The sequence below is a fragment of the Scatophagus argus genome, chromosome 15, assembly GCF_020382885.2.
Source record: "Scatophagus argus isolate fScaArg1 chromosome 15, fScaArg1.pri, whole genome shotgun sequence".
NCBI classification, from domain to species: Eukaryota; Metazoa; Chordata; class Actinopteri; family Scatophagidae; genus Scatophagus; species Scatophagus argus.
In genome coordinates this window covers 2,514,495-2,658,673 of record NC_058507.1, presented here as the reverse complement: position 1 = coordinate 2,658,673, position 144,179 = coordinate 2,514,495, and the positions used below count along the sequence as shown (strand labels likewise).

Sequence of the window (144,179 nt, the reverse complement as noted above, 5' to 3'; positions counted from 1 at the left end):
TAGACTCAAAAGAGTACAGAATTACTGTATTCAAATCCGCTGTGATGTGTTGTAATTCTCTGTAATTTGACTACTGAATGGAGGGAAATGTACTTTACTTGATGCCCGTGGGAGATGGAGAAAAGAGAAACCACTGGAGCATAACAGAGAGAAGTGGAGTCTTTGGTGACTGCTGAGTTAAATCAGAGGCTGAACTGAACACAAATACACACACACACACACACACACACACACACAAATGCCGTCAGTGCCAGCCACTGCTTGCTAGCTTATGTCTAATATACAGGAAGGTATCCTGACTGTTCGGGACAAAAATAAATGAACACAAATGATCCCTCGATCAAACTCACATGAATAATGCAAGGTGAAAATTAGCTTTGCGTTTGCTGTAAACCTGTTAAACTTCTTTTAAATGAACAGTTGCATAAAATGTTGTATTGCCATAGCGACACATTGGCCACAGCAAGTAAAATGACACTGAAGTGAGCACAAAAAACAAATTCAACATTTCAAATTATAAAATTCTAAATGCTCATAGTAACAGTGTTTTTTCAAGGTCCTCAAAAATGTTGTTTTTGAAGATTCTGGTTATGAGTTAATGTGTGTGTAAACATCTCCTTGTTGCAGAAACCTGGACGAGAAGAGAGATCAAGTTACATGTTTTTAAGTTGAAAAAGACTGTTTATGTGGCCACTGTAATTTGTCAGTGAAGCAGACCTTAATTTTGACTTTAATGCCTTGTAAAAGTGGCATTAAGCCTATTCTGCATGTTCAAGTCATGCTTTTCAACAACGTACTTGAGCCCCTCCCTGCTTTAAATTTATTTGGCAAAATGAATTCAGGGCTGAGGCTTTTTAAAGACTCTATGGCCCATATTGTTCCCAGTGCAAACAAGTACACAGCAGAACACACTAGATATTGCTTTCTGTCATGCCAATAACATCTGAAGCACACAGCACTGGAGACAAAGGAGGGAGTAGAGCTAATCCAATTTGCAGAAGAAAACAACTCTGTCGAAAAGGGCCCATAAAGTGTAATTCAGATGTAATCCAATCTACCAAATTACAGATTCTGACTTTTATATCAATAACAGCAAGAGTGTGTGCGGGAATGTGTGTGGCAGTGCACAAGGCTTCTATAAGACCCTGAAAGGCATAAAGAAAAGTGAGAGCTGCAGTCATAAGAGCAGCAGAGAGGTGAGAGGTTTTTTCCACACTGTGAGCGACACAAAATCTGCTTATAGCAACACCAACAAGCCTTAAAGGGACACCTCCACTTACATGTAAGGCCGTTAATTTATCATTTTTTTTATTTATTATCCATCTAGATTGTCTACCTTCCCTACCTCTGATCTCAGAAAGCAAACAAAAACACTACAACAGTTCGTCAACAAAAATAAACCCAAGTGACACCTCCTGCGTCTAATAGATAAGTTTAACGATTCGCCGGAAACTCTCGAGTTACGTCTTCTGGTTTGGCCAGGGTGCTGCTCTCAGGGAATGGTCAGTTTATTATTCATGTTTTCAGCAGTCAAATTCAAAATGAATAAACATTTTACATGAGTAAACCGTCACCACGTGACAGTGCAGCATCCTCACCATAAGAAGTGAATAAACACCAGCCAGACACAGAACAACACAGACGGCAGATGGCCGAAGGTGTGACAGGCCAAAGGAACTCTGAATGAGACAATAAATCTGGACTAAAGCATTTGAAAATGGAACAAGTGGTGTCTTTTTGTGCTGGGAGACAACAATGTGGAAATGTGGCTTTGATTTTGAGTCAAATTAGCACTAAGAACAGCTACACTGGCACAAAACAGAGGCTACCAATCAGCTCCACCAGGGTCTGTTTACACTTAATGTGTCAAAGTGACACAGATAATTCTACATGAATGTGATGAGGTTCAGCAATGCAACAGCAACATTAATCAATCTGATAAAACACAAATCTGACTTATATGAAAACCTGATTGTGTCTTTCTTATGTGCACAGTGAGAACTTCTTTTGAATATTAAACATTAAACATTTTCCTGAAAGGTTTAATAGCATCTTAAAACCCTCCTTGTGGGGTGCTGTTAATGTACAACAGAGAATCATTTAGATTTCTGAATGGTTGATTTTCCTGCAAACACCATAATGATCTGACTTGTATAAAATGGCATAAATGACATAAAACAGATAGGAAAAATGAACTGACAAAATAAAGAAAAAGGACCGACTTTCACAGCCTTCTTTGCTGGCACACTGTGGAGTCTATGCATTAAACAGAATATCCGTTGATGCACAAAACAACGAATATTCATGGTGGGTCATTTGTCATGCAGTTCACTTGCATGGTGAAACTGTGGATCCGTTCCATCATTCACCAGTCTGAAGCCCGGCGCCCTGCCAAGCTTGCTTTCATGACAAAGTTTATATCTTTCAGTTTTTGACTTTTTATGTCATGCGTTTTCATACATATTCAGTCTTCTTCTCATCTAAAATATTGCTGGAAAGGGAAAGGTTTATTCCAGGATAAAATGGACTTGTTGGAGTTGCTGTAGTACAGGCTGATTAGGATGCAACTAATTACTGGACACCTCCAGGGACTCCTGCTGTCATTTTGTGGTTGTTGTGGAACGGGATGAACAAGGATGCTGTTGTGGAGTGCAAACACACAACAAACACCATCATCGGTAATGGAAAATATTTCTGACATATGTTCCCATGTCTAACGTTTTACACATTGTCTGTACATGTGGGATTTTTTGTACAACACAAACTCTCCAACAAGCAGGCCACAACTCAAATAGGTCCCATAACACAGCTTTCCCACAACCATGGGAATCCTATCACAGTTATGGAGTATGACAAGTTATGAAAACAAGGTATGAAGTTTGGGAAGAAGTTTCAGAAAAAGTGGGAATTTAAATGTGGAATGTGCGAGAGGACCCTGGTGATGCGAAGCTTGGGAATATTTGAGGAAAGTTACTTTTCCCTCACTTCTTCTTGAACAGCCTATTGAGTCCAAGCTTATGAAGATCATGTGAGGCTTAAACTCTGCGTGATACATGCAGCCAATGCCAGTGGATGTTGGGTAATTTGTTGGCCCTAAAAGCCTGTGATTGATGAGACTTCAGCTTAAGGCAGTGGAGCAGAAAAGTCAAAGACCTTCCTCAGCCAACCTGTGACCAGTCCTGGGTGAAGAAGTACTCACAAATACCTCTCCGTGTTTGATCTATGTTTTGGACTACCAGGCTGGTTGCTCAGTCAGTACAATTTAAATAATGTCAGTCAAGTTGTCAATCCGAATGAAGTCTACGATATTGGCTCAAGCACGTTCCTGAGCTTGTCAAAATTGTTGGCGCTTTGTTGCAAAAGTGTCTCTCAGTATGAAACAGACTCAGCCTCATCTGGCGCCTGCACAGGCTAAAACAAACCACAGACATGACTTGCAAATAATATTTGAACCAGGTTCAGTGAACTCTGACAACTTAACTTTTTTACCCTAACAGGCCGGTGATTGATGACATTTCAGCTAATGGCACTGGAGGAACAGGCTAAAAGGAACCCTCTGCTGCAGAGCAGGAAAAAATTTGGATGTAAAATGTTTAATCTACAGCCACCGGTGGCACGTACCCCCGTGTCTTTGTGTGTCTGGGCGGAGTGAAAAGTTCACTCACTGTGTGTGGACTCTGAGTCAGTCCTGGGCCGTGAGTGAATGTGCAAATACTTCTTTTATAGTAGTCTGACTTTCTTTAAAGCCAGATGGGTGGGTTTTTGACCACATATGACAACACCGTCAGCGCCAAAAAGTTATTTAATAACCACAAGAGAGCGTTTGAAACCGAAGACGATACTGCTCGTCGTGATTGACAACTTAGCGAACAAAATCCGATGCACTAAGCTCCACCCGTTTGGTACTGCAAGTAGATTAAAACAAACACTCTGAGCAAAAATTATTTGCAAATAGCTTTTAAGATTGGTTTTAGGGAGAATGTGTGAGTCGGGGGATGGGACTCTGCGAGGAGAAGAGACGCAGCAGAGAAGGAGCAGTGTGGTTTTAATTAGGGGGGCTGCTGCAGCATTGCGGGTTGGGATGCGGTGCCAGGACGTCCCGAGAGAAACAGCACTGACGCCTCCGAGGCCTGCCAAGCGTGGCCACAGCCTATCCCAGAATGCCTCTGTCACCGTCACCATGGGGAACGGCGGGGCCACAGAACATCTGAGAAAACAATCATTTTCGCCCCGTCGTCGCTCTGCCCGGGAGACTGGGAAGGCAAACAGGCTGGGTCTATGTCTCTGTTTGGAAGACGTTTGTGTTCTCCTTTCTGACGTGCTGAAAAATGATCCGTCACGTTTGATGTCTGACACGCTGATGCATCACATCCCCAAAGAACATAATGAAGCAGAAGGAAAAATCAGAGCTTTCAGTAGCTTTTCACATACTGTTGCGGGGGGTCATGGCCCCCCCATTAATACTGTGGAAATGCCAATCTGTCCCAACAATATAGGGTAGAAATTATTTTTAATTATTTCAACCATTATAATCTTTTTTTCTCGTAAATTTACAAAATGTCAGGGTTTTTGTTCAGAATTTTAACTTGTATTTAATTTAAAAGGTCCTAATATGCCATCATACTCAACAGACTTGCAATATCAACTAAACAGCGATTAGTGAAAATAAAGAAAACACCACTGAGGCTTAATTAGTTGACCGGTATATCATTAATAAGTCATAAGGAAAGCGGCACTTCACTGTGTTTGCACAAGAAGATCAGCTCACTTGTACTCTTAAGCCTGTGAAAACAAGCAAATAAACCTGATGATCTCATCATCAGTTATCTTCGAGGTTCAGCGTTTGCAAGCTTGTTTTATGAGCTCGGGCTATTGAGTTTTAAAGATTTACCCTCATTTACTGGACTGCGTGAGGGTTCTGAGTTACATTATGAGAACTCCAGGGCCCAGGTCAAAATTAATTTAACCAATTAAATTTTATTTGGTAGAAAGTGAGTAATGTATCGAAACCCAGTGGGATGTCTTATCACTAATAAATGAGAAAGTTATACAAGATTAATGACAGGATATTCACCATGTATCTTAGTCACAGATGGACCTCAGCGATGTGGCCTTAGCAAATACTGCAGCTTGTTTTGAGGGCAAACACTGAGCGGATGGATTTCATGACACTTCATCATCTCCCGATTAAGATCTTCCCGACGCTGACCACACTCTCGACTTCCATTCCTCAGCGTCTGATGATGACATGATTGCTTTGCTCTTGGAGATTCTCGCCGTGCACATCAAAATACATTTTAGATGAGCTTCATCTGCCTTTTGCACCACATGCTGGCATATGCAGCACAGCAACACCCATAAACATGAGTGGGGATGAATCCCCCCCCCGCAACTCCTCCTCTGGTTATTCTTTCAATCGCTGCTTTATTGGTATCATTCGCGCCGTCCTTCGCATCTCAACACAAATCAATAATACTGACAGTTCTCATAAAACGCATTTCTCAATATGGACTCAAAGTGGAGCCATTTGTGGAGCCCTGCAATTATGTGACGAGCAGAGGGGGGGCGGAGGGAGCTGGGGGAGGGAGCGAGGGGGGCCTGTGGGTTGACTAATGAATACCCCGGGGGATTCTCTCTCATCGTGGGGGAAGAATGAAAGTATGATGGTGCGAACGAAATTTGGGCCTTCTTTTATGTGTGACACTCCCCTCCCTCTCTGAGCCAACATTAAAACAGTATGAGCCCGAGCGCAGAAACAAATAGGCAGCCCTTGACTGTGATTATAGGTTTGAGCAAATTGGAATCCGAGTACAAAGGGAAAACCACACTTTGTTGAAGACCCGTAATGGATTCTTCATGAGAGCGTGTGTGTGTTCATGTGAGTGTCTGTGTTATCTGTCGACATCTGTGTTCATGTGTGTGTGTGTGTGTGTGTGTCCCACGAGGGCGACTGAGTAAGTGCATCTATTAAGACTCCAATATAAACGTAGCCGTGACACACTGAACGTAATTGGCTCTGAAACAGAAGTGAGCAGATGTTTGACGTTTGTTAGCGTCTCCAAAACGTATCGTACCTCTGGATAATCAATCCCACTTCATCACACAATTGCATTCAGCTGAAGCCCTTTCAAAAGATAAATCGTAATGAGTCACAACTTTCTGCGGCATTGTGTGGTCTCTTCCCATTCCTCTGTCGTATGAAAATGAACACATAGCACATGAAAAGGAAAGTCAAGGCCAGTGTGAAAATATTCAGTTGATTGTTAATACCTTATCTTCTAGAAAGAGACTCAGACAGTGTTCAGACTTGAAGGGAAAAAATAATTGATTAGAATACAGTTTTGGCATTTCTTCTTTAAAAGATATACAATGCAAACTTTTCCTAAAAAACAACATAGGTTCATACGAAAATGATCCTTCTCCATCATCACTGTGTAGTAGCATCTGTATCTGCCCCCTGCTTGTATTTTTCTTTATTTTGCTGCGTTCGGGGTGTTCCTTGGCATCAGCAATTCTGGAGAAAGATAACTGATTGTTGAGTCTCATTCCCAGGTCGTTAAATCAAAACATTTCCAACTGGTGGCTATCTGACGACTTTGGAATGACGACTTTGGAATGACGACCTTGGGGTATGGGGTAACCGGTGTTACGTATCGTAACCCCATGTTCTGTGAGTGTAGGCATAGTCCTCTGTCGCTGTCGCTGTCGGGTTTATCTTTCTCCAGAATCACCTACTGGTGTGTTTACACACAAGCAAGAAATCCATGCCTTTAAACATTTCTTTACCTCCTTTCACATTTGAATTCATTTATTTAAAGAGGAAATTGCAATTTATGCAATTTAAGAAAAGAAGATCCCACATACTACTCATGCTTAGCATCACAAATTATTTATAATATTACAATTGGGAGAGACGACTGAATGAAGTACAGATTTTTTCATTTCTCAAACAGAATTGTTTATTACAGCACATGATATGTGATAATGAAGCTTGTCAAAAAGTCTTTGGCACTTTGAATCTACAGAGAGATTGTGACTATAGCAGCAGCAAGATAAATTCCCTAATGGAATCCAGACCCTGGTGGTGGTGGCAGCTGATGACTGCTTAGGCTGATGAAATGATGTAGATGGTGAATCTGAAGACTGGGCGATGATGGGGAGCTGGAGGGGCGTGCATAACAAACTAAAGGCTGCGAGAGAATCACATTTTTTTAAAAAGCAGCAAGACAATAGACTAACATTGGGGGTGTGTTGCTCTGCTATTGGACAGGTGTGACCAGCTGATGAGAAGATCTGATATCTCAACTGATGGCTGCAGACAATGAAATTATGAGTGAGCAACAGGATGGTATGAGGAATAAACAATAGGCCTAAGCATGCAGAAGAATAGTCTTCCTGACGGAACATTTCAGTCCTTCTTGATCCTGCAAATGAACTTTGTTTGTCTAGAAAAAACTACCTTTAAGTAAAGGCTGTACAATACATCTTCCATCACTGGTGGCTGAGTGATTAGAGACCATGTGCCCCAAATAAAAGAGTTTCAGGTTTTATTCCTGTTGTCGGCAAAGTCTCCATCTAGTTTCAAATCTACAAAACACTGTAAGGGCAGAACTAGGAGTTCTGGGTGAGACAGATAAATGATAAATATAAATGTGCCACTAAAATGCTTGAAATGAATTCTGAAAGTCAGCGTTCTTCACATAACTACAGTGCATTTATCACTTTTCGTGTACCAGGAGAAAACGTGTGTGTTTTGGTTTTGTCTTCAGTGGATATCTTATTCCCTTCACCAAAATGTGGAGCTACTGTGTGATCTCTGCAGCTGACACAGAGGTGAGACAGGAAGACCCCACCAACACTCTCATTTGATGGGTTATCAGCTCGCTTTCATCACACTGAATCATGCATTTGTCACGTTGCTCCAGCTATGGAACAGATACTGAGGACGCATGTTTACGTGTTACAGTAAATTCTCAAGTTGAACATTTAGGCGCTCATGCATCCCAACCAGTTAGCTGGAGCTTCAGAGCCACAGTGATTTGCAGTGAGTGCAACAGCTCACTAAGCCCCAGATCTCCAGCAACATCAGAAGCAACCATCATCAACTATCAAGCCTGGTCATCAAGAATGGAGATCGTCTGCAGCCTTGACGAAGATCAAAACCAAATGACGTCACTGTGTCAGCACTGCGAGCAGATAAAAGCACACGCAATATTATTTTACACGCCTAATGAGGCTGCTATATTAACTGTGAAAGTGTCTTCCTAATTATCATCCCTTGTGGATTGTTGTCAGTGCAGAGTTTGCCTTGAGAGCACAGCGCCCGTCCGGATGCATAAATCATCAGGACACGGTTACAGGCACTCAGATTAATAGAGGTTAATACGGGTGGGTGCTGGGACTTCCAGGAGATGGGTGGCAGGCTCTTTGCTTGGTGGATGGAGAGAGAGAGAGAGAGAGAATGCTGCGCCATATTGGCTCTGGGTGTGTGTGATGAGAAGAAAATGAAAACTTGACATAAGCTTCCAGAATCCGGCTTTTAATGGCATTTCTGCTTCATTGGATAACAGAGTTGAGAGTGACAGGAACTGCAGAGGAGAGACGCACAGAGAGAGCGCCTGATGTGGGCCAAACATCAAACTCAGTGCACCAAGTGAGCACTCAGTTTTACAGAAACAGAGAATTTTAATGGAGATGTTCTTTTAGAGCCTGAAAACAGATTTTCCTTTGTGAATGAAGTGTAATAGCTTGTTTCTAAACATCTGCAGATGGAGCTGTGGGGCTCAGTCTCAGGGTGTGGGCAGAACATGGCAGGCTGGGCGGAGCTGCCGGAGCCCAGTCATTTTCTAGGAAGTGGTGAAGCTCTCATGACGAGTGCGATGGGATGGCAGGCAGTGACGGGCAGGTAGCCCGAAGGGCAACGTTAAAATAAATGACCTGTGACCGCGAAGGATGTAAAACCGTGGCATGTTAACCAATCACACCTGACGTCTGTCATAGATTTACTGTAAATAAATGTAGATTTCAGCTTGTTATTCCCCTGAAACCCTCCTTTAAGATGTAGCTCCTGCACTCATGCATATCAACAGGAGCTGAAACAGCAGCAATGATGGATTAAAGCGGCAAAGGTCATTCTCAGTGGATCTCAGTGGATCTGATCACGATGGCAGGATGTGGGAGGCGCTGCCGGTTCACACTGCACTCTTTCTGTCCTAACTTCACAGCAGCATCAAGTGGGATGTCTTCCCAAACCTGCCATTTTAAACTCACTCTAGAAGTCGAACTCGGCAAGGACGTTGTTTGACTTAAAATTGAATGCAGGAAAACTGCTTTCTCAAAATGCCTTCATCCATGTTATTTTTAGAAATTTTGTTCCTGTTCAGGGTGAAGCACAAAGGGGCAGTCAGGGAGCATCCTTCATAGAGTTCATGGTGTATAAGACTTACATATTCAAACTTCTGACTTGAAGTCTTCATCCAATCCTGTATACGTCTTGGACAGGTTTGAATCAGCCTCTTTTTGGCAGTCATTGATCATTGCACTAATATTGTTGTACACATTAGTCACATTGTTGTGAAGACTACAGTGACAGCACAGAGCAGTCAGTCAGGACAAAAACATGATTTTTAGTTGATGCTGTTGGTCGAAAGTCGGAACTGAAGTCCATATGTCCATATTCAAGACTTTTTATCATCAGGTATAAACACCTTGCAGGTGTGCTGCTCTGTGTCCAATCTTAATGCACTGCAGTAGTGAAAAAAATGGAGGAATTTTGACTGAAGTCTGGAGTCTCGAAGGAGGAAGCAGACACAGCTGGCACTTTCTGCTAAGTTGCCCTCATCCTGGGAGGTGGAATACCAAATCGCTATCCATTAAGCTAAAAGAGTTTCACCTGATGTTGACGCTCTTACACTGAAGACTCAGATGGTTATACTGTACACCCTCAAATGTAGAGCATCACAGTGTCGCTAAAATCTCTGATAGTGAGTCTTGTCTTTATTCCAGCAACCATTTTGTCTGAGAATATGGTGGATCTGTCAATTTCACTTTTTTTTGTCCTTTCCTCCCTTGTGTTTTGCACTTAGGGAAGATAGGCTGGTGGTGGGGGGTGGGGTGAAGTCGGGCCCCAGCGGCGTCGAGGGACATGAGGTGAAATGGAACCCACGCAATGAAAAGGGACAAGAGCCCCGAGGCGCACAGTGGACTTTTTTCCCGTCCCATCACACCTGTTTACAAGAGGAAACGGTGATGTCACCCACTTCACACTTGGGGACAATGGTGGCTGGAAGAAAGCAACAGGTCGCAAGGGGCGGTGGAAGGAGAGGGGGGAGGAGGGAGGAGGGGAGGGAGGTGTTGTCGAGGGGCCTGAAGAAGCTCTCTGTTTTATTTACCATGGATACTATGTTTTGGCCCCTTCAGCTTGAGCACAATAACACTTGCGGGTTCAAGTTCTTGCCGTCCCCCTATTCTCCCTCTCCTTCCTTTAATTCTGTACCAGCCTCTCTCTTATACATCATATGGCTGGGGCTCAAAGACATGAATTTCCCATCTATTGAGACTTCTCTGTAATTACCTTGAGAGGAGGAGAAGGAGGAGGGGGAGGGGGCAGGCTAAAATGGGGAAGTGAAGGGGGGGGCATGTTAAAAGTGCCTGAAAAAGAAATACTCTGCATTCTTCTATCACTCTTCACAAACGCAATAAAAGAATGAAGAGGATGGTGGAGGAGGAGGTGTTGGGTATGAGGGTATATAAAAATGGGGTGCGTTTCAGGAGAGTCGCTCCCTGGAGGGAATCTGAATAAATTAATCACAGCGATTGGCTTTCTTTCTTCCCCACCTCCCCCTCCGCGCCTCCTTTCCTCTGGCAGGACGCTGTCATCTAATTGGGCCCTGCCTCTGTGCAGCGCTCTGATTGGCCGAGAGGGAATGTGAGAACCTGGAGACCCCGGCCAACGAGGCTGACAGGGGCTCAAAGGGCAGCTTCTCTCCCCCGACTTGAATGGAGAGGAGCTGGGGAGGTAGAAGGGTGGAGGCGAGGAGGGTGGGGGGGACACTATTATACAGCTACTAATGGAGCGGCGGATTTGGAGTGGGATAATTAAAACCAATGGAGGTGGAGGGGGGGTGTATGTTTTCACGTGTACATGTTCACATGTTTTTGGGAGTGGAAGAAAGAGCGAGAGGCCATGAGAGGCAAAGGAGTGAGAAGAGAGAGAGAGACAGAGAGAGAGAGAGGGCAAACCCCACCAACAAAAGCAGGGATGTGCCCCCCCACCACCACCCGCCTGCTGTGGGCTCCCAATAGCCAGACATCTGCCTCATTATAGCCTGCACTTCACTGCATGCTGCCCATTGTCCACAGCCATTCTGTTTGTGCACACCATTCTGAGGCCGGCAGAAATAGCTGCACAGCCACAATGTCTCTTAACACAGAGCGAGTGGTGGCCCGCAGGAAGTGTTTTGTTTTGAAAATCCTGCCTTGAAATTGGCCATTGCTGGGGAGAGACAGCGATACCTGGGAAGGAAGTGGGGGGGGGGGGGGGGGTCAAAATAAAAAAAATGTAAAAATCACACAGCTTGTTCTGGACTGTTTTCACTCTGATTCACAGTCCTCTTCGTAGTCTGATCAGATGAGAACTGAATCTACAGGTTTCCCTCAAAACACAAAACCTGTCAGGTGATGTTGATGTTACTGATTAGCAGCCTTGAAGCAAGACAGAAAGGATGCAATCAGTGAAATCACCTGCTGTAGTGAGGTGAGTTTCAGGAGAGAATGGGAGGCAGTGTTACCCTCCCAGACTTGTTCTTCTGGTTCACACGGTGAATCCGTTTTAAAAACATTTTCTTTTCAAAGAGCTGAGCACAGTGGTGAGATATTCTGCCCAGTTTTGTTCTGTTGTGAGTCTGTCAACTTGGGAATAAAATAAAATGAAATATTTACTCAAGCACAAACACACTTACCTCCTTCCTCTGATTAGGCATCCTGACGTGTCACAGGATGAAAGGTGCAATAAATAAATAAATAAATGTGGACAGAAAGTTACAGAACACTGTTCAAATTTAATGCAACTGGATGTTTAGGGTCACAATAATGGAAAAAGTCTTGCGCTCCTGGAGGGACTGACTAATTTTTAATTAAGATTTAATATTCATAAAAATCACCCTGCTGTGTCTATGGCTGATTCACAGCTGTTTGTTCACCCTGAAGTAACAAACTCAACTTGTTCTGTCAGCGTCTGCTGATTTACAAAACCTCCTGGAAAGGATTTGTCTTTCCAAAGCTCCAAAGACAGCTTTTATAGGACGACACTAATAGTTTGTGTGTGTGTTTGTACTTGGACCGGCAACAAGTGAGTTTTATAACCAGCAGAGTGAGGACATCGTTGGCAAGTGAGGACATTTTGGCTTGTCCTCACAGGCTGAAGGTTCAGACTCAGTTTTAAGGGTTAGACTAAGACTTAGGTTGGTGCAGGTTCCTAACACCAACACTCTGGCTCTAATGCAGTCCACTTGAGTGCGTCTCAGTTGCAATACTGATGAAGAAATCTGAAAAACACACATTTTATTTTCTATGACCAGCCAGTCTGTCGCTCACTGAAGAGAAAATAAATCACATTGTCACATTAACCATTCTGAGGGTCACAGATTTGACTGACTCAGGTTGAGCACTTGATGTAAGGAGTCAAAAGTTTGATGGCTCCATTCTAATCTTTAAATTAAAAGCTGCTGCCTGTCTGTTTGGCTTTTTTGTTGTTACTGATAAACTTTGCAAAACTTTTCTCTTGTTATTGGTTGATGTTTTTTGCATTGAAGCAAAAAAACATCATTACTGAAGAAATAAGAGCAGGCTTTGTTGTCATTTTGCTAGAAGCTAAAAGCATTAGCATTGCTGGATGACTTGGTCCAACTGCCTTTCATCAGCCTGGTTGTACTACGGTGGGTGGGGATTTAGTCCAAGGTTGAGTAATAGCTTACTCAACTCTAACTTCCATAACAAGCTATGACAAGATAATCTGACCGACTTTTGCTAATTCTCAGTACTAATTACATTTGCTGGGCTTGTGTGTTAAAGGTGTTAATGCATGTGAGTAATTAATCACCGCAGACGACTCCCAGGCTGCCAGCTCTGTTGCACACAGTGAAGACGCAGAGCGAGAAAAGAGGAGAAACCACCTTCATCACTGCAGATTTTCTAACCTCTTGTTCCACTTTTCATCTTAAGGGTCTACAATGACTCAGAGGCTGAGGGAAAATACGGGACTTGAGCTCACTCCTTTGATGTCGGCGGCTGATGAACAAAACAGTCAAACTTCAGAGAGCAGAGGTTTTCGTGTGAATATTTAAACAAGTGAAAATTAGTCTCTGATTTTTGATTACTTCTTCTTCTTTGTCCGTTTTTTTCTTTGCTCTGCTGTCTTACCTGACACCATTTTACACATTTTGACAGACACCAACATAGATGGTGAAGTTGCCATTCCTGACTCAAACCCATCAAACCTCTGAAACACATTTTGATTTGTAGGGAGTGCAAACGCCCTTCACGACTAAAAAAGCAAATAAATAAAAGAGCCCAGACAAGCCTTGCCTGCCTGCACATACCAAAAGGGCACTTAGTTTCAAAGTAGGGCTGCCCACCACGGCCTGCATACTTTCATATACCGCGTTGCCTTTCTCTTCGGTGCCTGAGGTGAATGTGGCCTTTGAGAGCGGAGGGAAAGCAAACATGTAGCCAGCGGCTCTCGCCTGGGAAAAGAACATCCAAACTGAGTGGGCTGTCTTCAGAGCGACAGCCTGAGCAAACAACCTGAGAGGGCTTCATGAGGGTGGGGGAGGTGGAGGGGGGCTGCTGGGTGACTGAGGGGGCTTCATGGAGCCAGCCGGCTGGCCTCGTCTTCATGCAACAGAGGCTCTTTAACATTTTTCAGGCTGCCATTGGAGTCAGAGATGGTAGGATATGATGCAAAACGACATTTGAAAAACACAAAACCTACAAAATGATTGATAGCGCAAAACCAAAACAAATTAGGGGTGCCCCTCTGAGGCCTCCAGAGGGAAGTGTTTGGGAAATGTAAATTGCAGTACCCAGAAATGCATGCAGAATCCTCCTTGTGTAAACCTGCCAGCGTGTGATGTTTTATACTTAGCATTTTATAAAATCTGAGCGGAAAATTATTTTTCAAATCCTTTAGAATTTCTGTATATTTAGGTTCAGTTTGAATCATTTAAGTTATAATCACTAAACTGCACATATGTAGTTCAGATCAGCTTTCTTTGGCAGAAAAGAAAAAAGAAACAACAGTTTTAAAATACAACCCAGAAATATCACTGGAGCATCAACAAAATCTGGTTATCAGAGCTTAGGCAAACGGAGCCAAACGGAGCCAAACAGGAACCACAGGAACTTAATTGTTGCTTTTGGGAAAGTTTGTATTTAATATCTCTCTTTTTGATTTCTTCACCTGCAAAAGCATCAAAACAATAAATCAGAACTTAATTTGGGCAGACTCTGTCTTGAGGAGAGATGATGTGGCTTTCATGAGTGCTACCTCCCTATTTATGAGAGATGCTAACAACAGATGTGAAAATCTTGCCTTCTCCAGCTTTAAAAAATGGTTGGAAAACAACAAAACTCCAGCTAATGACTTCTTTTTAACTGATGGGAAATTTTGAAATAACCTCAAGTACTGGCTCTCGCCTTGGGCAGAGAAATATAAAACATTTTTCATGCCACGTGGTGACACACTAGAAGTAGGTCAATGCCGCATTTTAGGCTCCAGCTCAATTTGTACAACCACACTAAAGATTTCTCTTAAAATGAGAGAGTAAACATTTTTCACACTATCTGACTGAACAATCAGTGCTCTGTTGGCTGTTGAAACGTCTGCATCCTGTTCAGGTACATAAAGCTGTCAAAGGTAGAAAGAGAAAGCAGACTTTAAGTAATATCCCTCCTCACTTTGCCTATCAATGACCAGTTGACGATGCTTAAATTTGGAGCCATGTGAGTGGTACGAGGGGCTCTACTGGCTTGTTTATCCAGCGTCCCCCCAAGTCGTGCCTACTGTTCACACAAGCAGGATCAGAGCCCGCGGATCCGGGCTTTGAGTGTTTAGCCTGTGGATTAGCTATTGTGCGGGGCTAGCATGATCACCCCCACCCACGGCTCACTGGACACCCCACCTGATACACCGACCCCAGTGGGGGCACCCAGCCCCAAGGGCGGGTGGTCAAAGCCCATTATTCATGTAGAATTTTGGAATAGGATGACTGATTCTTGACTGACTGAGTCATCGTAGGAATCAGTTTGTTGCGTCTTGTCCACACGCACCATCTTAGAAAGACATTCAGTGGGAACCTATAAATGCTGCTGAAAAGGCCTGGCTGGATGGATAAGCTGTTGTTTGTCCAGATACAGTTACAGCTACGCACCTCCCAGCCCCGTTTAACATTACAGTTTGTGTTTAGATTAAATGAAAAGATATAAACTCTCACATAGTGAGCTTTAGAGGTGGGGGTGGGTATATGTTTGAACTTTGTAAATAGTCAGGCTAGCAGTTTCCCCTTATTTCCCCCTTATTTTAAGCTAGGCTAATCACCTTCTGGCTCCTGCTCTGTACTTAACACAAAGACATGAGTGTGCAGCAATCTTCTCATCTAACTCTCAGGAAAGAAATATTTTCACAAATGTCCCTTTCATTACAAAGTGGGGACAAAGATCGTATTCACGTTGGATTAAGTTAAGTGTAGATTCCAGTGTTTTTGAAGCTTGTTTCAAATTAGAGACTAAAAGTCAGGATATCTTGGCCTCCTCTGCATCAGTTTTGACCATTCTTTTCATAATCTGCTTCCTGCAAACCCCCCTTTATGGAAGTGGAATACTGAACCTCTGGATTGCTGTTTTATATTTTGTGTTAACATAATAAGAAAATATTCTAAAAGAAAACAGCCTTTCTGAAAGTTCCTTCAGGCACAGCTCATATAATGCTGCTTTCTTCATTATTCTTAAGGACTACACTGTGAAGACAGCTCACTGACTCAGGTTGTTGGTTCTCCGTAAATGAATTACTTAAGTGTTAAGTGCCACTAATGAAGACAATTTTACATCTGACTCTTGTAGCCCTGAATGAAGCCCTCACCAAGATAAAAAAACATTTGGAGGTATGATGATGATTTGGTCAACAACAAATATCTCAATGCATCAAATATCTCTTGAACAAGTATTGTATTTTAGTTTTGAAGTGTTTTTTCATGAAGCAAGGAATACAGCTGCCCATAATGTGATTAGGAACTGTGTACAAAAACTAAACTGAGTGGCAGTCATAATCGTTTTGTGACACATGTTAAATATCAGCCTGTGGTTTCCCGCCAAAAAGATCTGTTCCCTCTCCACCAGAGGAGAATATAGTACATATTCAATTTTTCATGATTTCAGACCCCATGTGGTAACTCTGAACATCATCCTTTCACACAGCACTGATGCTCACACCACATAGCTGCAGTGCCGAGGTGATGGCCTTCCTGAGCACCGAGGCCAAACAGATGGTCGACAACGGCCCAGGAGAGATGTCTTTGACCGGGCGGCAGCGCCAAGAGCTGCCAACAAAAAGCTCTCAAATGTAAGGCCCGGGAAGGGAACAATGGGCCAAATGCAGGGTGAGTCAGTCCTCATTCAGTCAGCAGCTGGCTGAGAACCAACAGGTCGGCACAGACAGCACTCGAACAAGAGGGGAACCTCGCCACAATGAGGCGGAGATGGGGAACTCGTCGGCAAATGATCAAAATCATCAGAGAACCAATCAATGACGGTGTAATCCCAAACCTCTTTGTTGGCTCACGGTTTTGTTGTAGCACCTGTTTGACACCTTAGCACTTTGATCATCCAGTCTCTTACTTTTGGAGAGGAATTCTTTTTCTGACAGGTTCATCTCACTTTGTGGAGGAATGTGCACTCAATAATGACAGATGGATGCACTTGAATTTAGAAATAGCACAAGCAGAAACTCATCGTATTTTCTGATCAAAAGATGATGAAAAATGATATTTTTTCCCTTGTTTTGTCTCTGAATGTGACCAAGAACAAACCAACTGCTGTGACTCTTATATGGATATGTGAGACAGACTTGGCAAATATTGAATCAGTCCATTTAAATGCACGCTAAACAAGAGTGGAAACCTCACAGGGCATGTAGAGTGTTTATTCCTGATGTAATTCATTCAGATTTTGATAATTATTTCTCCCGGGCAAAGAAAACTGCTAACTGAGTGTGTTACAAGTGAGGGTTTAATTTCAGCTCTGCCTGCATTTGCAGCCCTCAACCGCAACCGTGAAATAAACATCTACATGTCACGGATACCAGTGGAAAGAGCCACCTTGTATCTTTTTACAGGGACCGTTAAGTGATTTATGCTGTACTGTAAGATGTGCTTTAACTGCATGTCTGCCTGTCTTGCTGTCTAATGACATTTCTGCCTGTCTGCCCACCAGTCTGTCTGTCTGTCTGATTCTCGGCTAGACGCAGCAGCCTGACTGAGCCCTGTTAAAGTTAATAGCTCTCCACAAGCACAGAAGCCCAGACAGGCCAACACCAATAAAACTCAAGCAAATTATATCAGAGAAAAGGAGTCACTGAGGAGTCATTTTGTTGTTGGGTTTAGCGTTCCACGGTTTAGGAGAAGGACTCTTGCGTCATGCAGGAATAGCTCTGGATCACTGCAGAAATGATGCAGACTGCGGGCTCGAATATACAGGCTGATTCTTGGCACGGCTGGGACATTGTCGGCTTCAGCATCCTGAGAGGGTGAAAAGTGTCCTGGCAAAACTCCCGTCCTCTTAGCCTCTGTCATACACCGTGTCTTGTGGCAGACTGCCATTGTTAGACATCTGGCTGGTTATTTTCCATCGAAATACAGTTTGCTAAAAGCCAGTACAATGTGGAGGGGAAACCAGCATCGCATTCGGTGTGATGAGACATGTTCTAGCCTGCTTTCTTTGAGGTTTTAGAAATGATATGTATGGAAAATGTAGTTTGAATTTAAAATATTGTCTGTTTATCTCAACTTTATTGAGTTGAGAGATTGTTATAGGGCATAAAACACCAAAAGACCCCTCGACTTCAGCACAATGACTTTGTGAGTCCAATGCTTGTGAGTCCAAGTGTTCTTCTGTCATATTTTTCTGAATTTGCCAAATTAGCTTGTTTTCTAAATGTTGCACATTTTTTGCCAAATTTACATAAGATATATTCTTAATTTGCCTGTGATTTATCCATATGCATGGTCACTTAATCCAGGCCCCATTTGATGAAAGTAACACTATACAGACAAAAGTATTGGGACACCTGACCATCACACCAACTGGGACTTTATTGACGTCTCATTGTAAACACACAGACAGCTCTGCAGCTCTAACAGCTTCCACTCTTCTGTGAAGGCTTTCCACAACATGTTGGAGTGTTTCTGTGGGAATTTGTGCCCATTCATGCAGTAGAGCATTTGTGAGGTCACACACTGATGTTGGACCAAAAGGCCTGGCTCACAATCTCCGTTCCAGTTCATCCCAAAGGTGTTGGATGGGGTTGAGGTCAGGGCTCTGTGTGGGCCAGTCAAGTTCTTCCACACCAAACTCATCCAACCATGTCTTTATGGAGCTTTGCTTTGTGCACTGGGGCACAGTCATGCTGGAATAGAAAAGGGCCTTCAACAAACTGTTGCCACAAAGTTGGAAGCATAGCATTGTCCAAAATGTCTTGGTATGCTGAAGCATTAAGATTTCCCTTCACTGGAAGTCAGGGGCCGAGCCCAAACCGTGAGAAACAGGCCCATAAAGAGGTGTGTCTGCATACTTTTGTCTATATGGTGTATATCTTAACACAAAGATGTTTAAGTCCCTGACGTCAAATGATCCAGCAGAGAAACAAGATTACTCACACAATGCTCCAGCAGCCTTTAAAAGATGAGTAATTTTCAATAAGAGATTAGTTTTAAGTCAAGTCTCATATGCTCCCAGCAGGGCTTTAATGCTGTTCAACAAGCAGAGGTTCATGCAGTGACGCTGACACATGGTTTGGCTCCGTCTCCCAGTCTGGCTGTCTGTACCTATCCAAGTCTGGACTGGAAAGACTGGGCCCAACATTAGTCACCGATACATCAGGCATCATCGTGTACCAAGAGTGTTTAGACGCTCAAAGATAAGAATTTGAAAAGTCAGAGCATAGTTTCATGAGACCAACAATGAAGGACACATTATGAACTGCGGTCAACTCCACTCGGCCGCTTACACAAATAAACACATGACATATTCACAGCTACTATTGGACCCGTGTCTCCGCGTAATGGGAGCTCGCTGCCTGCGGAGACCCAAATCCCCCGGGCACTGCCTCTGCCAAGCAGTGTAAATATTTAGGGTCACCCGTCGCACAATGGAAAATGAAAGCCATGACTTTCACTGCCTCTGTGTGTGTGTGTGTGAGTGAGACAGAGAAATATAGAGAGCACTGTCTAAGCATGTGTGTGTGTGTATAATTCATGTGAGTGTGTGCGCCTGCGTTTCACAAATGCATTTAGGTTTGGGTGGAGAGAAGCCAGCAGCACATGCCTGCGAGTGTTTGTGTGAAAACTCCGATTTTTTTTCCCTCCTCACACTTCAGTTCCTTCCCTGGCCGGGACTTTGACAGGAGGCAGAAAACCGTTATCTTTCTGATGTGGAAGCCGTGGCATTCAGGGCACCGCATTAATCACTGCTCCAGAAAAGGCTCTCCACTTAACATAAACACCTTCGTCCAGAAACAGATGAACACACACACACACACACACACACACACACTGCAGGGCCGAATGTACCAACACTCGCCTTTACTGTGTCAATCGGCAGCCTCACTCCTTTGATTCTCAGTTTAACTTTGGGCATTTTGCTTATTTTCCCCGAAGTGGCACCAAGTTTTCGATCAACAATCGCGTAACCGAAAGAGAAAAAGTAATAAATTAACCAGTCTCTTTATTCTCACTACAAATGATTTACCTCTCAGAAATTTTGTCCTTGTCGAGTTAAATGGTCATTTTGACCAACATGCAGCACTAACAGCCTTCAATTCATCAAGTGTTTTCACCTCCTTAATGCAAAGTGACCACGTCGGCCTTTTCAGCTGTTTGGATTATTCAATAAGATGAACTTGTTTTCTGCTTACGTTCACCAGCAGATTAAACAAACTTCCTGCGCCCGAAAGTACTGATTTGTGCTGCAGATAATACTTCCAGTTCTGACACATTTTTAACAGGACAATAAACAGTAATTTATTTAATTAGTTTTATCAGGTTATATCAGGTTTAATATCAGCTTTAATTTATTTTAGAGGGCAGCAAAGGTTGAAAGGTCACATATTAGAGCATGTAAGGAAAGCATGAATCTTACGTGTGTGTGTGTGTGTGTGTGTGTGTGAGAAACAGACAGAGAATCAGGAAGGCAGGAGGTGACTTTCAGAATAAAAAGAAATCCTGTGTTATTAGGGAACAGGGCTACACTAGCAGCATTTACAGGCACTTTGAAAGAGCCTCAGAGACCTTGCGACGACAGAAAAACTAGCTGGAGACGTGAGGGGATAAATATAACCTGGTGTGTGTGGCCTGTGGCGGACACTCCTGCTGCAGAACACTGAGCCTGTAGGCAGGGAACAGACAGCTTTGACCCCACAACGAGCCACCGCAGCCTCCCTGAGCTTATCATCGCTGCGAGCTTTTCACAAGAGGCAGGACACAAGTTTCAGTCCCACATTTGAAACATATTAAACTGAAGAAATAATCTACGAATAAATACCTGAGTGTATGTGTGTGTGTGTGTGTGTGTCGCCCGTGTGACCGACCTTGAATGGTCTGTATTCAGCTGGTACACTGACAGGGCTCTCTTGTGTTCTCTTTGCCCTCAACACCCCCACATGCACATCCACCCTGGTGTGACCTTCGGCTGGTCGTAAACAGAGCTGGAAAGTTACAATCACGCTACAGCGAAGGTTGGATTGATTTGTCTTCTGGTGTTTGTCCTGTGCGGATGGAAATTTAGTGGTGATTATTAGGAACCCAGAAGCTCTTCTTCTTCCTCTTTCCCTTCTTCTTCTTAATTCATGAGAACAAATCAAACTTTGCATAAAGGTTCCAGTCCCATAGCAAACATCCTCAACTGCCAGATCCATCATAGATCCATCCGGTGAAGATCCATCCAGTGAAGATCCATCCAGTGAAGATCCATCCAGTGAAGATCCATCCAGTGAAGATCCATCCAGGTTTACAAGGCCCCAAGATGTGAGTCAAGATTGAAATGTTCTCCCGAAACAAACACCCGAGTGACAATATCAAGAATGAGTCAAGTTGCAAGTTGACAATAAGTCAGAAAGTGTCTGTGATGTATCAACAAACTCTTTGCTTTGAGCTCCAGGTCATGACCTTTGCCATGTTGCACTCCTTCTGTATTGTTTTCTTACAAAAGTATTAAAGTATTAAATACACACACACACACACACACACACAAAAATCCAAAATCTAAAACTTTCATCTTTTCAAATATCAGAGCTGTCAGTCATTCTGGCTGCCTGACTGCACTCCAACACTGATTTTAGCAAGTGTGGCATGAAACAGTTTACCCAGCAAAGCTAAATTAGAGTCGGACGGAGATTCAGAGATACATTTTTCATGACTTTGGGCGGACTCAGCTCAAAGTAATTTAGGCCATCCAGTTTTGTGGAGTCTTTGTCAGCAGCTTTCTCAGAGTAGCTGAGGTTTAGACGAAGACGAAGCTTTGATGCCTGATTGGCTTAAGGGGTCTTGAAGTGCGCGTCCATGAAGAGAAAGTGTTTGACGTCAAGAGACTCACTTGTTGGCATTAAAATGACAGTTTAATGGATTCTTTCTCCCAAAGCGTGAGAGACAGTGACAGCATTAATGAAAATAGCTCTTATTCTCACTTGTCATGTTTTGCTTCACAGCACAACAGTCAATCTTCCTGTCATAGACTGCAGTAAATACAAACTGTAACAGCTAAAAACATGATCCACAACATACTAATATCTTAGACTTCTGATCTATGGCATACATGTTCATTTAAACATATTATTTAAATGCTACAGTGAAAGGAAATCTTAATGCTTCAGCACCCAGAAGAGTGGAAGATGTTATGGCTGGTTGGCCAGGTCGTTAAATGGACTTCGCCTGGTGCAAAGTCATCATCATCATCCAGAAGATTCATCACGCTGATGATGTTGCGCAAAGTGTGGCTGCTTCTCACTCTTTTCTCCTTGTCTGTATCTTTTGTTGAGATATGTTGAGATATTGCAGATGTGTCCAAATGGAGGTAGTGTTGATATCAGCGCAAAAACATTCTCCTCCTCTTCCTGTACAATCTACCCAGCCGTCACCTTAACCAAACAGATTATTTCCAGTAGGTCAGAACACATCTGACACACACACACCTCCTGCCGTGTGCTACACGTTGAGAGAAAATCCAGACAGTCCGGATCTGGTCGTCCAAATGAAAAATACTAGAAACAACAAGCTCAGCAAAGCAGAGAGTGAAGAGTGGTGATCTTCATTATGTTCCAGCACTGTTTGTTTCATTTACATGTTGGTACAAGCTGGTGATTGTGGTATCTTCCACACTGAATGTGGACCCTGAAACTGTCACGTTTGTGTCCTCTCTTTCCCTTCTCCCCCTCCGTTTCCCCTGGCTTTCAGCGCTTCTCTTACTGCACACCTGGCCTGCATCAGCTTCATTAGCCCTGCCCTCCCCGGCCAATCAGATCCTCTCGTTACCTGTGCTTTTCCACTCTGCTCTCCACCTGCACCTGTTGAGTCTGAACGTTCTGCTCATCCTGTGAGTGTGTTGCAGCTGCAACTTGGCTCTTAAGTGCCAGTTAACTACAGTAAAATCTGTTCATTAAGGCTGTGATACACCAAACACCAAAGTCACACCACAACTAGAACTTTTTCAGCAGAACTTTTCTTCATCAACCCACCACATGTTCTGAATTAGTCTGCCCAGAGCTCAGGGATGCAGCGCTTTTGGGGGCAAATCTAATCAGCTCTCTCGTGCCAGAGGAGATTGATGAATCCCAGGAAAAGGGAATGGATCAGTTTCAAATGGTAATAGTGGTTCGACCTACATTTACCCATAACGCAGTGTTAATCTGGAGCTCATCTCTCATGGACTCTACCTGCTGGGGCTGGTTATTAGTTTGGAGAAAAGAAATGAATCACATAGATGATGTGCACTAATTTAACAGAGAACAGGTAATCTATAGAGCACAACATGTTCATTTATATACCTGTGGGAGCTGAACAGGGTGTGAATCAGCACTAATGACTCAAACATTACTTCAGCTACGTGGAAATGGAGCAAACCGTTCACGCCCGTGCAAATTCTGGACACGTAACTCAATAGCAACGTTACTCATCCGTTTCAACAAGTGATTTTATGGCCCAAATTATTGGCTTTAAACAAAAATTAAAACATCAGCCAGTCAATGTTCTCCTCAATATGAGCTGGATGAAATCATAAGAGGAAACAGGTGCACACCTGTTCTCAATTTCAATTGGGTGCCCTGCTCAAAGAGGCTTAATGTGCTTGTTTCACACACAGATTTGGAAAAACAATCTTTCCAGCAGTATGAAAGGAAACAATCAGCATGCCTGAAATTTAGTATACAAACTAACAAAACTGTTGATGTATTTAAGCTTCAACTCTTATTGAAGCATGAACTCAACACATCATTTTACTTTTTTTTCAGAAACTGTTTGGAATAAATTGGATTGAAACTGGCAGAAAGCAAGTCAACAACTAAAGCAGCTTAAGCAAAGTCGATCCAAAACAATTCTTACTATTTTCAACTTCGAAATCTTATTCAAGTCCAGTTTGTCCTGTAGGTGTTTAAGGCAGTATGGTTAGCATCATATGGGTTACCGGGGGCCATTAAATAAAATGTTTTCTAAGGGAATTCACCGGGTTTCCCCTCTAATGTGTTCTTTCCACTTCCATGAAGCGGCCTTGAAGACGCTAAAGTGTGTTTTTCACTTCTCCAGCAGCAGAGGTCTGTTGCTTTCTCTCTAAGTTTTACTCTCTGGAAGCAAACTATATAATTTTCTCTAAGCCAGTCGAGTCGCTATTTTTTTTCCAACCACTAATTAATTATAATTCAGCACAGTTTGATACAGTCAGGCCAAAGGAATGCCGGAGCCTGCAAGTCGAGTTCAGAGGAGAGGAGGAGGAGGCTGACAGAGGGATGGATGGATGGATGAAGGGAGGGGAGGGAAGGAGGGAGTCTGTGGTTTCTATCTAGCTCGCAGGCCCGACCCATTGAAGGGATTTAATTACTTGTGTGACCAAAGTCTCAGAGGCAGAGACGCAACACACTGCTGACTGCAGAGGTGTGACCGATCACACCGCAGACAATTACTGACGCTTGTCTAACCTCGAGCAGTTAATAGCTCCAGTCCCGAGTCGGCGTTTGGATAAATGAGAAGCACCGAGGGACCAAATGTCAGGTGCAACAGGTCCACGCGCTGACAAAGCCATGTGTGTGTCTGCGGGGGGAGTTTCTGAAGCATTAGTGAGCATTTTTGTCAGCAGGAAGGCGACTGAATTTGTTTAAAGCGCCATCTGAAAATCCCAAGTGTGATTTGGACTTGATGCAGTACACAAAAATGTATTCATGTTTAGGCGGGACATTTTTCTGTTTCTGGCTCTGCTTCCTCATTGAGAGGAAACAAGAAAGAGAGACAAAACGGGTAGAAAAGAGAGGAACTTAACTCAGCCTCTGCTTCTCTGTCATTACCTGGAATATTTAAGGAGAAGTAACATTCAAGTTGCTGGCTGAGCACAAGCCTTTATGCCACACAAGAATGTCAATATTGGACTGTTCTGCGAAACCCCAGATCGTATTCACTGCCAAAGCTTTGCAGGATCTTTGCAGGGCAACTATGATATGTTTAAGGTTAGGACGTGATTGTGGGAAAAGGCAGGCATGGTGACGGTTGGATAACTAAAATACTTGGTTAAGTTTCGGGAAAGATTGTGGTTATAGTCAATAAAAGTGCAAATGTTAATTGCAGAGTCATGGAAAAAGTGCATGAAAGTCGCTCAGTGTCTGCCTCAGCACAAACAGGACACTCACTTCCTGGTTTTGATTCTTAATGTTGGTTTTATTCTTGTGCACATTCTTCCAATGCAAACGTGAGCCTCTCAGAGCAGACTGGAGCACAGGGCTTCCTGTTCAGACTCTGGGAACTTTAAGCTTTCTTAATTTCATGTGGAAAAAAACTGTATGAATTTTAACATGATATGCATTTCGTGGACTGGCAGAATTCACGGCTGCTCAGCTTGAGAAAGAAGACGTCTACTGATCTCTGTCAGGAATTAAAGAAATTGTGCAGAGCCTCATTATATTTTTACAGCCTTATGACATGAAAAGAAGCCTGAGAGCAGGAGGAATCATGCCAGAGCTGCAGTGGCTCTCTGTTGACACCTCTTCTGCTGGCCTCCTCAGCTGCACCGGGGGACTCTCACAGCCCGATAAAACCACTTACCATATGTTTCACTCAGCACACACGAGCAATCTGTACTTAAAAATGAGCCTTAGGTATTCTGATTGAAAAACTGCGACTGACTCCATTTGCATAAGTGGTCTTAATTAGGCGCTAAACGGCGGAAAGCTGTGGCTGTTGAGTTTTTGCGCATGGTGGTAATTAGCACAGCAGATTCTGCCTCAGACCCCTCTGAATGCTCTGGATGAAGGTGTCGGCTTCGTTTGCAGATTCTGAAGTTCCTCCTTGTTTTGGAAACCATGTTCAAAGAGCACAACCTGCAGCCGACGGAGCTGCAGAGTGTGTGTGAGGGGCGACGGGGCTTTAACACTCTCTCATCTCCAGCGTCTTTAGCTTCTTCTTCTTGTGTTCCAGTGTTTACCACAAAACAAATGTCAACGGAAAGTTTTGAAATTACAAAGCAATTTGATTTATAGATACATTAAACTTCATTCTGTCACTTTTGACAGAATCGCTTTTAATCCTTTAAAAAAAAAAAACCCAAAAACTCCCATTTCCCTTGTTTGACATTTTTGTGGCTGCGCTGCTTCTTTTACAGCCTCGGTTAAAGTTTGCTCACGGATTCGGCGCTCGGGTCTGAGCGCTTCAGCCTATCACAGTGCTCGGATCCAGAGGCCTGTGTGGGTGGTCCGCCTGCTCTGTCACACTTGTTGTGCAGGGGCGACGATGTCATCACGACCACCTCTGCTTCGAGTCCACACACACACTCAGGGGCTGAAGGTTGGGGGGGATTTATGAATGCTTTCATTATGTTCCAGAAAAATTTTCTTTCTGAGTCCTTCACAGTTAAAAGCATCAGTCCCACAACCATCACTGACTGTAGTGCATTCAAGCTTGCGATCCACATATTATTCGTCTTTAGTTTTCATGAGAAAGAGGAGCACCAAACCATAAGTTAACCACAGGGTCCTTTGGTCGATGCGCCGCAGACTTTAAACTGAGCAAAAGATTCTGTTATGCAAATATTTTGTGACGCTGAAGTGAAGCTTTAATGAGAAGCCTGCAGGGATTTGCTTTGCCCGGCTGTTCGTCGTCTCCCAGGCTAAAAACAGAGCCTGGGAGGAAATCGAGACGACGGCAGATGCGACTGAGCATCCCTGCAGGTTGCATAGAACATGACTGGATAGATCAGGCATATGAAGTCTGCATTTTCAAGCTGTCAGCGGCCGATTTGTTAGTGTCCAATAATTGATTAGGTTGTCATGAGTTGGAGAGGGGAAGCTTGGGAAAAAGGATTCTAGCAGCTGTTGAACTTTCTGAGTTTCCTGAAAGTGGAAAAGAGTCTGTTCTCATGACATTTTGGGGCATGAGTACTGTGTTCTAAAATGCAAACACGTTCCCTGAAAGAGAAAAGGTTTCTCTTCTTCAACACAAAGGAAAGGTGAGGAGGTGATGACGCTCTGAGAACAACAGCACCTTCGAATGACCCGGGAACGTTCAACAGTTTGTGTTCAGGTTTTCTGTGGGGAGGCCTGGCTTCCAGATCCAGACGGGCAAATGAAATGATGATCTGTTTTACAAAATGTAATTAAAGAGTTTGGTCTGGTCCTGCTCATTTGAGATGATTGTGATTCCAGTGAATGAGTCAAGTCATTTAAATGACTTGACTCATTCAATGATTAAATGATTCTTTAGTTTGTTTTAAATTGGTTGGACATTCACGTGTCATTGTTTTGTTTTGATTTTGAACCAGTGACTTGATCAAGTCATAGTCAAGTCGAATTAAAAGATTTAACGCACACAAAATTCTTATTTCTCTCAGATTAAAAACTGTGCTCACTGAGCACTTCTTCCACCTGGCAGGTGTGGCGAATCAAGACGCTGATTATTGCACAGGTGAGCCTTGGAGCGGTCACGATTAAAGGCTACCCTGAAATGTGCAGTTTTATCTTTAAAGAAATCCTCTCAGGTCCAGGAGAAAAAATGGGAGCAGAAACGAAACAAAACTTTAACTTCACTAGAAAAAGACAACATCTTGTCAGGTGACGTGTGTTTTGATCAGAGTTCAGGTTTCTGCTGCAGCGATTTGACTCATTCCTTCCTGTTTCAAGGTGCAGACAGTAATTCGTAGATATGACTCACTCGCAGTGACTTGGCAGCAGTCATGTTCTTCGCTCTGAGTCTGGTTGCCATCACTCAGTGACCAGTCTGCCCTGTCTAATTCTACGGCAGTAACAGTGGGGTGAATCCAGTGAAGTGGAGCCAGTGTTTTGGTCGGAGGTTACGGTAAAAAGCTCTCCGAATTGCTGTCCAGTTATAGCTCAGCAAACCAGAATAACACGCTGCCCAAACACCCCCCCCCCACACACACACATACACACACACACACACACACACACACACACACAGAAAACACATGGTTAGCATCCTGAATAACAGCTATATACTTTCACGCAAGAACCATTGCAGCTTTTTTACGCTCCCATTTTGGGGGACAGCAGCTGCGCTGTGGGCATCGTCGCCACAGGGCGGTTGTTTGAAGAGGCCATTTTAGGCCTGTTTGTCTCCCAGTCATCCCTCTGGGCCCCCAAATGGAATAACTGAAGCCCTGTCCTATTACTGTTCAAACCCACAAAACCTGGACAGAGGTGCTCGGTCCTGCCTCCCTTCAAAATAAGACTGAGAAGAGAAAAACAAACCACGCTGATATCCAACTTTGATATCTGGGTGGAGGCTCAGGCTGAGTGCTTCGTTTCAGTCTTTCAGTCAGAATCTGGTTTTGTTTTCGTCTGTTTGTCCTCAGCTCACAGAGTTACTGACTGTAACTGGGAGCTGAGTGTTAGAGAAGGAATCCATACAGGATTATTTTAAGCTTAAATGCACCAGCAAATTTCCGTTGCCCGACTGTAAAACTCATAATTACCCTCGGCGATTTGTCCAGCGTGGCGTTTAGGGGCACACGTTTGTCTCAGCAAACCTACATGGAGGACTTTATTTGAACATCTTATTTCACACGTGTGCAGATTTCACTGAATTACAAAACACGCTCAGGCCTCTAAGTCCTCCCTCTGTTTTTTTTACTTTTATAGATATAAATACACACCCAGTTAGTCTGCAGTAAACCAGCTTTTATTGGGACATAAAACTTTTTTTCCATCAACACTACGCAACTGCTGCTGCTGCTGCTGCACACAGGAGCATTTAGGAGGTTTACACTAAAATACCTCCACTTTGGCTCCAGAGGAATTTGTTCATCACAAATTCACTGGAATCACAATCATCTCATTGTTTTCCTGACTTGCTCCTCTGTGCTTAAACTCTCCTGGCGCTCTTGCCTCACTTTCCCTGCATAGATATTTAACCTCTGAGAAGGGAGTCTTGAAGGAAAAGACTTGAGGGGGGCTGTTGGCGAGGAATCAAGAGACATCAAACAAACGTGGGCATCGCTGAAGGAAAAACAAGGTGTGGCGATGGATTGTGATGCACTGAAAACAGATCATTTTAGCTCCGATTGCACAATGAACGTCCATCACCAAACAGATTGGGTGACTTGTCATCATTGACATCACCTACCACAGTCCCATGAATGAGCTACGTGTCAAGACTTCATGTTCGGTCTTTTCTGTTTGTAAAGAAAAAACAGGAAACAAACGCTGGGCAAATGAACCGAAATACGGATGTGAAAGCACCTTAAACCACTGAAGGAAAGCTGCGGGGGTTTCCAAAATACTGTTCAGTCTATGAAATCTCTCAATTCCACGTCCACTTTTTTGTGCCTGTAAAGCCTGGTGTGTCGTGAGCAGGTGCCGCTGGACGCTTCATAATGAAATGTGATAACCAGCAGCCATCACGAGCATTTAATAACCAAAAGATCAGGATGTCCCGGCAGAGATGGGTCTTTAGCCGTTGCTGTTATTTCGACTCGTTTTCGCTGACTGCTAAAGTAAAACAAACCCAACGACAGCACTGATCTCTGAGCAGCTAACACTCCAGATTTCCTCCATCGACAGCGAACTTTATTTTCTCGTGTTTTTCAGCAGTACTGCAGCGTCACCACCAAACTTGGAGCATACAAATGTTGCGTTTCTCATTTCTTTTCTCCCTCCCTCATGTGCTCCGTTCCTTCCATCACCCCCTCGTCGTGTCTCTTTCTTTTCCACAATCCATCTCTTCCTTTGCCCTGCTTCACCTCCCATTCCTCCTTCACCTCTGCTCTCTCTCTTTGTGTTTCTTCACCACCTTCTCACCTGTCCTCCATCCTCGCCCTCCTTTCCCTCTCCTTCACCTCCCCGGAGTCCTCCTCCATCATTCGTCACACTCTCGCCCCATCAGCTGCTGCTGTGGTGGCTTTTGGGGGGTGGTGTTGGAGTGGTGGATGGGCTGTGGAGATATTTTTGTGGTGCCAGACAGACATAATAAAAAATAAAACCCGAGTGATGGAAAGGAAAATCTATTAAAGGGACTCATTCACATCTAATGTTGCAAATATTGCTTTTGGGGTTGCAGAATAACATCATTATAATCCAGGAACAAAACATGAGCCAAAGACACAAAGTTTAGCAGGCAGGAAACAAGAGGAGGCGTTTTTACTGCCGAAGCTCATCCACAGTTTGAATGAGTCTGCTGTGCGACAAAAAGGACACAGCTGATTTATGCATCTGTGAGAACCAAACGGCAAAATGAAACACTTTAAATATACTCATTACGCGTCTGGTGTTTATTTATTTATTTTGTGTTGCCACTGGGGAAGAAAGCACTTCTATGTTGGTTGGTTCTGGAACAGGCGTCGTTGCTGAAGTCCAAGCGTATTTGTGCACATTAATGAAACATGGAAAAATGGAAAAGAATTAGTGAAATGCAATAAATTTATAAAAGAACAACTGGAAAGTAAACTAGAATCATCAGGTTACTCCACAGAACTTTACCACATGGTGCAACAACAATCAGCTGAAGCTCAGCTGATTCTGGAGTTATGGCTAAAAAGTTGCTTTGTGAGGTCACAGCGACCTTTGAGCACCAAGGTCCAATCAGCTTATCCTTGAGTCCAGGTGGATATTTCTGCTAAATCTGAGACAATCCCCTCCAGGTGTTCCTGAGATGTTGCATTCTGACAGACGGACGGACAACCTGAGGACATTACGTCTAGAGCAGCATAAAAACCACATTGGATATCCAAACTCATGAGGCTGTAAGCCTACAGGCCAGCTGCTCTGTCTGTACAGCCACAGCATTATGATGCACTCACGCAGACACTCAGGACCGTCTCAGATTAAAGAGAGTAAACAGTCTGATGATGTACATGGTGCTACTTTTTTATTTCATATCTTGTTTTCCTGCACGTTTTGTCGTCATTGCGATTTTCTGTTTGCTGTTTTTGAGCTTCCATACTTGACGAGCTTTCGTTGTCTCTGCTTTAGCGTTTCAGCGTTTCTGTGTCGTCTTTTTCAGTGATCTTCTTCAGCTTTGCACTTGCCGTAACACACACACAGCTCCCCAGCGTGTGTCTTCGTGTTGGACTCCACCTTGACCACGGCGAGCTCTTTGTGCCCTCCTGGTTGTGCGAAGGCGTCGACTGAACCTGCGATGGCCGCCGAGGTGACGGGATTTTAATTTGCCTCTGCTCAGCCTGCTGTCTGGCAGCGAGTGCTAATCGCCTGTCGCCGCTCTAATGGCTTAACAATAATAATGGACCTGTTTAATAGAAATGAATTACCATCATTATTACAGCGAGGTCCTGCCAATCCCACCGACTCAGGCAGACGGGGGAGGGGGGGTGGGCAGAAAGCTGGCGCTCGCTCCTCACTTCTCGCCTCTGCGGTTGGGTGATAAGTGAGGCTGTCAGATGACTGAAGACCTGCCTACAAAGACAGGCAGCTGTCAGCTTTAGAAACACGTACTGTAAGTTATCGCCAGCAGGCAATTTGTTGACCGGGGGAGGGGGGCAAACCACCAAACTCCCCCGATGTGGAATATCGATCCAAGATGAAGCTGACAGAAAGATTCAGAGAAAACGAATTAAAATTCAGAGGGGCCCAGTTCAGTGCCGTGATGCATGTTTTATTTCCTTTGCTTTCAGCTCAGAATTGAGTGGGTGTGTTTGCTCTGTGACTCTTCACACTGCTGCACAGTCTGAGTTATGATGCTGGTTTTGAGCTGCCCACAGGACGCCCGGACATGCGAGAGTCTTGTCTACTTTTCTCTCCGACTCTCGTCCCTCCCCGTGTTTGACTGGCAGCGTCACGTGAGATGATTTTCACGGACGCAGTTTGTCTCGGACTCGTTGCCATTGTCAGACTGATCCGCTCGTATCCCGACATCCTCTGTCTTTTAGCGGGAGGATTTCAGGTTTGAGATATTCGTCATCCCTCATCTGAATCTCAGTGATGTTCAGTGACAACCTGCCTGTCGTTCTCCTCTTCCAAATCGTATTTAATGCTTCTCAGCTCTGTCGTGTCATCATGTCATCCCTAGCATTTTGAAAAAGCAGCGCATGAATTCAAGTAGGGTGTGTACGAAAACACAAGACCAATAGTGTCCGTGTTGAGTCAGTGAGGGGCAGTGCATTTTACCTTTCAGTTTGGGAGGCTCCTGAAGGTTACAATCCCACACAGTAGGCCCATCTTGATGTGTCCTGTCACTTAAATCTTATTTATTAGTGCTGACGTGACAGTTTTTGGTTGTCTTGACAACCTGGCGGAGCGAGTGCAAGCAAGAAGATCAACCGGCAAAAAGGCAAACAATGCAATTCAGGCAAAATGACAAGATGTATTACACAAGTTCAAACCTTAGATCTACAAAAGCTGCAAGAATCGAGACGCCAAAGCTAAAGAAAACTAAAACCAGCGTCTGCAGGTAAACGTCTCAGTCGCGTTCGGCGTGCTGCTCTCTGACGGATGCTTAACAATCGCTGGAAACGGTGCAGCTCTTTCCTCCGACGGGCTCGCATGCCTGCCTGTTTATTGCATGTCACCCAGCCAATGAGGCATTGTTTTATTGTTGCTTTACACAATGTGAGTTGTTAAGCCTGAAAATGAACTCACATTGTATCAACAGCATCTGGTCTTGGTTCACTTTCTGGGATTGTTTCAAACGAGGACGAGTGTGTCCACCAGTCTGAACCGACTGCAGAGCTTAAAATGTGTCCAAGTGTCCAGTTTCAAGTTACGATGTGTGATTAATGCCATATTTTCTTGTCAGTTTTCCCAGAGTTATTCTGTCTGTGATGTCTCACTTTGTAACGAAACCCGTCCGCCTACTTACTTCCACTTGTTATTTGGAGTGAGCCAAAAGGGCCTGCTGATATGTGAAAAAGAAGAAGGATCAACTTCCGCCATGCATTTGTCATTTGAGTAAAACTGAGATGATCTCAGCTGTGATGCAGTCACCGCCGTGTTCACTCCCACAACATCTCTAAATAACTTCTGGACTCAAAGCCATCACTTTGTGTGCTCCGAGTCTGAGCCTCGTCTGATCTGATGAAGTTATATATGTGAACGGTTCTCTGTGCAGCCGAGCCTCTTTAGGTGGCAGGGTTTAGTGATTTTATTTTTGTCATCTCTTAGGTATGTATCTAGGTTGTTGGAACAGGTTTGTGCTCGAGTGCTTGGCAGCCCGACTCTCGGTGCTCAGCTGCTGGAGATTAATGAGCTGTCAGCGGCGAGGGAGGCATTAAAAGACAGCCGTCCTCTGGTCAGAAAAGATAATTACTGTTGATCACCGGTGCTGTAAGAGTAATAACTGTCTGCCTGTCTCTCTGCTCGTCTGTCTCTGCCTACCTGTCTGCGAGCTCGCCAGCGTTTCTCCCTACCTGTGTCTGTCTAGCTGTCTGCCTGTCTGGACGCATGCAGGGATGTTTCTGGATCCGCCTTATTAAAAGCCATCATTTAAGACTTCCCATCATTTAAGATTAGGCGTAATGACTTCAGTGATGATTTTTGTACTGAAGAACGCTGCTGTACAAGTGGAAAACCCCACCAGAGGAGACATGATCTCACGCGGTTTATTTCTACATATGCAGATGGGTAGAAATGTGCCGTACAAGTATCACGCTGTTAATGTGGTTTGAGTCAGGATTAGATGGAGAGATAAGTTCAGGTTCCAGCTCAGGCAGAAAGACGGGTTTAGGCCCAGACTTGCAGAGGTGGGTTTGGGTTCAGTTAAATGACAAACACGGGTTTCAGGCTCAGACAGAGAGCTGGCTTACAGTATACGAACAGATTTAGGCTCAGCTATGCAAACAGTTTAAACCTTGGGCTTACAGAGACAGATTCAGGATTAGGCTTAAGCAGGGACACGGGTCTGAGAAACAGTTTCAGGCCCAGTTTCAGTCAGACAGGCTGAGGCTCAGGCTTGGAGAAAGACTCTGGCATAAGACACAGGCACGCAGTTTTGTTTTGACAACTTGTACATTAACATTAACTCGTTAATTGCAGCTGAGGAGTCGGTGCAGATCGGGTCGGGGTCTCCTGGCCAGGTTTGGGTCAAACATTTCTCAGTTCTGCGTGGGGGCTGAGTCCCAGCTTTCATATAACAGACTGGTCCAACAGTCCTTTTGGGTTCAGGCACAAAGTTTTGGACCCGTGAAGACCTCTAAATCTGACATGAAGCTGGACGCTGAAGCAGTCCGACAGGTCAAAGGTGATCAGCTAAAGGTGAGGACTGGAACGCCACAGCAGCAAGATGACGCCCACTGGACTGCCGCCAAACGCACTGTAATGTGCTCCTCATGATCAGCAATGACAGGAAATATAACTTAAAAATCAGTGGCGCTCTCCTTTAAGTTTACAGTGCACAGAAATATCTCTTCGAAAGCTTTGCAACGGCATTATATAATAAGGATGTCTCCTTCCAGAGCACTGCAGCGCTGCCATTTATCAAAGCTGAGTTTGCACAAAAGCTACAGAGAGTCTCTGCTGAAAAGTTTAAACCTTCAGGAAGCCTTCAGTCGCTCAGACTTTGTTCACAATCTGAAGCCTCTCAGGAGAAAAACACACTCAGAGCTCCCACTGTATTCTGCAACTCTGCCGCTGTGTATTATCTGATGCAGCCCTAAGAGCTGTGAGCGATTCATTACCGATCCATACTGTAAAAAGCACCCGCTGCAGACAAATTGGTTGCTTACTGAAAGTGTCAAGACATCCATCTTAAAAACTGGGCCTGAAAAATCGTGCACCCCCCCCATCCCAAGTGTCGAGGCCTTTGTTTAGTGCAGGTCAGTGAAATAAGGGCTGTTTGGAGCTTCTGCCTCTTTTTTCTTTTCTCTCAGTCGATTCATGTCTGTCCTCTCAGGTAAGCGTGTTTCCCGTTCTGCTCAGAAAATATGAAAGTAACAAGTACAAGAGAAGAAGAGCTAAAGAGCTTATGTGGGAGCCGCCATGCGTTCAGCTCTGAACAATCGTGATGTCAGGCCTGCACGTCACAATGTGAAGTGATAAAACCTGCGTTTGAAAACACGAGTTCAAAGTTGTCTTGTGAGTTTCTGTGCACGTAATGCAAACATCTTTAATGTTGCTGTCTGCTGCTTCTTCTGTCAGTGTTTCCTTTCATCCTGGCCCGTTTCCACACACACACACACACACACACACACACACAGCGACTTCACGTTGAGCCCTGCCACATTAGAGCTGCTGCTTTCCTTATAGTAGCACATATGAATCTTAGCACTGACATCCAGGGGCATTTTGGGGATCTGTGGACAGCGTGAGTGCTGGTCAGACCACACTTTGTGTCCTTGTGTTTAACACCTTTAAAAATGCAGTTTGTGTGGGTGGAAAGCTGAAGGACGGACCCTTAGGACTTCGTGTCTTATTCTTTCTCCTCTCATTATTCATCATCTTATTCACTCCTCTCCTAAGCGTGCAGGACTGACGACAGCCTTGACTACATTCATCTTATTCGTATGAATGGGTACATGCAAATGGGCGTGTGGGTATAATGGGTGGGCTGTCTGTGAGAGATCAATGCTGACCTCTTTGGCCGTAAATCCAAAATGGTGACTTTAGTTAGTAACATCTCAGACATTTAAATGATCCAGAACACGAGCTGTGCTGTCTAAAAACACGCACAGTAAACCCAGCAGGTTCGGAACACGTGCTTTACGTTTAGGCACTAAAACTACGTGGGCAGGTTAAGGAAAAGATTGATGTGTGTTTCCTGTCACATGGGAATGCGAATTCTGGTTTTCTGGGCGAAGGTCACCGTTTAACCTCGACCTCCATCGCCTCCCGGGACTTTCTCTCTTTCTAAATGACGTCACGTTGTGCAGTTGCTCTGATCCGTTTGGAGGTACACGAAAGTCGGGTGCCAACAGACCTGCCAGAAAGGCCCGTTTAGCTCAAACTCACTCTGCAAAATCTGCATTTATGATGCATTCAGCAGCAGCAGTTAAAAGGGCTGAGGTGAACGGACATCAGATTTAAAATGAATTCTTAATAAAAGATTCCAGATTTTAATATACGTAAGCTGTAGATTTACAAATCGTCAGACTTATGTCATATGAATTTTTTACATTCATATTTTGTGCAAAGCCCTCTGGGTATGCCGCCATCACTAAAACACAAACCGCATCAAACCTCCTCGATCTAAAGCAGAATCGAAATAACCAAAAGTCAGGAATCTTCTACACATTCCAATATAAGATCCAGCAACATTCTCATCTTTTCACTTCACTCTCCCTGTGACCTCGTGGTATTTCATTTGAACAGCAGGTCATCAGTTCAACACATGCCTCTGAAATTGGCTGCCGGCACCATCCTGCATTATTAACTTTGCGGTTGGAAGCAATATGCCTCCTCGCCGGGAGAATCCGTGGCTGGCTGGGAGATCCTCAGCTGCCGGAGTCATATACAAACATGAGTTCCTCTAATTAAGGACGGCGGTGCTGAGTAATTAGTTACTGCGAGGGTCTGGGAGAAGCGTACACGCAGCTCGAGGCCCACAAAGATGAGGAAGATCTGAAGCCGCGGAGCTCCAGGAAGACACAGTTCCTCCAGAGCGATGTTTGCTCCATACCTTTTGTCTTCCAAGCCAATATATTCTTTATGAATTAAACATTTTCCCCACCTACACTTCTTTGTTTTGGCAGTTAAATTATTTCGAGTCATGAAAAATAGGACTGACTCCCGCAATGAATAATCTGACCACAGAATCAAAGCGTGTCACGTTTACGAGCACCGTTTGACTCCCGGCAGCAAGAACGAACAGCAATTTGATTGATTTTTTGATGACCTAGAGGCTCTCGATCAACCTCAGGTCTTGGAAGTTGAAAATAGTTCACCGCTGGAGCGAGATATTTGAAGAGCTGCTGCTGCCAACCTGCATGCATGTGCAAGCAGCAGATTTGGCTTCTTGATACACTCCCAGAGAAATGCGTTTTGTCTCATGGTTCTGGAGCCAGGAGACGTGGCGATGCGTGGCTCGCAGGGTGTCGTCTGTTGCCCGGGTGTGTTTATTAGCGGCTGCAATGTGCAGTTTCAGTCTGCTTCTCAACTGTTATATTGTTCAGGCTCTAAAAAAGGAAACAGCTGCTGTCAAGGGACTTGGCACCCCATCGCTTGTAAGTGCAACAGGTACGCACTTGCAAAATATGTAATTACAATATCAATTCTCTGAACAGCAAGCATTTTATTCAAGTGTTATCTGTCTAATGTGGGTATGGGCTGCTGCTCAAATTGGACATTAAGGGGTTTGGGGCTGCCAGGATTTACAGATGCAATTACGACTATGTGATCTGCGATGGGATCTGCTCACCTGAAAGGCCCTCACAGGCCGAACTGTCAGCCAACACCCTTCATTTTCACCTTCGCATTCCAACCTGTCTAATAAAACAAAGTACAGTTAAATCCAGATCCAGCATACCTGGAAACAGTTTCGTCTAAAAATAAAGACATCCACCCACCTGACAGCACACACAAAGCCGCCCATGTAGCTCTGGAAGAGACGTCTTTTTAATCCTGGATTGACAAAATCATTCACCAGAGTTCCGAAACCCGAATTATGATTTGCTTTTTTCAGTTCACGTTCATCAAATCTGCACAGCACCTTAAACGCGAGCTACGTTCATAACAAACTGCTTTACAGAAAGGAACACGCAGACTTGGTGCCACACATGCAGATAAATCATGTATACATCCTGCATGCTCGTACCTGCTCTACATGTGTGTACACATTCCCATATTCTTCAGCAGGACTTAACCATTAGGTTCCCAAAGCAGCCGGTGGCATCACAACAGAAGAGGGAGACTATAGTGGCTGTATAAGAAATGAACATAAAACCCAACGGACAACAAAACTTTTATTGCAATAACATCACAAAACTTAACTCCTCGTTTCCGTCACTTAAGCCTCTTCCTCACAGCTCTACTCTTCCCAGCACAAATGTTTAAGAGGCATGGGAGGAAGTGAGATGAGTGAGTAAGCTCCTCCGGGCCTGGGATTGGAAGACCTTCCCGAGATGGCAAAGGGGGGATGATTTCCTGGTCACGGGGGGATCAGTGCAGGTTAACGTTCTGGCTGCTCTCATGAACATCCTGTGACCTCTGAGGCAGCGACTGTGCCCTGCAAAACAGTGCTGGCACTTGGAACTTGTTTCAGAGGAACATTTTGCACTTGGAGATATTAAAATGGCAGCAACTGCTCAGTGTGACTGTGGACACTCAATATTTAAGATTACATATATTAACAAGTAGCTTGATGCATAATGTGCAGTTGCCATGGTGATAACTTTCAGTCAGGTGACATCAGCATAGGATAGCAGGCAGTCATATATGATCAGTGCCAGGGTCTAGCTTTAAAGAGGCAGTTTATCACTGAATACTTCAGGTTCAAGACTTTTGCCTTTCAAAACAAAACTCATTTCACCCAATGGTGAAGGTCAGCAAAGATCAAAGATTACTCAGTGCTTATTTTGGAAATTCCAAACCAAACTGAAGTCGGCAGGACCAAACCAGCCCGAGGAGCCAGTGGACGGAGAGCCTTGAACGCACCGCTGCTCCATGTGCACAAAGCCCATCAGAGGTTACCGCGCTTCGCTGCTCCGTTAATTATTTCTCACTGCTGGTATTTCACACCTGCCGGGGAATGTCGGCGCAGGCCCGGCAGCCGGCAGCTGAGCCGGAGCATGATTGATACTTGTGCTTATTTCCTCCTGTCCCTTCGCCCAAAGGCGTGGCTACACAATGAGCTTCTTTTTCTTCTGCTGTCTCCCACGCGTGTTGCTGCAATTCCTCTCTGCTGGTCGTTCTGGCACACCTCGAATGCTGGGAGGTAAGGTGGATTGAGGTTTGGATTGATGTGTGTTGGGGTGTGTGTGTGTGTGTGCTTGTGTGAATCAGAGCCACACTACATGTGCACACACACACACGCACAAGTGCCAGCTGACCCTGCTGACACATATGCAGTGTTATTGATTTTACCTTATAACTCCACTTTAGTCATGAATGGGAGGTGCAGGTGAAGAAGAGGAGGTTGGTTAAATAACAATTATTAATCCAGAGACGATTTAGCTGAAATGTGTCCCAGCACGCTGGCTCCAACCCAACATGTGGCAGGCAGCCAGCATTAGTATCATGTTCTTAATGTTTTGTCTTGTATAAAGCTGAACAGCGGCAGCCCTGTGGGGAAAAACTGCATTTAAAAATGATGTTTATGCTGTGATAAAACCCTGTGAACGTCTAAGATGGGATCTTGTAGAACTTGTTGACGGATTCTGCAGTCAGAATACTGATGATGGAAGAGCTTTTGCTATCTTCAGCTGTTTCTCACCAATAATTACGCCCTGCGTTACAAGTGAAATGCTGGGAAAGATTTGGTGGAACCCAAGCAGACAGTCAGGTAACGAAAAGGTCAGAAACTCAAGAGTGCAAAAGTAGAAGAAAGACAAAAGGAAAAATATGGCGACAAAAAATAAAATATATGAGGGCAACAATTCATATTTCCAACACACGTTTGAATGTATCATGTTCTGTCTGTTTCGGACACTTCTTGCTTACAAAAGCAGAGATTCAGCGGATATAAATCAACATCAATATGCACAAATTGAATCAAAAAAGCTTTTAGAGACTGCCAGAGGATGAAGAGACGGGAAGCAATGTGAAGCGACGCTTCAGTGTTTTCTGAATGAAACGTGTAATCGAATCACAGACCTGCTCACAGACAATCAGCATGTCTTCTGAGGCTCTCGCGATTTTGACAGATTCTGCTTTAAATCTGAACACGGCACATCAATCTTTATTATCTACTTCTGCCAGCTCGGGTACAGAACATTTCTATTGCAGTGCTCTTCATGTATTCGAGGTGTTTGGCTTTCGCTCGCCTCAGCGGCTCTCAGGACACACACACCACATGAAAAAATGACCTCACGTAACCTCTAGTGTGTGTTGTGACCTCCCAGTATAAAATGGACTTTTCTGCAGACACTCCCGGCCTTTGTGATCTTTACCTGCAGTCTAGGCTGTGATCACAGTACAGCAGAGAGGCGTTGTTGTGATCACAAGGAGAACATCTCACAGAGAAAAGTGCTTTAATGCAACTGCCAAGCTGCTTCTGATTAAGGCTCGTTAGCACCTGAAGAGTGAAGAGAGGCTGCTTGTGCTGAGCTGATATGAGGGCTCTGGCTCTGTTTCATACAAAGCTTACTGATCTGATCACAGTGGAGAAAATAACTGATGCGAGATCTCTGAAAGCACTCAGGAATCTCAGCAAACAACAAACATGACTTTATGTTTATCTGCTAAAACAAAGCATAACATTCATGCAAAAGGAGAAAACTCAGTGAGAGGAATAAAACGTGTAAATCATTCGGCTTCTCAAGACGAGTAAGACAAAAGAGTTTGCATCTTGTGCGTAAAGTGCATGTATGAATGTGAAGCAGGATGTTTCTGAAGCAAAGGATGATAAAGGCAGAGGGTGGAGGAAAGACAGGTTAAAGATGGAGTGCAGCTTCAGAGTCACACCAGGGTCGATCTTTGAAGAGCAGTCGGTGCAGTAAATCCACCGGGACTGAAACATAATACCTGCAGGCTTTAGTGGGGGGAAGGACTGACTGACATTAACACCCCTTCCTCAAAGATCCTTTTTGTCTTAAGTGTTCGGTGGTGGACAGAACAGAGCGCTCAGCCAAGCAGTTGTGAAAACACAAGGAGCTCGGCGCCAGGGATCTCACTGCGCTTTTTTTGACCAAAACCTAGAAGCTCTGGGTGTGACTGAGGTGGGCTTTGGGAGGGCAGCGGGCAGGAGAGAGTGAAGATGAGGGGGTGGAAATCGAGGAAGATTAGTCGGGTTTCTGAGGCAAGGCTCTATGCATTTAAAGGGGGAAGTGTGGAGTCAAGTAATACTCGGGCCGTCTGGAGTGTGGAGCTCCTGTCAAAACAAGCTATCGTGAGAATGCAAGGCCCAGCTTTGGGAGGGCAAAGGGGAGGGAGAAAAGGCAACCCACAAGACCAGCCGAAGTGGGTTATACATATAAAATAACAGCCCACTGAAAATTCAATTTATGATGGTCAGGTTGCTCCAAATAGAAAAATGTGAAGTGACGTCATGTTTAAACGTATTACCCTGCACGGTAACACATGCAAAGGCACATAATCTGGACAGAAATACATAATAGGTGCAAATTAATGGGAATGTTACTGATTTGACTCTAAACTGTCTGTTGTTTCCGTCTGTTGCTTTGCACCCCTCCCTCTCTCACTAGGCAAAGGCACATAAGGCAAAATTAGACGTAATTTACAAATTTTGATGTGATGCATACGAACCAAACAAAGCTGACCTCTCTGATGTTCCATCCCAGCATTTAATTCTGTCTGCTGGGCAGGAATAAACTAATGTCTGGAGAGAAATCTAAAGGAGTTACAAATCTAAAATACAAACTATTGGTTTTCTGAAGGCAGTAATTACTAGATGCATCTTTGGCAGGAGTCACAGCCTTGAGTCTGTGTGGTTATGTCTGGATCACATGTGGACTCTGCAGTTTTCATTCCTCTTCACATAACTGCTTTTGTACAGAAATGTGCTGGAAGTAAAATACAGCTTGATGTTCTGAAATTTACATCTTCACTATGTTTTTAATTCCATATGTTTTTTATTTTGACGGATATCTCAAAAACATGACGGATTTTAATGAAGTTTGGTGGAGAAATTTTTTTCCCTCTTTGAATCATGAAAACATGCGTACGCATCCCATGATCCTCTTAAATCACTGCGTGTACTTTGATACGGATTCATATTGCTGATAAAGAAAAACTTTTCAAAACACTCCAGTGTTGCTGTTTTTTACACACTCTCAAGATTCTGTTGTTTTACAGGTGTCAGATATGTTCAGCCTGCTGTTATTGCCACCGGCTGATTACAGGAAATGTTAGTTTACAGGATTAAATAAACCAAAGTACCAGAGTGAAACTGCAGGCTTTTATACCAGAATTTGTTCTACATCTAAAGCTCTCTGCAGCCAGTGTTGTTCATGCTGAAGAGCTCTCAAAGCCCTTTCTATTACTGTGGGTTATTTGCACTCTTCTATTTTGGATGCGACCTATTTAAGAGTGGTGTGTGTGTGTGTGTGTGTGTGTGTGTGTGTGTGTGTGTGTGTGTGTGTGTGTGTGTGTTTGTGTGCAGCCCTTTCGCCCGCACAGAAACACTCAGGTTACGATGCTGCAGTAATTACACTCCCTGCTTTTAGCTGTCATAACACAAAATGTTTGGGCTTGTGGGGGGGTGAGCAGGCTGTCACACTGAACAAAACCGCTAACCAGACTTAGTAACCTGTGTTTAACTGCCTCGGCCGGCGGGGCTGCAGCGCTGACAGCAGGAGGGAGCATCAAAGTGGGCAAACGTCCACTCGTGCCAGACAACAAAAGGAGAAGAAGGGGAGGAAGATAAATATAAGGAGACAGAGAAAATGGAGAAAGAGAAGCAGGCCTGAACCGACTGACTTTGAACTTCCTCTCAAAGAATGCTTTTGAACGTTATTTATCACTTTTCAGATTTTTTGAGAGGGAGACAAACAAAAAGGCAGTCAGACACAAAAGCAGATGAAGACGAGCAGACACCCGGACTGAAGGAGACAGATCCAGAGAAAGAAGAGGAAAACACTACGAGAAGCAAAGTGAGGAGCGTCAGTCCTGATCAATGCAAGCTCCTGTCCAGCCAAATCCCTCTTCATCCAGTTCCATCAGACTGGGTCCAACGAGGTGTTATTACTTTGCAGACTGGGCTGTTGACGGATGATGGATGATCTTCGGGACGCGTTGGTTCTGACCCTAAATAAGTCTTTAAATAAGCCAAAAAAAATCATAATTGCAGTGAGTTTTGATTCTTCGTTCAACTTTGCTTACCAAAACTGAACAATGTGTACATTGTCCTGGCAGGCGCCCTCTTGTGGCTGCGTGAAAAATTAGTGTTGTCTCTCAGGATCAAAGGCGGGAGCGGCTTCATGATGTTATCACACCACAGAACCTGAAAGAGGAGGTCGAGGTGGCAAATCAAGTTTTTATCAAGACTCACCTGCAGTAAACTCCTCACGTTTTGGCTTTCCTCAGTATCCACCATGTTAAAGGACCATCCTCTGCTGTTTCCACGGTAACCACCAACTGCCATCCTAGTGAACCTCATCCACAACACAAACAGCCTAATGTGTTTTTTTTTCTGTTTATTCCCAATTAAGGTTGCTGCCGTCGTTAATCACACCATTACCCTCGAGACTGCTGAGAGTCTCCGAAATTGATTTTGAGTATTATCATCGTGATTGCTTTAATGAGACAGTTTTTATGATTGACTAATGAAGCTCACTCGTTTGTTGAACCGAAATCAGCACTCTAATCATCGCAATGGCGTGTTTTGTGGGGCTGCTTGGGCACTATTGCTTAAGCCGCCTTTCCAGTAATGAATTTATTTATCTGAGAAGTTTTCTCTGACGCATACACAAACTCAGTGTGTGTTTGCTGTGCAGGGACTCGAGTGTATGTCAACTGGGTGTTTTGAAGGTAGTGTCTTGTCCCCCTTGGGGCAGGAAGGCAGGTATTCAACACAAAAAGAATCTAAAGACTGTCACATATCCGGTCCGAGTGCCGAGCTGTTATCCACCTCTGCTTGACGCTGCATGTCTTAGATTCTTCACCCCTTTGGCTCTGAGGTCTCTGATGAAACCTGCACCCAAGTGAGCAGGAATGGGGGCCTTCAAAAGGCTTGTTAAATGACATGCATTGTGATAACATGTGGAATGGCTTACGACATCAGCGTGTTACTCACACGGCTTTTGGCGACACCAGACTGGTTTCTCCAAACTCTGGAAGATTTTCATAGAATCACTAGGTGCTGGGTTCGAGCCAACACCAAACTGTCCGTATGTGTCACAACTGAGCTGCTTTTCATCTTCATCGGCACACATGTATAATGTATGACATGAAGGTTGCACATAACAGGTTATGCTACATAAATGCAGCACTAAAACTTCTTATTGCTCTAATCACTGCAATGTACAGTCATTATGGTGGTGCAGAAGTGAATCTTCACATGTGATCCCTGCTGGACCAATTTATTCGTCTCAACTGAGCCACCTTCAGTATTATGAAAAGGCAATAATCTACTTGAGAGGTCTTCATTTGTACGGAATTATTGTGACCGCACAAAACTTCCCAAAGGCCAATGGAATAGGCAAAGCCAGCGTGAAGTGCTGAAGTACTAAACATCAGGGTTACATTAAAATCTCCGAAACCCCAGTTAAACAAAGCAAAACGTGCAGTTTATATCTCATTCTATCTTTAACTTCTACTGAATTAAATCTTAAGAGTGTTTGAAAACACACTGCAGAAACTTTACAACTATAAATAGGTAACGTATAGGCGAAATGAAAAAGCAGTAACAACAGCACACCCCAAGGCTAATCTCCAAATCAAGCATTAGCCAGTTCATAGAAGTGTTTACATTTGCTGCTTTAGGCTCCTCATGTCTCCGACAGAAACTTAGCTGATAGCGACGCTGTGTTGACAGACTTTACAGTAACCGCCTCCGTCCCTGATTGACAGCTGAATAAAAGGCAGAAACACCACTGGGATTAGCTCTTAGCAACAAAGATGGAGACGAAACAAAAACAAGAATAGAACGATGTGAATTAAGTTGCCATGAAATCTGTGTGGTTATGACATTAATATGCATGTTGTCATGAGTAACGGGCCTTTTGATCTTTATTCATATGTTTAATCAAGTGTTGGCTGTCAGAATAAAACAGAAGAAGCATTACTGTTGCTCTAGTTAGTCCAGTTTGAACATATTTTATTCTTTCTGTCTCCATGAATGAGACAATTTTTGCTTTTTTTGTGGACATTTTTGAAAAGAAGTTTCAGCCAATTGTGATCTGAGATGGATATTCTCCAAGTAATACTGGTAGTTCAACAGTGCACACACACACACACACACACACACACACACACACTTTCCCACAAGTTAGCCCATAAAGTGGAGAATGTGCCTAATCCCGTGCAGAGTTATGACATATGGTCAGTGGCTTAAGTGATCTGGGGCCATCTTAAGATGGAAGTGGAATGTTATTCCCAAAGGGGAGAAGGAAGGTAAATAAAGGAGACAATGCTGGGCAGATATGGGAAAATATTGACACGGCTGACCTCAGTGCTTAACTGATTAAGGTCGGTAACATCTCACAGCTGTTTACCTAACAGCTACCGGTGCGATTTTTTTGAAAATGTGAGCTCTGTTCCAAAATCTGAAGTTCACCATTCAGACACTAAAATACAGACAATCCAGACATGAGAAGGCTCATCATCTTTTATATCCAGGAGTTCAATCTGTGATGTTCAGTTCGGTAAAGTTGCTGAAATTCAGGTCTGTTTCATTCTGTTGGGTGTGGTCACTTCTCTGCCAACATTAAAGGTCCACTGTAGAAGTTTTGACCAGTGGTGGCGCTATAGAGCAATTTCCTTGACCGTAATGCTCGTGTCATGCGTCCTGTGGATGTATGTGCACGTTCCAAGCCTGTTGACGACATGATGTGCATTTCTGTCAACTCCAGAGGGTCACGTGGGCAGTCATATGCCAGAAATGGCAGCAGTGCATCAATAAAAGGAGAGAAGAAGAAGAAGATCAGAAACTGATGTTAACATGCAGGTTCGAAAGTGTTTTAAAGGAGTTTGCATTTTATACATCATAAGTGAATTGCAAGTGAAAATCTAGACTGCGCTGCCACATATATATTCTTCTTAATGAAAAGCCAAACTTAAAACATGTACAATCAGAACTCTGACTTGAGCTCTTTTATAACTTCTTTGTCATTTTTTGGATTAATAAAGCATCACAGGATCACATGAATTCTGGACCTGACATTCAGTCACTCAGTGTCATAAGGTGAGGTAAGAAGTCTGAAAGGTTTGAACATCTCTCATTGATAAAGCTTAGTTTTTCTGAACTTGCCGAGTCTGCACAGGTGATACCAAATAGCACTTCCAGATCAATTCTCCTCAGATGGACTCCACTCGTATGGTAATCGATATCAGAGGTTTTTCAGTCTCTGAGACAAACTGATGAATGTACGTGGGCCCGTGTTCATATCCAATATGTGGAAAAACCCCCACTGTTATGTAGTGCATGCGTTTCTCTCCTGACCCCTCAGCCCACATGATTACTGAGCTCCTGTCCTGATCAATACAGATCAATACTCAATAACTCCTCTGCTTGTTTTGGCCCGAGGTTAGGAGTCTGAGGGACAAAGTACACGCACAGAGGAAACACGGATAAGTAATACTGCCTCGAGACAGGGATCGGCACAAACTGTTTTCAAAAACCGACCGCAGTTCAGTTTGGCTCATTTCTCACAATTTCAACACCCTTAAATTATTGTTGTTTTGAAATTTTAAGAGCAAGATAATTTAATTTAAGAAACTTAAAAAAAAATCGTTAGGAAAAAAATATCTAATTTCTTTTTATTTTCAGCCCTTTAAGAGTCTACACCACAAGTCAATACAGAAATGAACTGCTCATCAACAGTAACCGGCATAATTAATTATTTAAGCTGCCTTTTGACGTGTTTCTAGATTCTAAACATGACAAAAACTTACGTGATGTTTTGAATGCGACTCAAACAGACCGGTTTTCTCCCACTGTAAGCGATCTGAGCAATGGGCCTGCACTGAGCAGAGTCTGACTGGGAGTTTGTCATCATCTGAATGAAGACAAATGACAAACAGCGACTAAAACAGCCTGCAGCGTCGCCACCTTCCTTCTTGTTCTGTCAGAGCTTCATCATGTCTGCGCTGCAGATGTGACTGCACAAAGTTTGTGAAGAGCCATTGGGGAGAAATTTGGGGGTTCGCATGCGTTATATTGAGCAGGAAACATGAGCACACTTCTACATGCTTACACACACACACATGCACACACACACACACACACACACACCACTCACTCACTCACACAGGGAGGGAGGAGTCAGCGCTAAAAGACTTGTAATTTGTGTTTTGCCAACAAAGGCTGGCTAATCCTGCAGAGGGCTTTGTCACAGCTCCTTTTGTGTTTGTGTGGTGTGTGTAAGTGAGAGAGAAGGAGGGAGGGAGGGAGGGAGAGAGCGAGAGAGAGAGAGAGAGAGAGAGAGGGAGAGAGAGAGAGAGAGAGAGAGAGAGAGGGAGGAAGAGAGAGGGAGAGACAGAGAGAGGGGGGAGAGAGGGAGAGAGCGAGAGAGAGAGGGAGAGAGAGAGGGAGGGAGGGAGAGAGAGAGGGAGGGAGAGAGGGAGGGAGGGAGAGAGAGAGGGAAGAAGAGAGAGGGAGAGACAGAGAGAGGGGGGAGAGAGGGAGTGAGAGAAAGAGAAAGCATAAGGTAAAGAACATGAAGAAGAAAGAAAAAATCAAGTTTGATTGGTTTTCTTTTTTTCCTTTCTCTCTGTTTGAATGAGTGTGTGTGTGTGTGTGTGTGTGTGTGTGTGTGTGTGTGTGTGTGTGTGTTCATCGCCTCCCCCTCCTGCAGTTTTCTGCATGACAGAGCTCATCTCAGCCCATCTTATTCTCTTCCCATGGACGCTCCTCCTCCTCCTCCTCCTCCTTCTCCTCCTCCTCCTCCTCCTCCTCCTCCTCCTCCTCCTCTGCCGGGCTCAGACCTCTGCTCCTCGGGCGGCCTGTGGTGTCCAGGGGTCGCGTTGCGGGGGTCACGGGGGACCAGAGGGGAGGGCCGCAACGCTTGTTGGAGTCGTTTAGCTTAAGAAGGAGATGATCTCTCTGATATCTGCCAGGGGGCCTCGGCCGAGTCGAAATAAAGTCACCAGTGTGTGACAGGTGGAAAGAGAGCGAGCTAATAGCTTTGGAGCGGCGAGGGGCTTTTCTCCTCCACACTCCCACCCACCCTGCCCCCATTCACTGCCTCAAAGAGACCACTGAGACTCACCTTCCAGTGACAAACAGTGAGGCAAACCAGCGGGAGGCTAATCAGCATTAGGCTAATCAGCGGTCACATTGTGTGTCCAGAGGAGATAGCACAGGTATCACTGAGCTTCCCCCAAAATTCCATCATGTCAGATCTTTTGCTGAGAATTTGCTGAGGGGCCTTGGCGTTCGATCCAGCGGCCTCGGGGAAGCAACCGACATGCTGTTTGCACATTTCGCTCTTTGCAGCGAGCTCTGCAGCAAGGAGGTGCAGAGTTCCCTCCACCACGGAGCACAGATCGCAATCTGCATGCGGAGCTCACGGTTTGTGTGCCGAAACCATGTGACAAAGCCTGCAGGTGCAGCTGTGGACATGTGCAAGCAAACAGATGTGCAAAATGTGATTTTAAGACTGACGCACCTTCACAACTGGGGGGCAGATAACAGATGTGTTTAGCACTGGGGTGGACGATCAGCACTGTGCCGTCAACTTTCTAAACATGGTCCGAACATGGTCCGAACATGGTCTTGGATTAAATGCATGAAAACACAGAACCTAGTGCAATAAACGGCCGAAAGGAGGTCTGGATTAAGACCAATCAGCAACAAAAGAATCCCTGAAACTTAAAAAAACAAACACTGACAAAAAACCCCTTGAACAACTGAAACAATGGGCTATTCAAACACCGTGTTTGCTATCAGTTGTGTAACATCTCATAAGGACAACTTGTCTCACCTTAAACACAGCCAGCTCACATCAGGTACTGCTCTGCCTTTATGTGACAGATCGGGGCCAGCTGATGTGAAGTGATGATTGATAAACGTTGTCTGCCAACAACACTCCCTCACACGCCTGCTCGCTGCTCACTGCCGAGGACAGGAACTCAGGTGAAAGCACCTCCCTCTTCTGTACGCACACACAAGGCTTCCATCTCACGTGTGCCCCCCCGTTTGCATGTCAGTGAGAGAGGAGGGTCACTAACAACCTGCATCTGTTTGAGCAGATTGTCCACGAAGCCTCCCGTGAGTGAGACGCCCACACACTCTCATAACATCATCAGGTCAGATACCGCATTGTCTAACATGAAGATTACTTTTCAACACCTCTAAATGGATTATTATGCAATGAGACAAAGAGGGAATTAAGTTTTATTGTCACAAAAGTTGCTGCCAGAAAGTTAAGTTTACAGCATGTTGACATTTCTGCAGTGTAATTTCAGTGTCACTCTGGTTCATGTTGAACATGACTGTGCCCCAGTGCACAAAGCAAAGCTCCATAAAGACATGGTTGGATGAGTTTGGTGTGGAAGAACTTGACTGGCCCACACAGAGTCCTGACCTCAACCCCATCCAACACCTTTGGGATGAACTGGAACGGAGATTGTGAGCCAGGCCTTCTGGTCCAACATCAGTGTGTGACCTCACAAATGCTCTACTGCATGAATGGGCACAAACTCCCACAGATGGTGGTGAAGCATTAGGAGGGATGACCCATAGGATGTTCACTGTAGTCACTTTTTTGTTATTTTGCAGAATTATTCCCGAGAAAACCTTTCACGTTGTGCAGGAAGCACAAACAAAGTGTTGCGTTCTGAAATTCCCAGTAGTTTTTCTGCCACGAATTCTTCGTTCATTTCTTGAAAACTGAAAAAAACATCTGATGCATAAAACTTCCTGCTTTTCTCTTGCATTTTGAACGCATCTTCATCTGGACCGTTTCGCTTGGTTTCTGCAGTGAGGGAAGTCAAAGTGAACAACAAACAGTAGCGTAGAAACAGGCGATAGAGAACACATTCGGTAACAATTTGTGTGTTTCATTCCGTGTTTAGACAAGGATTAAGGAATTAGTGCGAGACAAAACACTTGTCATGTACACCCGCTTGGATAGCAATGAATTGAACTGAGGCCTTGTGTCACTTCACTGCAGATGAGATAACATCTGGCTTGATTGGCAGACTGTAAATCAAATCTCAGTGAAGTCACTCGCCAGGCAGCTCCGTGTGCTGCTTTAACCTGAGCTGTACAAACAGGTCTGACTGGCCGTGTCAGTCTCTCCTTCACCTTTCCTCCCACGCCGTTCGCAATCCGACTGACGAGCCTGGAAAAGTGAGAAACCCGGAGAGGGGATCCGCCTCCCCGCCCTCCCACGCAGCCATCAAAACAGCAGCAGAGACAGAAAGAGAAGCGAAAAGCTCTCGCTCGCGTCAGATGAAGGCAGCATGTAATGTGTTCATGTGTGAGGGTTGAACTGGCAGCAGTCGAGAGGGCACCGCGCTGCAGCACAGCTCAATCATGGGACAGAGCTGTACTCTTACATCACCATTAGAGCCCCGCCCATCCCCCACCTGTTCAATCACCTCGGCGCCACACCGCCGCAGCTGTGTCGACCTGCGCACGCACACACACACACACCCACACACGCAGATGCACATTCTCCCGCTCTCTGAAAACCATCTCCTCTCTTGACTCCATCTTTCTTTCAAGCCTTCGGTTCTGGCTGAGGCTTTTTGATGTTGGTAAGGAACTGATGCAGTGGTTATGAAAAAAATAGCAGGATAAAAATAGCCTTTGGATGAGAAGCGGGCAGAAAATAGCCTTTCATGTGTCTTTGCTGTACGCCTTTCTGTGCTGTCTTCTTTTCCCTTGACAGACAGAGAGAAGGAAATCCTGAGCTGAAAACATGCATGATAATTGATTATTAGTGCAGGCTGAAACTGGTCAGTGTGCAGCGAGATGTTTCTCCTGCTCTTTTAGTAGAAAGTAGTGAAGCTTTAATAGTACACTGCACATTTATACCTTTTACTAATTAGGTTTTCATCACATGTTAAACTCATCCAAATGTGTTTTTGGTGAAGGATTGCTACCAAGCTGGAGAGCTAATCTCCTCTCAGAATCCTCTCACAAGCTTAGATTCACCATTTTCCCTTGTCGCTGGTAGCTGGAGACGATGCTGACTTGTGGTGTGTGAAAAAGGCTGTTTATTTGCTAAAGTTAAATTAAATTACTGTGAACGCTCCAGTAACATGAGCTGAAGCAAAGGTGAACATGAATTTGGGTCAACCCAGTCGCCAGAACAAAAACTGTCTGCGTTTCTACAAACCAGGGATATGTTGAAACTCAATGTTTCTTTATGTTTAAGTTTTCAGTTTCATGTTGTGACAGCACTGAGGTTAAGGTTTGGTTAGGTTTCGACACAAAAAACATTTGGTTAGTGTTATTAAAATATCATGTTTTGCCTTAAAATGCCTGGTTTTGTCGCCACAAACAACGGCTGGAAATTCTCCCCATGTCTCGTTCAAAATAAACACTTTTGGAGCCACAAAGATGGCGACAAAATATTGTTAAATAAGCCAGTTTGTCAGTTGGGCGAAGTGATCTTGAACAGTGGTCAGTGTGACAGCACTGCCAGCCCTCCACCTCCCGACGAGGAGTCAGTTCACACGTGTAATCTGGACGTGGGACGAACGTTGATACGACGCATTCGACTGGCCAGCTGGGCTGGTTTCGGTACTTGCTATGACTCTTGTTTGAACAGATTTGTCAGCAGCAGACATAAGAGCCCAGCCTGGATCTGGACCGCTGAGTCACTGCCCACACCTAAGACTTAACCGGCTATTCAAATAGCTCTGGGATTGTCCTCACTGACATCTGTTTCCACCCGAAGCAGAGATGCATTTTCCAACAAGGTTAGCGATCCCACATCCATCAAAAAAGACAAAAAAGGACACAAATATGGCAACAAGTGCAGATGAGACTGGAGCAGCTGAGCTGGTCTTGTCAGGCGACTTGCAGAAACTCTTAAAAACTCGAAAATCTGCCCCTAACAACCAGCAGCCTTCAGATTCAGAAAACGCCATCGATGGGGCAGATACGATAGTCATTACTGACCGATAGTCATTACTGACCGATTAGAGCAAAGCACGAACACAAAATCAGGCTGAATGACTGAGATGTAAGTTCGCCATGTTGAGGACATTTTCTACCAAAATTTGGACATTTGGACATTTGTTGAATTTGGACATGAATTCTAAAATCATATCCTTATACATCTTTAGCTGAGCTCAGTGGCTGCAGTGGGCCCACGGATGAGCTTAGCAGACTCCAGCTGCGTATGCATTGACTTCTGGTCTATTTTGGCAGCATTTTGCACACTGTTGGTGTGAAAATGCTCCCTGTGCTTCTTCCGCCGTGGATTCCTTCCTCCATTATTGCTAAACGTAGGCGCGAAATTGCAGAAGGAAAGAATCTCTCACTGTCTGACTGACACCAAACCCAACGATTTTGCTGCGCCTGAAACGTGTCACCGTGACCTGAAGTCAGTCACGTTGGGAAGTTATCATAAAAATGCATCATCAAGCTGCTGCTCAGGCGAGTTTTGGCATAATGCAGTTGGTCTCCCCCTGTCTCAGATGCCACTTTCCCGTGGCTTATCGCCCTCGCCACAGGGCCTCCACCTCTCTGCTCCACTGTAGCAGCAGTAGCCTCAGATGCCTGTGTGTCATTAGCAAAGTGGCGGGGATGCAGTGTGATCAGAGCGCCGGCGAGATGAAACTCAGATGCTCGGATAACGCGAGAGGGGCAGCTGACCCGGCGAGAGCAGCAGAGACAGCTGAGTTTACGTAACCCCCACAGAACAGCTTGCTTACCGTTTTGGCTCTGCGCCTGCTCACCGCTGAGCTCCATGTATGTTTGTGTAGTGAGATGTATAGTCTGCTGTCCGCTGTGCGTCTCAGACTGTCCTCTGGAGCTGAACACGCCATCCCGCCACCCCGCCTTCCTGCCGTCCCGCCGTCCTGCTGTCCTGCTGTCCCCCAACAGCAGCAGGAGAAAAAGTGAAATTAGTCACTGCAGTAAAAGTAACAGAGAACAAAACACATTTTCAGACTAAAGAGCAAGAGAGAAGAAAGGATGTGAGGACGATAAAGAAAAGACTAAATTAGAAGGAGGAATTTAAAGAGAGAAGAAGGAAAAGAATGACCAAAACTCATGAACACAAGAAAAAAATAAAGAATAAAGGAAGTACAAAAGAAAGCAGATAAGAAAAGGATGAGGAAGCAGGAAATACACAAAGAATGGAGAATCAAAAGAAGGAAGGAACAAAGAAAAAAGAGAGAAAAAGAAAGAAGTAAAAAAAACAACAAGAAAAGAAGGAATGAAGGAAGGACAGAAGGGAGGACACAAAGAACAACAGAAGGATACACCAAAGGAAAAGGAAATGAAAGAAGGAGGAATTACGAAAATACGAGATACGACAACACGAAATGAAACCAGGAAAGAAAAGAAGATGATCAGAGGAAAGACGCGAAGAAAGAAGAAATGATGTGACAGAGAAGGAAACCAACAAGGTGCATTAAATAAGACAAACTGTCAGGAAGGAATGAAGGAAACACATGACGGATGGAAGGACAGAAGGAGCAAAGGAGGAAAGGAAAGGCCAGAAAGAAAGATTTTATCAGATTCTCATCATAATTTGTATTTGAGAAAGAAGAACGCAGAACGAAGTGCAGATCAGCGTCTCCAGCATCTCCACCTTGATTCAATAAAGTTCAATAAAACTTTTTTCTTTTCACACTGTCTGGCTGGCAGGGAGGCAGTCGGCCAGCTTTTCCCGCCTCCCTTCAGCTGATACGCAGCAGGCTGACGCTCACTTCTTCTTTTTTTTTTGTTCCTACCCTGAACTTCTTGCCAAGCACTCGCAGCTGCCTATTTAACCAAGATATCGCTCGACGTTCAGGTCGAACGATTAGATAACGCCGCTTTGTTTGATCAGACTGAAGTGTTTGAGTCTGCGCTGGAAGAAAAGAAAAGTTGCATGGGAAGAGAAAACTAGCAGAAACTGTTGCCTCTCTTATCTGATTCTGCTTTTTCTCCCCTCCTCTCTCTCTCATTTCTCCAAATCTCTCTTTTTGTGCTGCCTCGAAAATGCAGTCAGACAAGCCAGACGTTTAGCTCCCTCCTCTTGTTTGATTTTTGTCTGAGGGTTTAGTTTAAATAAAAATGCGTGTGAGTGGCATTGTTTATCCCCCGTAAACAGCAGATTCCCCCCCCTCACCCGAGTTCTCTGGGAGGGTAAGGCAGGTCGGTTGGGTGAGAGCAAATGCAAACACAGCTGAGGGCTTGTTTTGTTTGCTCTGTTGACTCTCAGTTTTACACATCAGCTCATAATCAGAGCACACGGGAGTTAAAGCCGGAGCCTGAGATGGTGGCGGGCGGAGCGTGCCAAGACTCGGACCCAGAACAACCAGCGTCTGTGTGCTGGGACAACAGGGACACGATTTAGCATCATCTCCTTGCGCTTTTGTGCCAAACCAGCTTTGAAAAGCAGTAAATAATCTTTAACGAACTTCTTTTAATTTACTTGGAAGACCACATCAGTGGGTTTTCACTGCATCAGAAGAATTCAAATGGGGACAAAGTAAGTTTTCAGGACATGTGACAGCAGACCCAACACGCTCTTTTGTCGTGCAGGAGAAAGTCACAAAACTCCCTTAAGAAAACTTGCTGTTTAATTTTGCCTTCAGAGGAACAAACTTTTCATAACTTGTGAAACAATTTTTTACAGCCTATTCTTAACTGTAAGCATCTTTAGACAAATTCTGGATCAAAAGATAAACATCATCATTTTTCTGAAGGAACATCTTGAGAATTTTATAACTTTACTGTCTGCCTCTGTTCCTCTCCTTCCTCATGTTACCCAGAATCCTTCCCTGGCATTTTTCAGTTTGTCCTGATATGTTATCACCTCTTGTGATTACTGTGTTTATATGTAATACTCAAAAATCTAGTGTAAAGTGTATCGTATCCAGAGTAAGCATCTGCATGCTTCAAATGCACACAAACACCAGCATCTCCACCCCGATGGACCAACCACCGAAATTACCCAGAATGCAACATGAATAAGATGATCAATATAACCCTCATACCTGTACTGTAAATATGAAGCTACCACCAGCAGCCGGTTAGCTTAGCTTAGCTTGGTGCCAAAGATCACAAATGGCCCTTGCAACACCATCGAAACTCATTTATTAATGTATTATATCTGGTTTGTCTAATCTAAATGAGTGGTATCAATCCTCTCCTCTAAATCTGAGCCATAGTAAGTGCATTGCCAAAAATACGACCCGATAAGTTTACGCTATGGATGCCAGTTTGCTTTATTTCAACTTTGTCTCTGAGAAGTTGTGCTCTTTAATCGGTTTGTCATGGTGAATGGCTCTGCAGTACCCATGAGCCTCAGCCTGACTTGGCTATGGAGAAGATGCCGGCCAGACACGTTTATTAGCGCTGTCGCAAATTCAGGGAAAACCGGCTGCCAAGTTCGCCCAAAACAAAGTGGATGACTTAAAGTTTCTCCAGAGCTTTCCACAAAGCTCGTCTTTACTAATAATGATTCAACAAGGAGAGTTTCATGTCCATCCAAGCCTTGGAAGGTCTTCAACTGCGCTGTCTAGGCTGAAAATTAATGTTGACTTTTGCCTCCCGAAGCCTGGATGCTCCAAAAGGACTCGTCGAATTTTGCAACTCTATTGACAAACGCATAACTGCCACTGTGGATGGTGGCCCAGGATGTCCAAACTTCACTTTGAGGAGCCAGTAAGTGGAAATGAAAAACAAGTTTCTTAACGAATCCACAGTTATTATACATTTGGATCCGGTTTCCGATCTCCATGTAAAACGAGTTCTGTGTGAATACAAACTACAGCTCACATTAATTGCATGCGGTCAGCTTGCCAAAAGAGCCAACAGTCCCCTCACAGGACCCCAGTCTTACTCCGAGAGTTCGGAGCACAGAGATCCAGTTGTGCCTGAGCGATTTACTCTTTCGGCCTTCAGAAGTATTTCTCTGAGCAAACACTCAGAGTCCCCACCAACAAGGCCTCCTCTCTCACAGCGAGGAAGACGTCAAGCCGCAGCGCGAACATGACTCGCAGCTCGGTGGTCTTCAGGAGGGGTGTAATGGGAGCGACGGTGCCAAACAGGCGGACTGGCTCACGTCTCCACCTTGTCCTCCAAAAGGCTCCCATCACTGAGGCCATTACACCCAGCAGAGACGGAGATACAACACAAACAGCGTGCGGGAACCCCGCAGGGCCACGGCGGGGCGCTCGGCTCGCCTCACGTCGAGCTTCAAAGACGCCCATCTCATTTCGTTTTGAGGTGTGGGTGCTCATCGCAGTTTGTGTTTACACCCTCAGATCAGCTGCATCTCCCTGAGCTCTGGGGTTGTCGCTCCGCACATCAGATGCTGTTCAATGACTGCATGCCTCGATGTTTATGCGCATAAATAAAACGGAAAAAAATATTTGTGGCTACAAATAAGCAAAATATTCTGTCTGCATGAAGTTAAAAGAAGAAGAAAAGATAAGAAAAGAAAAAATAATGCCAGTTTTGATTTCCTAAAATTAATAGTTAAGATGTTTGCAGTAATCACGTGGTAACTACACAACGTAGACAAAAGTATAGGGACACCTTACCATCACACCAACAGGGACTTTAATGACGTCTCATTGTGAACACACAGACAGCTTTGCAGCTCTAACAGTTTCCACTCTTCTGTGAAGGCTTTCCACAACATGTCGGAGTGTTGGATTCTGTCGTGGTGAAGGTGTCCCTCCGGTATCTTTGACTTATCTGTTATTTCAGGAAGTATTTATTAAGTCGTGTTTTGTGTACCCTAATGTACCTTAAGTGTTAAGAAGCTGAAATGAATAAACACAGTTTTTGTTGTTGTTGTTGTTGTTTTTGTTATCTTTCCCATTAATCATCCCGTGACCCCTCCGATTCATCTGGTGACCCACTGGAGGGGTCCCGCCCCCCGTGATGGGAACCGCTGGCACACAGTACGTCAGCGGAGACGAACCGTGGCAGTTGTTACGCCTCAGCCTGAGCAGAGAGCCTGCAGTGACCGTGCCGCGTCTTCGTCCGGCCGCGGTCCCTCCTGTCAATGATTAGTCCTGCTGCTTCCTGTCCGCCTCTCACAGACAAAGACAGTGCGTGTCAACTGTCCACGCAGGCGAACGTGCAGCACACACACACCGAGCCCACAGTGAAAACAGTCGATGCTGCCAGCCTCTCGGGGTTATCAGTGAAAATATGCACCCTGATAACGACGTTCCAGCTGAAGTGCTGGAAATGTTTTTCTGATGTTTCTGCCATCAAACTGAACTCTGAGGCTCCTTGTTGTTGTTGTTTAATTTTTAACTCGGTTTTAAAAGAAAAGGCTTCACCTTTCATCTCCTGCTGATCTCCTGCTGATCTGAGGAATGTGTGTGTGTGTGTGACTTCATTAAGAGGAGTGAGGGTGTTGTGGGGGTGCAGGGAGGAGTTTTGTTTTTCTTACTAACATGAGCAATTGTGGAGACAGGAGGTGTGTGTGTGTGTGTGTGTGTGTGTGTGTGTGTGTGCGGGTGTGTGTGTGTGTGTGTGTGTGTGTGTGTGTGTGGGTGTGTGTGTGTGTGTAAAGAGGAGGGTCATTTGGTCAGTTTGCCCATCAGTACTCGAGCTGTCTGACTGAGCATTCTCACCATCTGTATGACCTCTCCTCCTGGCCGACTGGCTTTTGTTTCCCGAGCTCGCCTCCCTCCCTCCCGCCGGCGTTTCTCACAGGGCGCCACGGTCCAAAGGGTCGCCGGGAGCGGCCTTCATCGCCGCTCTGCTCTCTCTGGCTTCTTCCTCGCTTGCTTTAATGAGAACGGCTTGTTGTTTCTCCATTTGACTTTCCCATGAGGTTGAACCAACATCACTTGTCTGTATGTGGTGGGAGGTTTGTGAAGGGACTCGCATTAAGTTTAGAGTGATGAGGAACCACACGGAAAGTGATTTAGCTCAGTTCTGATCACTCTGTACAAGCCTGTTTTCACTTTGACATTAAAAGGTCTTTTTCTTTTGTTCTGTCTCAAAAGAGCCATATTTAATTTGCTTCGAGTCAATGCTGCAAAACAATTACATTTGAAAACTTCTAAAAGGGGCTGAATACTTTTTTATACTTATTGCCAATGAAGTTTATTGTCATTTTCATTAGGCGTTGAGTCTGTTAGTTGATTAAACACCAAATGTGTCATATAAATGTAGACAATGCAACCACAGAACTTGTTTCTGAAATCAGAGTGAAACCCAGAGAAAAGCAAAGAAAAGAAAAGAAAGGCATGAAATGAGGAAACTCGGGTGTGAAGCCTGCAGCCACAGTCCTGTGCAGTTCAGGTTACACTCAAATTGTTGTGAATATAATTTCACATTCTGTAAATACCATTCAGGTCAACATCCAAGCCACAAAAACTAAAACGATCCAATAAATCTGAGTTGGTAGAAAGAATATGGAAATGTCTGGCTAGCTTCACGCCAGCCAAATGTCTCATTCAAATGAGCTAAACTCGAACTGGACGTGATTTTCATCAGGACTAACTGATTAATTGTTTAGTCCAACCTCGGGATCAGGACCCCTGACAAAGTCCTCAAGAAAATCTGAAATCCTCTGCTCAAAATTTGGGAAACTGAAATTCTGACGTGAAATTCTGATTTACTTTAGCCAATCTCCTCGTGACTCTTAAAATTATTAGAATCAAACAGTCTGAGAGGAGAAAATCATTGTTCATCGGAGCCGCTCACACCTCATGGACACCTATGAACAAATAAATCTGAGAAACAAAGGTTTAGTCTCGGTCCCGGAGGCCAAGACAAAAATATTCAACTACCTGTGCAATAAAACGAAGAAATCCATCTTTATCTAACTGCCTCCTCTTTTTTTCCTGTTATTTATGATGTGTTGACGCAGATTGCCACAGATCTCAGCGAGGAGCTCGCCTCACCTCGGCGGCACACTCCAACATCCAACTTTATGGCGTCATAAAGTTGCCCTCTCAAAACACAGTTTAGGGCTGTTTAGGGCAGCGTCGAGTGCTATCACCTCTGTCCCGGCAGCAGCAATTAGCCCAGCGGCTGCAGTATATGGCACATTAAACGGGTGCTCAGCGGTAATTTACTGTTCACACGGCACACTTTAAGGCTGGCTGGTCAAACATTTGGTTTGAGTTGCTCTCAATCTGCTGATGGCTGAAAACCGAATAATGACAGCACTGACGCGTTAACAGCATGAAGCAGTTAAAAGAAGAGAAATGTGTGATAAGAACACAGTAAGATAACAATCAGACAAAAGAAGGGAAGATGTGCAGCATGTGTTTACAGTACAAGATGTTAAATAAGTGTAACTACAGTGTAGTGCAGCGCTAACATCTGCACCAGCTGGCTAACCTGCACCCAGGAATCATTCCAACAAAAAGTAGCGCCACACTTTTTTAAAGATCTAAACTTTGCCAGCAGTCTTGGATCCATCAGGTTCATTTTTTTTGTTCTGCTGAAAGCACAGCTTCTCTTCCAGTTTTTCTCTTCACGCTGTGGGGTTACAGACACCAAACAAATCATCTGTCACACCCAGGATCCTGAGCGTCGACAGAGAGTCAAATCTGGGGTGCAAAAAGCTTTTATTATCTGTTAGGAAGCTGAGGAGACAACCAGGGAGGGACTGAACAAGAGGACAGTACAACAACCTACACACGGGGGAAAAAACATCTCTAATCCAGGACATGTGGCCCCTGTGCGGCCCCGGGGCCCCTGATTCTTTCAGGATTTTGTCCCCTAATGGCGCCCCTGGAGACAACTAAAAACTACGTGTGTTTTCGGTCACAGTAACGATCTCTCCACACTCAGTCGCTGTGGTCTCCTTAACTCCACCGACTGACATACCAACAAATATTTGCTTTCTCTTGAGGACCACCTGGATCCCCCTCAGGCTCCTCTGGAGGTTCTCAAACCCCACACTGGCCACCGCTGACTGCATCCAGACATCCCTGAGGCTCGAACTGCAGCTCGGGGTTCTGCATTAGCGCCTCGCTTGATTGACTTTTTCTGAACGAAGTTAAAGAGGAGGTGGGAGGCGCTTGGACCAAGAGCCACTTGGTGCCTCCGGCGGGTCCGGAGGGGCGGCGCGCTGAAATCTGATCTCCCTCCGCCCGCTGCTGCTGTTTGTCGCGACTGCGCGCAGCCCAGCGGAGGCAAAGGCAGCCAGGAGGCATTCCGGACCGCGGTGGTACTGGAGAGGAGAGCAGCGTCAAGTCTCCAACACCCGCTCACACACACCGTGAAACACGTGTGACGGCGCAGCCTTCAAAATAAAAGTCTTGTCCAAAGCCAGACGTGATTCCTTTGATGGCTTAATTAGCCATCAAGTTCGTAGTTAGCCTTGTATTTAAATTTGACTGACTGTTTTATGCTGCCACACGATTATGGTTACTTTTCTTCTTTGACTTTAATCATTATTTTCCTGGTATATTTTTCTTATTTGGCCTTTCCCTCGTTATTTCTTTGCGCATTTTAAAACAGCACAATCATAATCATAATCAAAATCATAACACACCTTCATACATGTAACTGAAACCAAGAAAGCAATGTTTGCTTTCTTCGTTTCAAAACATCATTTAACGATCAAGATTTAGAGGGAAGACCGACGGGCCATATTTTCATTCCACATTATTTAAAAACACATGGGACAATATGAGGTTTACAACACCGGATATTGCTTTGAGTTGCAGCCTAAAGATGAAATGTGTTGGAAATTTAATGTTTCTTTGCTGCATTCCCCGCTTCAAATATCTGATCAAAGTGTTCAGTAAAGCATTGCGTCATTGGTTCTGCGCCTAAGTCTTTATTTTGAAGGGGCAAACAGGAACATCCTCCCCTCTCCCAGCCGGTCTGTCTTGACGGCAGCACCGCGCAGCTCCTACTTCACAGACAGCCGGCGGAGGAGAGGCACCAGTCCGAGTTGGTTGAGTCGAGGCGACGAAACACACCGACTGACATCCGCGCCGGAGAGCACCGAGGAGCCGCGTTCAGTGCGTCCAGCCCGCCGCCTCCACGCCGCGCCGAGCACCGCAGGATGAACGCACTCCGGAGCTTTGGACACTGTGGGCAGCAGCGCGCAGTGGAAAACGGGATTTAGTGGAGAAGTTGGCGTTCGCGGCGGCGGTGCCCGAGCCGAGGACTCTCGCTGTCAGGTCGTGAGGGGGATTTCTGACTTCTTTTTTTTCCACTGTCGACAAACTGCTCCGAGCGCGCGGACTTACGGGATTTTAAAGAAGTTTTGTGGGTTTTTCCGAAGTTTACAGGAGAATAACGACTGATTTTCTTCTGCTGAATGCTTGGTGACATCTGAAAAGCTGATATTTACTGTCAAAACGGGATACTTTGGGTAAGTACATTATTATTATTATTATTATTGTTGTTGATGTTGTTATTATTATTATTGTTATTATTATTATTATTTTATCATTGTTCACGAACGGCTCCCTGCAGCCTGTGAGGCTTGGGAGAAATAGCTTCACTTCCTTGTAGATGGGAGTCAGACAGGTTGAGCTCTCCTGTGTTGCGTTAAGTGGCCCTGTTGTACTTAGAGGCGTGCGTGCTGTGTGTGTGTGTGTGTGAAGCGTGGATCTGCAGGACCAGCTTCATGGTCGTAGCACAGCACAGGTGCCGCAGAGGGAACCGCTCGTCCGTCCCCGCTCCGTGCGCAATCGGCGCGTCTCGGCCGGTGTCAGTTGACTCTTTCTGCGCGCGTTTGTACGAGTTTGGTTTGGAGGAAGCGAGCAGAGCTTCTGGTTGTTAGCTTCTCGGTGCTGGCTACATTGTGCGTGGCGCAGGTTGGTAAAATTACGCACGCCGGGTTTTTTTATCCCCTGGAACTGGCATTTGGTTGAGCCCTTCAACTGTTTTCAGTGGAAATCTTCGTGCTTAAAGAATTTTTCCAAAATTCCAAAGTTATTCTCGGCACAGTGACCCGCCTCATAGTGTCCTGTTTTTAAAATACTGACAGGTTGGTTTCCATGAAATTCCCGAATGACGGAAAATATGTGAAACCAAGCGGCAGGATTGTTAAGAAAACGCAGATGTGAGAATTGAGAAATTACGCACGTTTATCAGCCCATCAGGATGGGTTGAGGAGGCCCATCAGATGAGTCTGCTCAGAGTTTGGTTTCAATTTTTCATCAGCCAGCCGTTTCCACGTACAGCTGAAGTGTCAGAAAGTCACATCCTGATGGTCTTCGTCGTCCTGTGCGCTCATTGGGACGAACACGCCTTTTCTCCTCGCTGCAACAGTGACGTCTTCTCTGGTTGGGAGCAGAAATATGAATTACAGCCTCTCTCACAGAGCAGCACTCCCCACTGCCTCTGATCATCTCTGAAGTTTCTCCAGAAAGCTGCAGATTTTTTTCCTCCCTTTGAATGAACGAACTGTGCGGTTCAGCAGCAGATCAGTCATCCCCTCTTCAAACGCTACAATGGGATTCAGATGGTGATTTTGGCCTCTCAGCTCAGCTTTGACTCCCACCACGTCAAGTCATCACCGGAGAAAATTACCTGATTATGGCGTCCTACGAGAGGGGCTCTGAAATGAGATTTGAGACTCGTGTTGCATTAGCCTATTACATTTCGGAGCCATAAAACAAGCGTGCGCATGATAATAGTTGGGCTAATGCTGCAAATTAATTGTATCTATTGACCCGAGAAATAACGCACGCCAGTTTGCAGCGTTTTCAATCAGAGGCGAGCCTCTCAGACGCATTCGGTTCCAAATGAGACTCTGATTGCCTCTTTTCATTACCAAAATTGGCCCGCGACCATCCCTGTGCGCGGAGTTTGGGGTGCCTTTTCTCTTCCACTCCTTTTTCTAAAGAGCAGAATGGTGCATTAATGGGCTCCAACTTGTCTAATTTGAGAAGAAAGGCCGATGCTTGTCATGCACGAACACCAACTCACTGACATATTCCGGTAATAAAAGCCTCATGTGTCGCAGCAGTGACCTTATCTGGCCTTTTCAGCAGTTTTACATCTTAATCTATTTCTGCACGATTCTGTTTCTTAGAATATCTCTCTGATAATACACTTATGAACTTTATTTTTGCTTGATTCTTTCTATTTGATAACAGTCCTGTGCCCCTGTAACATTCAAAAGAAAGTTTACAGTGTCACCATTATGCATAGTGGTCTTTCTTTTCCCCCGTAGCCTCACTATGACATCCCTGTCAGCTCCTATAATATGTGTGAGATGGTTAAAACAGACCTTATTAAGCTTTATAACATTTCAGTTTCACATGATGTCTGCTCGCAGTGCAGTGTCAAAGAGACATGTCCGTGTCTTCACTTTATAAACTGTGCTTTCCTCTAGTATGTCTAATATCCTCCCAGAGGGACTGAGTGTCCTTCTGTGTCCTCTGTCACTGAGGACAAATGTGTGCACAGGTATGGTCGCCTGCCACTCCTGGGGACAGTGTAGGACACAAGACGCTTTAGTGTCAGCGTGAGGTGAGCCGAGTCCGCGGCCTGCAGCGCATCACGCCTGGACTCGCGCCCACAGACGGCTCCCTCCGCCGCTCAGGTGATCGATATCTCTTCTCACCTGAGGCTGCTTTGAAAAGAGGCTGCTGTGATGTGATGAGGGCAGGGGGGGAGCAGTGAGGGGGGACAAGCAGACACACAGGAACAAGAGGGTGGATTTAAGAAATAAAAGGCAGGAGGAGAAGAAGAAACTGAGATGGAAGATTACCTGAGTGTCTGTCTGTCTGTCCGTCTGTCGTTCTCTCCACCACCCGTCTGCCCTCTGCCAGGCTGCTGTTTGCGCTTGCGCTGCTCCAAAAACCTTCTAATCGCCTTTTCCCAAAATGACAAAGTCGATCTGCCCCGGCTGTTGATTCTCCGGCTTAATTATTAAAGATTACTCACACTCCAGAGAGGTGTGACTAGCATGTGACCGACTCGCATTGATCCTCACTGAGGGGAGCGGGCATGACAGGGATTTGAACCCCAGTTAAAGCACTTTTCTGCCTCCGAGCCATGACAATGTGAACATCGTTCTGCATGATTAATGTTCATGTATTATTCACTGCTGTGGTTGTGTTTCCCCTTTCATGCTTAAAGAAAATATTAGCATGAAAACACTTTGGAGGCTTTGAACTCCTCACTGGGTTTTTGGGATCCATACCGCCTCCCCCGCCTCCCCCTCTTCCTCCTCCTCCTCCTCTTCTTCTGCTTTTTCTGCTTCTTCTTCTGCTCTGCTTCGTGAGGTTGTTAAGTGAGATCAGAGTTGGCTGTGAAGAGTTCATTATCGATGTTCAACATGTCCACTTTGGGGTAAGAAGTTCGTAGTCAAGTTTCATCGCTCAATATTTCAAAGAAAGAGAGCATGTAAGGTTACCATTTTGTCAAGAAAAGGAATATATTACCTACTGCTCTTACACAGGATTTGATGTGTTTCAGTTTCATGCAATCAATCATGTCGCAACACTTGGCTGCCTCTCAAATCGGAGAGGCCTGCAATCAGCTACCTCCACGCCTGGCGAGCGAAGGCCCTTATCGTGCTGTGTAAACAAACCGCAGCAGCCTGTAGGCGTCCCGCGTTGTAGGAAGGTGAGGATGGGCTGCGAGGAGAGAAGAGCGCACAGAGAACATAAAAGCTGCAGTATGTTGAAGCATGAAAGGTGCAGTGTTTAGATTAGACTGTGTGTGTGAGTGTGTGTGAGGGGGAGAGCCTGTGCTGCTGCTTTATCTACCCACATGTTCCTGGTCAAGTCGCCCCCAGTTGGTGTTTTGTGTGTTGAGGAGTGATAATGTGCAAACAGAGCCTCGCAGGCCGGCCTGGGCTTCGGTTTGTGCTGAGCAAGGACTGGGTCACAGGTCCTCGGAGAGAAAGAAAAACAGGACTGTTAAGACTTAAGACAACACAAGCTTTCTGTGGAGTGTGTGTGTGTGTGTGTGTGTGTGTGTGTACAATACACCTCTGTGTGCTCTGTGTGTGCAAGCAAAGTGCATGTGTTTTTGTCAGGGGTGGACGTCTCGCAGCCAAGGCTATTCTGAAGCTGGACAGAGCCGCTAAAGTTTAAACTAACAGTCGTTTTGTGTGTGTGTGTGTGTGTGTGTGTGTGTGCGTGCATGTGGGGGGTTTTGTGCTTTGCTTTTCTGGGCACCTCGCTCAGAGCTTTCTCCACAAACCTCAGTGCATTCCCGCTTCTCCCTGCTTAAGCAAACAGAGAGCAGAGCACTTCGCCGTCGCTCGCCATAGCCGTCATCTCCCTCCTCCTCCTGCGAGAAGTCGGGCATGTTGGGCAGTTGATACTGTAGACTTCGGTATTCCTCGTCCTGCGGGAAGATCAGTGAATCTGTGCCAGTCTGTTGCTGACCAAGCAGACAAGAGTCCAGTGGAAGAAATGTTGTGGGTTTTCTCTCGCTCCTCAGCTAATCCTGTTGCAGCAAAGTTAACTGATCTGCTAATGAACTTGCTGGGTTTTACCCTCCAAAAGCTTCCAGCTTTCCAGCTTCAGATCTCCTGTCCACCCTTCTTAACGATCAGGTGCTCTGGAGAAGTTCCTTTAGGAGTTCCACCCTCATCCTTCAGATCGTTATGCTTCACATCAGAACATGGTAGCATGTGTGCAGACTCCGCCTCCTTGTCCTGTGTTTGATTCTTACTTCTCGTATTGCAGAGTTTGTTGATTTTCCTGCTGATTGCATGTTCCACTTTGTTCATATCTTGGCCTTTAATCTCGTCTATCCCCTGACCTCTGACTGATTTTTCTGTCGTTGTCTTTCAGGTCGGCGGTGGAGAGCTGTTGGACGGTTTCTTGCGGCGTCGGAGGCCGCCCTTCTACAGGACAGCATGCGAACAGAGGATGTTGTCTGAGTTGGGCCTTGCTGCTCTGCGTCTCACCTCGCCGTCCAGAGGAATGACGGCTCTGTGGTGCTCACTCTGGCTTTCCTTCCTCCTGCCTCTCTGCGTCGCTCCGGCCAGGCTGCCCACTGCTCAGCCCGCAGGTAGGACACGACGTCGAGGCGTGGTGTGTTTGTGCATGCTGCTGACGCCGCTGCTGGAACGACACCGGCAGTTCACACACGCCAGAAACCTCCGTCAGAACAAGAAACAGAGCGTGTTCATGAAGGCATCATAGATACCATAGTACAGTGAAGATGAAACACACAAATGATCCCACACTGCGTAACTTGATTGGTCTGATTGGTTGTCATTAGTGGTGAAAGTCATTTATCAATCAAAAATGGCAAATATTGACTGGTTCCAGCTTGTTTTTACATCACTGTGAATTGAATATCTTGTGGTTTTGGACAGAAAAAGGGGTGAGAAAAGGAAACTTAAAGCGACAGTTTTTTTGCAGCACAAAAACAAAACAAGAGCTGAGAAGAATTCTCTGCACGCTCGCTTTGCACTCGGTGAAAAGGCAGGATAAAAGAAGGCTGGAAGGGCCAAAACAAGGAGGACGATGTTTAGCTGCTCACATTCAGTTGTTCCTTGCTTCATTTTCCATGCTAATATGACATCTGCTTCTAACCATGTTCATCACTTCAAATAAGGGCCTTTCAAAAGGAACATTTATTGTTTATACTAATGTGGTGGAGTCTTTTTATTTTTTTTACGAGGAGGATTTAATTGGACTCTTCTCGGTTCGCTGAGCTTAGCGCGATTTTCCCTCTTTGTTCTGGAGGCAGAGAAATACCCCAAGATCAATCCAAAGTAAACGTTGACTGTGTTTGCTTTAATCTCTCCATATTGCGCAAAAAAAAACTAACACAGCAGAGTAATCTTTTTCTGAGGCGTTAGCCAAGTGTTGTTTTTTCCTCCTCCCCCTCCTCCCTTTTTCTTCTTTTTATGTGAGAGCTATTTAAAATGAGTCTTTGACACACTTTACACGCTGCAGTGCAGGACCAGAGATGAGGCGCTTTATGGAGACGAACCTGCATCTTACACAAGCTGAGATACTCTGTGTGTGTGTGTGTGTGTGTGTGTGTGTGTGTGTGTGCGCGTTGCTCACATTGTGGGTCTCACCTTCCTTATGGGGACAAAAACACAAATCCCCATAATGTAAATCATTGCACTTTTGGCTGAAGACATGGTTTAAGGTTAGGTCGAGGTTATTGTTAGGCTGAGGCAAGTGATGGTTGTGTGTGTTTGCAAGGACATGGACACACAGTTTTATTTTACATGTGCATTTGTATTGCACTAACTTTTCAAGTTTGGGCCTGGAAAACACCTGGAACAATAAAAAGTAGTGTTGTTTGTCTGAGTTTTAGGCCTCTGGATTGAAAGGATTCGGTCTCAACGGTGCAGAAACAAGCAGCTTTGGAAAGAAAATGTTCAAATGTCACATGAGATGTCATGATGAGTTCAGCTCCTCTACCTGAATGTGATTTCCACTCTTTATAGCCAGAAGTTCCCTCTCCTCTCCGCCCTTTCCTGTAAAACCCAAATGTTACAATAGACGTGTTGTGATTCTGTTCGCCTGATTGCCTCCCCTGCTGGGAGCCATCGCAGCCTATCACGCTTGGCATCATTTAAAAACAGCAGTGTGTGTTTTTAAGCTCCTCGGTGGCGGGCGTTGGGGCTGTGATGTCAGCGTACCTGCGCTGTGTGAAGATGAGCTCTGAAGAGGATATTGTTCCAAGTTGCTAATGTTTGTCATGTTCGCGTGTGATGACTAATTCGATGTGAAGTGGTTGACTGTCAGGTGATAACATGTGCAGCCACGTTTTCATCAGACGTTTCCAGGTGAGATGAAAAGTTGGCTTTTGCTCTGTGTGATGCTGAAAATCTCTTTTGAAATGAGGGTGGAACTCGTTTACGCTGGGAAACCTGCATTTTAAAGTCGTTGGAGTGGCCACAGAGAGTTCAGACATCGGAGGTTATCTCCAATAAGAAGCTGCTCTTCTCTAGAAACAGAATATTCAGAGAATTGGCAGAGGAAGTGCACAACAATGCACAAACACTCAACTCCTCCAACTGAGAAGACGATGACAAAATGTGAAGCCAAAGTGTTTAAGCAGCAGCAACAGAATAATTTGTTTATCTTCATCACGTTGAGATGATAATTTCCAACCTCCAACCTGATAATCTTTGGACACATTTTTTAACCTTGGATTGATCCTGGACGCCTCATGTCACGGTCAGACTCCGCTAAAGAAAAGCTCCTCCTTGACCTTCAGGATGCACAGTGACCTCCTCCGTCCATTGAACCATTTTTCTTTATTAAAAGAATGGAAATTAGGCTGGGAAGATCGTATACAGTGGCGTCTGCGGCTGGTAGGCCTGCTTCTGGTCTCCGCCGTCTCCGCCGTGGACCCTTGGCCTCCAGCAGCGTCCCCCACGTCCACAGATGGACGAGCAGTAGGGATAAGATGACGGTCGTTTTGCTGGCAGATGGCACGATTTCCCCTCAGCCGCCACAGCGCTGGGCTGCAAAGTTGTCCCTTAGGTTTGTGTTTTTGTGTGTGTGCGTGTGTGTGTGAGGGCATGGGGGGGGGATTAATGTGTGTGTTTGCATCAGGGTCAGAAATTAGCAGGTGCCGAGGAGAAAAATGTCCTTGAAAATTCACAGCCGCCCATCGATAAATTAAAAGTTATTGTGTTGCAGTTTGGACCACCTTATTAATAATCCAGACTGTCAGAGATGAATGTATGAATGTGACCCTGTGGGCCACCGTAGGTATGTTTTTGGGAAGGAAAAATATCCATCTTACTTTTTGAAGAAACTGCTTTTATTATTGTATTTATGCATGTGTGACATAAGGAGACATCATGGTGTGTGTGTGTGTGTGTGTGTGTGTGTGTGTGTGTGTGTGTGTGAGAGAGGTGCAGTTCCTTGTTTCCATTAAATCCACCGTAATGTTGTCTCAGGGCACAGAGTTGTTTATTTCTCCAAACGATGGTGGCATTTCAAAATGTTGCGGAGGGGAAAGAAATGTTTGAGAGTCCAAGTTGACACACTGTGAGAGAGTGATGACAAAGAGGAGAGGCTGTGTGTGTGTGTGTGTGTGTGTGTGTGTGTGTGTGTGTGTTGTTCTTCTCCCCTCTGTGTTTACTGACCACACACACTCCCCACTGGTGCCCCCGTGGAGCTCAGATGAAATATGTGGCTCCGCTGCTCTGACGTTTTCTGTGAAACAGCAGACACATAAACTCAGCACATTCAGTTTTGCCATTGCATCTGAGCTGTGTGTGTGTGTGTGTGTGTGTGTGTGTGTGTGTGTGTGTGTGTGTGTGTGTGTGTGACAGCAGCCTACGTGGAGTCTGCAGTGAAGTGAATGTTATGTCTGTACGAGCAGAGGGCGATTATGAAAGGCAGGCAGTAAAAGAAGATGAAAAGAAAGAAACATAAAAATTAAAGGATAGCAGAGAGTCTCTGTGTGTGTGTGTGTGTGTGTGTGTGTGTGTGTGTGTGTGTGTGTGTGTATGCAAGAAAGAGAGAAGAGAGAAAGTAGGAGGCAGAGAGGGTGGGTGTGTGTGGTCAGTATGCCCTTCAACTAGAGAAGAAAACACATCTGTGAGTGTGTATGTTTCTGTGTGTGTGTGTGTGTGTGTGTGTGTGTGTGTGTGTGTGCGCGCGCGTGTGTGTGTGTGAGGTCTCTGACCCCCTGCCCCCCCTGGCAAGGACTGTAAATGTCAGCAGGGGTTGTTTGGGTCGTTAGGAGACTGTTAAAACCACACCATCCACAGATTTACGCTCAGGCTCTACAATTCACACACATGGACGGACACACACACACACACACACACACACACACACACACACACACACACACACACACACACACAATGTCACTCCAAATCTCTGTCATTGTCTCTCTCTCTCTGTCTCTTTTCCTCCACCATATTTTATTTGTCCTCACCACCTCTCTTTGCTCTTTCACTTGTCTTTTGAAAGCCTCTCCAGCTCTCTGTGTTTGGGAGTGGCTGTGTGTGTGTGTGTGTGTGTGTGTGTGTGTGTGTGTGTGTGTGTGTGTGCGTGTGCGTGTGCGTGTGTGTGTGTGTAGTCCAGTATACAGTGTGTTCAGCCAGTAGCTTCAGCTACAACAAGCTGTGTTTACAGCCAGCCAGAGTGCAGGTAGTCCCCTCCTCACGCGGCGTCTCATTCCTGCTGAGCTCTTTGGATGTGGCTTGAAGCAGCTTCACTCAGCCTGAGTCTGTTCCATGGTCTTGTCCTCAACATGACCCTTGTGTCCCTCCAGACTCCTCTGGTCTGCTGACCTGCTCCCTCTGTAAGTCCACGAGCCCTTCTGTTCGACCGAGTGGCTTCTTTTTGTCGGGCCACGTTTGCCTCTGGTCAGGCGCTCTTCCAGTGGATGCCGAGCGCCTGTTCGGTCCGTCCGAGTGCCTTCGCTGTCCGCCGTTTGCAGACGGCGCTCTGGTCTGCACAGGTGCCACCAGGTTAGCTGAAACTCGACTCTGTCAGGTCTGTGTGTCAGCGGCGTGAAAGGATAGTTTCCGGCACGATTTCATGCAGACTGACAGCTTTCTCGTGGTCCAATGAGGTTTGTGCTCCTGAAGACATGCTGCAGCTCTGCCTCTCCAGCGTTCATTTACAGAAAGGTTATTTTCTCGAGTATGATGGTGGTGTAATTTTCTGTGGTGCACTCAGCATTACTACCCTTTAATCATCCTATTATGTAAATGAGCAGTGCTCCATGTGTGGGCTTTTTACGTGACTCCCTGAAAATTGGACCGTTTATCACGTGAAGTTACTCCAAGCGGTTTCCCGTGTTTCTGCAGCGACGCTTCTGCTCTGTCCGCATGAGTGTTCGTTTCCCTGGCAACGTTATCAGGAAATCTTTTGGCGACTTTGGGAAGTGCGCAGGCCAAAAAGCGTAAGCTTTGGAGGATGACGGTTCGTTTAACAATGGATGTACTATCCTCGGTCCATCAGGCACTTAATCCAGCAGACATTTAGCTGGATGGGAATTAGACACTGAACATAACTCATTTACCAGGAGATCGCAATGGGACTCCTGACTCTCCTGCACTCCTGTAAGACGATCCCACAGGATTTACAGTCAGTAGTGTCACCTATAAAAATATATTCACACATCAACCTGCAAAGGGTGTTAAACTCACTCAATGATCAAGTTGTGAACAATGTGACACAGTAAATCCTGTATTTTTGATAACATTTGACGTTCTGCGTAATGTTGTTGAAGTAATGTCTTAGGGAGATTTTCATGAAGCACTTTCAGAGTATTGCTGTCTAGACGCAGTGTTTTTCCAAGGATAACACACTGTTGAGCACAAGTGGAAAAAAGCCTGTTGCTAAGCAAAATGTTATTAAAGGTTTTCATATCAGATCCCAGGCTGAAGTGAAAATGTTCGGTTTGAATCGGACTGAACGGTGAAACACAATGTGCCTCAGGTTTCAAAACCAGAGCTGAGATTTGAACCTCAAAACTTTAAAGGTTCTGACTTAAATTTAATATGTCTGCAGGGCTGAATATCACAACCAGGGCTGAAAGTACCAAAAGCTGGCATTAAATGTCAGTTCATGTTTGTATTGCCGCTAAATTTAAAGGACGTGTTGAAAAATCCATCTGCCGGGATGCTGCGTCATGTTTGCTAACTTTGCTCAGACTGTGCACCAATCGGATTCGTTTCTCAAATCAGATCTTCATGCCGGACCATCCAAACATCACCGAGCTCTCAGCGAGGGTTGCGGGAGCAGGCCTCAGCGACTGCATACATCAGTAACTCGGCTTTGCAGCGCAGAAGCAGGAGGAAAGGTGATGAGCTAAAACATGTTAAAGTGCTCCGCAGAGCTGAGAGGGACTGCAGGAATGGGGGCTCGTCTTGTCCGAAAGCAGCGTATTTGTAACACCCAGCTCTTAGTTATTTAAGGCTTTACTTAGTGATTGAATAGCGACGTAATGTGATTTAGATGTTCACTGCCATCCCTTCTTCTGTGGTCACAGAGTGTAAAATCCTCCCAGGAGTCAGCGGACTTTCACAGGTTTAGGTTAAATGTACACCAAGGCGTGCCTTCGCCGCGGACGGAAAAAATTAGCAGACAGCTGTAGATCAGCAGGTCATTGTCAGCCAGCGGCCTTCGCGTGAACCTCGTCTGCAGGCCACAGCTACGTATGTATTAATACACCTCATTAATGCCCTTTGAAACCCTCTCTGCACGTCCCTCCATGAATTATGCATGAAAACACAGACCTGTCTGTGTGTTCTGCTCAGCCCTGCCTCATTTTCCGCAGTGGGAATTTTCTCTTTCTTTGGTCCCGTATGTGTTTTCACTTTCACTCCCTTTCAGCACACACACACACACACACACACACAGTTTCATTCCTAAATCTTCCCTGCTCATTTTCTCTTTCTTTTTTTTTTTGGTGTGTTCAATGATCTCAATCAGTGTCTGGGCTCTTTGATGACTTCCTGTCCTGCCTGTTTCAGCCTCATACGATGCCTTTGCAGCATGTACACACAGTCTATGTTCCAATCGTGCACACACACACACACACACCTGTACACGTCCTCTGCGCTACCTCTGGCTGCGGTTCAGGGCGGCTCTTATCCCGCTGGCTGACAGCGGCGTTGACATACGGCGGGTTTTTAATTACAAAGCTCCCCTTAAGGAAATTGTTGAGATACTCAACAGATAAGACAGACATGGAGGGGAACAAAGAAGCTCGTTGTGTTGTGTCAGGACTGTTTTTAGAGGGGGGTTGTTATCGGAGGTTCGTCAGCTCGAGCAGCGGTTAGATCTGACATTATTATTGTGCTGTGAAGTGACTTGCTAATGGCGTTTTACTGAAAGTTATTTGCTTCCTGTTCACTTTCTCGCTGACACCTGGATTTCTGGCTACCTTTGGTGTAATTGCATAATTTTGACTGGATTGTTGAGATGGATGGTGATTGCAAAATGGAGCCAATATACACTGTCCCCCTGCATGTATACACATGTTTGTGTGTGTGTGTGTGTGTCCGCCCCTGCTTTGAGCCAGCCCCATTGGAAGAGTGTATTTTGTTGCTGGCAGAGGCAAACAGATGGCAGGTTGTGAGCCGAGCTGTAAGAAGTCCAACACACACACACACACACACACACACACACACAAAGGGAGACAGAGAGACAATCCAGGCCTGATCTGTCCCTCCCATCATTCAGCTTCTTGACTCCACCCCCTCTACACCCCAAATGGCTCCTCAGTCACACACACACACACACACACACACACACTCATCTGCACACAAACAGTTTCGTGCTTGTTTCTGTTTCTTTTTGCTTCTGCTTGAAGTTCTATCCCGATCACTCGTGTATTTGCTCAGCTGTTGCACCACATGAAAAGATGCTGCCTTATTTCTAAAGATGACACCACAGAGACTCGATAGAGAAGACAGAGAGCTCTGGCACCAAAAGGTAATGCAACACACTCCGGTAAGGTGCTGCCTGACTTCAACTGTTAACCTGGCTAATATCGTGTCAAAAGGTAAAACTAATCACTGTTTCTAAACTTATAAAATCCCGTCTCATAGCATCACAAACCTCCTTCAGTGCTTAGGTCTGAAGATTTCACACTCATGGGTCTGTGCATCAGACTGGACTTTATGGACCCTGTTTGCAACTTCACTCTGAATACCCACTTAATGAGCTCCATTCTTTGTACGGGGGGTCCGATTAATGAAAGCAAATACCCTCTGGTTATCATGTTCATGTTCATGCGTGTACACACATCAGGCAAGTTACTAGGCAAACATTAACTGTGTAATATTTAAACTCCACACACAGATACACACACACCTCTCCCTCCCCCTTTTCTTCTCCTTCTCCTTCTTCTTCTTCTTCTTCATCTCTGACCACTAACCAGAAGCAGAGCTGTCTTGTCTGGCTCTGCTGCACTCCATTTACATTTCTGTGAATGGAAACTGAGAGCCAGCAGACAGCAGTGCTCTGTGTGTGTGTGTGTGTGTGTGTGTGTGTGTGTGTGTGTGTGTGTGTGTGTGTGTGTGAGTGTGTGTGTGTGAGTGTGGGTGTCAGGGAGGGAGGCGGTGAGTGTGTAGGGGTATGTGATCCCTCCTTGCTTGTGAGTGTGAGTCTCCCTTTCATCTTCTTCCTCCCTCTGTCTCCCCCCTCTCCACCTCCTCTCTCCCTCGCTCCCTCGCTCCACTCTCTCTCTCTCTCTCTCTCCTTCCTTGCACACACACATCTGCTCGCTCCCTCTCTTGCTTCATCCTCCGCCTCCTTCATCCCTCCTCTTCTCCTTTGTGTCTGCCAGGACACATTCGAGCTGGCTTTATTGGCTTGACCAAAATGAAGCGCAGTTCTGGCGAAGTGTTTTACAGGGTTAACGGTGTGGGCGTAAAACCTCCTCGCCTCCTTGTCCTTCTCCTCTTCGCTCCGTCTCTCTCTCAGCTGGTTGATCCATCATCTCCACTCGCTGCCTCCTCGCTGTCCTTGCATGCGCCTCTGTTTAAAGCCCCCACACGTCCAGGGCAGCTGACACATCTGATGTCGAAACCAAACTCGGCGTCCATCCCTCCCACATCCCACCTCCTCGCTCCCCTCGTGTTATTTTGCCAGGAGAGCTAAAATAATAAACCCCTGTCCTGTCTGCTGAGCGTAATGGAAGCTCTTTTTCTCCTTGGAAAGAAGAGAAAGGGAGGCCTCGGCGTAGTGCTGGCTGACGGCAAAGCAGCGACAGTCGAGCCGACTTAAGTTTTAGTTTTTCAGAATAACTCGGGTCAGAAATTTTTTTTTTTGTTTCAGGGTTCGCATGAAAAGTTATTTTTGAGGGTGGTGTATCTGGTAATTGGCTGCATTTTTTCCTCATATGACAACTCTCTCCTCGTCGCTGGCGCAGCACGGCTTCTGTGTATCACCGCAAAGTCAGAATCGGAAAACATTACATTATTTCTAACTGTGTCACAGTCTCGGTTTTGATTGTGTTTGTCCAGTGTGTTTGTTCGAGTGTGCACGGACTTCTTAAGTGTCGTTTCATCTCAGACTTCTCGAAGGGTCATGATGTCATGTTTTAACCTGCTGCATAGAACAGCAGTAAATGGTGGCTTAACTGCACTGTCCCTGGTTCAGTTCCAGCTTTGTGCACTTATGTTATCAACTTCCTATAAATGCCATGAAAGAAAATTTTAAATAATAAAATGGTCAAGAGATCAATTGCAATCATCACCTTGCCTCTGTGCCACACAAAACTACCAATACTCCCACTGAGCCATCAGCCAATCAGCTGCTTCTCTGGAGCACGTTGGCACTGGCTGAAGCGAACAGTATGCTGTGCTGTCGGATTGGCCTCCTTAGGAAACTCCATTGACTCTCCAGTGAATGTTGAAACAGGACTGGAGGCCACGGTAGAGCGAAGCGCATACAGGCGCCTCTCACCCGGGTTACTGAGGCGATTACCGTAAATACGTCAGGCTGTCTGCAGGCTGGTACCTGCTGGGCAAGGCTAACTGTTGAGCAGTGCTAACACTCTCTTAGTGTTTCAAAACGCATGAAGCTGATTTGACTTCAGGCTGCAGAGGTCTGTTGCACATGCAGCGTTCAGGCTGTGTTAGTATAGATGTCGGGTATAGATGTCTCAGGACAACTGTGCCCCAGTTGTTCCTCCTCCCAAACAGAGGCTCCTCTCTGTGGCCTGTTTGTGCTGTAAGTGAAGGCAGATCCTGGAGGGAAGCAGGAGGGAGGGATGATGGGATTAGAGGCTTTCCTGCTCTCAGAAGCAAACACGCTTAGCACACCAGTTCAAGTTTTCAGACCCAGTGGAGTCTGTCGTTGTTATTCTCCGGTGACTTTCATAGTAAAAAAAACAAAAAAAAAAAAAAACAAACTAAGCGTGAAAAGGAAAAAGACTGAAGAAGAGCTTGCTGGTAGCAGGCCAGTAAGCAACAAGAGGCAGCCCAGGAAGCGTTAGCTTGCGGGTGCTCCTGGTGATCAGAAGCACATGGCAGCTGAGACCAACAGCAGGTTTCACGTAGAGAAGAGCGAGACGGACCCACGCAGTCCCAGTGCACTAATAAACAGCATCATAAACAGAGCCGTAAACGCTTTTATGTCCTGTTGATCCCAACCCGGAGACGCAAACCCCCTGCCTCCACCTTCAGACCCTCATCGGATCAAACACTTTTACGAATTCATGCTGCAAGTTTAAAATTGAGTTTGATTCTGGAAAACCTGAGGGCTAACTTTTAAATTATAGCAGAGAGACAGGGGCCTAACAGGTTTATGAAATACTAACGTCATTAGTCTAAATCCAAAAAAAAAAAATTGTAGAAATTTTCTAACTGTTTGAATTTGTCACATTTAATTTATTCGGTCACCTTCTCAATTTTATGTTCCTTAAGTTTTGAAGGCGTGAACACTGTTTCAGTGCCTTCTCCACCCTGTAAGAATCAAATAATTTTACATTTCTGGGGGGAAAGCATAAAGTACGAAAGTATGAAACTGAACTCTTGAACTGAAACTGCATTTTTAGGAGGTCTCATTTAAATACGTGGAGTCTCAAAGTACTGAACTTATCCTTTTCAACCCCTCGAGGTCCTCAGTGTTTGCTTTGTGCTGCTCGTCGTGTTTGTTCGGAGTGTAGACAACATGTGGAAGGCTGAAGAAAAGCTCTTGGTTATGCTTGATGGATTAATGAGCAAAATCCAGATGAGGTTGTAACTTTGAGTTCAGAGCTTCTCTTCGCGGCCGCCGTTAACTCCTGCGAAGCACACGGTCGGCGAGCGCGAGTGTAAACACGATTACTGTGGGCTTTTCTCATTGCGCGAATCCTGTGTGTAGAACAGACCGGTCCTCAGTCGTGTTGTGTGTGTGTGTGTGTGTGTGTGTGTGTGTGTGTGTGTGTTAAAGAGGTGCCTTTACATTGATAAACTCCACGACACTGACGTCTTTGTCACCTCTTTCACACACACACACACACACACCATCACTACCCCACAGTGTGTGTGTGGCAGGTTGTCCCAGCTGGAGAGCATCACAACTTGTGTGTTTGTGTGTGTGGATGGGTGTGTGTGTCGGTGGGTGGGGGTACACTCTGACAGGTCAGAGCTGGGGTCGGGGTCAGCTGAGGTCAAAGTTTAACGTGTCAATCAGGCGCCTCCTCGAGCTGCGTCAGTGTGTTCAGAGATGGTTTCCATCAGCTGGCTCTTGTCTTTCGGATGAAACGCATTCAAACTCGCTTTGAACTTTTAGAAACACTCAGTTCTTTGTGATTAATTCAAATCGTTTGGCATCCCTTTAATTCATTCAACCTCCCGATGTTTATCTTTGAACCTTTGCAGCTAAGTTTCTAAGATTCCGACTGTCAACTGTCCCTTTAACACCTGGTGGTGTTTGGCCATTAGAGACTGAGTGGGACTGTTTTTCATGATGGTGTTTTGATTTTTCAGGTATTTAAATCACCAGTTTACAAAGAGAACCCCAGACATTATCTATTTTCCTGTGTCCCAATTTTTAGGACATCGGCTACATATAAACTGAACTGAATGTTGCAGCACATCGCTGTTGCGAAGAAAAATGACACATTCGTGGATGATTTGAGGCTCTTTTTACAACCCTTGTGTTCCATTTAGCACAGGAAGTAAACTCAGGTGGAGGACCATGTGATCCCTGCAATGCAGTTAATCAATTAATTACAACACCAGAGAAATTTGAATTTCTTAAGTTTCCCTCGGGATCAATAAAATATTTATCTATCTGTAGGATATTTGCATGACTTTAAAAACATAACTTGTCTACTTTCAGTCATTCGGTTTTCACCGGAACCTGCTGCTGTCGCGCCATCTTGTCAGGAATTCAGACAGCATCGTGGGCACAGTTTTGGACGACTTTTGGATTTCATTAGACCCTTTGTTCTTTGGTTTAGCAGCTAATTCTCCATACCCAGCACAAAGCTTTGTTTTTGTGCTTCCAAACCCATTTTTTTGTCCTTTTCTAATCACCTCCTCCTCTCAGGATACAGTACTGCTGACCGAGCATCAGTTTTCCCTCCAATGTCTGTGTGAAGTCATGTGGCTTCCCCAGTCTGGCCTTGAATCAATATACTGCACAGCTGACTCATAAAATCTCACCTCTGAAAGGAAAATTAAATATACAGACAAAAACTTGCCGCCTTAAAAAAAAAAGAAAGGAAGCTTCGACATCTAAATTCTGAGATCCAAAGAGCCGATCTTGTAATCGGATTGGTTCCTCCGTGTTTGTAAGGGAAGTGTAATTACGTTGTATAGTAGCCACACACACACTTCGCAGACATCCTGGCTTTTGTGGACCGAGCTTCTTACACTTGTCTGGTGAATTGAAACTAGGCCAGTTCGTCTTTGGAATGACAATTACCATGGACCAAACCCAGGCCCTATTCTGAGGCCGGAGGGATGGAGGGCAGGTGGGGGCGATGATGTGGGTATGAAAGGAGCAAAGACGATTGGACGCTGCCAAGATGCTCTGGACGTACAGTAGCTTCCGATGCTCATTAGCGCGGCCGAGCGGAGGGCCGCGCGCTCGGGGAGGAAGAGGCACGGAGGTTGAGGCTGGCACAGGCTGGGGCGGGATGTTTAGAGGCAACGTCTATCTTTAACTTGATTTTAGAGGCTCTTTTGATAAAGTGCGGCTCAGCATCAAGAAGAATAGACTGGGAGAATAACTCCCCCCTCGCACCCATTCTCTTTTCTCCTCTCCCCCTTGATCTCTGCCGAGCCATCCCTCTTTTCTCTCCATCTCCTCCTGGCAGGCTTCTCTGCAACGGTGTGAGGTTGTCAGGCTGGCCCAGATTAGGGGCATTGTCCAGAGGTATTTACATCCGGCCAAACCATATTAAACAGAGATTAGGGGTTTTCACTGCACATTGCAAAAAAAAAAAAGAAAAAGAAAAAACAAGAGGGGGTGAAAAAGAAGAGGGAGCTTTTCCAGGACGAGCAGGATTTACAATTGGCATAGCTGTGAAATGGAGGGAGAGAAATGTGTTCTTTATGGGGAGGAGGGGTGATGGTGGGTGGTGGTGGTGGTGGTGGTGGTGGTTTTGGGGGGGGACTCCACAGATCCTGTTTGAAGGTCATGTGATGTTGGCGAGTCTGAGGGGGTGTTGAGTGTGCCAAACTGTTGGCAGCCCGTCCAGTTTTTCAGAATAGGAAGCAGGAGTAAAAGAATCCGTTGGCGGGACACAGCGAGCAGACGGGCTGCTGTGGAGGACATCATGAACCTGTCTGTCTGTCTGTCTGTATGTCTGTCTGTGTGTCTCTAACTGTAATCCTAACCTCCCTTAAAAGAACATCTCTTTATATTGCAGCTTGGCTCTTACTTTTGCAAAGCTTTGGCCATTCCTGTTGCTAGTAACACAGTGATACTTTCCAGTTTAACTGCTGAGAGCTGATGGCTGACAATCAGACAGGTTTTAAACAAACTCCCAACACATGAGAAAATATTATGCCAGCTCTCCTTTTGCATGTCCTGGTTCAACTTGTCTTTCTTGCCTTTGTCGTGTTCACACAGTTTTGTAGTTATTATTGTGCTGACTTTCTGTTTTACCTCCCAGTAGTCCAGAGGGGCTCAGGAAATGTTGCTACTTAGCTAGCTAACAGTTAGCTTGGTAAAGAAGGGAGGCTATGCAGTATTAGAAAAAAGAAATGACACATATGATAAATAAACATTTTAAGAAATAAAGCTCATCATTGCTCAATTAAGGACTCTCAGGTGTTTTCCTGCTACTGTCTTTTTGGTCTGGTACGACCACTAGCTTATAGTGGCTAATGTTAGCCAATTTTTGACATTAGCAAGTCCATTTGATAGACTTACTCTTAATTTGATTGAATGATAAATAACTCAAAGTCCGCTTCTTCAGCTGCATGTCGCAGTCAGTGAGTTGATTAAATATTGAGGAATTAATATTAAGTCAAAACTATTTTGTCAAATTAATCACCATTTGTGAATAGTGAAGTAATCGCCAGTTTTAGCCACAGTTTCAACCATTCAGGAAAATTTGTTGTTGTTGTGATGGCCAGAATAGTCCTGTTAGGTCAACGGGCATAAAATTCTTTTCCACGCAGAGGTACACATACAAATGAACTTTAACCACATGTGTATGGATATACTGTACATGCACGTACACACCAATTGGCTGTAAAGGATCACAGATATATGGAAAGTATTTGCTCCCCGCTTTTCAGAGAAGCACAGTCCAGCTGGTTACAGTAGTAGAAGCAAACAACTAATTACCTGCAATAAAAAAGGTCATTTATCACTGAATTGTTTGCTACTGGCTTGGGAGCAGGCCACTCTGCAGATGTTGGAATTGTGGCCTTGTTGTATTATTAGTTCAGCGAGTAGGAGGAAAAAAGGAAGCTTGATAAAGACTAATGTCTCCCTGGCCCATCTGGAATCCATCACTTTCAAAAGCGGTTTAAACTCAGATATGGCTTGAAAAGGTATGTGTGTCGCTGCTTTTCTACCAGATTCAATAAAAGTACCTGTGAAGCTCCCCTCAATAAAGAAAATCATGTTATCTTTTACTGTCTGTGATCCTTCTTGCTTTGCTGTCCTGTTTGAACCTGCGCGTATGTTTCTTCATGCAAAGCAACCTGGTCCAGCAAAGCGTCGTCCTTCTGCGACAGCACCATAAAATCGGTCTGGACAGTCAGCAGGAGACTGTAAGGATACTAAATTGTCAGAGAAGATAATTCTGATTGTCCCTTTTCTTGTTGAAGACCCACAGAAGGAAGCTAAGGAAGCTGAAAATGGAGTGACGCTTCGTTCCTTCATAAAAGTGTCGTAAGAGTTGATTGGAAAATAATAGCAATATTTAATCTTGCAATGTCAAGAAATCCTGGCCAACACTTCAAGTTAATTCAGTCAGCAAGTCTGCTTAAAAAGCCTGTACTCAGTGTAGCACAAAGCACTGGGTTTCTGCTCAAAATGTAAGAGAATCTGGAAAAGCTTTGTGTCCGTACCATAAAATAACAGCGTAATCAACTGCCTGTAGATGTCCAGTCAGTGCTGTGAAAGAGTAAAACTTTTGCTCTCCCCTTCAAGATGTTAGACTAAAAAGTTGGACATACTGGTGTTTTTTCACTGAAACGTCGTCCGTGTTCCCCCCGTGACCTGATACGACAGCAGCCGTGGCGACAGTCGGTCCGGTCTACACTCCATCCTGTCCCCTCAGGATCCCTCACTCAGTCCTTCGCTCTGTGTGTGTGTTAGAGAGGCGGGCATGGAAAGGCTTCCCACATAAAGAGGCCTTTTTATCCCTAGGGCCGCAGCCTGCCCGCCGGCCCCTGAAGAAGTTTGTAGAGGATAAATAAACCTCTTCAGACGCACAGAAAAGATGGAGTCTGTAAGCGGCGCGTTAACGGACGGACACAGTATCTCAAAGGGAGACTTTATATTATTCTGAAGGGCTGTTTGTTATGATATTGAGCCGAGAGGGTAGGAAGGGCCAGCAGGGCAGGGGCCTCTTGATTTATGGAGTGACCGCACACACACACACACACACACACACACACACACAATCACAGATACACATGTATCAGAACCCACATCCACATTTTCACACACACACACACTCGAAGAGCACATATCACACATTGCTTCCAGCTGGCTCCAGGTTCCGGCAAGAGTGCCCCCCCCCCATCCACGCACATACACACACACACACACACACACATTCACACACACACACCAGGCAGCCGATAGCTCACACATGCTGCACCGGATGAGAAAACAGCAGGAAGTTCTAGATGTTGATATGAGGTTGGACGGCACCAGAATGCTGCAGCTGAGCTTTCATTTATCTGCTCTTGTCAGACTTACTTCAAGTCTGATTTATTCATGAGGTGATTTTATATCAAACAGGCCTTTGGATTAGTGCTTCTAATCACACACAAAGTACGTGCAGGAATTTTGGCACACGGTCGTCTTTTTCTCTATTCACACTATATTTATTGCACACAACTAAATGAGCACATTGTTGGACAGTCGGTTAAACTGTTCGTATTACACACTGATTTACTGCTGTGTGACTTGTGATGTCTGTCCAAATCTGTTGTGTGACGAGTTTGGGAGGTTCAACTGTGAAACACTGAGAAAGAAATCCAGATCCAACTTCCTAATCTTCGTTACATTCACATGCAGTCAAGAAATCAGGTTGCACAGGTGTGAAGATACCATGTTTACGTGCACCTTAGTAACCTTGGTAATGTAAATCTGTGGCAGTTTATGTCTTGTGTTTGACTGACGAGCAAAGTTCAGTTCCGCTAACATCCAGGGCTGTCGAAGTGCAGGAAAAGACCCAGAGTTTCTCTTACAGGTTGTGAAAAACTTCCTGAGGTCAAACTATGGACGTATTTCTAGTCTTTCCAGCACTTTGGTTCATTAAGTCTTGTTGTAAGACACACAGAACCACAAGGGACAAACTGGCCCAGTTTGATTTAAACCCTACGCACTCTTTCAGCTTTGATTTCTTGAGTTTTTAAAACCTTAACTCACATGCAGAGGAAGATGAGTCCACCCCTGAGCTGCTCAGTGAGACACGGTCCCCCTTTGGGAATTTGCTGACTTACTGGTCAGGAATTCTTCTCTTTGCGTACTTTCCAGTGCCTTACATGACCACCTTTCGAAGAACCGTCTCTTGTCAGTGTGATCAAACCTGTGGCCGTAGATTGCAGGACGCTCACTTGAAAGGTACAACAAGGTTGTACCTTTCTCAGCAACCTCAAAGGTTGGGCAGTGGCGCATAGTGAAAACCCTTTCAAACTGAATCTGCTTTTATTCAAAGCTTTTTTAATTTATTTAATTTTTTTTTTCATGTTCGAATCTGCATTTCAAAGTGCAGGATCTGAAACAGAAGAATATGTTTTGTCATTGACGGTGACCACAGAAACGGGGCTTTGCTCTTTTGTGTGACACCTGAGAAACTGAGGGGTTTTGAGGAGGACATATGTGGGTTTTGTTTTGCTCTTTTGGTGAATTGCATGTGTTTAGCCTCTGGCAGTGTAAACATGCAAGTGGTGCGCACACGTTCCTTCTATCTGTTTCCCCAGGATCAAAGCAGAAGCTTTCCTTTTACAGCTGGATCACACACTATTAACAAACCCTAATTAAATACGCCGTAATGTCGAATCCAAAGAGGCTACAGTGTGCTCTAAATGCACGGAGAGAATAATAACTGATTTATGTAAAGAAGGCTAATTCTGTGCCAAGTATTTCTTGGCATTTTTCACACCAATGGAGGATGTAATTACATTTTGCTTCTTCCAAATTTCTACAAGAAAGGAAAATGGACAACTGTTTGAAAACCTCAGCACATAGAACTGAAACTATCTGCACAGTGATTTAGTAGAACTAACCCTTTAAGCAGGAAATCTGCACTAATACAAAGAAAGTGTTCTAGTCAGTCCTCAGTGCTGCTGCTGCTGCTCATTCGGAGCTGCCAGAGGAGGTTGTGCTCGAGTGCTCGGGCTCCATAAAGCCGAAGTGAGCTACGAGTCTCAGGAGATTATTATATCTACCCCATAAAGCCCAGTTCCCCATGTTTAAGACCTGAAGATATTCTAAGACCTACTTTTCTCCTTTTCTTTCGCACAGGTCATAAGAAATACACGAAAGGTAGCGAGCCATTCATGCTGGGGTTGAATTTATGCTCCGTGCGCCGCGGCCTCGCTGTTTTTCTTCTTCTGAATGGGCCTTTTTGCTTTAAAAAAAAGCGCTGTAAATACGGTTGTCAAAGCCAGAGGGCCGCGCCGCCACGTTAAGCACATTGCTAACTTAACATCTCCAGTAGTTTTAATGGGTGCAATAAAACATCGAAAACAATTCACAACTCATCCATTCAGCTCATTTAAAACTCGCTGAAGAAGGTCTCTGAAGGCTGAGACGAAACAGAACGAGACGCTTTCGGTGGGCTTTTGCTCGCTCGTGTTTTCCACTGCGCACAAGCTTGAGCTCTTGGTACTTTTCTTAAGTATTTCAGAAAGTTTTTCTACAGTGCAGCTCTGAGGAAAATACTGTCCTTTAGACTGCGCTGTGTGCCTAATGAGCATAGTTACACGTCACTTTGAAGGGTTCAGGTTTTATATTCATGAAATATTCCAAGCAGATGTTCAGGATAATTTTGGGCTGTTTTTGTTTGGTTTTTTTGGTGTACAACATATCACATCGGCTGTGCCAACTTACAGACATTTCAAAGGAACTCTGGTCTGCTGTTTCTCCCACATATACAGCACCTGTCTGTCTGTCTGTCTGTCTGTCTGTCACGGTTTGTGTTCGACTCCTTGCCCAGCCTACCTCACATTGAAAGAGCCCATCTATAATTTAGAGCACCTATTTTGTATTCCCCGTGAAGATTATCTCGTCTGGGCTGCTCCTGATTTCAGCCGTGCCTCTCAACTCCAATTTCCTAATTTCAGTGCGAGGGCCGCGTTCACCTTCGCAGCTTGTCAGCGCGCATACGTAAGGCCGCTGCCCTGTTTGCGGGTCAACAGTGGGCGTATTTGCCATCATAAATCACACTCTTAACACACTTCAAGCAGTCTTTCCCATGGGTGGGTGGGTGGGTGTGCATTTGTGTGTGTGTGTGTGTGTGTGTGCGTGCGTGTGCGTGTGTGTGTTGTGTACTCTATTGCCCAAGCAGCTCGTTGAAAGACTTCCACAGCGGTTGTTTGTGCTGCACGCCTGCGTATGTGAAAGCATGCATGTGTGCCTTATAAGTGTCCCTGCGTTTGTGTACATCATTGTGTGGCCTTGAATGGTTGCCAAAGCAACCAGAGTATGCGTGAGGTCGTCTTTTTGTCTCCTCACGATGGTGACGATGTGTGATTGAGGTCTGGATGAGAAGACACCTCAGATGGAAGGACGAGAGGACGCATGAGCACGCCCAGTGTTTATTTATCCAGACGTGTCCCTCCGTCCTCAGCGCAGGCCGGCATCCTTAGCGAGGCTAGTAAACATGTTGACTTTTCCCTGGCTCTGACCGAGCTGGCACACACAGCTCCTGGAGTAAATGAGCTGGTGTTTGACAGGGAAGGTTGGAGAGCAGGAGGAGGAGGTTCATTTCCAAACAAACCAGGTCTGTCTCCTCCCTCACGCTGCCTTCCAGAGGCAGATTAGCTGATAGCTCGCCAGCGGGTCGGCGGCTAATTCGGCATCACTGCCTCTTTGTTTTGGACATGGCGGTTGTGTCTTTTCTGTCTTTTTTTATACTCAGAAAACTCTGTGACTCTCTATGAGACTTTGACTCTTAATGTTACTGTGGAAAAAGAAAGAAAATGTTTACATCATTAACAGTGATATAAAACAGTAGAAGCAACTTACCATGCAGATAGAGAAGCAAACCTTCACATTTACTTTTTTACAACTAGAATTTACCAAAAAATAACTCCCTTGATTCATCCCCAAATTTAAGTGTTTGTTATGTAAGTAATTTGCATCAAGTTCTGGACTGGACGACATATTGCATGATGGAACACAGATTTAAAATTGTACATCAAGGTGGATGTGTCTGAAACATACTGAACTCATCACCCACTGTGTCTTCTTCTTGTGTGCAGACTCTGTGTCCAGTGAGACAGCCTTCCTGGAGGACTATGTCCTGGGCATGGGGGACACCCTGGAAATGTCATGTGACCTGGAAGACCACTCAGAGCCAGTCGTCTGGTTCAAAGACGGCGCTGGGCTGGTGCCAAGCAACCGGACGCGGCTGGGCCAGAGGATGTTACGCATCATCAACGTGTCGTACGAGGACTCGGGCGTCTACTCGTGTCGGCTCGCCCACAGCAACAAGCTGCTCAGCAACTACACCATCCGGGTGACAGGTGAGAGCAACAAGGGGGTGATTTTAAACCCGTAGCCCTTACAGCCAAGGAGGAGAGACAGTTAAAGTAAAATAGTAACTACTTTAACAGGCTTTAACTTTCGCTGAACTGCTCAGCTTCTTTCCGCCTTGACGCCCCAGGCCGACGGCCAGCGTCGGCGGCCCTACTTTGCGCAGTGAGTCCCGCACCCTTGTTGGCGACTTTTCAGATGATTGAGAATGTTGAATTGGCGGCGGAGCCCGTCACTTTGATTGGCTGCTCAGCCAATCAGGAGAAGAGAAATGCAAGTGAGGAACGCAAACAAACAACTGAAGTCAAGAGGGCACACACAGATGGTTCCTCTCATTCCAGTACACAAATATTTTCACACCGACATCTGGAATGAGGCAGCTGAAGACCAACTGAAGCTTTTTAAGGGCTGAGCAAGGGTGGCGTGAAAATGTCAGGCGAACTCTTCATCATAAAAACAGTTTGTATATCTGCAGTCTGAGGGCTTCTGGCTTCTGTTTTTGGATGACAAATACAGACTACTGCAACCTGATGGTGTGGAGAGTTATTTCATCTGTGCTAGTTCATTGTTGGCTGTAGTCGTGGTGGTGTGTTCAAGTGCAACTTTATGGGCCAGACACGGACAACATCACGGTCTGAGTTTCTCAGAAACTGGTTCTTCTGATAACAGAAACAGTCACTACTTCCTTCACATCAGTGAACTGTTTAGTTCACCGTAGATCAAACGAGGCAGTTGTGAGGTACAACACCAGTAAAACTTTTCACGGTACTTACAGGTTAAGAAAAAGTCACGACATAAGTCTTCAAGCTTCTCTTTAATCTTTAAGTGCACTGATCAGTATTTAGATAAGACTTAAGTAAAGAAATAGGCTAATTTTCTGAGATACTCGAGTCACCAGCAGAGCTCCAGTGAAAACAGACGGGTTGGCTGCACCCTGTGGAGCTCTCCGAGAATCAGCCTCCTTCGTTTTCATGCACATCTGACAGACAAGTGAGAATCAAAGTATTTTCTGTGTGTAAACATAGTCGAGCAGTTACAGCAGTGATGCCTCGACATGACAGATTTTCATAACAGCTCGTAGAAAAACAGTGAAAACTTAGCTCAGCAGTGAAGTTCTGTTATTTTCTCCTCTTGTTCGGTTTCAACTCCTAGTTAGCTGTCTGCCAAGCTGCACACACACACACACACACACACACACGCACACACAACTTCACAAAGCTTCACCAGTCAGCACTCGGCCAAGTTTCACACAGATTCCCCCTCCTGATGCACAGTCAAAAGGTGAAATTCATTATCATAAGACGGGATGAGTAAAGTCTTAAGCAAGTGTGTGATGCAAACAGAGCTCTGATGGGAATGCCGGACTGGTGGGGGGGTGGGGGGGGCGAGTCGGGGAGGTCAAAAGGGAGCGAGCAGTAGCTTAAAAGTCTGGCGGCATTTTCCCCGTAAAACTTGTGGACACCAGCTGAGCCTGTTATTGACAACTAATTAGAAAGCAATTAGCTCGAAACGTTTCATCATTGAAAACAGATGGGGTGGCAAGAAATGAGAGAATTTGCTCCCTCTCAAGTCACCCCCCGCCTCCTCTCTGACACACACACACACACACACACACACACACACACATACAGACGCATGTGTTTGGCTGCGAGCCGGGCACAAAATGGCCTTTTCCGGATCTGATCAGAGATAGACAGCTTCTCCTCCTGGATCCACACATCATCTCCAGACCTGCAGGAGGACACATGCAAACACACTCCCCACATCACTGGTTTAAAGAGGAAGAAAACATCCATCATTTTGCAAGTCATGTTAAGCTTTAAAATCTCCCATTGAGGTGAATTAACTGCATTTGCTTCCCGCTCAGCAGTTTTCAGAAGAAAAAACCATGCAGGAAGCTAATTCCTCGCAGCCCATTGTCAGGCATTTCCTATCATTTTAACACTACATGTTTAAATCACTAGTGAAGTCAGACTTAATACAGTATGTAGCGGCAATATCCTGCCCCTTCGCGTAACGCCCGCTCTCCGCCCTCCACTCTAAACACAGAACCTCAGCTCCATCTAAAACACACATGGACAATCAAATATTTGAGTAAGGTGTCAGATATTTAGGAGCGGTATCAGATTTAGCTCCTGGACGGAGTCCAGACGGCGCAGGGCGGCCAGTTCATATTGAACACAGACCCAGTCCACGTGCTGGAATGTGAGGAGATGAAAGAAGGTATTTTACCATAAGAAATGCATGAACACTTTGTTTCTAGGTTCTGTATATGCGACTTAAATATCTGGAGGCTCATCACAGAATTGGCTATAGACAAGAAATAGTGAAATGTGTTGTGCGTCCCTGTCTTTTGCTTTTAGCATAAGCAAAAAGCAGACAAAGATAATTGTTTCCGAATTTACTGGGACAGATTAAACGTCTTGTCTTTGGCACCAGTCTGTCCTACGACACTTGATCGGAGGGCCCTTTGTTTAAACATGAGCCTTCTTATTTATGGACTCCAAGGTTCAAATTTAAGGACAAATTTGTTATATATATATTAAATCATAACCTTTGACTTTTGCTGGGTGTGTTAATGCAACTGGAAATCAGATTATTTTTAGCAAGTTAGCAGTCAAAGGACGGTGATATCTGTCTCTCATTTGGCTGGTCAGTCAACCGCTGAAATATTTAAATTTAACTAATTTAACTATTTAACTAAACTCTCCAATAGTGTGGTTTGTGACCATGCATGTGCCAAACTAATAACATTCCCATTTGAATCAGCTGTAACTGTGCTAATTAGCTAATGTTAGCATGCCAACATACTAGACATTAGCCTAGTAAACACCAGCAGGTTGACAATGCTGATGTTAGCGTTTAGCTCCTGTGCAGCCTCAGGTGGACTCGTCTGGTCTGCAGTGACCCTGCTTCTCTCTGGTTTCACTACTTTCAGCGATGACTCACCAACGGTATTCAGTTGTAAGGCTTATTTTGACAACCACAATGTTTTTCGAAAGTGTCATTTTTACAGTGATGGAGCTCATGCCAGACTGTAATGTGAGTCCAGCTAGCTTGTTTTTTTGCTGAGCTGCAGCACAATAGTCGAGTCGAGTTGTGGATTGTGTCATATAACAGAAACTAAGACCTGCTAGTCGGGAGTTTCGGGAGCAGTTTTAGCTCACCGGGGTTAACATCTGGCTCTCATTAGCCAGGACCTGCAGAGCTGAACCAGAAAACTCCAAGGTCACATCGAAAATAATTAGAGTGCCGGCGTGTAAATGTGTGATACAGCAAATCTAAACAGTCCTATCTGTGGCTCGAGAGTAATTAGCCATCATCTGACACGCTAACCCTTTAGCAAGATCTGTGTGTTGCAGACGTAGAGCAGTTTTATGTGTGTATCCGCTCATGTGAACGCACACACACACACACACACTCGACTGTGTTGCAGCAGCTCTAATGATCGTCTCATTTCTAACATCTGTGGAAATGTTTTGGTTGTAACATGTGAGCAAACCGCGTTGCAGAGAACTGTAGGCTCATTCATGAGTTTCTCAACGAGTCAGTTTTCAATATGCATTCATGCACACGGCGTGTGTTTCTGTGTGTCTGTTAATGTCTAATCGGACTTGTTTGTGAACACACACACACTTTCGAGCTCCACTGGGCATTTTAACGTGCTCAAAATTCCTGCTTTGTTTTCCCCCCTGCTTATCGTTCACAAAATAGACTGGGTTCCACAAGTTTTCCAGAAGTAATTTTTGTTTTATCTGATGGTTAGCACAGTTCAAGTAGTCTGCAGAATAAAGACATTTTGTTAAAATGAAGTTGTCTGGTTGAGTGAGTGCAGATGCCAAATAAGATTTGTCCGTCGTTTTTTCCTTTATTATTCTAAATTTTAATTCAGTCTGTTTGTCTTTCCTTTTCAGATTCTCTGTCGTCTGGTGATGATGAAGATTATGACGAGGACCCAGAAGATGCAGGTAATGGAAATGGTGAATTTTTCATTACTATTTTTTTTGACTACATTTAGTTAAACGATGTCATTTGATGTGAGAACCTTTCCTGTTTAAACTGCCAGAATGCTGTTTCAGCAGTCCTACAATGGCTGTAGCTCCCAGACTCCATCAGTAACTTGGAACAAAACGACCCCCAACTGTTTGTCACCTCGAAACACAATTCTTAGCACTTAAACTCAAAGCATTAATGTGTTCTCATGACAAAAATACAACCTGAGTCCCATTAAGGCAGCATGAACTGCGTCGTTAAGCTTAATGTGCTGCACCTGCCACACAGGCTGCAGAGTGAAGCCAGGACCTGGAGCGGCTGTGAGCGGGTTAAAGTTAAGATAAAGAGCGCGCAGCCTTGGTTAGACTTTATATTGTCATATTGATTTTTCTGCAACTTTATTTCCCTTTGACTGCTAAAAGACAGATTTGGGGCTACAGCAATAAAAGGACTGATTTTGTCCCAGTATGAGTAAGAGAAGCTGAGAAGGATCAATTCACTAAACTGATCATAGCTGCTGCTGCACTACAATTGTTGTTTGCACAGAGTTTTGGATTGGAATTTTTATTGGCTTTTATTAGAAGCCCTGATTACTTAGGCTGAACCAGAAAGAGCACACACAGTGACAAAACAAAGTCACTGAGCTGGAACAAAGCCATTCACCACACTGTACTTCACTTAAAAAGTGAAGAGTGAAGAAATAGTAATCTGGCTCACACCTTTTCATACAAATTGTGCTTCCCTCCACATGTTCTTGCAGAGGTTACAGACCCTCTGATTAATCATCAAGTCTCTGCCTCTTCCACTTTCTGTTCTCTGGTGTTGCTAACTCTGAGTCATCAGCACACCTGATTACAGGTGATGAGCAGATGAAACGCAGCAGCAAATGTTTGCAGTAGCCACATACTGCTTTGGTGCCATAGAAACTGTTCTTTTTAAATCATTCATTCTGACAGACGATCTGCATTTTAAAATTTGGGCTCATTTCACTTGTCAGTGTATGAAAGATTTTGTCTGCAGCAGCAGGAGAATCTCTGTAAAAGGAGCTTTTATTGGCAATTATGGGACTTTTATTGGATTTATGCGACTGATTACAGTTTTATTTCTGTAATTGGAATTATATGGCTCTTCTAAGTGCTCGCTGTCTTGCTGTGCTCACATTAAAGCTTCTCTCCTGAGCACTGAACTAAATGCCACAATCGCATGGATCAAAAGCCGGCGCTGCTCCGGCGGGTAACACGGGCGCTCTGTTGGGATGTGAGCTGTTTTGGCATTCGGAGACGTGCGGAGTTCAGGTGCAGGTGAACAAAGAAGGGTGAGGGATGGCTTGTGCTGCGCTTAACGCGCTCTCTTCTGTCGGCCCCTCGGCGGGCTCTCGACCAGCCAGGCGCCGCACTGTGCTTCCTTTGTTGCACCGTATGAAGGTGAGGCAACAGACAGTCAGAGACAGACTTTAAAAAAAGGAGTAATGAAATGATGGAAATACGGTGAGACAGAGGAGGGATAGAAATGAAGGAGACAAAAGAGAGCCTGACTGGATCTGAAAAACCTACAGAAAGAGAGTTAGATTGACTGATTTAAATTATCTTTACGCCGTAACAAATTCTTAAGTTCCACTGCTTGCATACTTTGTGGGTCACAATAGTCCACTTCTTGACTGTGGACTCCAGCTGTCAATGAAAAGCTGGAAAACTTGCCAGGGGTGTCAAACAGTCCATCATGTCTTGAACTGGATCCCAGTCCACCTTGACTGCTCAAAAAAGAAATTGGTGCCAGAGGTGAAACGTGGAACTGTTTCAATGACGGAGCGACAGACGCCCAAACGAAATCAACGAACTTTGTTCACATACGAAGCTCCAACCGAATCCACGGTCGCACTCGACTGAGACGGTGACGGCGGCAGACGCTGCAGCTGCTGAAAAGGCCCAAATGCCACATTTTGTGACCCAATGATGGGCTGGTGGGCAAAAAACAAGAGACTTTCATAACTGAAATGACGTGACTTCTTCCAGGACAGTGAAAACACAAATCTACATTTTGAGAGGTTTTTCTGTTATTTGTTCTGTCGTCGCTGATATAACAGGAGTGGATAAAACAACAGAGACACCTGTCAGCATAACTCAGCAGATGATCAAAATGACCGTACATCAAGCCGACCAACAACAAAAACTGATATTTAAAGGATATTATCGGATCGCTTGCAGGGTTGTTGTATAAGCCAGGTGTACCTGACAAACTGGCAGCTGAGTGTTTGTCCGCTGTTAGAGTCTGGCCGGAGACCTTTTGCTGTCATCCCTCCCTTCCCTAACTGCCTTTTTCTGCAATCAAAATAAAAGCGAAGAGAATGTGTTTAAAAATGATCTCTTGGTAAAGACATCATGCTTTTCCATTTAACTTGTTGTGAATTCTGCTGAATCTGTGAAAGGGAACTGCTGTCGTTCCTTTTCTCCTCACTGAGATGGGAGAGAAATCGGGATTTTAATGAGGCAGTTGTTGCTGACGACAGCATGCAACAGGAGCTTTGGGAAAGACAGGCTGTCAGGAACAAGTGGGTTAGTAAGTTAGTAAGCTGCTGCTTGGAAAAGCAAGCGTCAAGTCTCAGCTGTGGATCAAAAATCACCTCCTGATTTATCCTAATTCTCTTATTCATGACTTGAACAGCCATTTTTGTTCTTATTGCGGCACTCGTTGCACTCAATTATTTAATTAACACAGGAATGTCTGTTAATATTCTTTGTCTTGCTGCTATCACTTTCAACATTTAATCCCTGCATTCTGCTGTCGGAGGATTAAAAATGTAATCTAGCTTCATGTTCATACAGTTTTGCCTTTTTTCTTTAAGGCATTTAGCCGATGCTCTTATCCAGAGAGATTACAGAAGAAAGCAGCAGAATAAGCACGGCACAAAGCTTCCTGTTGCTGTCTTTGTGCTGAAAGTCGCTGTGGATAACCTGCTATGTAAAACCTGAATGTGTTTGAATGCGCCGCTTCACTTCTGGAGCCTGGAGTGTTTCCGAAAGAGGCCGAAGTGGCAGCGGCAGCTTACAGCACACATCCTGAATGCCAGTAAATAGCCTCAGACTGCCAGGCTTAATCTCTGGATGTAAGTCTACCTCATGACATACGAGGCTCCGATTTCCTGGCCAAAAGGAGAGGGATTAGCCCAGAAACGTTAAACCCCTATCGCTGCTTAATGTCCGCTAAGCCACCGCTAATTAGCCGGCTGTAGCAGGAAGGAGCCATGTGACAAACCCCACAGCCAGACGGAGAGTCCCGTCACGGTGAGCACAAGGACGTCCACGAGAGGAGAGGACAATAATGGAGATGTGTAGGTGGCTAAAGAGTCGGGCCGTTCACGAAGGACAGACAGGGAAGCGAAAGAGAGAAAAGATGGCATAAAAAAGCAGAGGATTTGAGTCAGTCTGGGCCGTCGCTGTAGCTGCCAGCTGAAATGATGCTGCTCGCCACAGCTGACTGTTCTCAGAGCAGAGACAAACAGAAAGACAGACAGACAAGCTGCTCCAGTCATGAGCTCATTCTTCACCAGCCTCCAGAACTCGCTCAGCTGTCTCCTGAGGCCTTCTGGGAAAAGGCAGAGGGAAGATAGATGCCTGCCCAGCAGCCACAGTAATTCCTGTGGAGTCGAAGCTGTGCACAGATTACGTTATCGACCAATTTGTGAGACTCACACCAGATTTGTGTTTCAGTTTTGTATGAAGAGAAAGCAGTCGCGCATGTCACGTCTGCATTTTCTGGGTTATCTCCAGCCTCTGCTCTGAGTGAGTGAAGCTGCAGGTTTAGCAGGCCTTCACACACAGAAGGTGGTGTCTGTTGCTGACCAGGCTGTGAGGAAACCACGTGGGTCAGTGCGAGTCAGTGTCAGTCGTGATATGTGAAACGATTACTCATGACGACATCAACAAATCAGCTTTAGGGAAGGCCACATTAACAGAAAACATGCCAAAATATGCAAAATAAACTGAAAGGTTCTTGTCTCAGCAGATTCTTTGAGGGACATTTGCACCATTCAGTCGTCATGGACGATTAGCTGCAAACATGAAATGTCTTGGCTGCTTGTTAAGTGTTGTCATTCATTGTGCATAAATGTTGCAAAGCACCTTCATCCCTGATGGGAAATGCGAAAATATTTCACCTGAGTTGACTTTCTCAGGTAGTCCTTCTTCTTTCACCTCTTGGAATATGTTTGACAAATGACGAAACCCTCTAACACGATTCAACGAGTTCCCGACAGAAGAGCAAATAAAAGGTCAGAGACAGAACCGTCGTCGGCCCGCACACGATGAGTTTGACTTATTAAAGTGGGTACTTTTTGCAGTGTGGAAAGCAGCGCACACACTCAGAGCCTGTGTGAAGTGAAAGGGCAGTGTGTGTGTGTGTGTGTGTGTGTGTGTGTGTGTGTGTGTGTGTGTGTGTCGGGGGGAGGAATGTTAACAGAGGCTAATCTGTGCTCTGCTGTGCTCCTGAGCTATGCAGCCTCCTTGTTTACCCTGGCAGGAGAGCAGAGAGCCGGACGCCGGGCCACGCTACGCTGCTCTGCGGCCGCCATTCCTCCGACTCTGTTTGCCTTGAGTCCCTGCAGGCCCTCCGGGGCAGCGTGCCTTCAAAGAGTCCCAGTGTAATCTGTAATGAAATCTGCCTGTGTGCTCGCAGGCGTCAGCGAGGGCAAATTATACAATTACACAATTAGACCCCCCTCCTCCTCCTCGTCCTCCTCCCGTTCCCCAGATCGGTGTCTGAGCGCTGAAGGGCCTTGTGCCTGCCGTGGCGATCGGCTCCGCGGCGTGTCCGCTGCGGCTTATTGCTCGGCTTGATACGCAGCCTCATACGGCCTGATGCGCGAGGGTCGCACGTGGTTGTGTGGAACACCTGTGACGGCAAAGTCCAAATGCAAAGAAAATGTGACCATACTGAGCACTCAGATGGTGCAGGGGCCCTGCCAAGCCTGCACAGTCCTCTAAAGTTGTTATTTTAATAATAGAAAGTATTTAGAAAAATTTAATCTGCATCTGGACCAGCATCAAAATACACACAGTGGCAGACAATCATGGGATGAATGTGCCAGATTTTCCTTCCTTTGAGTAAGTGCAGTAGTTCATGAGAAAATATTGAAAGTCTTGCAGGAAAATAAATCATTTTAAAAATTCCTGGATCCCCACCAAAAAGTAATCACTTCTTTTCTTGGCTCACGGCCGAACTTTCCACCAAATTTCATTGCAATTAGTCACAATTTTGAGACCGACACACAGCCAAAGTGACTGAAAATCTCACCTCCTGATCAGCAGCGATCAGAAACTGTGAATACAGAAACTTTTGTTATCAAGTCCAGCTGTGAATGTGTGCCAGGTAAGCACTGCTGGGCTTTGGAACAGAGCTGCTGCGATTAGTCGATTAATGGAGTAATCGATTAGTCGATCAAAAAAGAAAATTAGTAGCCAGCGATTCTGATAATTGATTAACTGCTTCAGTCATTTCTAAAGCAAATTCGCTGCTTTCTTTGTCATTTATGATAGCAAGTGAAGAGTCTTTGGGTTTTGGACAGTTTGTTGGACCAAGTGGGAAGACACCACTTTGGGCTCTGGAAAACACTACAACAAGACTAAATGGTTGATTGATTAGTCGTGAAAATAATCAGCAGATTGATCAGTAATAAAAAATAATCGTTAGTGGCAGTGGCGAAAACCTGACTTCCATGTTAAATAGCATCATCGCTTTTCCCAGTAAATAAACTCCTCTGGCTGACCGACGTCTCCCCGTCGCTGTTTAGTGATTTCTGTTATCGAACGTGGACCAAACAAACAGCACAACAGGAACACAGTGGTGTATTTTTAGGCTCCCGGAGAGATTTCCCTCCTCGCTCTGCAGCTGGCAGGCCGAGCTGAGAGGAGGTGTTACGCTAAACCAGTTTCCACTGCGCTGGCTGCATATCCACGCAGGGCAGGGTAGTCGTCCCTGTGGGGTTTGAGGGCTTTCTGCTCCGGTCCCCCTCGCCTCCCTCCTAGAAAATCCCACTCCCCTCTGCTGAGGAAATACCATCCAGCCAATTAGACACGGGATGGGATTCCTGCGTGTTGCTGAGCGTACAGAGCAGGACTCGAGCTCAAACATCGATCGCTGTTTCTGAATTGGAAAAAGCTGCATTTTGTTTTACTTGTTCTGACAGAGGAAAGCGACTGGTAAGAATCCACGGAGCCAACAAATAACGTTTGTCTCGTTGGAAAGAAAGCTCTTAGCTGTGTGTTGTTTCACCACAGTCCTGACCAAAATGATGTGGCTGCAAATAAGGAAATCACCTCTGCATTAAATAATGATAATAATACTAATCTGTTCTCATTTGGAACATTCATTTGTTTACATTCAACACTCATTTAGTTTTTTATTCCTCCAAAATGAAAAAAAAAATCTGAAAATTGCAGTAAAAATATCATTATGTTAATTCTATTTACAGCTTAAACAGTTTCCTGTATTCATAATTGCTTTTGGTTTTTATCCTGGTTTTCTTTTTCCACATTTTTATCCAATTATTCTATTCTCAGCTGTTCTTCCACAATAGGATATTGTTTACTGTTTACTTCTAAAAACAGAATAAAGTTTGGATGCCTGGAGAACAAAAAGGTGGAAATCACTTCATACCTGCTCTGCCTCTTTAAAAGATAGCAGAGTTTTGTCATTAAGTAGTGAAATTGATTAGTTTTAGTTTCAGTTGCGCCCGACTTCACAGGAAGTCCTGTAGTTTCTGCTGTGGAATAAATAGAAGAAGAACCGCAGCGACCACCGTCACAGCAGCGGCCTCTCAGTTTGACTGACAGGTGCAGCAACACAGCAGTTAGCGCTTAGCCGCTAAAGGTCAGCAACTAAACCAGTCTCTGTGTTTCTGGGACAAAACCGTGGAGACGAGATGAGCGTCATGAGTCCGCACGCGCGTCTGTTTCGGGTTTAGAGAACGTCGTTGTGGCTGAAGGATCAGCAGCAGCAGGAAGGTGTCTTCAGGCCCACATGAGTTCAGGAGCAGCAGCAGCAGCAGGAGGAGGAGGAGGAGGAAGAAGAGGAGGAGGAGGAGGAGGAGCACGGAGGACCACACATCAGGAAAGAGACTGTTTAAAAACTCAGTGTGTGTTTCTCTTTCACCGAGTGTGTGTGGCTGATTACGATGCCAAGAAAACAATGTGTTCAGACTCCTGGGAGGATTGTCCCACGCTGAGTGTCGCTCCAAATACGTCGAGACAGACGAGACAAAGAGGCAGAGAAGTCCTGAAATCTAACAGATATTTCCCTTTTAAGGTGTGTGTGTGTGTGTGTGTGGCTGCACGTGGACAGAGTTTGTCTTAGCGAGGTGGGGAGTCTCTCACTCGAGCAGGGAGCTGCGTTCAGCCGCTCCATTACAGTTTGTAAACACACTGGAGTTTACAGTCTGTTCAGCAGAGTGAAGTAACGTTGTGTTTGTTTGCTTTCTAAGAAGCTGCGTCTGTGTCTTTCATCACCGAATCGCTCTCTCCCGGTCTGGTTGCAATCACTCTGTGAAGCCCAAGCCAAAGTCTGATGGCAAGAGCCAAAAAGATGTGTGCTAGAAATCCATCAGAAGGAGCCCAGACATCACAATGAAGAGACGCACACACACACACACACACACACACACACACAAGACAGATTAGAGACAATCACACACAGCAACGCCCACCTGACTGATCGCCATCTCACCTGGGATGTCCTGGTGAGTCAAAACCTGCCTGTGGTGCTCAAGGGTGAGGGTCTGATAGCACACACACACACACACACACACACACACACACACACACACACACACACACACAAGCGCAGACATTGAGATGGTAATTAGCTCCTCTCTCTCCTCCTGCATTTAGAAAGTAAAAGAGACATCTGATGACCGGTCAGCCACCTCCCCAGCTTTTGTCCTGACACACACACACACACACACACACACACACACACACACACACACACAGGCCTATAAAGGGAGTGAGTGAGCCATGCCTCAGTGCTCTCACCCTCCACACCCACGCAGCTGGAACAATAGGCCTCTCTGACTCTCTACTCTCTCTTTGTCCGCCGTCTTCTCAATACAACTCAATAAATCGCCCTGACAGGTTTCCAAACTCTCCGGATCGGACGATTTAACCCAACTCTTGTATTGTCATTGGGGAAAGAAGGTGATAAGCATTGTTTGGTCCTCGTGACGCTTCGGTGTCCGTGTCCTTTCAGTGTCCGTCAAACTGTGTTTTACACCACTTAAGCTGCGTCTCTGGGGACAGAAGAGGCTTGACGCTGCAGATAGTTGCAGGTTCTGTGTGTTGTTTATCAGAGCAGCGAGGGAAGACCTCCAGTGAAACCACAGCCTCACATCTGTTCTGGCAAAGTACATAACTCATCCAAGATGGACCAGTTTGAAGACAGAGGAGTCCCGTCTGTGCCATCTTTTAGCAATTATAAAAACATGTAACGATGAATTCCTTGGAGAGTCTTTCCCAAAAAAATCTCTGATCTGAGAGCAAATGGACAACAAGGAGGGTGATCTGTTGTGCTACATGCTGGCAGAGAGAGTCAGATTCAAGTCAAAAAACGAGTACCTGAGACCTGGTTCCCCAGAGGCCTAAAACCTTCAAGTCTCTGGTTTTGAGCTGGTAATATCGCAGAACTATATGCTTTGAAAAGGCTCAGTCCCAGCTACATAGTGAACAGTATTAACAGATTCCTAGAGGAACATGGCGGCAATGAATAAAGCTTTCCATTAAATGTTGTATACTTTGAGTGCATGTTTTGCCTTGGAGAAGCAGCTTTGTATGACTGACGCCCTGTTTTGTGTTTCACCAACAGAAGCTCCATATTGGACCAGGCCCGACCGGATGGACAAGAAGCTGCTGGCCGTTCCGGCCGCCAACACCGTCAAGTTCCGCTGTGCAGCGGCCGGAAACCCGATGCCGAGCATCCACTGGCTGAAGAACGGCAAAGAGTTCAAGGGAGAGCAGAGGATGGGAGGCATCAAGGTGAGCGACTTCAGCTTCAAACATGGTAGCACCTAAAGGTTATAGAAGCAGCAGATTTTAAAGATTAAAATCCTCACACCAGCTCCAAAAGAAATCCATCTGAAGGAGGTGATTCTCTGCCCTCCTCGAGCCACCATCAAAGTGCCTTTTAGCAAGGCATCCTAATCCCCTGCTGGCCGAGCAAAGCTGCTGTGTGCCCGTCAGTAGATCATTGTGAGTGCTGCGATGCTCCCCGGTGTGAGTTTCTATAACTGGACGAGTGTGAAGACGAGTGTTGAAAGAGCGCTCATGCTCGCTGAGGTCTTCTCACGGTGAATAAAGGTCAGGGAACTCGTCGCAGGGCTGGCAGGACTCGGGCCACTCTGAGCTGACCCAAATAAATTTCGAGGGTCGAGCTGCTGTGCTGAAAACAGAGCGGTCCACAGATACACGCAGCCTCGCGTGATAGCTCGGCGTTGACAGTAATGCGGTGCAGCAAACAGCTGTTGTGCTCAGTTTTGTCATCGGATTCACTCTAAACACTGAGCTCTCGTGTGGAATGGCACTACTTAAAGTAACAGGGCTTGGTTTACTTTTGTGTTCCTTTAATGGCCCTGACGGTAGGATGAAAAGACAAACTCGGCGTGGTAAGGACATCGGAATTCAAACAGTCAAAATGTGTGTTCTGCTTCAAAATAAACCCTCCTAAATGTTCATTACAAATAAATTCAAAAATTTTGCCTGCAGATGTAAATTCTTCCCGGGTCTTCCTGTGCTGTGTGGTACTTTCCCTCCCTTTCAGTCCACACGCTGCCTTAATAGAAAAATAAATTAAAGCGGCATTAATAAAGAGCAACTTTTCAGTGTTTGCTCCACCCGATACGATTCCTTTCTCTTCAGGGTTTAATTCCGGTGCTTCTACATCTTAAGAAAGCTCTGCTGCACTGAATCTTAAGAAAACACGAAGAACCAAGCAAACTGTAATATTAAGTAAAAAAGAAAATCCAAGTTCAGAGCATATTCAGTCCCGACTAACACAGGATCAGGCTTCAAGCTGAAACTCGCACAGAAGAGCAGAATTTACTTTGCTAATGTTTGCTAACGGCCATAAGCTACTGGTCATACCGGACCAAGTGCAGCTGTTATTATATAATGTGTGTACTGAGTTATTTGTTCTTTCAAAACTTGCATAATCTCACTTTAACTAAATGTAAACTAAATAAAACGTAACACGTCTAAGCTAAATTAAACTTAAGCATGTGGAAGCAGAAATTTGTCCATTTAAGTAGTTTTCTGTGGCAGTGAAGTTGCCTCCAGCTGAAGCAGAGTGAACATGTGTGAGGGAGTGAGAGATCCTTTCTCCCCAGTGGAGCTTTGGCATTTAAGGAGTTAAATGTAATGAGATCCTGCAGCTATTAACAGTTTACAAAGATCTCCAACATCTGCTCCCAGCAGACCAACAGCAGTTGTCTCCCTCCCTCTGTCCCCACTCAAACACACACACACACACACACACACACACACACACACACACCTGTTGCCAGCCCTCAGGACACAGAGTCACTCTCCGACAGCAGCATGTTTTCGTATGCATGAAGATTTGCTTATCACAAAGTTTGCTTTTTTCCCCTCTCTCTTTGGCGCTGAATTAATCCCAAACTGACCAGTCAGAGCACTTAGATGTTTGTTCCATCTGTTCACCAAATCTCCCACTTCTGCCCACAAATCCCCAAGTGTCCCTCTTCTGTAGAAAACAGCTCGCCAGTGGCAAGTGAAAGAGCCCAGTAGAGACGTTGCGTGGTGACTGAGACCGTATTGAGATCTTAAAGTCAGCCTAATCAGTGTAATGTCTCACAGTAGACGGTTATACACTCCCCTGCTTAGCACATGCTCCTACGGGCTTTTTAAATGTATAATTAGAGAGTGATATGTATAGCTGACTGTCCATAGTAAACCTTCACAGCGTATGTGAGGTCCACTTGGCCTTGCTGTATTGCCGGTGTGAGCCGGGACACTTTAAGTTGTCAGCGGGCCACCGAGGCAAATTCCTGTACATTTTCCGCTGTGCAAAGCTCAGAGGGTCGAGCTTGGCACCAGCCACTACAGCCGATGTCGTTCTCACCGTGACCACCCAAGCACAGGCACTCATGGTGTGCCGTAAAAGTATGGAGGACGACGTGTCCGAGCAGTAGGACGCGTAGCCAAACGGTTGTTGTTGCACGTGATTAAAATATGTTTGAATCCCTTTTGTCACCATGCAGCATTGACCCTTTTCATTCACTTCCAGTTCACTCAGCTTTATGTAACATGCAGACTTTATGTATTCAAATACACGTATGAAAGACTTTTGTCTGCTCACATCATTCTCCCTGATCAAGGTTAGTCCATTTCTAACAGACATATTGAGAGCCTTCAAGGCTCTGAGCTCTGTCAGCCAAACTGTGTATAACTTCTGAACTTCTGTCCTCATTACGGTTTCAGTAAACTGCAGCTCCACAGCTACTTTAAATTCCTCCATCATTTCGACCATTGACTGTGAAATGATCATATTAAAGAGAAATGGTAGAAAATTATACAAGTAGAAATCCACCATTTCATTGTCCTTTAGGTGCATACGTGAGTGATTGAGCCTGATGGAGATGTAAGATTCAAGGCGGCAGTTATTGAGACGTTCTTTTCTGCGTCTTTATCGAGACATCATGGCTCGTCCCTCCCCTCCCCTCCCCTCCCTCACTCCTGTCCCTGAGCTTTTTTAAAATCCAGTTAGCCGATCACAGTGTGGTCTCTGTTGGCCTTGAGGGAGGTGAAAAGGGGGAGTCATCTTCCTTAGAATGAGGGTGACAGGCAGGCTGGGCTTCATGATTGGGGGGGGTCAGTGGTTCAGAGCTCCGGTCCGGTCGTGATGTCCAAACCTCTCCTAACACTGCAAAAATTCAATCCATCTTTAAACGCTTAACCATCAAAACTGTGCACAATAACTCATTTTGCTGTATGAGGTGTTTGCACTGAAGATTAAGTTGTTTTATTCACAATTAAGTTGAGTGATGTGCTGTCACCTAATTTTTAACATGGTTATCCTTATTTTCCTCGTACCATATGTTCATCGGTGTTTGCACTTCCCAGAGTTCACCCGTCCGTCAGACACCCTGAGAAGAGCTGTGGCGTCTGGATTCTTCACTCCTTAAAAGTTCCTCTTTTGTCTTTGTCCTTTTGATCATGGTACAAAAACAGCAACGTCTGGAAAAGGGGAATATTTATCATCGTAGACTTTAAAAAGACACATGAAAACCAAGGCAGGAGGAAAGACCTAAAGTTTTCACCAAGTGGCTGAAGATTGAATCGTCGTGACAGACCCAACGTGCTGTCAGGACATTTTTTGCAGTGCATTCAGTCTCGCCGTGTCGAAACCTTCGTCACCCCACCTCCCATGCCTGTGATGAGTTCATTCAGCAGGGTCAGGGGTAGATGGGTGGTGCAGATGCTGGTGAGGGGGGTCAGGCTGAGTCCTGACAGCCTGACAATGGCCTTCTAAAGACTCTATTCCTGCAGCGGGGTCCCGAAGGTGAAGCTGTCTTACTCTCGCATCCATATTGAAACGACACGATCATTTTTGATTTGACAGCCGTAGTTAATTTCAGCTGAATGAATCGCGCCGTGACTGATTTTTCAACGTCTGGACGGGCGATGGGATGATTTTGTCACACGTCTCTCGAGGCCGATGGCGTGTATGCGGCTGTAACCGACTTGCTAGGCGATCCGTGCTGATCCGTGCTGCCTACCGACAAGTTTGTCATCTGCTCTGAGTGGCTTTCAGATCTGCACTCGAGTGAGAGAGAAAGTTACTGACTGAACGGGCCATTAAGGTCCATTACCTGCCTACAGGAACACCTCCTGTCTCCACCCTGGAGTGGCAGAAAGTGGTCTTTCTGAGGATGCACCGTGTTCTCCTTTGTTCCTTAAAGACATCCACTTTCACGAGCAGTTTCATCTCCTGCACAGGCCTAAGATTACATTTGTATGAAGAGATAGAGAAGAGTCTCATCAGGTTCCCCTCCTGCATGAATTTATTGGAAACGTGTCAAAAGAAACGTCAGGAAGTTGAGACAAAATATGACACCTAATTTAAAAGTGGGGTTAATTAGGCTGGATAAGATGGACGTTTTGCAGGGTGATGCTCATCTGTCAAGCTGCGAGTGTCCCAGCAGACACCAAACCCAAACTGACAGCATAATCAATGATAAAATGTGCCTTAGAAAGTCATGGTTGTGTTGATGTCGGAGCTTCGCTTACTGTCAAATAGAAGAGACTGAAAGCTGATAATGCAGAGCAGATGAGACTATGTGACATAAAGAAACACACTCGAAAACACACTTTTTCTTGCAGCTGCTGAAAAGAATTTTCTCACACACTTTTCCTGTTTCTGAAGGCAGATGCTGACTGTTTTCAGGTTTTACAGAGTAACATCTCAAAAGTGTCCTTACGTTTTCACTGATTCACAGTGGAGTTTCTGCAAAACAAATCATCTATCAACAACTTTAGTGTGAAAATGGCAATAGTGGTAGTATAATTAAAAGCAAAATGAGACAAATCCTGTGATTATCCCGCCCTACAGGCCCATATATCTTGTCTTTCCCCTGAGCGCACTGGAGGTTGTTCAGACGTTCTCTTCTGTCTCACAGGCACTTTGTAAGTCTATTGAAATGCAACGCAGAGAACTAAACGGTACGTTTGTTGAAACTAAATGAAACGGTAAAGAGGATGTGTGGCTCATTTGTAAGATGGAAAATAAAATTCCAGCAGGGCGATGTGCGCGAGCATTGTGCGCCTTCCCAGACAACTGTGGCGCTCGGAGGCTCCCCCGTTATGCAGGGGCAGGGCCTGGAGGTCAGAGTTCGCCTCCCTATTGAGCCATCAGAAGGAGGTGGGGAGAGATGGGCGTGTTGCCAGCTTATTGAACCGGCCGAGTCTTCGACAGCCAAAGCCGATGCTGTTGTGTGCCGCCACATATGGCGGAAGGGATTTTATTGTGTTCATGCTAAACTGTGCCGGCACAAGCGAGACAAAAGTTGACAATGTAATTATTGTGTTTCGTTCCGTCCAGGTCGCTCGGCTCTTAACTGATTTTGTTTTAAATCCCTGTTTTGACAGGTTTCCAAGGCAGGGCTCTTAAACTGGCTCCACACTGTTACTTTTTAAGACTTTAAGCACTTTAAATCCTTGTTTTTCCAATCCAGATTTTAACACAGCCTGGATTGTGAGTCTCTGTAGGAATTTCTGCACGTTGCAAGATTATTTTTGGACTCTTTTTAATGTTGGTCACCCACTTTGCTCCCCTGTGGCTTTACAGAAACACACCACAGGTATCAAAAGACCGATTATCCCATTTGTTGTTTTCTTGCCCATTGTTCTCTTCCTTGTATTCTCACACTGCGATTTACAGTCTTCTCTGTCTCGATGCAATGGCATGCAGAGCCCAACTCAGGCAAACTTTGCCAGCTTTAATAGCGAACCCTTGAGGACTGCTTCTATCTGTTTCCGCTTTCTCTGTGGGTCAAATTAGACGGTAGCACAGATCCGAGCCACTGGTCCGCTCTGACACAGTCATAAATTCTGGTAACTGGCCCCGCTGGTTCTGACAGGGCTATTTTGTGAGGTGAAGATGGAGGGTTTGGACTATAAAGGGAGCGGAGCTTCCTGTGTTTTCTCAGACAACTGCTACGCTGCAAAAAATGTCGGTACCTTTATGAACCATTTAAGCCCGGCAGTGGAGCCGTGAATTTATGTTCTGATTGAACAAAGTGAGAGAATCTGCCAGCAGGGTGAAGTAACTTCACTGTTTTCCATGGCAGCCTCTGCAAGGCAAGCAAAAAACAAAAAACGTTTTGTCTCCACGTATTTCGACATACAAATCCCAGCCTCCACCTCATGTGTTGGTTCGATGTCTCACTTTTTGCAGTGTGAAAGTCCACGTCCATTCCCATGGCTTGTGCCCTTGTGTAGGTCCACAGCCAAAGCCATAAAACCTTTAAAGCCTCGTATGACTCTAACGTAAGCTCCTTAATAATTTAATTCTGTTTGGAATCTGGCGTGATTGGAATGGATGGGATTATCACGTTTGGGGACTAATGCTGCAGGTTCAGCAGGGGTTAGCAAGTGCAACATGGTAATAAAAGCAAGTGGCACATATTGAGAAAAGAATTAAATGCGGGAAGGGAAAGAAAAGGTGGACTTAGAGCAGCAGTGTCACTCAGAGTTCACAGTTATCACAAATTATTAACTTTGAGCGATTCAGGCTGATCTCTTGTGCGTTACCTACTTATTACCCTGTTTTACACACTTAGAAAATGTACTTTTTTGGTAAAAACATTTAAGTTACCGAGTTTATCCAACTCAAGTTTGACTGCAATGTGATTAAACAGGACAGTTACTTTAGTCTTTTTACTATTTGATGGCCACCAATCAGTAGAAAAATCTCTAATCAAGTGGCAACTAAAAATTGACTTTTGGGAAATTAGATTTCAGACCCACTTGCCCGCCCAGACATAAAAAACAAAAACATTAACCTTGAAGATTTAGATGTGTTGCTTTCAAACTTAAAGACTTTGGTAAAGTGAAATAATCAGATGAGTTCATACAAAACCGGACGAAAATCTGCTGGGATTTAAGCCTTGTGTTTGGGGATTTTCATGTTGTCAGATTAAGTTAAAGGATTACGTGCCACCTTACAGACTGTGTCACACATTTGTGCTTTTATTTTTTTGAGCTGAAACTAAGCTGTGATTTTTTTTTTTCTCAGTGTGGCAACATGCAAAAGTTTTTCGTGATTGTCTGAGTGTAAAGTCAAACAGCTGTAACGCGGGGGAGTCAAAAGTTCAACTGAAGCTCCTTGTGAAAGTGCTTCAGTGTACCACAAAAGAAGACCTGAATGGGACCAAAACTCTGATCACAGTCTCTGTTTCTGTTGGTGGTCTTGGCCTCTTCTGAGCATCGGCTTTCGGCTCACATTTTGCCACCTTTTAGCTTCGCTCCTCCCGCGTCGCCGTTCCCCTCCACCTCATCCACCTCCTCCACCACCTCTCTGGGCTCAGCGACCGCAGCAGAAGGCGTCACTCATCTGCTCATGAGAGCAGCCATTGACTCCAGTTTGACTCCTGGGCTCTGAGGGTGGGGGTTAGACGGGGTGGAGCCAGCCGCTCTGACAAACCATTTGCCAGCGTTGAACGGGCTGCCTGCTCTACGTTACCATGCAACTGAGAAAAGCACACGCAGGCATAATATTTACACTGTTACATTATTTTCCGCATGCGCCTCCAAGAGAGAGAGAGAGAGAGAGAGTCGAGGGGTGTGTGCAGAGGGAGAAGGGGAGGAGAGTGTGTATATGCTAACGTATATGTTGTGTGAATGGTTGGCCGCTAACCTAAACGCGTGGGGTTAAACGTTTGTGAAAACACTGAGTCCTCTCTGGGTCGGCACATTTTCCTACGCAGGTGATGTGAGGTGTTCCACCCTGAAAAGCCTCTTTGTTGACATCACTCATTCCCGTCTTTAGTAATTCTGACCTCTTTCGGAGGTGTTCGCCCCACGCTTGTCGCACAGCAGTGGCGTCTGAGGCGCATGTTTCCACTTAGCTTCTGAGGTCCCCCCCACGCCCCACCCCTCGCGCCGCTTTGGCCCGTGGAGACTCAGCCTATCGATGCGTAGCAGGTTCTCTGTTCTCGCCTCGCCGTGCTGGCTGCTCGCTCTGCCTCCGAGCAGCTTCTGAATCTGTCAGGTTAGTATCTCTGTCTGCTGCCATTCAACCACACCTGCTTTGAATTACTACGCAAAATTTACCCTTTGACTCTCCCGGGATGGATTGCTCTTGACTGGCACGGTGGAACCAGTTTCAAAGGTGCAACAGGAATCCCTCTGCCTGCTCTCACTGCACGTTTTTTTTCCTTTTTCTAAGGGAGGAAATTCTTTTGAGACACTTTGCTGAGCCGTCTCTTCTGAAAGTAAACCCATCTGAAAGGTTCTACACCATCATTTCATTTAGCTCAACAGATTGCTCAAACATTTGGGCCTTTGTGGCTTTCTGTTTTGAACACTTTTGCCATCATTGTTGGGCTCTTTGTTAAGCAATCATTGCGACATTTCTTCTTGTCATCTCGCTCATTTCTTACCAAATATGATCCAGATTCTGCACCACAGTCTGACTGCTGTGGGCACACAAACTGGCTTTCCCGTTCATGTGAAAAGATTGTTGCTAATCATGTCTGTCCTGCGTCAAGCAGTATGCAACCAATGAAAGGAAAGTTGCATTACCATTTTAAATGTGTGTTCAAAGGGCTTTGCGCCTCGCTGTGCACAGGGCGCTCTTGTTTACCAACCTGCCCACTTCTGTGATGTTTTATACCAAAGGATATCAAAGGAGGGAGTGCGGGAAGAGATCTGACGCCACAGAGGGTGGTGATCTCGGACCCAGTGAGGGCTGCATCCAAAATGTTCTTGTATGTGTCTCATGAAGGATGAGATGTACACGAGCTGGGGCAGTCGTGGATCAGCGGTTAGGGTGTCGGACCCGTAACCGGTGGATCGCTGGTTCGATTCCCCGTACCGGTGTCCATGGCTGAGGTACCCTTGAGCAAGGTACCTAACCCCCACTGCTCCCCGGGCGCTGCACGCGGTCGCCCACTGCCCCGGGTTTGCTGTGTGTGTGTGTGCACGTCACTTGGGTGGGTTAAATGCAGAGCACAAATTTCGTTGGAGTGAGTTCCCTCCAATGACAAGATATGTCACTTTAATCTTTAATCTTAATCTAATCTAAACCTGATTCTGTATCTTATCATATGTGGAAATACACTGAATAAGAGATTTCTTCAGATCGTCTCAGTATCCTCAGAAACTAACATGTGCTGTGATGACATGTCCTGACCATCCTGTCCTCCAGCTGAGACACCAGCAGTGGAGTCTGGTGATGGAGAGCGCTGTGCCGTCAGACCGGGGAAACTACACCTGCGTGGTGCAGAACAAGTACGGCGCCATCTCCCACACCTACCAGCTGGATGTTTTAGGTAAACAAGACAGAAACATTTACTTTCACTTCTGCTTCTGTGTCAACAGTGAATAAATTAACATGCACAAGTGCTTTGCAAAAAAAAAAGAAAGATGTTGATGGGGTAAAAGACTACATCTGCGTTGCCCTGCATGACTCGTGTTGATGACTCCATGTTTCTCTCTCAGAGCGTTCGCCACACAGGCCCATCCTCCAGGCAGGCCTGCCAGCCAATCAGACGGTGGTGGTGGGCAGCGACGTTGAGTTTCACTGTAAGGTCTACAGCGACGCCCAGCCGCACATCCAGTGGCTGAAACACATCGAGGTCAACGGCAGCCGCTACGGCCCCGACGGCGTTCCCTACGTCAACATCCTGAAGGTGGGTCAGATGATGATTTCACTCAGAATTAATCTCCCCCAAATGTCTTGTTTAATGAGTTTTTGCAGAAGGTGGGTCTGCAGGGCCCTCGGGCGCTTTTCGCTGCGCCGCATCTTTGATGATCTCGTCTGCCAAGCGCTGCATCCTGATTTCGGGGAAGAAAAGCTTCACCTGCCCATTAGCCAGATAATATCACCGTGAACCACAGTGCAGGTTTCTCTTGTTATGTGCAACACCTGCACTCCTTCAGTTTGGAACTTCATTCCAGTGTCGGCCTGCTTGAACCCGTGAAGGTGGATTAACTTCAATTAAATCGTAATTAAAGGTGGATTTTAGTTTTTCCTTCATGGTCTTCCAATTTTCCTGCCGTGAAAGAATCCAACAGGCGATGGATATGTTGCATAGCTGAAGCAGTCGTGTTTACGGTCTTTCATTTCCTGCTACAGACTGACACTGGGAAGGGTTGCATTGATGACTTGAAAAATGAGGCTGTCAGTGATCCAAATCTATCAAACTACCAACTCTATGAAGCTTTCACCCCACGTATTTAAATTGTTAGAATAGGGACTGACCAATCAGTGAAGAGTCCAGTGTCTGAACTGGTCATAATGTAAGTAAACAGCATATTTACATGTACATTACCTCTAGAAAATATTATAATCTATATTTCATCATCATTATTATTATTATTATTATTATTATTATGATTGAGGTAAATAATCATTTGCCTTGATGTAGGTCATTGTAAAACTTTGATTATTGCCAGTGTAATCACGTTCACTTTGTCTGATTCACCATGTGATGGACTGACACAGGGAGAAGGTCTTCCCTGCTGGATCATAAAATGTGTATTTATGTAGCATCAGAGACAAGAAGAAGAAGTTATTTTTCCATCTTGCTGCATGCTGTGTTCTCCATCAACAGACTCGACGTGAAGGAGAAAACACAAGTCGATCTCATCAGCTGTGGTACGTCCGTAGCCCTGATGTGGACGTTTATCCCTGAACTTTACTTATTGAATTTCCAACCTAAATTACGGTCAGCGGCAAACATCTTGAGCTTCATTCTGACTTTCTGAGAGATGACAAACAGGGCAGATTAAGAAAAGAAACTGACAAAACAAACAACACCTGAAATGTAGGTGTTAGTAGAACCCTGACAAAAGCATAAATCCACTTTAAAGGTCATATTTTTCACATTCAGAGGCTTTGGCTGCTACACTGTTAGTCCAGCGCTGATAAAACTTGAATGGCTCTTGTTGCTCATTCTGTCTACCAGATATTCTTCAATGTGTTCGTCGGCACCGCATGCGCTTTGTTTGTCTTCAGACCTGCCAGTCACAAGCGCTCCCTCGTGAAACACTGGTTAAATAAACGCAGCCCGCTAAAGAGCAACTCCTGGAGGTGTCATCACCTCCCCAGGCAGCGCTGGTGTTACAGAGCAGAGCAGAAAGCAGGCGTGAGCGAGGAGGGCAACACCCTGAACTCACAGCGAGGCGGGCGGCGAGAGGAAGACTCCCATCGCAAAAACAAAAAAAGCAAGAAACAAAAACCAAGAAGGCCTTATGCTTTCTTATTTGGCCTCTCCCTTTTCTCTTTTTTTCCCCTGCCTCGAAAGAGAGCAAGGGAATAAAACAAACATCTGGTTTGGACTAAGTTAACTGCCGTGGTGGCGGCAACGCAGGGAGAGAGACGGGCTGTGCTAACCGCCGCTGCCGTCAGATGTGTTGCGTCGCGTGGTTTGAGGAGGAGGAGGTGGAGGAGGAGGAGAGAGTGAAGAGGCACCCAAAAAAAGCCACGGAAAAAATGAGTGGAGGAACAACGAAGGGCAAAGTCAGCAGGGAGGGGGGGGGGGGGTGTGACAGAGCGGTGGGTAAAGATGGAGGCCGAGAGTCTCAGAGACTGAGTGGGCAGGAAGCAGAAGGAAAGAAATAAGAGATGGGATTGAAACTGGAGCAGAGAGATGGGAGTGACAGGAGACAGAAACCTTTTCAAACATGGAACATTGCTGGCTTCATCTTGAGGCTACTTTGTTCACTTTACTAATCGTATTTAATGAGCTATTAGACAGAAACGGAAAATATTTATGTTGAGTACAGTTTGCGTGAAGGATTTTCTCCTCCTTAAACCTGATGTGACATTAGTCCTCATGGAGTCCTCACAACCTTAAGGAATAGTTTAAAATACCTTCACTGACTTTCTGTGCGTGAGGGGATTAACACCACTGTCATGTCTGCACACTAAATATGAAGCTACAGCCGCTTAGCTTAGCTTAGCATAAAGACTCGAAACAGGAGGGGCACAGTGAGGCCTCTGTCAGCTCTCTAAAGAAATGTTGCATCAGTCCCTTAAAGTTGGCTCAAAGTAATTTGTGATTTATTAAAGTGACTGAAACAGCCATTAAACTTTATTTTCTCCGCGCATAAGAAACGATAATTAGATGACAAATTTATCTCAGTGCTCAACACGGAACAAGACATCCATTTAATATCTCTCTCTGTGTTTATTTAACCTCCCGCTTGGTGCCTTCAGATTCATGTCACAGCATCAGATTCAGACTCGAAGCTCGGGCCGGGAGCCTCGCAGAAGCGTTCCCGGATCCGATCGCCGTCGTGACTCGGACGGAAAAGTGACTCGGACGCAAGACCGACCTGCAAATCCTGCACATTTAAGGAAAAGAGTGACAGGCAAAGAGAGGAAGATAGAGAGGTGAAGGAGGGAGGAAGAGGAGGAGAAAAACAGGCCAACAGAAAGAGAGAGAGGGAAGGCGGGTGGGGAGGTGGGGGGAACGCAGGCCTGTCAGCCCAGACCGCGGCTCCACGCTCTATTTTCGACTACCACATAATTGAAACAGTATTTACTGAGATGTGTGTGCGCCTCCCTCTCCCTCTCTGGCCCCACCACAGTTCATTCAGACTCTCTGCGACATTTCATGTGTGGCATATACTGTAGGAGTTAAATGCAGCTGTGGGCTGGGGGGGGGGGGGTCATGCAAGACTTTTTTCTCTTTTTTTCTTTTTTGAGAAATGCCTGAATTGCTCTTTTGATGCTTGGAAAAAGAGTTAACGACGAGCGACTCGCCCCAGCGTGGGGAGGGAGGGAGAGGCAGGCGTCTGGAGCCGAGCCCTGGATGTTCATTAAGCAACCATAAAACATGATATGTTTTCTCCTTTATGTGCTTTGCCCGTTTAATTATTCATCAGCAGTTTCTCTGCTGGAGAGCCTGTCACAAGCAGTGTGTGTGTGTGTGTTTATGTACACACAGCGCACACACACTTGGTGGAGACTGACACACTGTAATGCCTTTAATCTACCAATGGACAGCTTGTGTTACTGTGCAGTGTACAGTGTGTGTGTGTGTGTGTGTGTGTGTGTGTGATCTTACGGGTTTGATGTTGTAATGCTTTTAATATCACAAACAGGCAGCCTCCTTCTGTGTGTGTGTGTGTGTGTGTGTGTGTGTGAGTGTGTGTGTGTGTATCAGCATATCAGAGTACTCTGTTACAAGTAAAAGTTCAGTACCTGTATTGTGTTGTAATACTTGTTTGGGTTTATATGCGAATAATATGTCACCTCTGATGACACTTTGACCAATATTGATCATCACTTGTTTATGGAAGATCGTTTCCACCTTACAGAGATCCTGTTAGTCATAACTTATTTGGTGAAAAGTTTCTCGTTACGATGACTTTTTTATTGTCCTTAGCTGAAATGAACTTTCACAGTCGAACTTGCTTGTTGAAAGTTCATGTCTACAAAGTTTTCTCCTTAATTTGCAGGTAAAAACGCAGCTAAATGCACTACTTTTCCCGGTTAGCACGTATGTTCTGTCCGTGTTCTTGCAGGAAGTTGTTGTTCGGGCCTCATTGTGCCTCTCAACTTTCCCTCCACAGAGTGTTGTCAGTAAACACACTGAGGCCCACACTAAGTTGAAACTGTCCAACGTGACAGAGAAAGATGGCGGGAAGTACTGGTGTCGCGCCTCAAACTTTGTAGGAAAGTCGGAAAATGCTTTCTGGCTTAAGGTACACAAAGCAGGTAAATCCTGAGCCTTCGCCACATCCTCTGCTGTGTCTCCTCTTCCTCTCTGCGGGGCTCCTCTTGGTTGTGGGTTTGATTGGCTCGCTGGCTCGCTTAACAGGACACACACACACACACACACACACACACACACACACACACGTTCCTCTTTTGTTAGCTGGTAGCCATCATCTATTTTAACGCCCAGTGCCACTTTGTCTTCCCCACCGATCAATAGCAAACACAATATTACACCTTTAATTACTGCAATAACTTCAAAAGCTTTGCCCTCACTCTCCCACATCCAACACACACACACACACACACACACACACACACACACCGATATTGATTTCCCTGGCAGTGTATTCTCCAGCTGTATTAATGTGCTTTTATATGAAAGCATGCAGCGGTGCTGATTCATGACAGGGTCTGGATGTCACTGTTCATTAAGGAGGCCTGGGGAACGAGCGCCCCACCCCACCCCACCCCCTGCCAGGCCACATCAGACAGCGGGTTTGAAACGGTCTCCCCCCCTGGTCATCACACCATCCATCAGTCCGAGGAGAAAAGCCACAACTGCAGTGATGGACCTTTTTGAGTATTTTCAAGGTTATTTATACAAAACCATGCTGAACCTTAAATGCTTGTCTTTGTACGTTTGTTCAGCCGAAAGTGAAATTTTTAAAAAAATGAAAATTTCTATCTTTTTTTACTGAAGTCTTCATGTTGAATCCGTGTCCTCAGCAAGCAAGAAAAGATCTCTAGAAACAGCAGTGGAACCAGAATAGATCCTTGAGGCTTCCCTGAGAGGAAGAACTGAAAAAAAAGATCAAAAGGATGTCAAATATCCAACCAAAAAACATTTCACAACAACATCATAAATTGCATGCTTGAAGTTGAATGTTCTGAGAGGTCTAAAAAACGGGAAGGAAAACTGTGCATCCTTGATGTTGCCGGCACACCCGTGAGGCGTCATTATTCCTGCAGGGGTGGAGGGAGCTGATCTGCTCTGGCATCAGGTGAACTTTACGCTGGTTTAATTTAAACCCCCGCGTTGTAGCAGCAGCCAAGACAAACCTCCAACCCTGTGAGGAAAACAGGGCTGCAAAGACTGACATCGTCGAGTAACACTGTGTCTCTTACTGATCGACATTGCAATCAAAATATTTTACCAGTTTTTTAACACGTTTCCACTCAGTTGAAGAATTTGAGTGCTCGTGTCTTGAAATGAGACAATAAGCAAATAGAATCAGAGACACTTTTAGGACTCACTAAGGGGAACAGTTTCTGGGTTTAGATTGAACCAGCGAGCTTCTCTCCCAGCGTGGTGACGGTGCTGCTTGGGTGTTTTCAGGTGGCGTTGGTGGTTGGTGTTGCTGTCAGCAGGGGACAGCAGCACTGCTGACTCCTCACTCCTGTCCTTTTCCTTCAGGGTGCATTTGGTGTTTCCTCTAAGAAGCTTTGGGCTCACAATCTCTCTTCTTTCTCTCTTCCTGTCCTCCCTTCTCCATCTCACCCCCCCTCCTCCCCCTCTCCTCCCCCTCTCCTCCTCCTCCTCCTCCTCCACAGACGGCTGGTATTAACACTACAGATAAGGAGCTAGAGGTTCTCTTCTTGACCAATGTGTCTTTTGAGGATGCGGGCGAGTACACTTGTCTGGCAGGGAACTCTATCGGCTATGCTTACCACTCAGCCTGGCTCACGGTGCTTCCAGGTATATCCCTGTTCCCTCTGTGGCCTCTTGGATTCTCGTCATCCATTTCTTCCTCTTCAAACATACTACGATTGCCACTGTACTTTTTTGCCTCATGTTTTGCTCTGTAGCACAATCTTTTATGTTCATTTTCGTACCTAATTATTGTACATTATCATCGATCGCTCCTTGTTAATTTGCTCTGCAGCTGCGTCATCTCCCCTTTAAATGGGCGAAACAAAGCCATCCCGCCTCCACTGAAAGATGCTTTTTAATCAGAGCAGATCGTCTGTTTAAATGTCTCGAGGCTACGAGGCAATTTAAAGACGGTTCTGTGTTAGGTGTTCAGCACAATAATTACTTCCCCGGGGAGAAGCAGGCGCAATTACCTGCTGCTGGATAAAACTATGCTCTGATCTGTTTCTGTTTTGATTTATAGATGTTATTCCATACAAAACTAATTCCCAGAAACAGTTTGGGTGAAATGTGCTACTGAGCAAGGCAATAATTCTATCTGATTGTTAAGAGAAAATACTTTGGGTGAGTTTAAGTGTAGGAAATTAAAAAAAATGAAGTGTTATTACTGTGATGACCTGTTGTCATCTCATTTGTCTGTCGTCTCGTCCTCCTGAAGCAGTGAGCCCGGAGAAGGAGGACTACTACGCCGACATCCTCATCTACGTGACGGGCTGCGTGCTCTTCATCCTCGCCGTGGTCATCGTCATCCTTTGCCGCATGCGGATGACGACGCAGAAGACGCTGCCGACGCCGCCCGTGCAGAAACTGTCAAAGTTCCCCCTCAAGAGACAGGTAACAGAAAGTAGATACAAGATTCGCATAACCCCTTTCCCCTCTGCGTCCCTCTCCCCGCCTGTTTGGTTTAGCTTGCAACGTGCACATTATAGCTTTGGTTATAATAATGGGAACTGAAACTGAACTGAAATTAAGATTAAAATAAGAAATAAGAATACATTCACAACTCGAGGAAGCACCGTGAATTAATTGTTGTTGTGAGGAAATCGTTTTTCTGCATTGCTGCCACAGTGAGAATATTGCAGGAGCGTTTGTATCTGTCTTTTCAACCTCTGGTAGAAACAGAGACGGTTATTGTACGTCTGTCAGTCCCGCCGTTTCGATGACGCTGTGCGGACGTTGGAAGGCATCACACTGCTGACATGTGTTCACATTTATCTTGGAGCAGATTCAGCTCAGAGGGATATTTATGCCCCCTGTGACTGTCAGTGTTAGTTTTAGATTTCACTCGGTGTAACTCACACTCGCCCCTCAACTGTTTGGACAGAAACACGAAGTGCAGCAGCTGCACGGCCACCGCCTGCACTCTGCACAACTCTTCACGTCATTAGTTCTCAGGGCTGCATTCAAGACGAGCCTTGGTTTAAGTCCAGCTCAAATCCAAGAGCAAAGTTCAAACAGAACCAAGACCGGGACAAGATAAGTCCTGTGCGAGAGCAATACGCAAAAAATCGCTGCACTGTTGCATAACTTCAGCAAGTCTTTCCAAAAACACTGAAGGTTTGGAGCAGATCTGGAAATGTGGTTGACAAACATTTCGAGTCAGTCAGAATTAGATGCAGATCTGGTTTGAGTCTACGTGATATTTTCAGTGGTACAAGCGATGTTTTCGGGAAAGCCTTGGTTTTGTAAAATTGTTCAGAGGGGTTGTGCTCTCTAGACAGGCAGGAAAACAGTTGAGTCAACATCCATCAGTGTGTGGACCAGGAGAGGTCTGAGGAATGAGAATCAGACCTGTCCAAGAAGGGGAAAAGGCTTTCCGAAGACCCGGCCAGAGGCTTTCCCTCTCCGCACTAATTAGTTTGCCCTCACTTTTGTCCTGTCCTCTGTTCACTTTGCTCTCCTCTCATCAGAAGACTTCTGTCTGAGCTCCTGAGCTTCTGTTTCTTCTCTTATTACATCATATAATCCTCAGAAAACTATCAGGAAGTGCCTTCCTTTCATTCTTCTGGTTTCGGGGAATACCGCTTCGTCCAGATTGACTCGTATGTCGTGATTGCAAAGGATCATCTGAATGCCTCAAATGCAGATGAGCGGGTCGTCTTTTCTTTTCTTTTTTTTTTTATAAAAAATGAAAATTATTATTCAGTTCTTAGAAAACAAACACACAAATTTAAAACCAAAGGTTGTAAAATAATGTACTTTTTCCAAATTGGTCCTTGTTACATAAACGCAGTCTTATCAGGTATAAACCTCATCCTTTGAGAGATGCTTTAATTGTAGCCTCTAAATCTTTTCTGTTCTGTTGCCTTCATATAAATGCTCTTATAAGGCAGTGCAGGCAGAGAGCTTATTGCATTTTTCTGTAATCTTTGCTTAGTTTTTGTAAAGCTAATCTCCTGGTTCTCTCCTTTCTTTTTCATAACTCTGAGTAAATCTCCCATAAACCCCTGGCATGTTCTATCTGATATTACTTTTCATGCCTCTGAAATTGTGGTCTGGGCTTTTTTTTTAAGCTTCGCAGCAGATTTTTTTTTTTTTTTTTGGGAGATGGAAGTCTGGTAAGTGGACATGTTTGTTTCAGGACCCCACCTGAAGGGGCCGAGCTGGCAGACTCTGACACAAACAGATTCATCAAAAGCAGGGCCATCACAGCCATCAGCCCCCCCAGCAGTCAGATAAATGGCAGGAGGACGTCGGGCCCTCGGGTTCGGCGGCCAGACCGCCGGTCTGGAGATGGAGCCCGTTGATGGATAGAGACGTCCATCCCACCTCGCCACGCGCTCGCCCACCTCTGCATCCTCGTTCATTTGTCTTTGTTACTGCCTGCTTCCTCCTGTGCACAGCCACAGGCCGGCTGTTTGTAAAAGTCACCAGTCAGACTGTTTTTTAGAGAAACTCTGGTGAAAAAAGCGCCGACGTTGGGCCTGAGATGTGTGATGTTTGCTGTTTGCTGCTGCCGAAGGAATTCCATCATAACAAGTTATTAACTTCATCCGGTCCTTAATGTTGTTTGTACATCAAGACAACCTAACCAAGGTTAAATAGAGGAAGTTTTAACATCTTTTTCAAAATGTGAATTTTATTTATGAATTTTGCTGTTCCGTTTTTCTGCAGACATTCTTGGTATTTGAGGAAATGTTCAGTTTAATTTATACTTTCAGCTGCAGGGTCATTTGCTTTGTCTTTTACATTTAAAATATTAGTGTTTTAAATGTAAGTGAAGAATTCATCTGGGAGGTTTTCATGAAAAAAATTTGACTTGAGAAAACAATAACAAAACATTTACTTTAGTTTAAAATGAGCCCATGTTTACTTATGGTAACTAAGGCCAGTTACACGTCCAATCAAAGATAAGGACTAACTTTAATATCTTGTTAATATGTTTAATATGTGAGGCTCTCTCTCTCCTGTCCATCTCCTCGTTTAAACACACATCATCTCGCCCTTTTCAGAGTCTATAACAGTTTGTTTTTTGCACCCAAGCAGGTGTCCTTGGATTCCAACTCCTCCATGAACTCCAACACGCCATTGGTCAGGATCGCCCGGCTGTCGTCCAGCGACGGGCCAATGCTCGCCAACGTCTCAGAGCTGGAGCTGCCCTCCGATCCCAAATGGGAGTTTCCTCGAACACGGTAGGAAACACTGAAAAACAGTTTCACGGTTCTGCATTCGTCGCTGCTGTTTAAACGCTTGTCAGAAAGCAAAAGATGGTAGCCTGTGGGCTTTGTCACACTGCCAAGCAACATATTTCTGTGCTGTTGTCCTTTTGCGGTTACATGCTGCAAAGACACGAGAGCCGTCAATACATCAAGGTCACCGTGACACCTTCCTCCGCGCTTACTGCACTTGGCAGTCAAATTGGTGTCATTCAAAACTGCGGAGAGAAATTAAATTTACTGCTTGCGGCGAAAATGGAAGCTCTGACATTGGCTTGCTGTCGTTTCAGACTCACTCTGGGTAAACCTCTGGGCGAGGGCTGCTTCGGGCAGGTGGTGATGGCCGAGGCCGTCGGCATCGACAAAGAGAAGCCCAACAAGCCGCTCACTGTTGCTGTGAAAATGCTGAAAGGTTAGTGACTGTTGAATCTGCACGCCAACAAGCTCAACTGTGAAGGCGATGGTACGGCGCTCAGTGCTTTCCCGAAGGAAGTCAGCGGCACTGTGGTTTGTCTCGTCTCATGTCTCCCATGTGCTGATGTTCCCTGTCCTCAGATGACGCCACAGATAAAGATTTGTCAGACCTGGTGTCAGAGATGGAGATGATGAAGATGATCGGGAAACACAAAAACATTATCAACCTGCTGGGAGCGTGCACGCAGGACGGTGAGGCCGCTGGTGCATTTCCGAGACGATGATTAACGCCATAATTAGCCACGCTCTGAAAGTGACTCTGTGTCGCACGCAGGTCCTCTGTACGTCCTGGTGGAATACGCCTCTAAAGGCAACCTGAGGGAGTACCTGCGGGCGCGCCGGCCGCCGGGCATGGACTACTCCTTCGACACCTGCAAAATCCCAGACGAGCAGCTCACCTTCAAAGACCTGGTGTCCTGCGCCTACCAGGTGGCCCGAGGCATGGAGTACCTCGCCTCGCAGAAGGTCAGCCGCCAGCGCTTTGTGCTGTTTGACTGAGCTCCGTGTGCAGTAGTGTGCATGTTGTAGAGGAGTTCAGTTGCCTCAGTTTCAGCTTCATTATTATCCCAAAGGAAATAGAAAGACAAGGGAAATCCTTCCAATATAAGGATGCTTTGGCTGGTACTTACCTTTCTAAATTTACCAAGAAAATAAGGACATTAATTTGGGTTTTTTTGGGGCCTGTTAGACAAGGACAACAAGCTGCCAGTTAAATCTTTAAAGTAAAACTTAGAAATCAGGAGTCCAGGAAAAGTCACTCATTGATATTTTGAGTTACAATGACGGATGTTTCACAGTTAGAATAGCTATAATTTAGAGATTAGAGTGCAATCACTTTTGTTGAAACAAAAATGATCTAATTGGGATCCGGCTTAAGGTTAGTTAATAGTGTGGAAAAACTTTCAGGGTTGGAAGTTTGAATGTTCCAGGGTTGGACTAAAGTTCAGTATTCCTGCCGTGTGAGGCTGAGAAACAAAGTCCGACGATGGGACATGAAAGCCGTCGCCCTACAGTGCATCAGTGTATGTGAACGTGTGTGTGTGTGTGTGTTTGATGCATTTGTGCTTCTTCCCTCAGTGTATCCACAGAGACCTGGCTGCCAGAAACGTCCTTGTGACGGAGGACAATGTTATGAAGATCGCCGACTTCGGTCTCGCCAGAGACGTGCACAATATAGACTACTACAAAAAGACCACGAACGTGAGTTTCATTCCATCAGGAGAGCACTTTTGGCTAATCATTTTCAGCTGTGGCCTCCTGCAGTCGAGCTTCACTGTGCAGAATGATGTATGTGCAGAGTCTGACGCGAGAAGGCTGGGGTGGTTACGACCTTTCGGAAGATTTTCACTCACAAGAAAAAGAAAAGAAACAAACAGTCATATGGATTTAATGCCTGCTCAGGCAGAGACATTCAAAGCTCAGTTTGAGAAGCTAGAAGAAAATGTAAGACCAGGAAAGACCAAGAAATGAGTTCAAACCTTAATAGGTTTTTGTGGCAGTGATGAAACCTTCAGAGCTACATATATGAAGTGCGGGGTGAAGCATGTGACTTTATGTACCTGCTGAATGAATGTGGCTGAGATTGTTATGATGAGACGGACTGCAGCTGCAGTCAGAACTGTGTGTGTTTGGGTCCAGGTCTGTACAGAATGGTTCTGCTGACCGATGCGGTTCTGTTGTGCCTCTATTGTTGCAGGGTCGTCTGCCCGTGAAATGGATGGCTCCGGAGGCTCTGTTCGACCGGGTCTACACGCACCAGAGCGACGTGTGAGTTTGCAAAAACCGGCCGTCACATGCCAACTGTCCACTCATGTGGAGCTGCTGTACACCGGAGGAATCCGGGTGTTGAAATATCGTGACTGAACGCGTTAGCATCAAAAGCTGAGCTTGTGCGTGTGAATATGGAATCATAGCGTTCCCTCTCCAAATATCTCCCGCTCGCCGTCATCTGCACATCCCTCGATAATCCTGAGCTTCTTGCTCCTGCATTCCTCGCCGCGTTTGTTCTTTAATCCCCCAACACGACATCAGAGAGAGACAGAAACGCAACGGAGACCCGACATCTTACTGTTGTTTTATCAGAGCAAATCCAACCCGCCCAAGAACAGAAGGAGATAAGAGGGTCAGTGGATTTAACACAAGGTGTTTCCCTCAGGGAGCTTTTCCACGGCAGGCCGAAGCAACCGGGGCGGCCGAAACAGACGCACCCTTTACGATCTCTGGCTGCGATCAGAGGAAGAAAGGCGAGTTTAGGTGAGGAGGTCACAAAGTCAAGCTGTTTTGCGGTAGCTGGACCCCCCCCCACCCCCAGTCGGCTGCAGCCAGACGCCGTGTCCCCAGCACAGCCATCCAAGCCAAACACGGGCCCCTGTCAACACTGGCTCGCCGTGTGATTACACTAGACTGGGAACGAGCCGAGAGGAGAATCAGCCTGCTCTGTTATTTCAGCAGGTCTGGATTACAGAGTCAATCCTCCCGCCAACCTCCTCCTCCCTTTATACAGTAGTCGGTCTGCAGCCAGTTTACTCTCACACACCCCGGGGGACTTTGACTTTTGACCCGTGATGGTTTTTACTGAAGTATTTTACGCTGAAACAGACGGGGGGGGGGGGCAATTAAAGCAAATCTGTCACACAACATGCAAACAGCAAGAAAAGGACTGAATTTAAGGACACGATTGCATGCAGCAGCCCACACGGGACAACTGGCATTACAATTCATGCAGCTTTCCAAACGTTTACTGCTCTGAAGGCAGAACTGGCAGTGAGAACACTCGGAGGGGCCTTTCTGTAGTGCAGGGCTGTTTCACACAGTTCATCATGTTCAAAATTTCTGCTAATAGATTGAAGCCTGGATCCATTTTTAAAAATTCATGTCCTGGGGTTATTTGGTGCAGATACAGCCAGTGAGTTCTTTTTTTTCCCTGCTGTTGATATCAGGCAGGTGAAGATTTTATTTTGAAGGTGTCAGTCCATAAAAGCTGCAGAAAACAAGTCTCACTAACCCGTCAGAAGCAGCCAAAGTGGGTGATGCTGGTCAAAACCTGCTGCTGTATAAAAATGTGCGTCATAACACAAGAGCTTTTGGTATCAGCTCATTCACAGAAATGAATTATAGGACAGAAAACCTCAACAATTAACCAAATACAGAATTCTCAGACGCGTCTCTGAGCGCTGCAGGTGTACATGACAAATTGTTTACGCCTTGATTGCCTCGTTTTTTATCCATTTTGTTCCTCCCTGACGTTCTGCGCGTTCTCCTGATCCCTGAGACGGTCCTGAACCCGTCCTGACCCTAAACACCCGATTAGTTCTCGTCCTGAACACAATAAAGATAATGGGTTCAGTTGTCTGGCCGTTTCTTCTCAGTTTCCCCTTTTCCGTCCCTGAATGTCGATGTTTCTCTTTGGCCTCGGCTGCATGAGGGACTAGCCGGCTCGGCCCGTAGCGCCTGCTTTCGGCCCTCTGGACCGGAGCGTGGATAATTAGATTAGGCCCGCTGAGCGCCGCAGTGGGAGGAGGAGTCCGATTCTGATTCACTGGACAAACGGCGGAACAATAGTACCCAGAGTCAATACACCGCCATTATCTGATTACCTTCCCTCATTTGGCGATTTAGGAATAATGCAGCAGTAAACTTGAGCTGCTGCCGCAGACACAGTAAGAACAGCAGACGGCAGCTCGGGTTAGAGGTACAAGCAGCACGGCTGTGACTGTGGATTCACTATAATACGTTTTCTGCTCGTTTTGGGTCAGGGCCTGTAGGTGTTTTGAGAAGAGGTACCCAAGATAAAATCATGGGTCACTGCTTGTCAAATGTAAATGTTTTTGTCTTTCCTTAGTCCTCTGAGAAGGTTACCGAATATGTTTAGCTTGGGGACAAAACAAGACGTTTGTCTTCATGGGCTTTGGAAAAATGGTTTTCACCATTTTCTGACATTTCACTGGACCAAACAACTAATCGATTAATCAGTAATGAAGAATAGTCCACACGAATGTCAAGACTCCCAGTGGTTCTTGTGATCTGTTCAAGTTTATGAATTTGAAGGAAAAAAAAAACAAAGCTTCAAAAGGTTGCGTTATTTGGTTAAAAAATGTGAGCGTTTTTATAAACCTCAACGTCGGTTCGCCCTGAAAGGATGAGGCTGAGGAAGAAGTAATTTGTCTTGTTGTGGACTGACGCAGCATCAAATCAAACATCTTTGTTCAGTTCACCTCTGTGCGCATCCACGAGGAAAAATCTGTCTTCCATCTCTGTCTTCACTCCTCTCCTTTCTGGCTCGAAGGATACTGATACCGATCGACTGTCCCAGACAATGAGAATGTCAGATTGATTCTTAAATTGGTTGCGGTAAACATTATTGAAGATCAATATTTCCCAAGCAGATTGATTGGTTTATCTTGGGAACGCAAGGCGCCTTCTGAACCGTGGCTGCTTCAGGCTGCATGACCTCTAATCTGTGTGTGTGTTCAGGTGGTCCTATGGGGTGTTGCTGTGGGAGATCTTCACCCTGGGAGGCTCGCCGTACCCTGGAATCCCAGTGGAGGAGCTCTTTAAACTGCTGAAGGAGGGACATCGGATGGACAAACCTGCCAACTGCACCCACGAGCTGTAAGAGTCTTTACGAATTACGGTTCAGTTTGCTCGTCTGATTTAACGGAGCAGCTCAGCTTAGAGGAACCTGACGGGGCGGGAAGAGAGGAGGAAGGGAGGAGACGAGACCACAGCTGCAGTCAGGATTTTGGGCTTTTTTGGTCTTCTCATAGGCTGGTTTGCTGAGAAGATGTATGGTTGTACTATTTGATCGTGTCCTGACAAAGTCCTTTAAGAAGTAATGTTTATGTAAATGAAGGCCTGAATTTCAGACTTAACTTTGATGCAGTCACTGATTCTTCATCAAAACTGAAAGTCAGTAAGCTGTAACTGGATGTGCAAACGTCCACATGTCCCAGAGTGTGAAGGACATGACCTCAGTGTCTTTGTTTAATCAGATTTCAGGCATTTTGACCAAAAGTGAAAGTTTAATTTAAAAGGCTGACAGTAATTTGAACATTTTTGAAAGATCACTAATCTGACTTAAAACACTTGAGCAACTGATTTGATTATTTTTCAAATGTTTTCAGAGACCATTTTCATTTCTGTGGTTGTTGAGGACCACATGGTGTCTCTTTGCAGCTGGAAACGCAACACAACTTTTTACGCTTTGAACTTAATGACAGACCATCACCATCCAGCTGTAGATCAAGTAGACCAATAAGAATCACTGGAGCTGGATCCTCACTCCATGTGAGATCTGAGGATTTTGTGTGTATTAGAGTTTAATGGATGAGATGCAGAGTAACTAAAGCTTGATGTGGCTCTTTCAGGTACATGATCATGAGGGAGTGCTGGCATGCCGTACCGTCACAGAGACCGACCTTCAGACAGCTGGTAGAAGATCACGACCGGGTTTTATCAATGACCTCCACTGATGTAAGCCTCCCTGCACAGCTGCTGCTCTCTGATAGTGTGGAAACACCAGCAAGAACACAACACTTTACCTTAATATTCAGCTTCACTTCACAAAGCCTCACCTGAAAACACACTTCTTGAACTGAAAGCAGAGAAATCACAGTTGGAGCAACTTTATCTCCTCCATTGTGCCATATTTCTAAGTACAACAGAATATATAAATGGAGTTTGTCACAAGTGGGATTTAAATCAGCTCCTTGAGATTTGATTGGACCGCTGAGAAGTGGGCTTAGGGACCCACGTCATTTGATCAGACATTGGAGGACGAAGGAGAAATCTGTAATTTGTCAACATCTCCAAAGAGTGTGGTTTGTGCTATCACTTTGATAGTTATTATGACAGTCAGAGAGTTGGTTTCATGTGATGAGTCAGCTGGACGGCTCACATCATATTTGAGTTCGTAGATGCATGTTCAAAAAGAGGGATTTGATATAAAATCATATGTTTATGTCATGTGTTATAACAAGGGAACAGCTAACACAAGGATGCGGGATTAGAATTTAGTGCTTCTTTCTATATTTTTCATGGATTATGGATTGTTTGTGTCTTACAGTTTTAAGTACATAATTAGTAATTAAAAAGCACGTTATACAAGAAAGAAAGGGAGAGAAGAAGACACAAGAAAGAAACGTCAGAAGCAGAACCCCATTAGCACACTTCAACGTAATACAGTAAAACTATATAATTCTTCACTTGACCGCAGACGAGATTTGACTGTGACACAGCAGTCTGACCTTTGACCTCTCCCCTGACAGGAGTACCTGGACCTGGCGGTGCCCTTCGAGCAGTACTCGCCCACCTGTCAGGACTCCAACAGCACCTGCTCCTCGGGAGACGACTCTGTTTTCGCCCACGACCCGCTGCCTGACGAGCCCTGTCTTCCCAAACAGCTCCCCAGCAACGGGGTGATTAGGACATAAAACCCGAGCTCGGGGGAGGGGGGGTTGGACTTTAACCTCCACCTCACAGTCTGTGACACCTCTCAGTGACTCAAGCTCCTCAAGATATGGAAAAGAAAACTCTGCATGCAATACTTCCACAGTGCTTCAGCTCTTCGATTCGTCTTAAACTCTTGGTCGAAATCCTCTTTGACTGAGTTTTCTTCGAGAGACTCTTGAAACATTGAAGGATTATTTTTTGCCGTTGAACCGTGTTTTGTGTCCTTCTTTTCACAAATGAAATTATATTTTTGTACTTGGGCCAGTCTTTTGTTACGGACAGTCTGTGGGGTGAAACCATTCCGTGCCTACCTGGGACAGAAACCTCCTGAGATTGACAAAGAAAGAGACAAAAAGAACACAAGAGGCGGGAGTGAAGGGCATTGGGCCGCGACTGGTTGGTGATCCAGTAGGCGAGGACCTCAGATTTTTATCCTCTCGTCTGCACGGAGCCCTCAGGTCGCGTTAGAAGTTTGCGATCATAAAGAAAATCCATTAAGATACCAGCAAAGTCAACTCAGTGATGGGACTCGTTCTTCCGAAGACAACAGAGAGGACTACATGAGCATATAAATGTGTTTTCTCGTGGATTTGTACACCATTGTCACCTTTCAGCATCCCGAACAAAAGTTGCGATAATCACAGAACAAATTCCTCATCGAACATGAGGCGAAGTTTCAGGGCCATTCGGTAATTAATACAGGAAGGTTCGGAGGGTTTTTTCTTATGTAACTAGAAAATGATTTATTGTAAATATTTAAATGCAAATATGTATCATATTGCTGTCCACAGCCATGTACTTAAAAAACAAAAAAAATTACTTTTTTTTTTTTTAAAGTATTGTTTTAGGTTGGAAGCATTGCAATCTAGAAGACACTGTCATGAAAGTGTAAATCATTTAATCGTTTAAAGTGAAACAGAAAAGGTTTATTTGAATAATTAACGTGTATATTTGTAAAGATATTTATAGACTTAACATGTGGTTCTTAAGTTCGAAAGGTCTAGTTTAGGATTTTAGTACTGTACGCAAAGATTTTTATTTCACTTTTTTTTTGTTTGTTTGTTTTTGTAATTTATTTTACGACAGAACTCCGACGTTATTCTTCACAACTGGCAGACTCCTCTGGTTTTTGATCCATCTTTTTTGTTTGTTTGTATTTTTTTTGTTTGTTTTTGTTCGTTTACAGTTTCAAAAAACAAGAATGTACGACCGACGAGTGCGACTCGACCACCAGAGGAGGACTCGTGAACCACTGGCTCCTGCAGAAGGAAGCCGGAGTTCAAATTCTGGTTTGAAAAGTTGACGTTTGCGATATGAAAGCAACGATTTAACTCTTGCTGGGCAAGAAATAGCAGCGCTTCAAGATGTGTACCAGAGAGGCCTTTTGGTAGAAGTGAAGCACTCAAAGACGTATTTAACATCAACAACAACCAGCTCTGAATCGCACAAAAAGCCTTCAGAGAACCTTAGCAGCCCGTTAAAGGAAAAAATCCTCCTACTGATGCTGTTTCACTGATCGGTGTGTCAACGCTCGATGGATTCCAGGATGGCTCTTTGCTTCCTGGTTTACTACACGTACAAAATATTCACTTTCCAACATTTCATTTGTGTAAAATGCATGCGACGTAGTGCTTCCCAAAGTCTCCGCAGTGGTGACCCAAGAAAATCTTGAGATGTTAGAATAGTCAGTTTCAAATCCAGAAGCGACTCTTGTCATGAACTACATTTCCCCAAATGCTTTGCAGCAGTCATTAGAGAACGCACTTAAACTTTTATTGAGAAAAAATATGAAAACGTGTGAGGCAACTAGTGTAGAAATATATTTTTAAGGCCAAATTGGCAAAAAAAAAATGAACGTGAAGGTTGCATTGCTTTACCGGAACTGACTCAGCTTTAGTTGCAATGCATTTTGGGAGTTTGAGTACAGTAACAGTGTGACACTGGACTATGATTGAACATCCCTGCTACTTAATATACAAGAATAAATTAAATACACCTAATGATGAAAACTGACAGAAATTCAAAGTACGTCACCTGTATGTGGTGGGTTTTTTTCTCTTAAAGGTCTCTCTAAAGGCTTCGGTCGTAACAGAAAGGTCACAGGGTCGACGTCAGCTAGCTGTGTCCGGAGTGCTCTTGAGCAGGACGCGCGGGATCTGTGTGCACACTCATGTATAAAAACATCAGCTTGAAGGCAGAAATCTAAAGCTGTTATGTCCTTTTGTGCTCAAGTGATACAAGCCCAGAAGCTTGAGATTTTATCGCTGCTCTATAGTATTAATTCAGAAATGAAGGCATGCTGTGCGACTTTCAGCTCACTCAGCACAAAAGAGAAAGTATATATACAGTATATATAAATATAAATATATATCGGTTTGTTCAAGGAGAAGTCTGTGGTGGATCCTTCTTCAAGTTTAGTTTGCTTAAGAAAACAGTGCCAAATTAGTCTTAAAAGTCTGTTTCACCGAGTTCTCCAGATCTCTGAACCAAATACTGCACTGTCGAATGTAGGCGGGCGGAGGTCACATGTGCAGCGAAGGATCATGGGATTGTCGAATGGATATCTCCCCTTCCTTTCATGCAGTCGTCTCTCTAGCTGACCCCAAAAAAGCGCAAGGGTTGAAATGTTTACAGTCTGTTTTTAGCAAAGTCACAAAAGGGAAAGCGACGAAGCGAAGTGGCATTGAAGGGTTCAGAAACATGATTCACTCGCTGCTAAACGGAAACGGTGGCAACACTTTGCTGTGCAGTGGACTGAGTTTGTGGAGAGAGATGTAATGTATTTATCCAACAAGACTGTGTCAGTACTGCGAAATCTCCCCAATATTTAAAGTACTTAAAAGAGTGAAAATTTGTATTTAATTGAAGTGCTACACTGGGAGATTTTTTTGTGGTTTTTATTAGCATCAAATGAGTTCTTTTTCATTGGTTTATGCACAGAAACAAGGTCTTTGTAAAGTGAAATGTTACACAGTTATTGTCATTTCTGTTTTCACTACAGTTTTACAGTTTTGGCCCGAATCTGCTATGAAGTGCCTGAAATGATTAAGCGAACAGAAAGGAGATGAATTGATTGATTTTTGACCAGGTTTTGAATGTATAAAATGTATAAAAGCCCATAAAAATAGACAAGCAGTTCAGACTAAGAGCAGGCTATGTGCATATTAGCCAGATTTCTTTTTTCTCAAGTGAACAAGACAGACAAAAAGGCACTTGTGTAAAGGTTGGATGGATCTGATGAAACGGATGGTGTTTTGTTTTATTTATTCTTCCATGCTGGGTAAAAGCTTTCCCTATGGTGAGAGTATTTTTATTCATAGCTATCTCTTTTTCAGTGTTGGTTTTCATTAAAGAGCCAGAAGATGATGATAATGGTGATGTAGAGTAGTCATTTTACCAGATACTGATGCCCCCATCAGGCTTAGCTCCTGGCTTAATTTATCCTTTGTTTTATTTTATTTTGTTTTATTTTATTTGGATGCCCTCCCTTTGCTTTTTTTTTCTGAATCCTTGTCAGACTTTTTACTCTCATACAGACGACCTCAGTCTCCTTCTCACTTTTAAAAATTATGTTGTTTTTAACATGTCTTGTTTAGGCAACAGACAAAGTAAAAGTGGTCCAGTGATATTATAAGATACTTTTAAACCCGTCTTCTAAATAGTCCTCCTTCTCTGAGACATAATACAAATATATTTCAACATCCACACATCCCCTGAGAAATCAGAGAAAAGTACAGTCCTTGTAACTGCTGAACTTGCCTGAGAATTACAGTCATTTTAGGTTTTCTTCAACTTAATAGCATGACAGTTTTCTGTACATCCATGGGTACGCTGCAAATAAGACCTGTTGATAGGTAATTCGGCATACTTTTAACTATACCAATTTGCAAAATTGTCAAGAAATAACAATAAAAAGCTTTTAGGGCGTTTCCACATCGCAGCTGTTGACATGTGAGACACTCGGTGACTGTGGTAAGCTGTCCCCTTTACGACGTCAAACATGTTGCAGGGCCCATTGCGCTGTTAAATTTGGTTTGTTTTACTCACAAAGTGGAAGCTAATTAGCCTAGCTTGCTAAAATTAGCGCTCATTCCCACTCAGATAGATAAAACGATAAAACGAGATAAAACGATTTTATTGGACAGCGACAACTCGAGACGTTTACTGCAGAAAATGTGCTGCAACAATGTTCCCTTCGAATTGTGATGCTGCTTTCAGTTTACGGCTAAGTTTACCAGTTTCATATGCTTTTCCATCAGGACAAGAAAAAGCAAATCCTTGGGGGATCACTGAATGTCAGTGCATCAGGAAAGCATCATCAGTCTAATGCACAAATATCAGCACAGGCCTTCTGTGACACAGACGAGCGTTTCTCAACAGACAGAAGTTAAAAACAACAAACCCTTTTGAGAGCAGTCGTGTTTCTTCTTTGCTAATAAATGAATAAAGAACGCGGCCTCAGCAGGGAGGGACTCTTACCGTATGTACAGTCACACTTTGGCCTTTAACCGCCTGCCGTCTCCTCTCAGACCGACTTATTTATTCTCGTTTCTGCTCAACAAAATCAGGATTGAAGATGAAACTGGGAGGACAGGGTTCCAGATACACACCTTTCACTTTCCGGGTTGTGATGGTTAGTTTTCACGCAGCCCTCATCTGTTTTGTCCTCCCGTTTTCATTTCCTCGTGCAGTTCTAACCTGACCACGTTAGCCCAGATGCATTTAGAGTTTGAAATGCTTTTACTTTGCTGAATCCATGAGTAGAAATTTTACGTAGCTGCGTGAGCTATTAGGTAAGAATCTTAGAGAGGAAATGACTGTCACGTGCACTTCACCTTCTTTCCGTTACGTCACTGTTTCATGTTGCGTTCCACACGTCAGGTGCTCTGCAACAACAGTGAGACAAAAATCATGTTTGTCGTTTCTGCTCCCGCATAATTTATTTTTCCTCCCTCTGTATTCATGTTTCTAACATAGAAAGGTGGAACTAACCATTTGGCATTATGTTTTTTTTGGTTTTTTTTATTATTATTATTTTCTTTTTAATTCATAGCTTGTTTGTTGCGATGTACCTGTTTTGATCATGACGAATCCTCTGTAACATTCCACCACAACATCCCCCGTGGGCAAACATCGCCCACTGGGAAAACACAACGATTTCACAACTCTCTCTTTCTCAGTCTCTCTCTTCTTCTTCTTCTTCTTCTTCTTCTTCTTCTTCTTCTCTCTGTGCCTGACAAACTATGCTGTCAAAAAAGAAAAAAAAAATAGAAAAAGGTTTTCAATAAACATGTTATAATAGCGTTTGCTGTCATTGGTGTGTCTGTCACTGAGAATATATTTGGGGGAGAAAAAAACAAACAAGTCCCGATGTGACGCAAAAGCAAGTCAAACAACAACCCAAACACACTTTGTGATTCACGGTAAACAAACAACAAGTTTTAGATGTTTATGTTAATGAAACCAAAATAGCAGAGAATACACACAGTCGGTGAGTTTGTCTGCAGCGTGTCTCAGTTTGTTTGGTCTGAACTGTTTGTGAGGACGGTCGCAGCATCAGGGGCTTGTTGTCTTTCTAAACAAGGTTACCCAACGACTGGTTACATTAAAGGTCAGGTGTGGCGTACTGCACCTTGATCTCTCATTGGACGTGCATGCAAACAAAAGACGCGCTAAGCCGCCTTTATATCCTACCCATTTGAAGGTGAACCAGGGTCAGGTGCACGGGGTCTTTGAGTGGTCACTAGCTTCACCTCCTGAAAACAACCGACTTGTTGGTTTTACTTTTTGTTTTATGTGCGTGTTAATGAGTTAGCTTTTGAACTGCCGTCTCATGACCTGAAAGCCCCCCAAACGACTAAGAGCAGGCTATGTACATACTAGCCAAGCAGCTAATATGGGCCTGAGTGTGGGTGGCAGAGGAGCAACACCTGGACTCATCAGGTGCAGTGACACACCTGGACCCTGTGTGCCAGTGCTCCTGAGCTCAGGGTCTGTTTCTCCCTCCTCAGTGAGACATCCTTTCGGTCACGCGCTCGCCTACAGAGCTGATCTTAGCGCTTACACATGACGTTGTTCATTTATGAGTGAGTCCAAGTAGAACTGCAGTCTGGACTCTAGCATATGTCCTGTTTGTAAATAAAAAGTGTAAAATGTAGTTGTTTGTACAAAATTGTGAGACCAGTTAATATTCAAAGAAAAAAAATTGCATTAAAGTAAACTGGATGCAGACATCAGTAAATGGGCTATAAATCTGAGTCAAAGCCGTGTTCTTCGATAAATTGCAGCAGGAAATGTGGGCAGCACACATTTCTGCCCCCCACTTCCTGTTGATTCTGTCACACAGTGAACAAATTAGCCTCTCATAGCATCTTAACTGCTCCTTAATCACAGAAAGTCTTCGCCCCTCTGTCTTTGTTTGCTGAGTACAGTTCCACGCCCTCTCTCGCCGCCTCGCTGGCTGCAGCTCAGCAAACGGGTGGAGGGAGGGGAAGGATCAGGCGGGCAGGGGAGGAGGAGGAGGAGGAGGAGGAGGAGGAGAGGCTACTGAACCCACTCTGCCCGGGTGGGAGGGCAACGCTGGACAGTGACAGAGGGAGAGAGAGAGGGGTCTATGTATTCAGGCTTTTGGCCCTCAGCCCGTCTCAAGTGCGTCCTGAGGGGAACATCCTGCCCCTCGTTGGAACTTCCTCAGCCGGCTGAAGTGGCCCATTCACGGAGGTCTTGTGAGGGGGGCTTGTTTTCGCTGCTAAATGGATGTTTCTGTTTCAGAGGTGTTTGCACTGGTGGATGCTTTCCATCCCCGCTCCCCTCCTCCTCCTCCTCCTCCTCCTCCTCCTCCTCCTCCTCCTCTCTCCTTCCCATGCCCACTTTTCTCCTTCTCCATTCCCCCGTAGCTGCTCCCCTCTCGGCTAACCATTGGCTGTCGGTCCCTCTCTCTCTGGAGGCGGCCGTTCGACCTTTAAATCACCTCTCACTCGGCCTACCGGAGGAGGAGGAGGAGGAGGAGCAGGAGGAGGAGCTGGGGAGGTGTGGCTGCATCTTAGCTGTAAAATGATGGCTACAGCTGTTAAAGCATGCAGAATTTTTCATTGTTGGTCCATTTAGAAATTCATTCCAGACTGATTGGTTGCAGAACTCTTCTGAAACACAGTGAAGCTGATCAATCAGCCTGCTGCATTTCTTTATCTTTTCATCACTTTAACCCTTTTAAAATGTAAAATGATGAGAAACAAACTTAATTATGACCGACACGTTCTCATCCTGGCTCGTCACAAAGTCACGTCTTTGTGCGTCTCATCCAGAACCGCAAGGTGTCCTTTGGTGGCTTATAAACCGCTTAAAATGTTTGGTAACTTTGCCTTGAAATGAGATATAAAATTCCAAGTCCTTTTATGACTTCATCCAGACTGCCGTGATGCAAAGCTGCTGCTCTCGTTGCTTGGTGATGTTGTGAGTTAACAATAAAAGCTGTGACAGAAATGATCAGAAAACAGAGAAGAGAAGGAGGACTCTGACTCCGTCCAACAAGTGCTATTTATTCACTGTCCTCCTGACCTGAGGACGAAAGGAGAAAAGGAGAGCGGAAAGTGACTGAGAGTGGAGGAGGAAAGTTTTCTGGAAGATTCTCGTGTCTCCAGACAGGCCGAGCTGAGAGGCCTCACTCGTGCTGAAAAGCCATTTTCATCCCCATCTGGCTTCATGTGCTGCCAAGAAGCACTTTAATTGTTTCCCATTCAGTCAAAGCCACAAAGCTTCAAGGGTTCCAGAATACACAAACTATCACCCAGTTCAGTTGCACACAACTGAAAATAATTGCAAGTTTCAGCTTTTGAAAGTGCAGCCTTATGTGTTTTGTACAGTTTGAAGTTATTTTGGTGAGTCAAAAAAATCAAAGATGGCTGCTGATCCGCCGGACTGTTCATCTCATCATGAGGTTTCCGCCTCTTCGGTCACACAGCCATTGTGCTAATGTCGTAGTAGTAGCAGTGTGTGTGTGTGTGTGTGTGTGTGTGTGTGTGAAACTGGACCTTGGTATGTTGTCACTGTAAGTGTGCCAAATCAGCGATTAACTGCGCTCCCTCTGAGACAGGCGTGTAGCCGAGTGACGTTCAGGAACAGGTGTGTGTAAAACAATCCGGTTTTCAGCGCTCCTTGGAGAACTCCAGTCCCACTGAGCAGCAGGAATAGACCTGATGATAGTTTAGAGACCAGCGCCGGTTTATTTGCCGCTTAGCGTGTGGATGCCGTCTGCAGTGAGGTTATTCTCGGGTGTCGGTCAGAGAGGCAACAATTGGTTTCCAATATTTTTCATTTTAATGACTTTTTTAAACTCAAAAACAAACGTTTCTGCTTTGCTTGGGAACAGACATGACAACATTGTGAGAGACGTTTTGCAAATATTTTAAGCTCAGTTAAACCAAAGTCTTTCTGAGCAGCTGGACATAATTTCTGAGGACAATAAGAATAGAAAAACAAATGAAAAACAAAGAGTACCACTTAAAGAGCCTCAAACTGCATCAACAGGAAATCCATTTATGGTGAAAAGGCTTTATAGTCCCGCCCATTCTGGTTGATTGACAGGTGCAGGGACACTGCAGCAAAACTAATCTGGGCATTTATTAGCAATTGTTTTGAGCATCCAAAACTTGAGAGAAATCCATGACAAAACTCTGGGTGACGATCAGAGCACACAGTGCACTGAGATGAATCAGCAGCTGCGTTTGCATCCCATTTCCATTTGAATTTTTCTCTTACGTTCTTGCTTTGTTGACTATAAACTGTGGATGGACGTGTGTGGGAACTGAAAAACCATTAAAATCATTTCAAGTAGTGAAGCTGCGAGGCTGTTAAATTTTTGAAGTGGTTTTAACAGGTTAGATTTAAGTGCATTCATACACAATAACAAGGACAGTGTGTTCTCAGCGGTTCACTACTGTAACCCAGCGTTCACAGCGTTTGTATTTCTGGACACCAGACGAAGCACATGAAACTGTTTGACTCTGCAGCCAAGAGCAGCACACTGTCAAACTGCTGGACACAGCATCAAAACATGAAGCGTTTGGAGTTAACTGTGACTGTAACAATCAGTTTCACACCATCTGCAGCAGTGATGTGCAGACAAGCTCCTTACTGTCTCAAACCTGGATCCAACAATGCTATTCTTGGAAAACAGGTGGAGAAGGATTCAGCAGGCCCATATGACGTTCACTGATCTGAACTGACAGGTTGTGTAGCCACAACACCTCCAGTCATCAAAGCTGGGCTACACCAGACCTCCAAATAAAGAATTATAATTAGAAAACCTTTTGCTGTCGTAGTAAGTGAATCTTCTGTTTAAAGCTGTATGAAGAGTTTTTCACCGTCTCAGAGGCAGAAGGAGAACTCTTTAGATAAATCTGGTTTGCAAATTTGCGTCTTAGCTTCCCTGAGAGTTTTGCTTTGCTGGACTTTGGCGCAAATTTTTCCAAACGAGGCTCACGCGTATGTGTCGTGTGTGGCCGTGACCTCATGCGACCGTGTTTGATGGATGTTGTGATTTGGAAAGTTACAAAAACCAATACACACATTACTCCAAAGGCGAGGGTCTTTGGGGGACGATGCTTCAAGTGAAGGGATTGATTGGCCACTGACGGCGCCTAAAGCAAAGCCCATGAACTATTAGAGGAGTGCTGCTTGACCTCGGTGTGTGTGAGCTGCAGGGTGGCTGCTCCCTTTCCCTCCCTGGACGTCCTCCTCGGAGAGATTAGGAAGACCATCGGCGGCCAGGACTCCCTCTGTCATTCCCATTTATGGAACATCTGTTCCAGCTCTCTGGCCTTGTCTCTAATTGCTGGATTAGAGGGTGACGGGGGGGCCGTGGTTGTTGAGAGTCGTCTCTGAGCTGTTTTGACATGTTCACCCCACGATGTGCGATCATGAGGGAAAAATGTTGGTGCAGGTCATGGCATCGCAGTGTTCAATCGCAGGACGATTCAAGGCAGAGGAAGGCAATGAGTGTTTAGGCTTCCCTCCGATTGTTTCCTCTGTGACTTAAAGAGAGAAAAGGTCATCCAAACAAACCAGAACTCCCGGCGTCCGCTGTGTCTTACAAGTACATTACATTTTGTATCTACAGCACAGCTTCAGTTTGAACTGATTCCATTAAAAATGTCTTCATGTTCTGGTTTCGACTTCCAGTGCAGCAGCAGAGCACCCAGCAGCACATACAGTAAACATTCATCCAGCTGTGGGATAATCCAGAACGATGGAGTGGATGTTAGAACAGTGAGAACAGCCCGATTAAATGGAGCATCTGATGTATAGGAATACATTAACGTTAAGCAAAGTATGGCTTTTAAACAGCTAAAGGTAAAATTCTTTTCTTTTTGCTGTTCCCTCCCAGTAGCTCCATGGGAAATTAGTGGATAATGAGGATCCTTCTGTTCAGACACAAACCAACCTCACACAGACACAATCAGGTTGCTAATTAAGGCATAAAATCTTAGCAAAAAGAAATAAAAGACTTCCAGAGGTCACGAGAAAAGATACAGATCAGCATTACATAAACAGGGATGTAAACAAACCTGTTTCCTTTACCATACATGCACATGAAGCGAATCCATTCCAGCTCCATGCAGATGGTTACATATTTTTATATCAATTTAGCATTCTGTCATACCGTACCTTGTCTCCCTGCCCTGTAGGGGGCACTGTGTCAAGGGTGCAAATTCCCTAAAAAAGTGTTTAAACTATTTACAACAAATAGGAGTTTATTGAGGTCAGATTTCAGCTCCTGGGTGTCCTGGGTGTGAATCAGTCAGTCCACACATCTGAAATACAACATAATCACCAGCTACAGATTCCTGTAAACTATGAAAGGTTAGTCGTTTATCTCCAGCTTATGGTAAATAATAATTATAGTAATAATAATGAGGACTGAGAGCTTAAACAACAGCCAAGTTTAGCTGCTGAGCCTTTATACTCCAGTGTGTCCAGTCTGCCAAGAATCAAATAAATCAGCCGGTGTTTGCGTCCCGTCAGTGTCTCAACACGCAGACAGCACAGGCTGAGTGCACTCGCAGGTCGACCGGGAGATAAGAAAGGAACATTTAAGCTGCACTTTAACTGGAAAAGAATGTGATTTTGTCTTGTAGCAAAGCTTCACAAATGGAGCGAGACTCAAAGGCATCATTGTTTAGTTTATTTGCCATGAAATTAGGAGTCATTAAGGCTGGGGAAAATGGTTCCACATGCGAAAACTGTCTTCCATCTCACGTTCAAGGTAAACAACAAAGAGAGACAAGCTGTCTCTCTCTCTCTCTGCTCCTGCTCTTTTACTTTTATAACCTTAAGCCAGTTGCAGGTAACCCCGCTGAGAGTACCAATCTCACTTTCACCAGACGTCTGACCTAGAAAGTAGCATCAATGACAAACTCAACAACAGAAAATACTTCTCTCCTTCTCAGCCTCACTTTTCGCATTTCTGTTTGACCTTATGGAGTGTTCTGATACACAACAGCACACACACACACACACACACACACACGCACACTCAAACACACTTCCTCCCTCGTTTTTGTCAGCCAGAAACGAACATGACTGATGACACTGAGGTAACACAGAGCTACCGATGTGGAATTTAAAGTGGGCCTGTGAAACTCCGCCGCTGCCGCCAAGACGAGACTCATGCGGTTCGTGTGCTCAGGGCCGGGCAGGTGTGAACGGGAAGTTCACGGCTGCCGCAGGACTGACGCACTGTGATGTCATCGGGTAAATCTCAGGACGCTGGCGTTGGTGATTGTCATGTGGGATACGTTTGTGATGCACAATGAAAAGGTGAAAACCGGACGTCACACTTTCAAACATTTAGATTAGACGGACAGTCGACACCACCTGACTTCCTCCTGTTTCCTGTCAGCATTATTGCAGCCAATTAAGCAGCAAATTACCTGCTGCAGCAGTTTGGCTTTTTTCCCCTTCCAGCCGACTCAGAAGTCACAGTTTAGACTTTCTCACCATTTGGCTTTTGATTAATTGTGACTTAGAAAATCTGACTTACCAGTCAAAATTATTGCCTCAAAACTTTTTGTCGTAAAGTTGAGATCAGTCAAAATTTGACTTGCTGTTAGTATTTTTATTTTGTTTTATTTATTTATTTTTTAAATGTTCTTTCCCGGTAGAAGAAGCTCATAGTGAGTCTTACGCATCCCCGCCAAATTAAAAGCTGACTGATTATTCAGTGGAGGGTGAGCGTTCTGCCAAAACAGTTATCAGCCTGCAAACAGATCAATAACTAAACAGGATGAAAACATCACCCCTCACAGTTACCACAGTGCTGCCAGCAGCCAGTTCCTGTAAGCATGATGAAACACACTTACGTATGCTGCAAAATAACAGCACAGCTCATGTAATTTTCAACAGCGTGGCTCAATGTGTCCAACTTTCTGCGCATTTGCAAATCAGCCCTTTGCATCTCATCTGTTAGCTCTTCATAACAAGAAGAAAAACTCAGAAAGCTTCAGTGATCAGATCGCTGTTGGACGAGTACATTCAGCAGATCACATTTTGTCAGAGCAAGATGATCATCGGAGCAGCTGTTCTAAATTAGGGATTAAACTGACGAAGACTTTCTGCAGAAGCTGCAGTATGTCTTCTTTTTAAGTTGCTCCTTCCAGACTGAATTCAGTGTCCTTCTGGATCTGCATGGTGAGAAACAAAACACAGACAGCATGTCAAAGCTCAGCTGAAGACGCAGAAGCTCAAAGGTTTGTGTTCGGCTTCTCCTCTCTACAGTTGAGGCTATAGTTAAAGCTATAATATCCAACAATTTTCCTAAAAATATATAAATAAACTCTTACAAAACTTTCTCTCAGTCGTCATTATGAGCCTGTGGAAGAATGTGGTGCTGGTGCTGTTGGCCTGTTGCTTTTAGAGTTCATTTATTTTTAATGAAAGGAGGGTGCAAAATGGTCAGGCTTTATTTGAATGCTTCTCGTGGAAGTTTAATGAACTGAATTCCACTTGAGGAGATGATTTTTTTACAATAAATTCCTGTTAATAATAATGCAGCCATTTGAGACAAGCCCAGATTGAGTTTGCGTATTCAGGGAGCACCAAAGAGGAAAAATGAGGTCCTCATAGTGGGCTTATAATGAATACCTCTACAGATGAAAGAAATCAAACACGATACGTTTGCTGCCAAAGCTTTTTCAAAGTGACCAACCAGGACAAAAATACATAAATTCCTTAGCACAAAACTCAACAGAACCCCATCCAGCAGCATCAGCATTGGCAGTCTGCACAAGCTTACTGTAATATTGTAAATGTAGGCCTGTACAGCAGGAGGAAACAAGTGCAGATCCACCCTGCTGCTGCTCATATAATTTAGGTTGAACTGCCTTTACATGAACCCTTAGCATAAGAGTTTCCCTCCTGTCAAAAACTGTAATAGTATACTTCTGTCTGCTCCGAGTCTGCTCCATAAAATTCATGAAAGGGTTCGGCTCGCAGCTTCCTCTAATAGCCCACAGGGAAAATAAATGAGTATTCCCATGGCAGCAGTGATTGCAGGTGCTGCTGGCTCTCCATGCTGTTTTATTGACATCCAAATCTACCTACCACCCATAATTAAATTATGAGCTTATCAAGGTTATTCAGAGCTACGACATTTATATGCACTGATCAAAACCAGGCTGCTTCTGTGCATGTAAAACAAAACACCACTCTGAAAATAATTCTCAGCATTCAGATGTTTTGTTTGTCATTTAAAGCATATGAGCTTCAGAAGTAAATTGTTATTTTCTGAGAAGGTCCTCTATTTGTCCCAGAGAAAAAACATTGATAACGCTCGACTAACCAGGCTAAGGAGTGAACACTCTGTGCATGTAAACATAGCTGCTGTCTCCTGTGCTGTCAGTGTGTGATGGATGAGGTGTGAGGGAGATTAAACGCCCCTCAGTGTGCAGTGACAGGTGAGTCCAGCGGCTCTGTGCTCCACGCTGCATTTCTACCCGTCTCCAAACGGCCGTTTGTCAGGAGTCGGACTACAAAGCCCCTTCTGGTCTCCATTGTTCTGTGCAATCAATATGGAGTGTCGGAAAGCACCGCAAGCAACGTTCTGGGAGCTCAATTAAAATGATTGTAAAATATAGGTTATCATGGCAGAGTGCTTTCATAGTGTAGGAATCGTTGTTTTATTTCAGCAGACGGAGAAATCTGTCAACAACTCACGCTTTAACGAGTATACAAGTAATATACAAGTATAACATAAGTACTGTCAATCTATGATCATCTAATATCTAAATATGCCTTTTGAGCTTTGTATTTCTTGCATCATGTCCAGCCAAAGAAACACTGGCAAATTATCGGACTTTTACTTTGAAGGTCACAGTTACAGTAGCTAAGATGTCATACGAGGTGACGGCGCATTCTGGGGTGTTTCATATGTATTACAAAAGTATGTGGACACACACCAACCCATGTGAACATCTGAACAAGGTGTTGAGACCAGGTGGGCTGTGCAGATCAGTCAAGTTCCTCCAAACTAAACTGGAACGTGAGGGCTTTGTGAAGAGGGGCACTGCCACGTCGGAACAGGAACCGTCTCTCCAAGCTGAAGCCATGAGGCTGGAAGCGCACAAACGTCTTAAACTGTAGCAGTGACATTTACCATAACAGGAACTGAGAGACCCAGGAGAGACTCAGACCAAAAGCACAGGAGCGCCCACATACTTTTGGACGTATGGTGTACTTCCTGTGAACCACAGAGAAGATTCCATATTGACACACTCTACCCCGCAGAGGCTGCAGAGGTTGTCGTGTTTTAATGGACAGTTGGTATAGTGTCCGTGTCCAGACTGCAGGTGTCCTCTCGAGGTCGGTCGGTTGGCTCCATCCGAACACCTGCACAGGTGTTGTGATTACGGAGCACGGAGGGAAGTTTCTCATGCACTGCGTTCCTCTTGTTTCCCTGCATTGTTTTATGTCAAAGCAGAGCGAAATAAACTCGGCGTCTCTTCGTGCGTGCTGTGTTTGATGGTGACCACAGCACATCGTGTCTGCTGCACTTCCCTCCATCCTCTCAGCATGACAAAGCCAGCAGAAGGAGTTTGGTTTGCTCAGGTTTCTATTTAATATCATGTTAATAATCCAGTGCAGATGTGTGGCCTTGGGGATCCTTTGGTTATCAGCTCTTCTGCTTGTCTTACACTAGAGGTCTTTAGTTAAGGTTACAGACTTTCAATTCATTTGCCAAAAGAGGTGAATGTGAATTAGAATTAGAATAGAATTGTTTTGGCCATGATAACTGATAATGTGATATGGTGACAGCCTTGTTGCAAACTCTCAAACAAGCATTTTGGGACCTTTGGAAAGATTTCACATCTTGCCAAAATAGAATTTAGAAAAAGATCTTTTCTTCGTCCTTTAAAAAACACAACAGAGGGAGTAACTGAGGGAGTAACTGTGGTTTCATGTTACATGCACTCATATATTTACTCTGCTTTCCTACGACATGAGAAGAGCCCCAAAAACATATAAATGTCACATTTCTTCAACAGAGGCTGCAGCACTGCTGTGGTGTGTGTGTGTGTGTGTGTGTGTGTGTGTGAGATTACATGGTACATACTACATATACGTAGCTATTATAAGCTCACGTTCATGCTCACATTTACGGTGTGGTTTTCTACATGTATTTAAAGCAGAGCAACATTAAAGTCTTGCTGTTTCTTTGGAGCCTTGACAACAAAGGCTGCGAGTGTGGATTATTGCCTCCCTAAATACACTGCGGTAACACATACGTTCACACAGCTTTCACCAGTAAGGTCCATCCCTGAGCAAGTCACAGCGTCTGACCTCTGACCCTTCTAAATAAACCCATAAATGTCAGGTTTAAGTGTAATGAGGAAAAACTAGTCAACAAAAGCTGAAACCCTGCGTTGCTTCCCTCAGGAGCAAAGCGAAGGCACAAACGTCTCGTACTTTGCCCATTTTTTTTTGTTTCTCAGCAGCAGCCTCTCTTGTTGAAAGAAACCACAGGCTGCGGTTTACAGTATAATTACATGCTGCAGTGTGTACATTGTGTAATTATAGTATCACATGCACCCATACAGTTGCAGTGTTTTCCTACAACACGCCAAAGAAGAGCCAAATAAAATCACAGAAATCCGTCTCTGGACAGGAGGCCACGACTGCGGCTCCCAGCATAGTTTCTTCATGGTGTCACTGCAGAACAAAGACACAGTCTGCATGTAGAGAGACTTTGTACTGCATTTGAAAGGAGAAAAACCACATAAATTTCATATCTCTCATCTTTTCTCTCCTTCTCAGAAATGGAGGCTGCAGCTGATGAGGATAATTATTTTGCAAATCTGTGTGTTCGTCCATCTGTTTATCCTATTCAGGGTCGCTGAGGGCTGAAAGTGCAATCACTGTGTGCTCACAGAACAGCATAATCACAGAGGAGCAACGGTGATGTGCTTTGCTTTGTGTTCTCTTTGTACACCAACACACTGGATTTAAAACTGTACTGTACTGCATGAACACTGTAAGACACTGTAAAGACAAAAGTATTGGGACAGCTGACCATCACACCAACAGGGACTTTAATGGCGTCTCATTCTAAACACTCAGACAGCTCTGCAGCCCTAACAGCTTCCACTCTTCTGTGAAGGCTTTCCACAACATGTTGGAGTGTTTCTGTGGGAATTTGTGCCCATTCATGCAGCAGAGCATTTGTGAGGTCACACACTGATGTTGGACCAAAAGGCCTGGCTCACAATCTCCGTTCCAGTTCATCCCAAAGGTGTTGGATGGGGTTGAGGTCAGGGCTCTGTGTGGGCCAGTCAAGTTCTTCCACACCAAACTCATCCAACCATGTCTTTATGTGTATGGCACGAGCTATTTTATATTTGACAAACCACCTTTCTGTACTATGTGTGACTGAAAAGGTGTCTCAGCATTTTACTCCACATGGTATCAAAATAAGATTCTGTACAAAGCAGAGAATTTTCCCTCCACACTTCATGTCAACGCAGAAATCACAGAAATGTTTTTGCTTCCAGTCGTCATCCAGTGACTGTCAGTGACAGTCTATTCCAGCCAGTGGGTTTATTGTGCTGTGACACTGAGCTCAGCCAGCCAACTAAGCAGCTCACACACACACACACACATCGTCCACCACCAACAGCACCACCGCTGGCGCTGTACTGGCTTGTTTGGGCTGGAAGCAGGCAGCCCAGCAGCTTCGGGCCGGGCTGAGTCAAAGGAGCGCGGCGGGAGGACAGCCAGCTCTGGCGGCTGCTCTCCCTCTCCGAGACAACTGCTGATGGGCCAAAGAGGCCCAACTGCTTCGGGGCCGGGCGAGCTCAATAGTTCCCATTGACAAGGCACTTCCTGAAGGCAGTGGCGCACAGAGAAGCAAGTAGAGAAGAAGAGGATGCAAGAAAGGGAGAGGAAGAGGAGACGGAGGACGGAAAGAGAGAAGAGTGGGGGTGCAGGAATGAAGACAAAATGAGGAAGGCTGGAGGGGAGGAGGAGAAGGGGAGTTCAGATACAAGGCAAAAGGGACGAGGACAAGAGAGGAGATGAAGACAGAAGACAACCGAACTGAGTCGAGGAGATAAAGAAGAGATACAGAAGACAAGGCAGAAGAGGCTGGGAGAGCAGAAGAGACAGGAGGAGGAAGAATGCTTCCAGGCTGGAGTTTAACAGGCAATGTGCACTTAATTAGCGTAGCATGTTAGCATGCAGATATCTGCTATTTGACACCGAAATTTCAGCTGAGGCTGATTGCAATGTCATTATTGTTCCAAATGTTAAACACAAAAAACACACATTTTGCCTTAAAATACCTCCTTCTGTCACCACAAAAAGGCTGGAAAATCTCCTGGCGTTGGCGCCACAAACATGGCTACCAAATGCCCCATCAGTGGCTAAAATGACCCAGCATGTTGGTTGAAGTGGTCTCAAATGGTGGTCTCTGTCTTGGCAGCCGGGGATCTCATCAAGGTATAGTAGAAATATTGATGTAATGGGTAGGAAATGTACAAAACTGACATATCGGTGGTTTTCATTCTGGCGACAGAGTTAGCCCTCCCAAGAGCGATACCACGTGGCTGCAAACCAGAAAAAGAGTAAGAAAACAATGAAGAGGAGGAGAAAGGCTGAGAGGATGGAATAACAGAGGCAAAGACAGACAGGATTCAGTGTTGACCTGCAACAACATGGACATGGACACACTCACCTGTGACCCTGAGTGTCCAAAGATTTCTTCTCCTCCTTCACCTACTTCTTCTGCATGTTCTGCTTCTTCTCCTCCCCCCCTTTCTTCTCTCAACTGTGAACGATTATCACATGTGGAACGATCTCCCTGACGTCCTCGCTCCTGTATCAACAAACATCCACCACCTGCTCAACCTTTCATGTGACCAGAGACAACCCGGTCGCCATTATGTCAGCATCTGGAGCTTTGAACTGGTTCGCTTAACGATGAAGAAGGTCTTCGGGTCATAATGTCCAAACCGCACAAACAAATAGAGAGAAAGAGTAGAGATCTTTCTAGAGTTTGTTTTCCTGCTTGTGTTTATTGACGGCTGTGATGGAAGAGCGGACACCAAATGTTGAGTAGCTGTTTTTCTGAGTTGCATCACACTGTAATTTGTTTCTCCTCCAAAATGTGTTTCCCTTGGCAATTTGTGTTTCATTTGAAATTCATGTCTGGGAAGAAAATAACTTATTTCAGGTTTCTGGTGTGTTTTTCTATCCCTGGCTATACAAACACTTTCAAAACATGTGGTAAGGATTACAATTGAAGGAGAGTCACCGGGCTGCAGACTACATTAGTCCATCAGTCAAGTTGGGCAAAAACACGAGTCTCGGTTGGGCACGAGTCTCAGCACAAAACCAGCAGGGATGAGGTTACATTTCTACAAACAGAAATGACAATTTGAGTCTAGATGCAGTTTTCAGGCTCCCTGCAAACTACAGCCATCAGCAACAAACTCACCTACGAATGTAAGATACAAGGTAAAATGTGAATGTGGCTGTTAGCTTCTAACCGCAGAGCTAACTGGATCGTGTGGTGTTGTTTTGTACTTAAAAGGTGCGCTTTGTAAGAAATATGAAAACTAAAGACATCTTAAAGTTTGCTTATATAAAAAATAAGAACTGGAAAGACTCACCTGTCCCTGAAAAAAGCCTCATAAAGAGCCTTAAGAGCAACAAGTAAAAACTCAAAATCATTCCTAAGATAAATGGGAAGCCAATGCAAGGTCATTAAAACTAGAGTCACATGCTCTCTTTTCTTTCTTTTCTTGGTTTTTGTCATGAGTCTGTCGATTGATCTCTGAGTTAAACCTGTTAAAAGACCATAACAATGGTCAAACTGTGTACAAGTAAAAGCAAAATATGTTCATGTGCAGCAAATGCATTTTATGGGAAACACAAGGCCAGCTTAATTCAATATTTTATCCACATGAGATGAAACTGACTCGAAGCACAAAATGTTTTATTTGTCAGGCTTTCAGGACTATAAAATAATTTCAGTCGAATGATTACGTAATAAATGGGCTTTACATGTAACACCAGTGAGTGTTAAGAGGATGTCTCTGGTGAGTGTGGTGTGGTTTGGTACTGGGACTCTTAATGGAACAGAACCAGACAGCCAGTCCATAGCAAATATTACTGCCTTGATTAACAGCGTCTGTACTAGAAATACAACAGCTTTCACTTTGGCTAATGGCGACGTAAACTGCAGAAACTTGTCGAGTGTATTTTCCAGATCCTGCTGCTAACTCAACTGAGCACAATAATTAAGACACATCGTTCCAAAGTTAGCGTGAAGTTACACAGCAGCAGCACATCACACGTGGCGCACGCTCAGACAAAGATGTATTCAGATTTATTCTGTGCACAAACCGCAAATGCAGGAACATTAAGGCAGGTTTGCTGCTCCTGCACACCTGCGTCTCATCAGCTGATGGTCCCTCCGACCGGCTGCCCGCTCAGCTGTTCCTCTTTG

The 144,179-nt window shown here is 45.0% G+C and overlaps 1 protein-coding gene across 7 annotated transcripts; it reads left to right on the top strand.

Moving 5' to 3' along the window:
- Positions 1-60,434: 60,434 nt before the first annotated feature.
- On the top strand, positions 60,435-127,694 carry fgfr3 (fibroblast growth factor receptor 3). Of its 7 annotated transcripts, none has more exons than XM_046412153.1 (18): positions 60,435-61,113; positions 65,507-65,726; positions 85,231-85,494; positions 89,419-89,484; positions 98,348-98,517; positions 107,426-107,549; positions 107,719-107,909; positions 111,802-111,946; positions 114,262-114,434; positions 117,084-117,232; positions 117,547-117,668; positions 117,812-117,922; positions 118,005-118,195; positions 118,808-118,930; positions 119,427-119,497; positions 122,204-122,341; positions 123,097-123,202; positions 123,997-127,694. In XM_046412153.1, the coding sequence occupies exons 2-18, from the start codon at positions 65,585-65,587 to the stop codon at positions 124,159-124,161; spliced, it is 2,451 nt and encodes an 816-aa protein (XP_046268109.1). In that variant the 5' UTR covers positions 60,435-61,113; positions 65,507-65,584; the 3' UTR covers positions 124,162-127,694. The 7 variants fall into 7 exon arrangements, with proteins under 7 accessions (XP_046268109.1, XP_046268110.1, XP_046268107.1 ...); XM_046412154.1 differs by lacking the exon at positions 111,802-111,946 and adding an exon at positions 113,501-113,645 and having other exon boundaries at positions 60,436-61,113; XM_046412151.1 differs by having other exon boundaries at positions 60,436-61,113; positions 114,259-114,434.
- Positions 127,695-144,179: the final 16,485 nt, after the last annotated feature.

What these genes read in the sequence shown, in the direction of transcription:
- fgfr3 (XM_046412151.1), top strand. Translation starts at nt 65,585, where the DNA reads ATGTTGTCTGAGTTGGGCCTTGCTGCTCTGCGTCTCACCTCGCCGTCC. An exon ending in ACTACAAAAAGACCACGAAC is followed by an intron (nt 118,931 to 119,426) that starts GTGAGTTTCATT and finishes CTATTGTTGCAG; the next exon opens with GGTCGTCTGCCCGTGAAATG. An exon ending in TACACGCACCAGAGCGACGT is followed by an intron (nt 119,498 to 122,203) that starts GTGAGTTTGCAA and finishes GTGTGTGTTCAG; the next exon opens with GTGGTCCTATGGGGTGTTGC.